General features: G+C 35.4%; 2 protein-coding genes across 2 annotated transcripts in view; one reads left to right on the plus strand and one right to left on the minus strand.

The window, feature by feature from the left end:
- The first annotated feature begins 35,170 nt into the window (after positions 1–35,170).
- Positions 35,171–118,089, plus strand: INPP5E (Inositol-3-phosphate synthase). Its single transcript, XM_081731740.1, has 8 exons — positions 35,171–35,317; positions 55,812–56,895; positions 83,818–83,935; positions 94,645–94,867; positions 101,566–101,784; positions 106,408–106,569; positions 111,978–112,230; positions 117,769–118,089. The coding sequence occupies exons 2-8, from the start codon at positions 55,841–55,843 to the stop codon at positions 117,881–117,883; spliced, it is 2,145 nt and encodes a 714-aa protein (XP_081587866.1). The 5' UTR covers positions 35,171–35,317; positions 55,812–55,840; the 3' UTR covers positions 117,884–118,089.
- Positions 118,090–132,879: 14,790 nt separating this feature from the next.
- Sce (E3 ubiquitin-protein ligase Sce) overlaps positions 132,880–144,179 on the minus strand; it is a 15,696-nt gene continuing 4,396 nt past the window's right edge. Inside the window, exon 2 of the mRNA XM_081731741.1 lies at positions 132,880–133,849. Coding sequence (XP_081587867.1) covers positions 133,638–133,849 — 212 coding nt within the window. The 3' untranslated portion in view covers positions 132,880–133,637. The remainder of the gene's footprint in view (positions 133,850–144,179) is intronic.

The following is a 144,179-nucleotide window of genomic DNA, read 5'->3' on the forward strand; positions in this document are numbered from 1 at the left end:
AAAAACTGTAAAAGTGAGTAAAACGCGTAAAAATAGGAAACATGGTTATGAGAAAGGTTCGTTAAATTAGTTAACTTTTAAAAAGATTAATCCAGTGCCCTGAAACACCAGATTTCAATCAATAGAAGTATCTGTCCAATGCCGTGCCGTGAAAAATCAGGACCCGAGACGAGAGCATACGGCAGCGCCCCCGTACATATGAGTTGTCAATTTAAAGTTGAATTCTCTTGACTATTCTTTCTGCATAATACTTTACTATTTTGTCATGACTGAAATCAGAAAGTTTCAGTATTATTACACTGGAATCGTAAAAGTGTGTAATTACTGAATTCACTCCATATCCAGTGTTTTTCCTTCTCCCAAAACAGCGATGTTAGAGTAGTGACTTAAGCGTCAGTTTCATAATCTTGGGGTCGCGGGTTCGATTCCGGCTGTGACAATTTAGGAAATTTTTATAATTTACAATATTCATACCTCTGATGTATACTACCATGAAAAATATTCAGTTTCTCTGGGTCTAAGAGTTGAAACGACTTCCTTTACAGATGAATTGCCAACAACACAAAATTACGTCATCTTTATCAACCTTCATTCGTAACTGTCTGGGAATGTAACGTGTTTAGATAAGAATTGATGGATACAAAAGGGCAAAACACTGCTGCTGTAGTAGGGCCAAAAATGAGTTTGCAAAAATTGCAAATAGTGGTCGAACTTACAACTCTAGTCACAAGAATGATACAACTTTAGATGTCACCTCATCTTTCTACCTAGCAGAAAGGCGAAACTAAATGCATTACTGCTATCAGCTAACAAATATTTATATTCCATTTCTTGTTGTCACAAAATGATAATTCTATCTGTAAATCCACAAACGTAATAATATTATTGCGTTCATATGTAAACCTAAGAAATATCTGACATACTGTATATCTTTTCTGTTGAGCTCCTCCGTGGCTAAGCGATTATTGTACGCGCCTTTGGCGTGGGAGACCCGGGTTCGATCCCCCTCGGGTGCTCATGTGGTTCGAATTCCACGTTAATCAGTAGATCCCGTTTCATGTAGCCTCGCTGCTGAAACGACGTTAAACTCAAAATCAACTCAACTCCCCTTTCCTGTTCCTATGAATACCTTCGACTATGTTACATTTTTCTTTCCTTTTGTTATAATACTACTACTAGTACTACTACTACTACTACTACTAATAATAATAATAATAATAATAATAATAATAATAATAATAATAATAATAATAATAATAATAATAATAATAATAAAGGAATAACAGAATTACAATATCAATTACATAAACCAATACCAATTACCTTTCCATACAGAAAAATTAATAATTGCCAGGACGGGATTTGAACCGAGGTAGCTACAATGGGAGTTTCCTGAATTCAATTTTTTAAAACAAATCGCCGCAACCGGAGTATTGTTCATCACTGGCACCTCATGTCCTTTCGACGTATTCAAAACACTTCAGGGACAAAAACACAGAAATACTGAGGTCAGTTAAAATTCCGACCTTGCTCATCAGAGGAATTCGAACCCCTAGTGGATTGCGCCCCATGGTCAAAAGCCGAACGCCCGAGATCACTCGGCTAGTGCCACCAGCTCAATTTGCCACAAATTCCTCATATGAATAAAAGAAAATAAGCTAGTAGTTATGGAACATAAACATAGAACTGTCTATTTCTACACGTGTTGATATAATTCAAAGAATGTGAAAATAATTTATTTCGTCTTTTCTTCTTCGGAAATTAGAAGTTATGGTAAAGAAGAAATGTAATATAAGTCAGAATCATTCCTAAAACCGATGACGTAGCCTCAACTTGAAGTACATTTCGTGATATTTTCCTGATAGAAGAATGTCTATATAACTTGTTTTTGAGTTAAACAAGGTAATCTAGATTAAGACACTCACACTAACATTAGTATCCTGTTTATATTTTTCCATGAAAGATTTTAACAAAGTATTAGTTTGGGTGGAAGATTAAGTGGCGCGGTATGTGGGTCGCTAGCGCATTGAACTTCTATCGGTAGACCCGGGTTCGAATCCCGGCCAGGCTGAAACTTTTCCAAGTGTTTCAATTTCAATGCATACTCAGTGTGACAAGCAAGATCTTCTCTTCCCTAGAAAGAAAAAGATGTTGGAATAAGGAGAATTGTAAAAGGTCTGTCAATGGAGTGATTTACAAACTTATGTCCAGCAGTTGTTCAAGATTTGATATTTTCATTTACTTTCAATCATTTTCTGATTCATGTGTGATCAGTGTTTTTATTTTTTTGAATATACATTATATCTGTCTGAAGAAGGATATGCTAGATATCCGAAACAGTAACAAATTATAATTTAAAATAAAGTAAAGTATTAAGCTTTGGTCAGTGTCTCTTTTGTTAATACATTATATAATGAAATAATACATTACATACACAGCAATATTGAGATTAGCATATGATGTTCATTGGACAACACGCTCTGAACCAGAGGGATTGATCCCAGAATGGAGAAATGTTTCGTGCGTCATCTACTCACAATTTTACTTGCATAAAGACTTGACTCAGTGCTACCAACTGCTGTCAGTTTTGAGAAAAGTTACGTGTACGTTGGGTTGCATCTGCCTAGGCGTTCTCACAACTGCAGATAACCTGAACCACAAGTAATGGAATTATAACAGTCAGGGATCCAGGTACTTATGTGAGTGACTGTACTCATGAAGCAATTTTTATAGAGGGAGTTTGGCTACGGGCATATAATTTGAAGTACTCACCAACTACAATTACAAATTTTTTTGCGGAAGTACCGCAGTATTCTGAAACTTGGATATGTGGATAGGGCGCATACTAGTTCCTAAGTGGTCTTGTCCCGACTACGGTAGATCCCATAGTTTTGGAGCTATGGACCTTTAAAGTTCATTGTTTCGTGATTTCGGTTGCAGCCTATAATTCCGAAAAAAAGCAGCATATCCAGGTTGGTTTTTACTTTTTGTATTATCTTTATGTCAGGAATCATCTCCCAAACGTTGTCGGTGTTATTTTGAAATACTCTGTATATGACTAGTAAAAGTGAATAGCTGCAAAACAATTCATTTTTATGTTTGAGATACGAATAGGGACTAGTTCAAATCTGCTACTTTTAGAGCACAACCTCGCTAAATTTTTATCTCTAGATCTGACAACACTGGGGGTAACCGGAAGAACTCGGTGAAACCCACCCGCGCAGTTTTTGATCATTAAAAATTCCACTTGATAGGAGATGGGATCGAAGCGGGGACCCGACAAACCTGAGGTGAAAACTCAATCAACTAGCCATCGCTGCCCCAGTAACGTTCGGATACAAGAACAAAATTAATTCAGTTTTTTTTTTCCTTCGGATTCCAACTTGTTCGAGTCTAGGATCAATACTATACACTTATTTAGCTTTGTTTTATCTTATAACTAAAGCTTGAATGAGTTAAACTATGAAATAAAATATATCTTCTGATTTATTTAACATTATAACTTGAGAGTCCTTACAGTGGTTTTCTCTATTAAAAATTTGTGCGTTTTCAGTATTTTATATTTGAAAGTTCATGAAACAAATTTAAAGTGCTGTGAAAAGTGAACATCTTTACTTAATAATGTCATAAATTATGCTAAAGATTTTCATTACAACGCATCATGAAATGATGAAATTGATTATGCAGCAACATGTTACTGAAGCAAAACCAGCAAGATTTAAATACAGGTCAAGGTGGTGTTATTAACACACTTCTGTCTTTTTCCGAGTCACGAAACAGTCAGACTGAAACAGTAATCTGACAACAAATCAATATACATTGAAGCTTCTTTTTCTGAACAAAAATAAAGATGAATTGATTGCATTTTTACTTACTTCCATTCATGGAAAAAGACAAATTTCACATTTGCATTTCTCACGGCTAGGTTATTTTAGTTATCAAGGTCATTCATCATAAATGGATCGCTTTGTTAAAATCAATACTAAAACTTTATTCTCTGCGAAGTAGAGGAGTTGCATGTTTGAGAATTATAAGAGCTAGGTCTAGTAAAAGAAGACGAATTTATCACTCTGCGGACTCTATTTTACGAATTAAGAAAGACATGAAGTTTAATCTACAGGGTGGCCACAAAGTACCGTTACTCCTGAAAAAGGAACAAACCACTAAACGTAAGCAAATAACTAGACGGAAAGAACTGAATGACATGAACAACAATGTTTTCGAGAAGTTGTATTGAGATAGAAAACATTAAGGTGGATCACTATCCGGAAGTCAATATATATTTTACCTCATTCCCTTAATTACTGAGCAATGAAACGTTACATATTATAAATATTGTACTATAAGATACAGTTATGTTTCAGCCACAACACAAGACACTGATTCATTTGAGTGTGTCTTCTGATGTCGAAAAAGGTGACAAATAAAAGAAAGTATTTGATTTGTTTTACAATGAGCGCACAAGATGGCACTTGCTGTTATATCTTACTAGAAGTGTTCAATTTTATGAAATGTTTATTTGTATGTGTAAAGTATTTCAAAACTAATATTCTCATTATGAAATAGATGGCAGCCATGTAGTAAACGTAAGTAAATTGTACGTATATAATATGTAAATTGTATAAAATGGAGGATGTATTTTTTCTACAGTAAAAAGATTTCTGTTATCCATGGGTCGAAGCATTCTTTTTAATTTATTTAATTGCTAGAACCATTTATTTTCTGAAAATTTATGAAAATCAATATAGTATATTATATTGTCTATATTATTTGCAAACCATTAAATATATATATTATTTGACCATTTTACGTGTTATGTTTCACATTTTATTTGAATATTAATCTATATTTAAGGAAATAGATTTTGCAAAGAAACTTGCGCAGAACGCCATAATGCATTGTTGCCAAATTTGTAAGTTTACTGTGGTAGTCACAATAAGAAAATTCTTGGATTCTAGCGTTGCAGTTCCAGAAGCGGAACTTAGCTGTGAATTGCGGTAAGAGTCGAAGACTAATTTCTCCAGTAAGTATCCAAGCAGAATTCCATGATTACTTCCTTTATTATCTGGCATCAGTAAACACACGACACTATCTGGCAACGCCGGATTATTCAAGCAGCGTTCAGCGTAGCACCGAAAACACCTAGTGATTCACCTTAAGTGTCCAAAGAATCAGTCTGTCGAGCGTCGTTCTCATGGCAAAGGATAATGCGCCGCCAAGTTCTGTGCTACATTTTGAGGAGCATTGCAGGTGGCAGCTTCTGTCACTTCGGCAGTGATATCGTAACGGTTTTGTGAAACGATTCTCGTTATGAACCCCCATAGCGCATTATCATAGGTAGTGAGGTCTGGTCTTCGTGGTGGCCAGGCAAGTGGTGTGGACAGATCCGGACTACCACGACCAATCCAATTCCCAGGGAAGACTTGCGTAAAATATTCGAAGATATTCGCGTACGGCGAGGCATAAAGGGCAGGTGCCCCATCATGCTGAAACCAACATGTCATTTTGATTCCGTGTTTCTCCAAGAGAGAAACAAACTAGTTCTGCAACATGTCCAGGTATCTTCACGTTCTTCACTACTGTAACAGGAAGTATCAGTCATCTTTCACACAAATTGAAACAATGGAAAACTTTACAGTGGCATTTACAGTGGGAAAACTTACTTTAGCATTTATCAAGGGGTAACGGGAAAACTTACATTAGCATTTATCAAGGGGTAACGGGATTTTGTGCCTACCCAGGTTTTGTTTTAAAATATAAACATTACAATAATCGATTTGATTATAATCTCAAGTAATGTGTGTAATGCTAGAATTATTGGCAGGTATACACTTACCTCCCGTGAATTGCCCCCGCCATAGGACTACTAATGATCTCTTCTAGTTCAATCGTTAGTGCTTCTTAGAATACCAACTCCGAACATCAGTGTTCAGACGCTAGAAGCAAAAAAAAAAAACTTTGAGGGCGCTAGCTTCACGTTAGCCCTCCCTTAAAGCACTAATGATGAAATCTAGTCCAATCAATAGTTCATCGTTAGTGTTTCTAGAAAACACTAGTGTTGGAAGTTAATGCGCTAAGAAGCAATAACGATTATTCTAGAAGTGGTTATTATTACTTTCGAACTTCACAGGAATTTAACCCAATGAAAAAATCCTCATGAAGCACTAATGTTGGGAGTTGGTGCTCTAAGAAGCACTAACGAATCACTAACGATTGCACTAGAAGAGAACATTAACGCTTTTGAATTTAGCGAGAAATTAACCTAATGAAAAATTTCCCATGTATTCGTATGGGAGTTTCGTGACATATAATTAGTCATACTTACACTAATAGTGATGTACTAACGAAACTATAAATGTTTTCTAGAAGCACTAAGTTGAACTATCGATTGCTCTGGATTTCATCGTTAGTGCTTTCTGGGGGGGGGGGACGTCAAGTTAGGCTCCTCGAAGTTTTTTACTCCTAGCATCCAAGCTACTAAAAACCTAATGTTTGGGAGGTGTGCCCTAACGTACGTATATGTGTAAGAAGCATTAACGATTGCATTAGAAGAGATTATTGGTGTTCCTGTAGGGGGGGGTTGCAACTTCACGGATTTTATACGGTTAACTGTTTTAAATATATATATGATGTCCTTCGTTCTACATATATGGTGTACTTCGGTGTATCTCGTACTCTATATATTCTCCTTCTTTCACACATTTACGGTAAGGTAAGTGCACGCAGGACTTATACAACTATTAGGTGGGTATACGTCGTACAGTCTCGTATTTGCCCCTTTACATCCCTTATCTCAAGAAAATAGAAAAAATCTAATCACAATTCATGCAATGTTAAATCAGTCCGTGGACAGGACATCCTCCTGACAAGTTTTATCCGGTCCACGCCATAATTCGTAATCTAACGAATGAAAAGAAGAATTAAGGAAGCAAAATAGTTCTGGATTATCTTCTTCTTCTTTCCTCCGTTTTATGTTTAGCTTAGTGGCCACATTTCAAGTATTAATCAGGTTATGTATAACAAAAATTTTCATTGTTCATCTCTTAAAATATTTGCAGTCAGGAAAAAGGTGTGTGAGGTACGTAAAAACGTAGTTTACATGCGTAAATCCTGTAGTTTTTGGACTTAATGTACAACCTTATGTAACCTCCTGCAGCAAACGTATAGCTGAAAACATATGTTGTACATATAATTGTTCCGAATAAACGTACTTTTCGCACGAAAAAAAGAGCTATATAATAGGCGGCCAGGAATCCAGATGGATGGATGTAACATATAGCTGACATATGTAACGGAAGTATATGCATGTGATATACGTAAGACTGTTAGATGTCAGACATCCTGCAGCAGCATAATGTAACATCTAAGCGAGAAAAGTGCAGTACGTAAGTAGCATATGGATAACGTACGCTCCGTACAGATTTCCGTAGTAAATATAAGTAATCTGTATATTTGTATGTACACTCATATCCAAAATTATTGTCGCATGTCTATAAATATATTGTTATAGGAATATAGTTTGATAACGAATTGCAATCATACACATATTTTGAAGTGTAACTTAAAAATATGATAGATGAATATATGAAAGATTGTAACTTGACATTGAAATAACAACCATCATACTGTGAACTATGCAAAGTAAAGTAAAAGTTGTGTGTTAGTAAATATCACACAAAGTAACGTTATATAAAATATGAATATGTACACTCATGTCCAAAATTATTGTCGCATGTCTATAAAATTTTATTGTAGAAATATAATTTAATAAGGAATTCACCCGGTATTTCTTATAATGTTAGTATGTGTATAATCGGCAAAAACATGTATGTCGCAAATTTCATGTCAAAAGAGCAGTAAATAAGAACAATAAAACGAAAATAAAACTCTCTTTTCTATTTAGCAACATTTTGTTTTACACATTCAAATTTTCGTATTTATAATTCTTTTTCTATGAAATTTACCACAAATATACATTTCCCGATTATACACATAGTATCAGTATTAAATGTACTCTGCAAAATCATTATCAAGTTATATTCTTACAAGAAGACAGTTATAGATATGCGACAATCATTTTGGACATGAGTTTACAATATACCGCTGCCTGGATAACGAATCTTTCTTCTCAGTGTGCCCATCCCTGCTGTACATAATTACTTATGAGCATTTATGAGAGTTATACTTAAAACATACCCAAAATGTACAACTCTCAACCTTCAAACAAATTCAAGATTATCTAATTTTCAATTTGCCGAGATCTATTTTTAAACAAACGTTACTACTTTACTATCCTAGCAAAATAGGAACACTAACTTATTTCCAATAAAAATTATGTCTCATATTTTACAGGGTAGACCGTTTCTCTTGATACGATCGTGTAACTTTTATACTAATACACACAAAACACTAAAATCTTGTATATACTATGAAAAAATGGGCAGGAGGATGTTGTTTGATGTACTCTGTGAAACCACCAGCTCAAGAGTATTGCCAAACTAACATAAAGTTATATATTTTTGTGGTACCACATCAGGCTATTGGATATATCAAATCTACATGTAAAACAAAAACTTACACTATCAGATTTGTTATTTATGTTCTTAACTAAGAACGCTACAGTATCAGAAACATCCAAATTTTGGTGGCCTCTACAGAAGTAACAACGCAAGTGAGAAAGACAGAGTAATGCGCACTTAAAGTACTCCAGTGCCTAATACTATGATTATATAGACAGATTTCGAATGAATAGGAATGTATATACAAGGGATTGAAAATATGACTTCTCAAAGTCTTTATTTCAAAAACCTGCGTAGATAAGTGCCTCATCCCATGCATAGATAACTTTCAATAGACATGAAGGTCACACAGAGAAAAAATCGTATGTGGCGTACTTAAGACTCTTCATCCGGGCGAAATTAAAATACCGCTAATTTAACAGTAATTATGTGATATTTTCAAGTAGATAAAAGATAATTGAAATATGGAACAAGAGCGCCCTAGACAATATTATTTTGCGTGACGTACCGTTATCACAAGTCACCTAGTGGCTTTCCGTTTTCAGCTGTTTAGAAACGAGAAAATAAATGCCGATTTTCAAAATGGCTCGAAATCGAAAGCAGATAAGTGAGTCGTGATAACGATTTCTCATGTAAAATGATATTGTCTAGGGCGCTCTTGTTCCACATTTCGATTATATTTTATCTATTTGAAGATATCACATAATTACTGTAAAATTAGCGGTATTTTAATTTCGCCGGGATGAAGACTTAAGAAACGTAAGTTACATTCATAAAGTCTGTAGTTTTTTGGATTTAGCGTACCACTATATGTAACATCCTGAAGGAAACATAACTGAAAACGTATGTTTCATAATACTTTCCGTATGAGTGTTCCATCTGTAAGTACTTTCCGTATGAAAGAAAGAAGTGTGTATAGGCAATAAGGCTCTCATATACAAATGGACGTATGTAACATGTAGCTGACGTGTGTAACATACGTATTCGTATGTAATATTCGGAAGACTGTTAGATGTCAGACACCCTGCAGCGGCATGATGTAACATGTAAACGGGAAAAAGGCCGTACGTATGTAGCATATGGATAGTGTATGTTCCGTACAGATTTCCGTAGTAAATGTAAGGACTCCGTATATTTGTACAATATACCACTGCCCGCATAACGGATTTTTCTCAGTACATAATACCGTTTAGAGAAACTGGATATCTTAAACCGTTCTTGAGATATGGTAAATACTGGTCAAGTTTGCAACATCGGTTAAATTGATATAACTCCGGGGACCTGTTATAATTACATCTACAAAAAAGTATCATTATAATGCGATAGAAGCAAAGTAAATCAAAAAGCGTTGTATAAAGTTTTACAAATACACCATTTAAAAATATATCAAATTTAACTTTAGTTTTCTCATATGTGGATTGGTTTGAGATTCCAAATTTGTATCCACATCTTCAAAATTGGCTACCATCAGCACCTGGTGGTTACGCGACCACACACAGCAAGTATAAAAATGTCCACCATTTTACGTCTGTTTGACATATCGGATTGGTACAAAACAATTACTATTATCAGGTAAGAAACCACCCATCCATATCCATTTCGATTCATATTTACTTGGAAGATTATTTGGGACTCCCTAAGTCCCTTTGGAAAATCCCTTACGAACGTATTGGAGGGTTTTCAAAATATGCATGTTTAAATAAAGCAGGTATGACTTCGAAAGTTATTTAGAATCCGCACTCTCTATGTTCTACGGTTTTTGAAATATACGCGTCTGAAGTTCATTTCCCCTCACTTTCGGCAGCTTATATCTCTGAAACGACGAACTGTAGGACACATATTTACTGGGATTTTTTACTCATGTTCATAAGACTACTCACCACCCAAAATGTGTCGGTTGAACTTTTTTGATACCCGATATATTAGTACACTCAATTACATTTAAGATTAATTATTATAGTAAATAAGTAATATTTTACATACAAGAATAATCAAAGTAAAAACAGAACAAATCATAAAATGAATAAATTGCAAAATAAAACAGTATATGAAAAAATGAACTTAAATAAACATTAAGAATTTGATACATCATCACTAAATTGCATAATTCAATTGTAAAGAGGTTGTTCACAATGATGGAAATCAGTAAATTTCCACATGTGTTTCTTTAGTATCCCAACGAATGTCAAGGTAAGTTTTCCAATGTTTGACAGGTTTCTTGCAACAATTAAAACTTGATAAATTTAACTATAGATTATTCTTAACCGAAAATCGTCCAGATCTTTCGATCTATTATAGCAGAATTTGAACGTTAATGTACCAGACAGAATGGATTGAAAGAGTTCATATCTGGTGAACTTTTAGGCCATCCAATATGACCTCCTTTCCCAATTCATCTTTCTGTAAATTTGTTCATTAACGAAATTTCATACTTGAGTTGCACAATGAAGTATGTGCTATAGCCCCATCCTTCTGACACTTGAGATACTGTATAATTTCATAGTTTGTTGAGGTGTGTTCCTCTAATGACTGTGATATTATCGGAGAAGAATCCGAGGTCAAATTTATTGCACGTTTAGTTTTCGACTATTCTATCACCACATATACTGCTTCAAATACCAAAAACTACGAAAAGGGGCTACGCCCGAGAATACAACACTATTTAAGAATTGATTGTTATCATAAGTGCAAAATAGAATTGTAAAAGAGAAATCAAGCCTTTTGGGTGTATCATCTTCCTGAATCTTCCCAGTAACTGGATGTAGGCTTAGATGCGAAATAGAATTGTGATATGGAAATCAACCCGTTTGGGTGTGACACCTTTCTGAGTCTTCTCAGTAACCGGATGTAGATTGTAAGTTCCAATTTTTCGTGTACAATTCCATGTATGTTGGACCGTGGAATGCGTAGTTTTGCACTGGTCTTTCGAATGGATTTAAGCGGACTATGTTGAGAAGCTTAATAAACCATTTCAAATGTAATCTTCCGTCACTGATTGCTTGCAATTTCTCTTATTCCTCAACACTGAACCTATTTTCTACAATTGTTAATGATAAGACTAATTTAGTACTCTTGTAATCCAGCTCACCACATAGTGTGATGGGGAGCGGTCGATACTGTGAAAGTTGATGTTATCTGATGGCCTGTTTATCCAAGGATTGCACCCTATTTCTTTACAAGTTCCGCCATGGTTCGGAGCGCGTGTTAATAGTAGAGTTTTTCTTTCATATTTTTTTATATTACGTAAGAACGTAAATAAAAATGCAATTGTCAAACCGAACAATTGTTTGTGCCGTTTCACTATTTTATAGCATTCAAGAAAATTCTGGATATTTTGCTACTAAATCTTGTTGCACGACCAAGGGAGATTTAAAGATCTACAACCGAAAACAACAATGAGCTTTTGCCGCACTCTGAACTCACCCATTTTCAATTTCAAATATATGTTTTGTCACGTGCAGAACATGTGCAGAAACAGGTGTATGGGAATTATTTCGTCAATAAGAAAGTACAGATTTTCTAGCACAAGATGCAACAACCATCATTCTAACTACAATGGTTGAGCAAATATATTTTGTTAACCACTATTTTTACCTGTATTTACGTATATCGTGCTTCCACGTTACAATTTGTAAACAGTTTTAGCTTACTGCAAACTTTTTTTCCTACAGAAAGTGGGGACTGGAAAGATAAGAAATACACTTTTAATCTTATAAAACATAATTCAGGCCCAAATGGTGTTGGAAATTATGATACCTACTCAATCAAAGAAATAATAAATATTTTAAAATTTTAATAGTCTTCACCTCAAAATCATGCTCAAAGCAAAACGTTTATTTAATTAACATTAGCAGTACCTGAAATCTGATTTTCAGCTTACTTCTGCATATTGTAAAACTTTGTGTAATTTCGTCTCATATAAAGAAGAGGTAGAGCAGTTAATAAAAAGAGTGTCCGGAATCGACTCCCACTACCAGTTTTTATTATAAAAATCCACTATATAAGAGTATTTGTACAAAATACTATACAATTTGTTCTCTATTTCAAAAGGGTAAGTAAAAGGTAGTCTTTGACCGTAAGGTCGCAGACAGGATCTCCAACAGAGCCCCGAAGCAGGCAAAGTGGAGTGGAATTAGGTTCCCAAAGCTCCGAAGCAAGCAGTGGGTAGGTTAGATGGCCAACAGAGCCCCGAAGCAGGCAAAGTGGCTGAGATTTGGATTCCCAGACAGAACCCCGAAGCAGGCAAAGCCAGGAGAAAGGATAGGCGTAGCCCCGTAGCAGACTAGAGGCCCTGGGATAGGTTACTCCTAAAGTCCCGAAGCAGAAAGTAGGAGGGTCACCAGAAAACTGGTACTGAGTTGGATTCTTCTGCCCAATTTATAGCGTCCCTTGGGTGGCGGTGGCGCTTCTGCTTCGATTTCGTCTTCTGCTCCGTGGGAGGGACTAAACGTCGTCTGCAGGTGATTGCAGGTCCTCCTGGTGGAAGTTCCTCTTAATGAAACACGTGGTGGTGTTTATAAACACTTGATGCGTGGATTTCTTTACAAACAACTTCACATGGGATATTACAATATATATCAAGAATTTGTAAGAAGAAAGTATATTTGAAGTATTGCGTTATAAAATGCAAAGCATCTTTTTAAAACAGTCCTTGCAAACCTAATAAGTCTCTAAAGACTCCCATTTTTATTCGTTGGTAATAAAGCAAGAAACATTATATCAGGATCTTGGAAGAGAAAGGGTGAATCCTGAAATCGGGGTGTTGGGAAATCAAGCTGAAAGTTTTGCAAGTGCTTCAAGATAGCAAGGGCAAATCTTTGTTTATCTTGAAACTGTCAGTAAACTAAGGGCGAACCAGGGCAAAATTCGGTATCTATGTGTTGTCCAGACTTGTCTGATGCGACGATATTTTAAATCGATTTTTCGAGTTCTCTCTTTGCCTTCTAAGTCCTGATATTCTGTCTATTCTTTGTAACTTTATATTAATATTATCTGCGGAAGCAAGTAAAAATTTGTTGAAAGGACGTTGGATAGTTACGTTGGATAGGTAGTTTTTAAATCATCACTGTTCAAAACAATAATCTTTGTTAACCATTAAAACATCATTTTCTCATGTCTCCAAAAAACTTCCACAAGGAAATTTCAACTATAGCTTTGATTGATTGATTGAATTTGAGTTTAATGTCCCAGTCAGCAGCGATGCTATATGAGATGTGGACCTTCTGATTAATGTGCAATGGAAACCACATGAGCTCCCGCCGGGAATCGAACCCGGGTCTCCCACTCCAAAAGCGCGTACGCTAACCGCTTAGCCACGGAGTTCAACTGTAGCTTTGAGACCCAAAGTCTTGCAATAGTCAATTCTAACTTCATTCTATAGCACAAACTCCTCAGTCAAAAGTATTATTCTACGATCCTTCAACTAGTCAATTATAACAGTAGCTCTATAACAAAACTATTTCACAGTCAATTTCAAAAGCCTTTCTATGACTACAAACACCCTTATTGTTGTTTCTCTACTTACTCCCTTTTAAAATTACAACCTGATCCTGACATTAATATTTTTTATTCAAAACGAAGACATGTTTGTGAGTTATATTCCACACTTTTTTTCTAAATATTAAATGTCTACTATGATAATTGCCAAATTTTATTATTTTATTTATTCACGTTTAGTAGTCACTCATCCCATTAGGATGTGGCTACAGTAAGCATTTTACTCTTAATGGAAAAACTACAAAAGATATCAACAGTATTTTAAGAATCTATATATATAAAAGAGAACGTACAATTTTTTGTCCGCTCATCACGCTAATACGGCTGAACCAATTTCTTTCATTTTTGGGGGGTTGTTAGGATTTGGACCCTAGATGGTTTTTATCATATCACTTTAATTTTTAATTACCAGTGTCTTGAGATAATTGACCATTCAGGTGTCCACAAATCCTTTGTTATTAGTTCATCATAGGTAAAAATAAACGTATTTATATGCAACCCGCATGATCTTATCACTCGGCGGGTTAACATAAATGACAGGCGATATACAGCGGAAAATAGCTTGAATCTTCTGTTTAAAATTTTTTAATTGATTTGCTTATTTTTACAGACACTTTTACAATATGCCAGCACCGGGATGACCGCAGCGAAGCGGGGCGGGTTAACATAAATGACAGGCGATATAATGTTAAGATTTACTGCAATCTTCTATGGTTTTTATCATATCACTTGAAAGCGAAAAAGTAAAAATTATCTAAGTAACAAAGTTTATTGCGTTCCGGGGTGACCGCAGCGAAGCGGGGTGAACGCTGCTAGTAGATGTATCATTTTCCTTCCCTAAAAATCATGAACTGTATCTCTAAGATATTGATTATCAATGAATATTTGTCACCAAACTAGTTATGAAGACACAACGCGAAATATTAAAAAAAAAAAGTACAAACGGTGTAAAAAGTTACGCCAGACTTTGTAAATAATAAAATAATAATAATAATAATAACTATGTGAAGCTATCAAGCAGATTTTGCTTATAAAAAAAGATGTTCTATCACTGAGACGTAACTCTGCATCTCTGTTTGAATAATAAATGAATAAATTTCTTGCACCAAACACGACAACAGGAATGGACTAAAACACTGTACACACACACACACATACTGTATTAAAATATCATACATCTCCGTAAACCATATGATTATCGAATTATCTGCAATACTTTATCCATGTCCCATAGAATCTTCACGTGAATTACGTAAAAAGAATTAAAGAATGCATTCACGATTATTATTATTATTGCGGAAATAGTATTTATTTCCAATACATGATGTCACTACTACCTGGTGTTTCAGTTTATATTCAGTGATTTTCTTGAAGATGACAAAAGAGCTTAACTTTTTGATAATTTAAATATTTAACAAAAAAAATTAATTCTGGAACGATTAGAAAGAAGTGAAATGACCCTTGTCAGCTACCCTGAAATATCTAATTGTAAAAGAAAAAAGTTTTACGTTATTTCTTACTTTACTCCAAACGTAAAAGAATGAAATAAATTACATTTAAAAATATTTCTGAATGGTAATATTTTGATTTAAAATTACACTAAAATGTTATTAATACATTTTTCGTACTCCATAATACAGTTGATAGATTGATTTGTAATATTATAGAGTTGTTACCAGGAAAAACTATTGGTTCCCTATAACGGAGAACAAGTTTCACGTTTTTTCCTAAGTTCTATATGCTTAATTGAGTTCAATTATTTTATGAGAGCTTCGAGATATATATATATATATGATCATAACCATATTATGACTAGTAAATCGCGAAGCGTAAATAAAATAATTAATCAATAAAGTGTATTCAACTAAAGAAAACTGTGAAACTTATGTTCTTTCATTTTAATAAACATTATTGAACGTTGGAAAATAAATGTAATTTCTTCTTAGTTCAATAGTTTGAATAAATGAATGCTACTTAAAAATATCTTTTCGTATTTTATGTTTTTTTTTAATGATCTTGTGTATTTGCCTCGAGGTTAGGCAACCCACACATTGTAACTTGCAATTTGGTTGCATAACACCAAAGGTTTTTCTTATGTCTTTTTAACTGTCCTTCTTACGTAAACATAATATTCAAAGCAAAAATCATTTTCTGCTATCGTGGAGAAGAGTTCTTTTCGTCGATTGCGTGGTTGCTAATTTTGTCTTTCTCAACACGAACTTGCGCGCTGTATCTTGATAAAAAAAAAAAAAGAAGATAGGAGTTCCTGCTCCTCTCTTATTGTCGTGTCAGTGAAAGTTCAACTGTTGTGGTGGAAGTCTGTTAGTGATGTGATCTTGCTACATAAGACTAGAACGGTTTGCGAACTGTAACAGCACGAAAAACTGATTATCGAATTCAAAATGATACTGTGTTAGTGAATATTAAATCCCATTGAGTGAAGTAGCCTTACTCATCTTACTGATATATGCTTTACAAAATGAAGTAAAATGTGGAAAAGAAGTGTAAAGTTATTAAAATAATTTGACAAACGAGAGAATTAAAAAAAAACTGATCTAATATTAAGTTATATAATTTTATGTGTTCGATACGGTAAAATTAAAGAGTAAGGTTGGAAAATGTAGGGATCACAAGACAGCTTGTCCAGTCTTGAAATGAAACCTTTGGCTGTGCAGTGAAGGATAAAAGAGACCGGTGATAAAGAAAGTGAATTATGACGAAAGAATTGGGAGTAACGAAGTAGGGTAATCAAAAATGTGAGAAACATGCGCCGATCGCATTCACCCGACTAAAAGTTCCTATGATTTGATATTGAAGTTTAAACGACCCCTGAGCTACCGTGCTTTTACATCATTTCTTATGACATCAAATTTTGAAAATTATTTAAAGAAAACAGGACCCTTAAAAATGCACACCGTGTTGGTAACACTGTATTACTTACAGGATTGATATGTATAATGTCTTTCGATAGCCTCCATAGTATATATAATGCTCCTAAAATTTCTTAAAGATTGCTTAATTACATTTGAAGTTATTAGATTGTCTGGATTCACTTTTTCAAAAATTTTTATTGTACCATAACTTCATTATTTATGCCCATTATCAGCTAAACTTTTGGAATAAACTACGCCTTCGGAGAAGTTATTTAAATATGTTTTCAGAATATGTGAAACCTATTTTACCTTTGGGAAGCATTCCTGATTACATCGATAAAAATTCCGTGTTAACCAGAAATCGAATATTGACCTAAGACAAAAAAAAAATAGCAACTTTTTATGCATTAAAAATTATTACGTGTAAAATTGAAGAATATAAAAAAAGTAAGTCTAATACTATTTGTTTTATTTTAGTAAATTCTTAAGAAGTACAGAGACTTTTTCTCGTAATAAACATTGAACATCCTCGATCCATCTTGTAATGAAAGTTTTGTTTCTTGTGAAACTTTTGTAGTAAGTTTAGTATCTGGTGTAAAGCACGGAAAGTTATTTTTTAAATCAAAATTATGTTTTTCCAAACCATGTATCTTTCACCGCTGAAATTGATAATAACGGACAACCTGAAGATGAAGTGGTTGCGTGAAGCAAGTGCCGAGATTAGAGGTCGAGATATTATCTATTCTAAATGCAGTAAATACAACATATAAGGCATGTAATAACTATATTACAAACGTAATACTTGATTTAGAAGTTACTTCAAGTAAGCACAATTTCAACAGGTTATAAACATGAATAACTCTTTAAAACACATTATTTTTATATAATGTTAAAATATAAAAGTATGCCACGTAAGTGATAACACTATGCCATTACAAAAAAAGTGTTCCTCTGGTAGAAAAGAAAATGAAAGATCTGCTGCAAAAGCTTGTACGAACGACGTCGTGTGATATGTGATTATCTGAAGTTGTTACTGCGAAATGAAGGGAAGGTAAGTAATTAAATTGAATTTATTTATAAACTTTCAATTTTTTTAAAAAAAATAGAATAATGGCGATAAGTTTCTGATAACAACCATCTCGTTCGACGACACGTTTACTAGAGACTAGGGTTATTTGAATGAAGTTTAATGTTTCTTTCCCGTAATAAGACGATATGAGACGGGAGCTACTACTCGGAGTTATAATAAGTTTCTGATAACAATCACCTGCTTCGACAATATATTTTCTAGAGACTAGGGTTAGTTGATTGAAGTTTAATATTTCTTTCCCGTAATGAGACTGTATGAGACGGGAGCTACTACACGGAGATATAATAAATTTCTGATAACAATCACGTGCTTCGACAATATATTTTTTAGAGACTAGGATTATTTGATTGGAGTTTAATGTTTCTTTCCCGTAATGAGACGGAAGCTACTACCCGGAGTTATAATAAGTTTCTGATAACAATCACCTGCTTCGACAATATATTTTCTAGAGACTAGGGTTAGTTGATTGAAGTTTAATATTTCTTTCCCGTAATGAGACTGTATGAGACGGGAGCTACTACACGGAGATATAATAAATTTCTGATAACAATCACGTGCTTCGACAATATATTTTTTAGAGACTAGGATTATTTGATTGGAGTTTAATGTTTCTTTCCCGTAATGAGACGGAAGCTACTACCCGGAGTTATAATAAGTTTCTGATAACAATCACCTGCTTCGACAATATATTTTCTAGAGACTAGGGTTAGTTGATTGAAGTTTAATATTTCTTTCCCGTAATGAGACTGTATGAGACGGGAGCTACTACACGGAGATATAATAAATTTCTGATAACAATCACGTGCTTCGACAATATATTTTTTAGAGACTAGGATTATTTGATTGGAGTTTAATGTTTCTTTCCCGTAATGAGACGGAAGCTACTACCCGGAGTTATAATAAGTTTCTGATAACAATCACCTGCTTCGACAATATATTTTCTAGAGACTAGGGTTAGTTGATTGAAGTTTAATATTTCTTTCCCGTAATGAGACTGTATGAGACGGGAGCTACTACACGGAGATATAATAAATTTCTGATAACAATCACGTGCTTCGACAATATATTTTTTAGAGACTAGGATTATTTGATTGGAGTTTAATGTTTCTTTCCCGTAATGAGACGGAAGCTACTACCCGGAGTTATAATAAGTTTCTGATAACAATCACCTGCTTCGACAATATATTTTCTAGAGACTAGGGTTAGTTGATTGAAGTTTAATATTTCTTTCCCGTAATGAGACTGTATGAGACGGGAGCTACTACACGGAGATATAATAAATTTCTGATAACAATCACGTGCTTCGACAATATATTTTTTAGAGACTAGGATTATTTGATTGGAGTTTAATGTTTCTTTCCCGTAATGAGACGGAAGCTACTACCCGGAGTTATAATAAGTTTCTGATAACAATCACCTGCTTCGACAATATATTTTCTAGAGACTAGGGTTAGTTGATTGAAGTTTAATATTTCTTTCCCGTAATGAGACTGTATGAGACGGGAGCTACTACACGGAGATATAATAAATTTCTGATAACAATCACGTGCTTCGACAATATATTTTTTAGAGACTAGGGTTATTTGATTGAAGTTTAATGTTTCTTTCCCGTAATGAGACGGAAGCTACTACCCGGAGTTATAATAAGTTTCTGATAACAATCACCTGCTTCGACAATATATTTTCTAGAGACTAGGGTTAGTTGATTGAAGTTTAATATTTCTTTCCCGTAATGAGACTGTATGAGACAGGAGCTACTACACGGAGACATAATAAGTTTCTGATAACAATCACGTGCTTCGACAATATATTTTTTAGAGACTAGGATTATTTGATTGGAGTTTAATGTTTCTTTCCCGTAATGAGACGGAAGCTACTACCCGGAGTTATAATAAGTTTCTGATAACAATCACCTGCTTCGACAATATATTTTCTAGAGACTAGGGTTAGTTGATTGAAGTTTAATATTTCTTTCCCGTAATGAGACTGTATGAGACGGGAGCTACTACACGGAGATATAATAAATTTCTGATAACAATCACGTGCTTCGACAATATATTTTTTAGAGACTAGGATTATTTGATTGGAGTTTAATGTTTCTTTCCCGTAATGAGACGGAAGCTACTACCCGGAGTTATAATAAGTTTCTGATAACAATCACCTGCTTCGACAATATATTTTTTAGAGACTAGGGTTATTTGATTGAAGTTTAATGTTTCTTTCCCGTAATGAGACTGTATGAGACGGGAGCTACTACACGGAGATATAATAAATTTCTGATAACAATCACGTGCTTCGACAATATATTTTTTAGAGACTAGGATTATTTGATTGGAGTTTAATGTTTCTTTCCCGTAATGAGACGGAAGCTACTACCCGGAGTTATAATAAGTTTCTGATAACAATCACCTGCTTCGACAATATATTTTCTAGAGACTAGGGTTAGTTGATTGAAGTTTAATATTTCTTTCCCGTAATGAGACTGTATGAGACGGGAGCTACTACACGGAGATATAATAAATTTCTGATAACAATCACGTGCTTCGACAATATATTTTTTAGAGACTAGGATTATTTGATTGGAGTTTAATGTTTCTTTCCCGTAATGAGACGGAAGCTACTACCCGGAGTTATAATAAGTTTCTGATAACAATCACCTGCTTCGACAATATATTTTCTAGAGACTAGGGTTAGTTGATTGAAGTTTAATATTTCTTTCCCATAATGAGACTGTATGAGACGGGAGCTACTACACGGAGATATAATAAATTTCTGATAACAATCACGTGCTTCGACAATATATTTTTTAGAGACTAGGATTATTTGATTGGAGTTTAATGTTTCTTTCCCGTAATGAGACGGAAGCTACTACCCGGAGTTATAATAAGTTTCTGATAACAATCACCTGCTTCGACAATATATTTTCTAGAGACTAGGGTTAGTTGATTGAAGTTTAATATTTCTTTCCCGTAATGAGACTGTATGAGACGGGAGCTACTACACGGAGATATAATAAATTTCTGATAACAATCACGTGCTTCGACAATATATTTTTAGAGACTAGGATTATTTGATTGGAGTTTAATGTTTCTTTCCCGTAATGAGACGGAAGCTACTACCCGGAGTTATAATAAGTTTCTGATAACAATCACCTGCTTCGACAATATATTTTCTAGAGACTAGGGTTAGTTGATTGAAGTTTAATATTTCTTTCCCGTAATGAGACTGTATGAGACGGGAGCTACTACACGGAGATATAATAAATTTCTGATAACAATCACGTGCTTCGACAATATATTTTTTATAGACTAGGATTATTTGATTGGAGTTTAATGTTTCTTTCCCGTAATGAGACGGAAGCTACTACCCGGAGTTATAATAAGTTTCTGATAACAATCACCTGCTTCGACAATATATTTTCTAGAGACTAGGGTTAGTTGATTGAAGTTTAATATTTCTTTCCCGTAATGAGACTGTATGAGACGGGAGCTACTACACGGAGACATAATAAGTTTCTGATAACAATCACGTGCTTCGACAATATATTTTTTAGAGACTAGGGTTATTTGATTGAAGTTTAATGTTTCTTTCCCGTAATGAGACGGAAGCTACTACCCGGAGTTATAATAAGTTTCTGATAACAATCACCTGCTTCGACAATATATTTTCTAGAGACTAGGGTTAGTTGATTGAAGTTTAATATTTCTTTCCCGTAATGAGACTGTATGAGACGGGAGCTACTACACGGAGATATAATAAATTTCTGATAACAATCACGTGCTTCGACAATATATTTTTTAGAGACTAGGATTATTTGATTGGAGTTTAATGTTTCTTTCCCGTAATGAGACGGAAGCTACTACCCGGAGTTATAATAAGTTTCTGATAACAATCACCTGCTTCGACAATATATTTTCTAGAGACTAGGGTTAGTTGATTGAAGTTTAATATTTCTTTCCCGTAATGAGACTGTATGAGACGGGAGCTACTACACGGAGACATAATAAGTTTCTGATAACAATCACGTGCTTCGACAATATATTTTTTAGAGACTAGGGTTATTTGATTGAAGTTTAATGTTTCTTTCCCGTAATGAGACGGAAGCTACTACCCGGAGTTATAATAAGTTTCTGATAACAATCACCTGCTTCGACAATATATTTTCTAGAGACTAGGGTTAGTTGATTGAAGTTTAATATTTCTTTCCCGTAATGAGACTGTATGAGACGGGAGCTACTACACGGAGACATAATAAGTTTCTGATAACAATCACGTGCTTCGACAATATATTTTTTAGAGACTAGGGTTATTTGATTGAAGTTTAATGTTTCTTTCCCGTAATGAGACGGAAGCTACTACCCGGAGTTATAATAAGTTTCTGATAACAATCACCTGCTTCGACAATATATTTTCTAGAGACTAGGGTTAGTTGATTGAAGTTTAATATTTCTTTCCCGTAATGAGACTGTATGAGACGGGAGCTACTACACGGAGATATAATAAATTTCTGATAACAATCACGTGCTTCGACAATATATTTTTTAGAGACTAGGATTATTTGATTGGAGTTTAATGTTTCTTTCCCGTAATGAGACGGAAGCTACTACCCGGAGTTATAATAAGTTTCTGATAACAATCACCTGCTTCGACAATATATTTTCTAGAGACTAGGGTTAGTTGATTGAAGTTTAATATTTCTTTCCCGTAATGAGACTGTATGAGACGGGAGCTACTACACGGAGATATAATAAATTTCTGATAACAATCACGTGCTTCGACAATATATTTTTTAGAGACTAGGATTATTTGATTGGAGTTTAATGTTTCTTTCCCGTAATGAGACGGAAGCTACTACCCGGAGTTATAATAAGTTTCTGATAACAATCACCTGCTTCGACAATATATTTTCTAGAGACTAGGGTTAGTTGATTGAAGTTTAATATTTCTTTCCCGTAATGAGACTGTATGAGACGGGAGCTACTACACGGAGACATAATAAGTTTCTGATAACAATCACCTGCTTCGACAATATATTTTTTAGAGACTAGGGTTATTTGATTGAAGTTTAATGTTTCTTTCCCGTAATGAGACGGAAGCTACTACCCGGAGTTATAATAAGTTTCTGATAACAATCACCTGCTTCGACAATATATTTTCTAGAGACTAGGGTTAGTTGATTGAAGTTTAACATTTCTTTCCCGTAATGAGACTGTATGAGACGGGAGCTACTACACGGAGACATAATAATCTGATAACAATCACGTGCTTCGACAATATATTTTTTAGAGACTAGGATTATTTGATTGGAGTTTAATGTTTCTTTCCCGTAATGAGACGGAAGCTACTACCCGGAGTTATAATAAGTTTCTGATAACAATCACCTGCTTCGACAATATATTTTCTAGAGACTAGGGTTAGTTGATTGAAGTTTAATATTTCTTTCCCGTAATGAGACTGTATGAGACGGGAGCTACTACACGGAGACATAATAAGTTTCTGATAACAATCACGTGCTTCGACAATATATTTTTTAGAGACTAGGGTTATTTGATTGAAGTTTAATGTTTCTTTCCCGTAATGAGACGGAAGCTACTACCCGGAGTTATAATAAGTTTCTGATAACAATCACCTGCTTCGACAATATATTTTCTAGAGACTAGGGTTAGTTGATTGAAGTTTAATATTTCTTTCCCGTAATGAGACTGTATGAGACGGGAGCTACTACACGGAGACATAATAAGTTTCTGATAACAATCACGTGCTTCGACAATATATTTTTTAGAGACTAGGGTTATTTGATTGAAGTTTAATGTTTCTTTCCCGTAATGAGACGGAAGCTACTACCCGGAGTTATAATAAGTTTCTGATAACAATCACCTGCTTCGACAATATATTTTCTAGAGACTAGGGTTAGTTGATTGAAGTTTAATATTTCTTTCCCGTAATGAGACTGTATGAGACGGGAGCTACTACACGGAGATATAATAAATTTCTGATAACAATCACGTGCTTCGACAATATATTTTTTAGAGACTAGGATTATTTGATTGGAGTTTAATGTTTCTTTCCCGTAATGAGACGGAAGCTACTACCCGGAGTTATAATAAGTTTCTGATAACAATCACCTGCTTCGACAATATATTTTCTAGAGACTAGGGTTAGTTGATTGAAGTTTAATATTTCTTTCCCGTAATGAGACTGTATGAGACGGGAGCTACTACACGGAGATATAATAAATTTCTGATAACAATCACGTGCTTCGACAATATATTTTTTAGAGACTAGGATTATTTGATTGGAGTTTAATGTTTCTTTCCCGTAATGAGACGGAAGCTACTACCCGGAGTTATAATAAGTTTCTGATAACAATCACCTGCTTCGACAATATATTTTCTAGAGACTAGGGTTAGTTGATTGAAGTTTAATATTTCTTTCCCGTAATGAGACTGTATGAGACGGGAGCTACTACACGGAGACATAATAAGTTTCTGATAACAATCACGTGCTTCGACAATATATTTTTTAGAGACTAGGGTTATTTGATTGAAGTTTAATGTTTCTTTCCCGTAATGAGACGGAAGCTACTACCCGGAGTTATAATAAGTTTCTGATAACAATCACCTGCTTCGACAATATATTTTCTAGAGACTAGGGTTAGTTGATTGAAGTTTAACATTTCTTTCCCGTAATGAGACTGTATGAGACGGGAGCTACTACACGGAGACATAATAATCTGATAACAATCACGTGCTTCGACAATATATTTTTTAGAGACTAGGATTATTTGATTGGAGTTTAATGTTTCTTTCCCGTAATGAGACGGAAGCTACTACCCGGAGTTATAATAAGTTTCTGATAACAATCACCTGCTTCGACAATATATTTTTTAGAGACTAGGGTTAGTTGATTGAAGTTTAATGTTTCTTTCCCGTAATGAGACGGAAGCTACTACCCGGAGTTATAATAAGTTTCTGATAACAATCACCTGCTTCGACAATATATTTTCTAGAGACTAGGGTTAGTTGATTGAAGTTTAATATTTCTTTCCCGTAATGAGACTGTATGAGACGGGAGCTACTACACGGAGACATAATAAGTTTCTGATAACAATCACGTGCTTCGACAATATATTTTTTAGAGACTAGGATTATTTGATTGGAGTTTAATGTTTCTTTCCCGTAATGAGACGGAAGCTACTACCCGGAGTTATAATAAGTTTCTGATAACAATCACCTGCTTCGACAATATATTTTCTAGAGACTAGGGTTAGTTGATTGAAGTTTAATATTTCTTTCCCGTAATGAGACTGTATGAGACGGGAGCTACTACACGGAGACATAATAAGTTTCTGATAACAATCACGTGCTTCGACAATATATTTTTTAGAGACTAGGGTTATTTGATTGAAGTTTAATGTTTCTTTCCCGTAATGAGACGGGAGCTACTACCCGGAGTTATAATAAGTTTCTGATAAGAATCACCTGCTTCGACAATTTTTTTTTCTAGAGACTAGGGTTATTTGATTGTTTCTTTTCGGGATTGAGACGAGAGATACTACTCGGAATTATTTTTATCCAGCACAATCACACAACCCAGAATCGAACACGGGACCACGTGCACGAAATGCATTACGTAGCCACTTGGCATAAAAAAACCTCTTCAGCAGCATCATTTTAGATTTTGCTTTCGACAAAGTTCACCGATATAAGAGCTTCACTCTTTTCTTATTAGTATATCATTATAAAATTGATTAACATATAGGATTAGGATTAGGATTTAGATTTCTGGGCTTTTGGCGTCTAAGGCCATTTAGCCCGTCACGTTTTGAGAGATGACGTCCCTCGGCGAGCATACTATCCGAGGAAAGGGAAAGAAGAAAGGATTGGGGAAGGAAGGAAGCGGACTGGGACCCCGGCATTTGAATGGTATGAATGAGGGAAACCCAGGAAAACCTCATTCAGGGTGGCTGGCCTGAAAAAGCGTTTTACACTTTTTCGACCGAGTGGCTCCACCGGGAATCGAACCCGGGACAGCTCGCACCGAAGGCCAGAGCGTTAGCGACTACGCTATGATTAACATATATGTACTATTCAAAATCGAGGAGACTAGCTTTCCAAATGACGCATCTGTCCCACGCGAGACCTATTGATTTGAATTTGTAGAATTACCTATTTTAGACAAGTTTAATGTAGACAAATCTTCTGAAAATATGTCTATGTAATATGTAAGTCAGACTAAAAAAAATAAAAACGAGTTTTCTAAACTGCAAAAATGTAAATTTCAACGTTGATCAAGAATTGGAAATTTCCATGTTCTTATACTTCTTAATCAATGCTAGGGGATGAGATGGATATGGAAGTACTCTCTGTCTCTCTCTCTCTCTCTCTTTCTCTCAGTTCCCTTTCGAGCGGTGATAATGTGATATGACTAAAAGTGTTCAACTTTTGTGATTCGTACATAAAACAAGGTAAAATCATATTTCTAGTTCACAATAATTAATCGACACACTACGTAACTCAGACATATGTTCATTTATTTATTTATATTATTCAATTCAACGCAAGCCGCTTCAGATGACTTATAGTTGTATTTATTTACTAATAATTACTGATGATAATAGCAGTACGTTCTCACTTCAACCTGAATTTTTCAAACTTCACCTCAAGCTCCTTCAGATATATTTTGAAGTTTTCCAGATACGCACCCAATTTTTTTTAATAGAAGAGGTCCAAGCTTTTGGGGTAGAGGTCCAATACTACAAGCCTATGTAGTACTGAAGGGATATTATTCTGTACTCGAAGAGACGATAAGTAATTGTAAAATACTCCAACAGTAATTGTAAGGAAGATTATGATTTCTGATCTTGGAACTTAAGGGAAGTCAACAGCCGCCTACATAATTTGGATTACACAACGCACTTCACACGTGGCGGGCGCTTCGATTCCACTCGATATGTTTTCACGTTTGCTGCTTTATAATGATTGTACAGCAGAATCTATCTATCTGCGTGGAGGATGGGGGACATCAAATGAATAGCTTTACTCTATCCCCGTTTCGTCATATCACATGGTTCTCCTTTGGTGACTTAACAGAAGTTAAAAATGTAGCTCTTGTATTTACGGTTGCATAGGAAACAAGACTAAAGATCTCTCATCTCGAAAAATATGAAACAGATGTCTCATCTCGGAAAGTGTATCTGTGTAGCAATACCCGATTGTAGTCTTATATTAATTTTAATTTTATTCGTTCATATATTACTAGCAAAATGCTCCTTCTTCGCGCAGGGAGAATACGTTTCAGTTTGGACATAAAGTTTACCAAAACTGTCACCGGGTCATCTTAGGGACCCCAAAAACTATGAATTCGACAATATTGGTCGTTTTAAATTATTTTTACATGTCACTATCCCCCATTAGGAATACTAATGGAGGCTGAATTTGAATTTAAGTGGCATCGGAAGTGTCACTGTTCGTCTCAGCGATCTCGAAAACTATAAATTAATCACTAATATTGGTCATTTTCGATCAGTTCTATATATCTCCCCTGTCCCTCCCTCCCCTAAGTTACGAGACTGAATTTGAATTTAAACGGCATCAGAAGTATGACTGTTTATCTCAGTGACCCAGATAACTATGGATTCGACACTTATATCGATCATTTTCGATCATTTTTATATATCTCCCCCTTTCTTTTCTAAGTTGCACCGTCAAAGTGAAATGATAAAAAAAAAAAAAAACATCCGAGGCTCAAACCTCATCTATGCTGAAAATTGATCGAGATTGCTCGAGTGGTTCAAGAGGTATTGTATCAAAAACATAGTCACTTTCATGTTTATTTCTATACATAGATAGATGGATTTGGTTTACTGATTTCTGTTTATCTTTTCTTGTGTTTAGAAATTGATCTTCTATCTATTTTTAATAAGTTTCCTGTCAGGGACAATTTCCCAAGAGATCTCTGAAGAGTTCTAGAATCTTAATTTAGAACAATATTAAGGTAATTTTGTAATATATAATTCTTGCTGGGTTCATAAATTCGAATTTTTATCGTTAAATTTGTGTATTCATGAAGAAAAGCTATTCAAATTCAACCAGAAAATTTACAGAATTTATCTCATTTCTCATAAATTATTTGCATAGTTGGGAGTTATATTGGCTTTTAGATTTAATATAGTAAAATCACATTTATTTAGGAGTATAGTCGCAGAACAAATTTAAGCCTACCATCAAAACAAATTTCTGCCCCCTCCCAACAGGTTTGTCTCTTAAAATACAACCCAAAATTGAAACTTTTAAGAAACTAAACAAAGGAGTAATAGAAAGTTTATTTAAAAACATTTGTCTCTCATTTCTCAAAAATTAATAATTGTGAACAAAATAGATCTTAAGAAGACATTTGTAATTTCACTTACGATTAATATTACAACATTTTGCAATAAAGTGATTATTATTATTATTATTATTATTATTATTATTATTATTAATTATTATTATTATTATTATTATTATTATTATTATTATTATTATTATTATTATTATTATTATTATTATTATTATTATAGACGTAGTCAAGAAGATAAGTGAAATCCATGTTAAAATTATTCCTCCGAAAAATGTTTTTGGTTTCTTAATGATTTAATATCTTCCGCGTCTCTTGGAGGCTAATAGTGACGGAGTTTACTGTGAATCGAACCCAAAACAAAATAATCGTACAGAATGTTCTTCGACTAGTTTCAGTAATAATGCAATTAAATCCTTGAAAATGTCCTTTTCTTTTTATTGAACACCCCGCGTCTACCTCGTATATTTATTTCTTTTTGTTTCTGGAGTCAAAAATCTCTGTGATGTAACATTGCACATCACAAATCAGAAGCATTCATTCATTCATCAGAAGCAAGTTGAGAAGCGTTCTTCGCATTTTTCCCAATTTCCAATACAGCGTTTTCTCTTGGAACAACAGTGTTAGTTGCTGTAGAATAAGACAAGCAGATTAAAAAAAAAAAATCTCTTTTAGCATATGGAAAACGCATAATTGAAACAGTTCCTTACCTTGGAGACTTCTCGAGGCCTCATTCCGTAACTGTTAAATAAATGCAACACAAAATCTGTGTTTTACTTAGGACTAGCTCAGGAGAGTAATGCTCCCGGAACTAGGAACGAAAAACACAGTTCTGATTGGTTGGCGTTATGTCTTGCCACGTTGCATTCAAATAGCAGAATTCAGACGCTTGTTTTTGTCGGTACTCGTGGCCGAGTGGGCGGTTTTCTTTCGAGCAACTAATACTGCTAGTGTAGTGTGTCGATTCCTCTTTTGTGTGTGTGTGTTATTTGACTGAATTTAATAGTATTTTTCACCTGTTCTTCATATTATCACATAGTATTTTTTTTTTTTTTTTTGTTTATTTTTGGAATTCAGTTTTCTGACAAGTTCGATATGAACACGATTCGCCTCAATACACTTCGTATCAGTTTTCAAAGTGTTGTAACTATGCCGACTTCTATTATTTTACATGAGTGGATTAGGGATACCTTTGGGTTACCCTTGGAAACTGTACTCAGCATAGAAATGGATTTTCCACGTAAGCTATTAATATTATATATTAAATTAAAAACTCAGGAAGATTGTGAACGCATTTTAAATGTATTTACAGATACTGTTAAGTATTCTGATGCGGTAGGTTCGTATAACCTACCTATTGATTCGGCATCATATTTGATTAAATTGGTCCGCATTCATGCGGTTCCAATGGAACTTTCCGATTTACACCTTAAACAAGTTTTTCTTTCCTATGGGGAAATTCTAAGTCTTACCGATGAACTCTATTCTACTGGACATTTTTACCCGGTGCGTACGGGGCGGAAATTACTTAAGATCGTCCTCAAAAAGAACATTCCGTCATATGTCACAGTTCATGGTCTTCGTTTGTGGGTGACATATCCTGGACAAATTAAAACTTGTGCGCGATGTGATAGTGATCAGCATTTGATTTCTCAATGTGATAAACGACTGCCTAAACGTGCTCCTGTGACTGTTCCGGTTTCTGGAGGTTCTCGACTACCTCCCGAGTCAAATTCACGCTTGGCTCCGCCTCCAGTGCTACTTAAAGCTGTTCCAGATGTTACTAACTTTAGTGTTTTCCTGTACTTTCTACTTTTTCCCTAATCAAGACTACTAGTGCTGATGGTGATGTGGAGAAGAACCATCCCTCTCTTAAAACCCCTGGAGCTCCTTCTTTAGAGAAATCTTCTGTAACTATTTCGCCTGCTGATGTTTCCAGCACAGGTGTGATACTACCTTCTATTTCTTCTGGATTGAATCAGGTAAGTTCGGATGATACTTTAGAGGCTGCTACTGTGATGTCATTAGTAGTGGACTCGTCTCTTTCAACGCCCTCAGTGAACTTTTCAAGTGACCACTCAGTACATGAACAACACGCTGCAGTATCTAATCCGGAAATTGTTACCTCTCCTAGTGTTTCTGTTATTCCCAGCGCAAATTTGCCTAGTGTGATGAATGTTGAGATGGTACCTTTGGATAATTCGAAGAAAAAGAAACGCCCTCTCCTTGATAGTAAAGCTCCTAAAGTTCAAAAAGTTCTTGACTCATCTCTGTCTGATGAACCTAGTATTGTTCTCCGCACGCGATCTCAACAACTTTCGCAACCACAAGTGCCAACTGTGTCTAATGAATCTTCCTATTCGTCCAACCAAAATGCTGAAACGCCATCTTAATTTTTGGGGGGTTTAAATTTTTGCGGTGTGGTACTTTTTCTGCTTCGTGCATACGCTTTGAATTTTGTATATTACTCCCCTGTGTTTTACATTTTTACTTTTCTATTTTCCATATTATGTATGGTGTTAGGATTGGTACTATAAACTTTAACGGACTTTCTTCCGCTACGAAACAAGATGCAGTTGCTGCCTTTCTTAATACTAGAATGATTGATATTTTGTTTGCCCAAGAGGTTAAAATTACTAATTTACACGGTTTATATAATTATACTTTTATTAGTAATGAAACTGTAGCAGGTACAGGTACTGCACTTATTTATCGCAGTGATTTACAACTCGATCAGGTTTATAATTATCCTGATGGTCGCATTATTACTGGCAATTTGGAAACTATACATTTTTGTAATTCCTATAGTCCTTCTGGCTCGCAAAACCGTATTCAATGCAATATTTTTTTCAGCGATGACGTTGCTACTGCATTGCATGCTGGTACTCGATCTATTCTTTGGGGAGGCGATCACAATGAAGTTCCCGGCTCTCAAGATTCCTTACAGAACCGTGCCCCTTCCACAAATTTGCTTCATGTTCTTAATCAATTTGGTCTCGTGGATGTTTGGCGTCATTTTCACCCTCACGACCCGGGTTATACGTATGTTCATTCTCAAGGAGCATCTCGCATCGATGCTTTTTTCATCTCTGCCTCCTTGCTTCCTTATGTTCAGAGCATAGAACTGGTCCCAGTCTGTTTTTCTGATCATCATTCTGTTCTTTTAACTGTTAGTTTACCTGTAGCACAATATCTACGAAAATCTTTTTTTTTTTTTTTTTTGGCATCTTAATACTAGTACATTGTCTGATCCATCCTTTCAAGCACTTCTTCGACACAAATGGAATGAAATAAGTAAGCAATCCTTACGTAAACGTAACATTATGCAGTGGTGGGACTCTCGGGGTAAACGTAGCCTTAAACGTCTCTGTCGAGACTATTGTCGTGAGCGAAGTAAAACCTTTCATGAGCAGTATAATTATTTTACCGACTTTTGCATGAGTACCATCTTGCTTATCAACAAGGGGCTCCTGTTTTATCACAAATTAAACAGGTGAAAGCTTTCCTTTTATCATTACATTGTACCAAGTTATCCGGTATTAGTGTGAGGAGTAAAATTATTTCGAGTCAGCACACTGAATCTTCCGGTCTGGTTCAAGTGACTGCTGAAAGACGTCGGGGCAAGCAACGGCTAATCGGTAAGATCCAAGATGAGGAGGGTCGTTTATGGTTGGGAACCAATGTTGCTCCTTGTTTTACCCGTTATTATACCCGTCTTTATAGCCGACATCCTTCTTCTCCGTGCCGTGATGATTTGTTTTCTGAGTTGACGCCCTTAGAAACTGCAGCTCAAGATGTTTTGAATGCCCCTTTTACTGAAAATGAAATCAAGTATGTTATAATGACCACGCCAAAACATAAATCTAGTGGTGTGGATGGATTTCCTTATGAATTTTATCAAACTTTTGCTGATATTTTTATTCCTTTTTTTACCGAACTTTTTAATGATTTTCGTGTCAACTTACGTTTAGGGACCTCTCTTATGCATAGTATTATAGTTTTACTTCCGAAGCAGTCTCAGTCCCCTTGTGTCACTCAGTACCGACCTATTAGTCTTACTTGCTGTGATTATAAACTTTTAACCAAGGTTCTTGCTTCTCGTATACGTAATTTCCTCCCAAATATTTTACATTTTGCCCAATTTGGTCATGATGTCCAACACCCCTTATATTTGGCGCTAGCAAATATTCGTGACACCATCGCTTTTTTTGAGCGTTATCCCACTCTCGCCACAGCAATCTTAAGTACTGACTTTTCCCAGGCCTTTGATAAAATTGATCATGACTATCTTTTTCGTGTTTTGGATGCATTACATTTGGGCACCAGTTATTTTAATATGCTCCGTGCTCTTTATCGAGATCGTACGGCACAATTGAAACTTAATGGAGCGCTTACTTCTTCATTTCCGCTTGAACGTGGTCATATTCAGGGGTGTCTTTTGTCCACCCTTTTGTACAGCATTGCAGTTATGCCCTTTATTAGTAAAATTTATCGTGAAATTGATGGCATATGTCTTAATAAGGCGGTTCTCAAACTACAAACGTACGTTGATGATTTTAGCTTCTTTTTTCATTCTCAAAGTGACCTTGATGCGATTCAATATAATTTGCACTTATTTAGTCAAGCATCAGGTGCGACCCTCAATGTTGATAAAACTAAATTGTTATGCCTTTCCGAACAAGCACATACGTCCTTGGTTTCCCCCTTCACATCTGTTTCTTGTCATAAAATTCTTGGTATTACCTGGTATCCATCCGTTAAACATACCATCTCGGTAAATTATAATCTTGTTGTTTCTAAGTTGGTTACTTTATTCTATCAACATAAAAGAAGAAATCTTACCCTTTTTGAACGTGCCACTTTTATTCAGGTTTATGCTCTTAATCTTTTATATTTTATTATGCAAATTTTCCCGCCCTCGGTTGCTATTCTTAACAAAGTAAACAAACATATGTTATATTTTCTTTGGTATCAACATACTCTTCGGGTAAATCGCAAGGTAGTTTGCAGTCGACCTTCTGTTGGAGGCCTTGGTATCAAGGACATTGCTTTACAGGCCAGATGTCTTTTTCTTCATAGAACCTGTAAATTGCTTTGTGTTTTTAGCAATTCCTTTTCGCCACAATACATCATGCGCTGCCTGAGTCACGTGACGCTTACTGCTACTGTCTCCGTTCATGGCTGGTCACCGACCTATCTTTATTTAAAAACGGCAGTTCTCGATATTGCATATGGCCTTATCGCACGGGCTCGGCTTGAAGATATGACCGTTTCACAATTATATCAATATTATGCTTCTCCCTCTTGCGTTCCGCTTATAGTACGTAAATTTCCTAAAAATAACTGGCCTCAAATTTGGCGTAACATTGGTTCCCCAGTTTTATCTTCCCCCTTACGTTCGCTTTGGTATTTATTGGTGCATAACTTATTTTTAACGAATGCATGAGCTTATAACATGGGCATTTCTTCTGCTTCCATCTGTCATATTTGTGGACAAACCGACACCCTCTCACATCGTCTTCATACATGTACTCGGATACACCCTCTTTGGCAAAAATATACTCAGATTCTTGCCAGAATGCTTCGCACTGGTACCGAATATATAACTTGTGACAATATGATTTTGCGCCCCGATTTTGTTTTCTTCCCTCCAGTTAAACATAATTTTGTTGTGTGGTTACAATTACAACGGCTGATCTTTTTCTTCATCTTTCTACGGATTTCTCCCCGGATTTATACATTTCTTGGTTATCTTATTCTCTTTTGCGTATACCTGTTCCCCAACGTCATCGCTGGTTTGCTCAGTATTATCAGGCGATCTATTAAAGTTTTTTTTTTTTTTTTTTTTGCTTTAACTACTGGTATATGTTTATTTTTTGTATTTCTTGTTATTAGTTGCATTTTTCTAATTGTTATTATTGTAACTATTATGTCATTGTTCAATAAATACTATTTAAAAAAGTGGGCTAGCGCTATATGCTAGTAACGAAAACCTCTTTTGGCTTGAGTTCAAACCCGGCCAAAAGTTTTTTTAAAACATTTTTTTTTTTACATTTTTATAACACTTTTTAAATTAAAATAAAACGAAAATAATACTCAAAAATGTGATTTACTTACTTTTGTGCAGATAAGTAGTAGTAGTAGTAGTAGGAACGGGTTAGAAGCCCCACAGGGCTTGTTTTGTTGCCCTTGTACTCCATGATATAAGGCTCGTTTTGTTCCCCTTGTACTAAATGATATAGATTTTGTGACCAACTTAACACAACTGACTAGGATAGCGCGCGAGAAAACGTACTTCCGGGAATATTACTCTCCCGAGCGGGTCGTTTTTACTTTACGATAATATGCATCACAGTTATAACTGATATTTACAACTTTTTTTCGAACGCACCACAATTTTTCGAAGACTGGTACTAAATAAGGCTCTTGAACTTCAATAGTTTCTACGAAATCTCTTGAAAGAAACTAACGTCAGTGCTGACATAATTTTCTTCAAACAATCTTGAATAGTCTTGAACATGAATCTTATTCAAATTTTCTTTACCGTGTACAAACCGCTCAAAGGAGATGTAGTTATCGGAAATATTGTCCTCGCCCGATGAAATCATGCATCCTATCTTAAACCATACACACTGAAAGAAGTAACATTCGAATTGAATGTACAAATATTGATTTTGAATGAAGATAAAATAAATCGAATTTAAAGGAAAAGTAATATTATAAATCAAATATAATATAACATACAGTAACAGTAATATAATAAATCAATGACTCCAAGGATTATGCAAATGAGGAAGCAAGCACGAAAACGAAAATGTACATTCAAGTCTCCAGCTGGCAACACTAACCAGGAAGAACACAAACAAAAACAGCTGCGACTCTGCGGGCGTATGTAACGTTTTTTGTTTATTATTTAGCGTCGTCTGCAGGTGTCTGAAGATTTATTGTAGTAGGTTACATATTAAAATAATTTCTTACTGATCTGCTTCAACGAAACAAAGGTAAATTGTATTTAATCATAACTAATTTTGATCTCCCGTAACTAGTTTTTACTCATTGTCGTTTATAATACGCGTTGTTTGTAGCATAAAATCAATATTAATATTCTCATTAGTATTGATGGGTAGTTACAATAACTTGTGTAGACAATATTTACCACTTTTGGTGCAGATTGTACGGATCCATATATTAATTCATTGCATATATACTTCTTTTCCAATACATTTATTCTCTATATTTTAAATATTCATTCTTTGGCGCAGATTCACTTTCTGGGTTTCAGTATACGTATCCAATAAAACTATTGTACAGAAGACACTAGCCAATTTGTGATACGTAACTAGCAAAAAGCACGAATGCTGGCTTTTCAAATAAGGCAGGCGCGTCAGCGACGGTAGGTATACACATAAACGATGGGAGCGCGAAACACTGTATATAGCATCAGCGGATCAAATCTGTCTTCAGTATTGGGAGGTGGGACGAATAAGACTTTTTTTTTTTTTTTTTTTTTGCAATGTTTAAAATATGTATGACGTTGAAAAACAATGCTCTGGAGGATCAGGGGAGCAGAGTTTCTTCAACATTGCACACTTGAGGCTTATTCTGGTTGGATATCAATTTGATCTCACTTTCCTTTGTGGTAATCGGACACAAATCATCACATTTATCCCCAAAAGACACATTACAAATCGAATTATTTAGGGGGGACAGTCCCCCACTTCCAAGATTGGAGGGGACATGTCCCCCTAATTTGCTGCAAGTGTATAGTATAAAAATGCCTACGTGTTGGATTATGACCCTTACAGGTAATATCCTGGGGATAATTTTGGAACTGCTGGGACCAAAATCAGGTATTAAAAAAAAAAAAAAAAAAAAAAACGTGTACACGAGAAATAAGTTGATGTTACGGGTAATTACCAAGTTCTAGTCTAATCTAACTAACATAGCCTAAACCATCAAAACACAGAAAATATGAGAAAGAAGTACGAATTTTAAGCAAAAAGTTCTGGTCCCCCAATTCCAAAAATATAGCAATATCCCGATATGTTGTCATTGCGTACACATAGGTGTTCTAAAATATCATGACACATTCCTTACGTAAATATCACAAATATATCAATCCCTTATCTCTCTGGCGCTTCTTTTCTTGCACCTCGTGAGTAAGCACATTGCCTTCAATTACTTCACTTTACCTCACTTCAATTTATATACTGTGGTTAATGACTAGCGTATAAACGAATCCGTTCTTAACAGGTTAAGCTTTGATTATTGGATTTCTAAGTAGATCCGCATCTCACAGGTAATAATTTCGATTATTTACACATTGGTCTTTTAAATTTTATTACAAATATGTTCTGTAAGTTTTACAAGTATGTGGATCCGTACAGTAAATCGGTACCTTAGATTTTCAATTCAGTATATTATGAGTGGTAATTCAAACTTCCAAGCAATTTGCATAATAGTAGTCTTGTGAAATATTTTAAGAATATAATGTACAAAGGATAATCATTGCTTAGCATTGTACATGTTAATTTATGGTAAAGTAGTAGATGAGAATATTCATTGTAATTTTTAGTATATTTTTCTCTATAGATTCAGTATATCATACTTTAGGCGTGGGATTCTAACAGGATTTACCGAGGTAAAATTTTCCGGGTTCCCTAATATATAAGAATTTCATAACGTGAGTATACGAATGTTGATAGAAGCAATTAAATTAGTTCTATTGAGATATTGACCTATGTTTAGTTGAGGGGAGGCAGCGTTCTTTTTGTGTTACAATTTCGTTAATTTCTGTTAATATTAGGTTTGGTGTATTAGCATGGTCTTCTTCATCTAAATGTAACCGAGATGTTTAGGGTGGCAGACGAATCAATAGTTTCGCTGTCATGTTTGAGACTAAGGTTGTTGGTATTTGTGAAAGTTTACAACAAATAAAATACGTGGGTTACTGTTTCGCGGATTACTCTCTTTCCATCCAGCATAGGTATGTAAACGTTCAGTTTTTACAGATAGAAATATGCTTGCAGATTAAGAATATGGACACCACTATATAAAATTATTTTACATTGCTTTTAGTACTTCAAATAAATCCTGATACTTCTCGATTTTTTGGCTCATGGTTAAGTAGTTGCTTGCAGAATAATAATATACCTACTAACAGATATGTCATAAAGATGATGGCATAAATTCTGTTAATATCCACCAATTTATATAACACGCTAAGTTAGGTTAGCTTAGGTTTTTTTTTTTTTTTTTTTTTTTTTTGTTTACCATGATAAAAGTAATCGCAGTGGGGCTTAACAAAATTTAACACAGAACGATTATTTATTCAAAAAAAAAAAAAAAAAACACCAACCTCTTCTAGGTTGTCACTACAAGCAGAATTTGTATATATTCCGGTATAAGAAAGGGCAAGCTGGTGGGGGGTAGTGACTGTAGTGATGATGGGTATGCACATAAACTAAGATTTTGTTAGAAACTACAGTCACTAGGCTACTCAAATAAGAACTAACTTATCATTTTTTCCTTGCCGTATTCTCTTTGTATAATACCAGAGGACCTATAAGGACACTTGAGAAAACTAGTGTCATGACTTCGTTACACTCTTTAAATCTGACACGGGCTTATGTAGGCCACAGTCAAAACAAGATGTTCTCATATAATTACTACTTCACCCAAAAATAATTTTAAAAACACGTTCGGAATGCAGTTTTTAATTTTTTATTTTTTATACCCCATGTCAGATTATCTAATTTTCTCCTGAGTTTTTGTTGAAATTTGAAAACCAGCAACATCAACCATCTTACTATTGTATGCTTCTCAGGTAAAAATAAAATATTTTCCAGTATAAACTCGATTGTGCAAATCTTAGCAAAATATAATTTTTGGTCTTAAGAGGCCTCATCCCGGCGAAATTAAAATACCGCTAATTTTACAGTAATTATGTGATATCTTCAAATAGATAAAAAATAATTGAAATGTGGAACAAGAGCGCCCTAGGCAATATTATTTTCCGTGAGATACCGTTATCATAAGTTACCTAGTGGCTTTCCGTTTTCAGCCGTTTAGAAACGCGAAAATAAATGCCGATTTTCAAAATAGCTCGAAATCGAAAGCAAATAAATGAGTCGTGATAGCGGTATTACATGTAAAATGACATTGTCTAGCGCGCTCTTGTTCCATATTTCGATTATCTTTTATCTATTTGAAGATATCACATGATTACTGTAAAATGAGCGGTATTTTAATTTCGCCGGGATGAGGCCTCTTAAATGTAAATGAACATACATTTGCATTCAGGAGATGAATATTCTTTTAAGCAGCATTTCGTACGTTGTTGATCCTACAATATTTTAGTGTTTATACCTCTTACGAGATATTTCTAGTTATGTACTACGGATTTAAATAAGTCGTGAGTACATGTTTGTGATAATAACTAATACAAAAATGTAAATTTATCTGTCTTGTATTAGTAAATATATCATTTAATGCGTTATTATTAGAGACCGGATGTTAGGCAAAATGCCTATTCTTTAGTATTAAAGATATGATCAAAAATGACGTTTTAAAGTTTATATGAGGGGTTATAGTTTCGATTTAAGCCAATTTTATTTTGCCTATTTTGCCTATTTCGACCTTTACTGCCTAAATAATTGCTTTAGTGCCTAATATTGCCTATTCAATGCATTTTCTTCAAAATAAGCCTTCATTGGGAAAATATATAATTTACGTAACATAATACACACATATTTACTTATATTATGTGTTGGTAAACACAAGCTCGTGGTACGTTATAATATATATACAGGATGAACTTCAAAGATGTTCACATACTTCAGGAGGTGATTCGTGACATGAAAAGAAGATTAAAGTCCTCTTGAATTTCACAAATCATCATCTGAAGTATGTGCGCACCTTTATGTCCCGTTCCAATTGTCAGGTTTCGATTTCGATTCCAATTTGGCACCCCTGTCACTCGAACACGACTCACAACATGCAACAGCACTTTCACTTCTTTTCATGTCACGAATCACCTTCCGAAGTATGTGCACATCTTTCAGATTCACCCAGTAAGTGCAATGCATAACATGACTCGTTTTTGCATATACAGTAAAAGAAGATATTATTTAACAAACAAGTATGTTTCTATATTCTTTGAACATTACCTATGACTTGAATCTATTTTTTAGTGGTATTGAGTATTTACCTTCATTATTTCGAGTTACATTTTAGTGCCTATTTTACTGCCTATTTTTTAAATTTTAAGTGCCTATTTGCCTGCCTATTTTCCAGGTTTTTAGTGCCTAAACATCCGGTCTCTAGTTATTATATACGTAGACTACTATGGTAATTGACTAATTTTTCACTGCTGTATGAGTTAGATGCAGGCCGCCTTCATAAATAAGTTTTTTAAAGAGCAGTTTTTCTTTATGAATTCACTGATTTAAGCCGTAAATTTCTCAAAAAGTAACCCCCATATTCTTAATCTGCGCCGAATATGAGATTCTGAGCAATTGAGTAGATAAGAGTGTTTTAATAATATTTAAGCAAATAAATATCCTTAAATTAGGTAATTAAGCCGTAATGGATGCTGTAAGAAGAGAGAACTTTAACTAGGGCTAGCAGAATACTACATGAGTTTAAAAACTTGTTTTGTGGAGCAAATTAGCACATACTTTGTGTACTGTTCTATTGGGTAATGTTGAATATGGTTTTAATTATGCAAAGACTAAATTGCACGAGAGGACGAAAGATTGAACCTTTGTCTCCGGCCTAACGTGTCAGTATATTAACCACTACGCTATCCGATCCACTTCCTAAACATCCACACAATCTTCCACTCTTGATGTCTGTGCTCAGCCACTGAGACCACAGTGTTTACATCACAATTCATGTTGTGCTTAAACAATCCAGTGTCTGCATTACAAAACACTTCTGTCGGCTGAATTCTATATTATTTTTGATAAATGAAGAAAATAACCGATTTTGTATCACACCAATTCCACAAATAAGTGCGAATTCGGTAATATACATACAGAGTGACAAAAATTCTAGATTCGGTTCTCCGGCTACTGTGCTGATCCATTAACCACTTTGTTCAGGGAACGGACTGAATAGCTATCGGTTAACACATGGATATATAAGTCGAAGATCCGGGTTAGATTATTGGTCCAGTTGTGGATTTTTACACTCCTTGCGTATAATTGAATTCACACCTATAGAGGAATTGGTAGGGTATAAAGTCAATTATTTCCTCCATTTACTAATAAGTTGTTTGGTGGAAAATGAAAGAAATCCAAACTTGCCCGAAACAAAATATACCTGTCGGGAAGACAAATGATGAACAGTGTGTCGCTCACTTGAAGTCATAACATTGTGTTTCTCTAGAAATATTGCGTAACACTTTATTATTATTATTTATTTTCAAGTTGTGAGATTTTTGGACGCAAAAGTGAGGGCGCTTTCGATTTGACTCACGTATCCGAGAGCTTATGGTTGTTGAGAAGATCTCTGCTGCCTCGCTTTCTGTTCTCTTTGCTACTGTTGCGGCTACCTTTTGTAAATCTGTGGCAACTCAGACGTCTGATGTTTCCACCGAAACAGATCTTGTTCCCAACAAAAGTTCAGAAATTCAGACCCCAGTCGCATCGACTAGCGAACCCATCAAAATCCCGCGTGTTTTTGTTAGTGTTGGTCTTCGACGTGCTCCTGCTCTTCGCCGCTGAACTTACATCGCCGGACTAAAACTTAGCCAATATATACGCCAACTCAATGATACGATTCTTTCCGCGAAAAGAGGAAAGTCTCTACCAGTTCGTAAGCCCCCTGCAGTTTCTTTAAAATCTGACATGATTAGAGCCGGACGATCTAATGGATACTGAGTGGATGATACTTGACCCACGTAAAAAGGTTAGGCTGAAACATTAATTTCTGACTTTTTATTGTTTTTTACTCTTTATTGTTATTGTTATGTATTTACTATTTATTGTTATTGTTCCATATATCAAGGCGCAATATTTCCTGTTGCCAGGTCCCCATTGGCGACTAGAAATTTAGAACTGGCGATCAGTGTTCAATAGGAATGGATTCTGCCTAAACTCACAGGGCTGCGCAATTTCTGTTTCGCACGAAAATAATCGTCACTGAGTGACGGAAAACACGGAATGTGAAATCTTCACAACGGACATGGAAAGTGAAGTCTTCACAACGTTGTGATTCGCCCCTTCTTTCCCTCCCTCAATCGAAATGGTTTGCCTCCTGACGCGAAATTGATTCCCCCTCTGTCTGAAACTTTATGCCCTGATGTAATCTCTTTCTTTGTGAAACCAAAAGCCGTGGGGTGGAGGGGAAAAGACCTCATAATTTGTACGTGGAAGATACCGGCGATCATCATTTTTGGATTGGCGAATGCGTCTGGCTTTGAAATTTTGCGCTCTGATATTTGTTATTCTCATGTATTTATTATTTTCTCCTTTTTTAAGGCTTTTGTTTCTATTTTACAGCAGTTTTTTTATTTTTTTTATTTTTTTAATAATATATTCGTTTTTAAACATTATTTACGGCAGTCCGTCTTTTTGAGCAGTCGTGTTGATCGTGACAAAGACAAAGAGCCTCGGTGCTGACCTCCCCATTCAAACTCAATTAATCGATTTTACTGACAGTGATTTAATTAAAGGAAAATAGCCTACTACAATATATCTATACATAGCAAGATTAACATTGAACTTTAAACTCTATTGTCATAAGATTAGTAAGATTAGTATAATGAAAGGTAAAACAATTAGACTAATCTAGGTATATTATTTAAACACACATGACACTGAAATGCTTTTCCTTTGTCTTCCTTTTTCGTAAACTTAAAATGATATTTGGTTTATTGTATGCTGTGTTTTCAAATGTGTTAAACTGTGGAACAGCCATGGGGGCTGTATGTATATATCTATGAGCGGATTTTCAAAACAAGGTTTCCTACCTGAGGATCGAAATAACCTATTTTCAGTTTCAGTAAATGATATTTTCTCCTCGCTCACAATTCTCTGCGCCGTTCGTAAATTCACTGTACAAGATCTGTGATTCTGGTGCTCACTCTAGAGCCTGTCTGGTGATATTTCACTTATCTTTAAAATGAAAGAGTACAAACCTCCCGCTGTTTTCCTTGGTGAGCGTGTAATCGGTGCAGTGGTAAGGAAGTAATAACTAACTATTCTATTTTCTGATTCCAAAGGGGAAATACTGACATGTTGTCACTTTTTTGAAATGCGATGTGGACACAGGCTCAAGTTTTGCGTGACGTGGGGCAGTTCTGGCAGATAAACGTAAACCTTAACTTTCACTGCTTATATCCCAAAATCATATTTTTGTTTTAATATTGACAAATACCATAGCAATTTTCTGTTACTTCTCGATTATTTGCTTGAATTAAGAACAATTTCAGTCCGTAAGAGCAGTTACTTGCTAAACTCCCAACTGTCAGAATTGCTCCAACGCTAGGGAAATCATGGCCAAGTCAGCTTCTATTGCATTTACATTGCTCTGACTATAAGGCAGTCATGCCTTAGGCCTGTTTTAGCCATTTAAAATGATGTTTTTAAATATTTTCTCTCTCCATTTATAAGGAAGTTATGGATAGAAACGCCAGACAGTATGAGCGACTGCTACAAATTTGTTTATTCTATAGAAGCAAATGAAATTAATTTGAATATGAAAACTCACAGAAATAGGCTTCAATTTGTTTAAAGCATCTACAGCCTGTACAGACAATATTGCCAGCTACATTAAGAAACTTGCTTCTAATCACAACGTAACCAGCAACTTCTTAATCAAAATCTGAGTCCGGATCTATTATGAAAAGTTTAGTTTTATAGTTAAAAACCCATGTATACATATTCCCTGCCACTTCACTGTCCACTAGGGAGTGAAACAAATAATAATCTGGGACCACATAGCAGAACATGCCGCGATCTGCGATGTGGTCGCAGAAAATTTGCCGCGCCTGTGGAGAGAAATTGTCAGAGAGAGAGAAAAAAAAAGATAGCCAACAGAAAAGTATAAAAACATACCTGCTATGTGTAAATGTCTTAAACGCACGGACGACTCACATAAATATAGTTGGAACTGTTTTTTACGTCGCGTAAAGAGTATTTTGTTTTTTCTGCAGAAATTTTTCGCAAAATTCCTGCAGAAAATTTCTGACTTACAAATCTCATCGCAGAAAGACAAAGAAACTTCTGCCATTCGGATCTGGGAGGATGAGACCTAAGCTGTATGCAGGGTATTGTATCAATTCGAATTTCTGGATGTTATGAATAAGTACCCATGACTCGTGACACGGCACTTTATCAGCCTGAAGCAGGGCCCTTTGCAGTTATTCAGCATTGAAATGTCCTATTCATAGCATAGCCGTCTGGAATGAGTTCCCAGAATACTGGACCATCAATATTTCAGCGTGCATAATACGTGTATAATCTTTGCTTCAAATATCCACCGCCAGAATATCGAAGAAAGATTCATTTTTGGATCAAAAGATCCAATATATTTCAGGAAAAATTTTCTTGTAGGTCTTATATCTCGAGAACTACATATAGTGTAGCCTAACCAGAACTAATAATTTACTCAGAATGATGTGCTTATTCCGTAAAAAATATGAAAACTCGATTTTGTGGCCCCCGATCCAGAAAATTCAATATCTTTCATCAGGGTTGGCTGGTTTAAACCAAAAACAAAAAAATGTTTGTAAAAGTGTAAGTGTTTGTAAAATCTTGATGAACACACATTTGTTTGTTACCACGTTTCACTCCCGTATATTATTCGTATTATATTCAGACCTAAATTCCCCATTCATTACTCAAAAAGATTATACTACAAAAGCAACTTTTTTAAAATAAGTTTATAAATGTTTATTTTGTGATTTTTTTGTAGTTGTTATTATTGTTATGTAATTGCAATCGAAGAAAAAGTCTAAATATTGTTTCATTTCAATGTTTACTATTGATAAAATACATCGAAAATGCCGTACTTTTTGTGTGTGTGTGGGGGGGGGGGTAATATAGACCCCACGAGAGGCATTTAGTGAAATAAGTATCTTTGGTATCTATTTATGTATAAATGAGTCTGAGCCAAAGTGGACTCAAATAATTCGTATCTTTATTCACTTTTCTTATTGATATGCAGATTAAGTCGGTGGACCAATAAAAGTCGTTGTTAACTAACTTGAACTAAATTAGTTCTTCTGTACTCCGTAGTACTTTGAAATTGTTCATATGTAATTCTGTGTAATGGTTTCACTTGTGCAACTGTTTATCTTTTTGTCCTTCTGAAATGACTCTTGACAGTTATATTAAGAAGCATGTAAAGATCAGTACAACTTTTTTTTTTTTTTTTTATTATTTTTTTTTATCAGGATTCCTTCGTGAGTGAGTCGGCAGACGTATCGCATTTGTGGCCAATTAGTCCTGGTTCCGAGTTCAAATGGAGGACAATTTCTCTCGGATGTAACTAGAGAAGCGGTTTTTATTCCGCTTTAAGCTTATGTGACCCCTTCCAGCATAACCCGGTTGTTGCATAATAACATCAAGGCGAAACAAACTTATTTCTGTCCATATATGATATGAATATATAGAGCAAATTATTTAAACCATAAAAACCTGGTTTAAACCAAAAAAACCGTTTTTTTTTTTTTTTGTTTTTTTAATAAAAACCATGGTTTTTGCCAACCCTGTCTTTCATTCAATCAGACATTTTCTTGTACGCCCCATACTTTGAGAATTACATATACAGTAGCCAAACCAAAACTATCACTTAATTCAGTATCATGTGCTTATTCCGTAGAAAATATGAAAACTCGATTTAGGGGCAGTTCAAAAATGCTGTGGCCCCTGATCTACAAAATTCAATATATTTCATTCGATCAAACATTTTCTTGTACGCCTTATATGTGGAGAACTACATACAGTGTACCAAACCCAAACTATCACTTAACTCAGTATGATGTGCTTATTCCGTAAGAAATGCGAAAACTCGATTTAGAGGCCGTTCCAAACTTTTGTGGCTCTGATCCAAAAACTAATTATTGGCCAGGATCGCAATCTTTTGATCCATCTTTTGGATCATTCCTAAAATTCTTGTTCATCACTTATGACGATCTGATGCCAAACCTTGTCGTCACGTGAATTCTATATTAAGTGTTAACACATTGTACATCTCTTTCAGTCTGTTGTTTTGTCAACTTGTGGGATGCTAGTTGAGGCTTTCTACAGACAAATCCCAGTTGTCGAAAATGACGATCTACGATGTTTTGCGATGATCTCATCTGTTTGCCAATTGACTTGTAGTTATGCGTGGATCAGTCCTTGCAGTTTGCTTTAGGAGGTCCGTGTTCATGACAACTGATCTCACGGTGCGATGTTCGTCTTCAACACACGCGTCGTTCGACCTGAATTCCGTCCATTATTTTTGGTCTGGCCAAATATTTACAATATCCTTTCCTACCTCAGCATAGATTTCCATCACTTCCACCTGTTTCGTCCAATAAAGCTTTAACAGTATACAAATACCCATGTAATCGAGCTTATGTTTGACTGTGATGTAGAAATATGTACTGTCTATGTGTTAACTGACAATTGGTGTAGATTTTAGCATTCCTTTTTTAGTACCGTATCTGTATGAATCATGGGCCTATAGCTTAACGGAAGATCCGAACTGTACGTGAGCTCCTACCAGGAATTGACCCAAGTCTTCCACACCGTCTAACTGAAATGCATTACACGTCATACTAACATATGGTTAGGCTCGATGCTTCTACACAACCAGAATAATATGATACATTCGGATGGTTCAGAAGTAAACACACTTCATCACTCACTGTCATTTAAAATGGTTAGCCATCTTTACGAAGAGCAATTTAAGCTAAACGAAGGGAATTCGTTTTCTCAGATTTCAGTAAACTGGCTTCCTAACAACCTTGTATCTTTCCTTCTGGCTTCTGTACGAGACATTTTTCGATCCATGTTGACCAGACCGGTTGAGTCAAGAATCAAATCTGAAAGTTTGATATTTGCACTAAATATCCTATAAACTGTATTTTCAAAAAGTGGGGGAATAATGAGTGCTTTCATTACTACCTTAATAGTACAGGGTATCTACTGACCTGGAAAACCTTGAAAACCTGGAATTAGCCTGGGATTTACTTTTGGACCTGGAAAACCTGGAAATAGCCTGGAATTGGATGAGGAACCTGGAAGTTTTAAAATTGTTTTTAAAATATTGTTTTTGGGATTGGTATGGAATAAGTATATTTTTGTAAAATGCAAGTAAATTATATACTACAGTATAAGTTAAAAGCCAATAATAACTTATTCAGTGGAGACGTAGTTGAGAAAGAGAGACAGACGTGAGCAGAGTGCAGGCGGTGAATGTTTTTGGAAAGTATGTTGAGGGTACAAGAGACTGAATAAGATTTTATTTGTTTGGCATGTTCGTTGTGAATAACAGTGACTACAAAAAGATAAATTAGTCCCCGATGATTAGAGTAAGGTAATTAAAAAAGTTAAATTTCATGATCTATTAAGATTGTGTCTTACACTGAGGGAATACTGGCATACAAGATAGAAGCTTTCCCTGTAGTAGCTGCTTATTTGCATAGTGTGAATCAAGCTTATTTGCTGCTTTGTGAAGACATTGGTTTACATGTTTCTGTAGCAAGAGTAGTAGACAGGTCTGGAACAACATTCCGCTTATACTCCTGTGCCGAAGCTTTTTAACAGGAGTCCAAGCCCGCGGATGTCGCAGTGAACACCATTCCCGGTGACCGAAAGGTGTATCACCGGAAAAAAGTAAAATTCCCCACATCTTAGCGGAATCACTTTTTGTATTTAACTTAACATTTTACTAGTTTTGCAATAAATCCTGTTACACACTAACAATTAACATTTTATTTTTCAGCCATTAAAATGGCGAAAAGTAAAACTAAATTCCAGGACTCGTGGAAAGGCCAGTGGAAATGGGTTATTAGGTCCAACGATCAATTTGAAGCAGGTTGTAAACTCTGCAGAACTGATTTTGACATTTCAAATATGGGAGCTGGATCATTGAAATTTCATGAAAAAGGAAAGAAACATCAAATAGCTGTTAAAGCTCTTAATGCACAATGTTCGATTGTAAAGTTCTCAAGCAATGTTAACAAGGAGCCTTCCTGTACAAAAAATTCTACAGCGTCTTCCAGTTCAGTGATTGGCACATCATCTACCCAGTTGTTCAGGAGAAAAATGAAAGCCCAGCAAAAACTAGTGGTGTAATAAAGTTATCTTATCAAAGATCAAGTGACGAAAGCAGAAATAATCTGGACATTATACAAAGTTACGTCATACATCGGCCAGAAGCCAAGCGAGTGCAACGGATTTGTTTCCTTTAATGTTTCCTGAGTGTGAAGTCGCTAAAAATATGCAGTTATACAAAGACAAAATAGGTTATGTCATCTCTTTTGGATTGGGTCCATATTTCCAACAAACGTTACTTCGTGAACTAAAAAAATTTTTGCAGTATCGTTCGACGAAAGCCTAAACACTATCCCACAGAAAAATCAAATGGACTTAGTAGTTCGTTTCTGGCACAGTGACGAAAATAAAGTTTTAACACGTTATTTAACATCAGTATTCCTCGGACATACTACTGCCCAGGATTTGTTAAGTGCATTTATAAATACTTTCAAGGACAAGGGTCTCGATTTTTGTGAGTTAATTCAGGTTTCTCTTGATGGCCCCAACGTTAATTTGAAATTTGAGTGATTTGAAGGCCTAACTGAGTGAAGAAAATGGTGAAGGTCCACAGCTTTTGGAAACAGGAACGTGTTCTTTACATATTGTTAATGGGGCTTTTAAGACTGCGCATACCAAAGCTGGTTGGAATGTGACAGAGTTTTTGAGAGCGTTGTACTATTTATTCAAGAAGAGCAGATTTCATGGCAGCATCTGGAACAGCAGTTTTCCCTCTTAAATTGTGTTCTATTAGGTGGGTGGAGAATTCTAAAGTTATCAACCGTGCCATAACTATGATTCCTGCCTTAAAAGTTTATGTTGATGCAGTGAAAACAAAACCTCCTGAAATACCAAACTCCTCTAAAGTAAAAGCCCACATCTCTGATGTACTGTTGCCTGCTAGATTAGGGTTCCTTCAGTCCGTATCTGTAGAACTAGAAGAATTTCTCACTAAGTGCCAGACAGACAGTTCATTACTACTGTCTCTATGGAATGACCTAAACACATTGATTCGTAGTTTGTTAAGCCGCTTCGTGAAAGATGATATCTTAAAAATAGCTAAAACTTAAAAAAAAAAACTGACTTCAATAGATGTTTTTGATAAGGACATCTTAAAACCACTTAATCTAGTTGATGTTGGATTTTCTGCGGTTACATCGCTTAAAAGGAGTGAAGGATGTTAATATATATTGAACTTTAAGAAAGAATGCAGAAGATTCTTGCAAAAACTGTGTAAAAAACTTATGCTAAAATGTCCTTTAAAATACAGTGTAACAAGAGCCGCAAATTGCTTGTCTCCAGAAACTATGACCAACGAAACCCTTCGTGAATCACGTATCACACTCGTCCTGGAGACATTTGTCGAGAAGGAGCAAATAACACCTGTAAATGCTGATATGGTGAATTTGGAATATTTAAAATTTTGTTCAGACCAAAACACAACACGAAAACTGTCAAATTTCAGTTACAAAAATGTCAGATTAGACGTTTTCTCCATGATCTGTTAAGTAAAGAAGGTGTCTCCAATGCATTTAAAACATTCATGCCTAAGATATGTGTAGTTTTCCATAGCAACGCAGCAGTGGAAAGGAGTTTCTCCATTAACAAAGAGTGCATTGTTGAAAATCTCCAAGAGGAGTGCTTGATTGTCCAAAGAAGTGTGTTGGTTGCTGTGCGTGTTGCTGGTGACATATGTAATATGAATATCACAAAGAGTATGATCCAGTATGTGAGGAATGCATCAAGCAGAAGAAATGAATATCTGAAAGACCGCGGTGAAAAAGAAGACAGAGCAGCTCGAGAGAAGAAAGATAATAAGAAGAAAATAAAAGAGTTGGAATTAAAGAAGAAAAGAATACTAACTGATGCCGAAGCGAAGTAGATGCGTTGGAAGAACAGGCGAAAAAGTAAAAAGGGATGTTGAACTCTAAAAGTTATGTCAAAAACTGTTCACTATGAAAGTTGTTTTCTATATTTGTTCATATAATGTGTGTGGTTCCGTAACATTTTCAGTTTTTTAAACTTTCATGTTACAATACATTTTTAAATAAAATATAACTGATGGCCAGTCCTCATCCAAGAAGAATGTGCAGTAACGTTTAACAATATGGACTTCTTTGCGTTAAGAATTTGTATTATATATGATCATTTTCTTTTTACTTCTAAACTAATACTAGTTTGACAAAAATTGCGGGAAAATAGCTTACTCACCGCTAATTCCTACCAGTACTTAGCATAAAATACCACAAGAGTACTTTAAAGGAGAGTGCTTATAGTAAAATACTCTTGTGGTATTTTATCCCATAACTTAGCGGTGAGTAAGCTATTTTCCCGCCTTTTTTGTCATTGTTTATCAACACTCACGTGCTACTGCTATAATATTAGTTTATTTGAAGTAATGTTTTTGACGGAAATTTACTATTATACAGGGTGAACCTTAACTAAACCGATAAATTCGGGAGGTGATTCTCGAGCCCGAAACAAGAAGAAAATTCCTCTAACTTTTCTCCACGATACATAGTTTTGGAGCTACAAGGTGCCGAAAGTGTGGAAAAATGAACTTCCGAGTCCTGTATTTCCAAACCTATCCAACGTAGAGAGTGCAGCTTAATTTCTCTTTAAGGAAGTCTTATCTGTTCTAAACATATGATTTCCTTTGTGAGATTTTAAGCAGCACTCTCTATGGATAATTTTGAAATAGGCGTCGGAAGTTCATTTTTCCACACTTTCGGCACCTTTTAGCTCGGAAACTGAGTCCTGGAGAAGAGTTAAAGAGGATTTTTTCTTGTTTGAATCATTTCCTGAATTTTGTCGGTTTAATTAAGGTTCACCCCTGTATAGTATTCCTACATTAGGATATTTAAAGCTACTGCACATTTTTCTCAACCGGCCTTCTGGTAGGGGATATTTTAATTAAACATTTTCTTCAGCTCAGTTTAGCGTTCCTTTCAGCAGCGTGGCTATATGAGACGTGGACCTACTGATTAACGTGGAATCCGAACCACATGAGCTCCCGCTGAGAATCGAACCCGGGTTTCCCACGCCAAAGGTGCGTATGCTAACCGCTTAGTCAGGATGGAGCTCTAAACATTTTCTTGTGTAAAATGTTTTGAGAACCTACATTTCAGTCAGTTTTTTCTTTTCATCTTCTCACTTAAAGAAACTATCACTTGCCATATATATTCTCTAATTATAACCAGTTTTTGTTAAGAACTATATACAATTGCATTAACTTATACGTGTTACAATAAATGTCACTCTACTGAATAGACCTGGAAAAAAAGGAAAAATAAACCTTGAAAACCTTGATAAAACCTGGAATTTGAAAATGAACATTTAGTAGACACCCTGTAGTAAGATTCGTTCTTTTGCGTAGTTTTAGCTTCGATTTCCACTGGGATCAGAATTTTTCTGTTGGCTCGACATCACGGGAGAATTGGGACATTACTCTTGAGTTGATTTTGAGAGCTACTGATGTAACGAATGTCATTTAGAAAGGAGGAAAAGGAGTTTAAAACCAATACGGTGACCTCTCATCACCAATTTAAATGGTTCTATCTAGGCAGTCATGGCCCTTGACAGGTTATGGCGCTATACAGCTTAGTTTAAACAGAAGAGAATAGGACAGTTCTGGAATGGCCCAGTGATACTTATGTGAATATAAAAAAAAAAAAAAAAAAAAAAGTTTTTTTAAAAAATCACCAAGTTTTAATTATTCGCTGCCGATTATCCGACTCACTAAGGATACGGGACTTATAACTAGTTTATTCTTTATTCTCTTGAAGAAAGAAACTACTTAACCACAATTAGAGATAAATGAGTTTTGTAGAATTAAAAAAAAAAAAAAAGTTCTAATTAATGATCAACCCATGTGTAGTTTGATTTTATAGTTTATAAAAACGAGTGCGTTTCGTTTCTCAGCGTGAGACTACGGTATACTTACAAACTATGTGAATTTAATACTAAAACTGGAAGTTATGCTCTATAACTACTGGTTGCAATTGATTAATAACATCAAAGATAGAATCTGTTCCTCGGACGCTGAATCCCTATCAAAAAGACATTACTTCGCCTTCTTTCACTGTTGTTGCTCTATGGAGAATAATATAGAAACCGAAGGTGGTAGTTGATGTCTATCATTTCCGGTTACAATAATGGAAATAAGTCAGCGATGGAACATATTCTTGTGGTAGTGAAGCTATATCAGAAATTGAATTAACGTTTTAATTTTTTTTTTAAAAAAAAGAAAAAACTTTCTCTTTAGATTAAATTTATTAATCATTCTCTGAACCATGTTACATGCACACTTGTACAAAATGGTATAGAACTCGTCAGTACATAATTTCGATACAATATTTAAAACAAATACAATGCTCTTGTGTTCAATAACCTGTGAAAATAGATATAGGCTAAACAATCTATATAACAATAATATGGACTTAATTACTATTTTAATTACTGTATATTTGTATTAACCATCTTATCTATATATAAAACTACATGAACTGACATAAATCTAGTATATACAATTGGAATTTAATTACTTTTGGAAGTTTCAAAATTTGCTGCTAAGATATTCATTTACAGTATAAAATGTGTTTTCTAATAGCAGTTTGCGCACTGAGTTCACAAAGAAACTCTTTCCATGACTATTTTTTATATACCCAGGTAGTTTATTATACAACTTTACACCTACATAATGGATAAGTTATCTTTTCCACATGTAAGGTATTTGTGAGTATCATCATCTCTTTTAATATTATCTAAATGATCCCAGGAAATTTTCAGAAGTTCAAATATGTATAAAGAAGGAACTGTCATCATATTCAATGATTCAAATAGTTTCTTACAGTTGATGTGTTTCGGTGATTTAGTAATGATTCTTAAGACACATTTTTGTTGTTTAAATATATTCTGAAGCTTCGGTGAAGATCCCCAGAACACAATTCCGTATTTAATATGAGAGAAGAATATGGCATAGTACAGGGACAGAATTGATTGCAGATTAAGTATTGGGACTAAAGTTCGTATTATGTACATAGCCTGAGCTAATTTTTTGCTTAGTTTCTCTACGTGTTCTTGCCATGAAAAATTATCATCCAGATACATACCTAAAAATTTTACAGTATTAGTAAAGGTACATACTTCATTATTCAATCATATCTGTGGCAATTGGTGTGATATTCTGTGAGATAAATGGTAGAAAATACACTTTGTTTTATCTACATTTAGTTTTAATTTATTTGAAGAAAACCAATGCGTATGTTGGGATGTTTGAAGACCAAGGGTTTCTTGCAAGCTATCTCTGTCTTTCTCAGTTACAGTTACTGTTGTGTCATCAGTAAATTACCCTTTTCTATATTTAAGGATAAAACATTAAGATATAGAAGAAAGAGTATTGGTCCTTAAACTGATCCTTGTGGAACACCTTTTCTATTTATTCGTTCATTTGAGTTTATTTTGCTCAGACTTTTAGTTGTTTCATTCATATGAAGCATTTGTACGATTTGTTTACGATTGTACAAGTATAATTTGAACCACTCCAAAGCAATACCCCTAATGCCATATTTTCTTAATTTACCAAAAAGTAGATCATGGTCTACACAATCAAACGCTTTTGAGAGATCACAATATATGCCTACAGTATTGGCTTTCTGACCAACAGACGTTATAGCTACTTTGATATGTTCATATATGGCAGTAATTGTGGATTTGCCTTTTATAAATTCGTGTTGCGTTTTCGTGATTAAGTTTTGTTCATTAATGTTTTTCAACATGCTAGATTTTGAACAAATTTTGAAAAAACAAAAGAAAGTGATATGGGACGGTAGTTTTCTATTTCGTTGCTATCTTTTTATCATTTTTTGCCCTATCGACATCAATATTTAAACCGGAAGTAGTAATAAGTTTCTAGAACTTCCGGTTTTAGTAGAAGGATAAGGGTGGAAATGCAATCTAAGTCTTGGGACGCAGAACCGATTTCAGTTACCGCTTCGTATTATATATATATTGCCGTTTATGTTCTATGACGAATAACGTTGAATCTGGAAATAATTGATTTCTACGACTTCCGGTTTGAAAAGAGGATTAATGGAGGACACAGAATCTGTTGTTTGGACACTGGGGATATTGGGATATGGAATTATTCGGTTACAAAAGACCACTACTTGCTATCTGTTACCAGTTTTGCTCTATGGCGATCAACGTTGGAACCGGAAATTGTTAGTTTCTATATTGATTAGCGTTAGAATCGGAATTTTTATTTCTATGTCGATTAGCGTTGAAACCGGAAATTGTTAATTTCTACCACTTCTGGCTTGTATAGGAGATTAACAGAGTAGGTGGAAGGTAAATGGATTCTATTGTTGGGACACTGAATAGATTCCAAAAAGTCGGATTGCTCTAAGGAAATCCATAGTGAAGCCGAAAACAATAGTAAATTTCTATCACATTCGGTTTTAGTAGAGAGATGCAAGTAAAGAAAGTATATCTTCTTGATACGTTGATAGAAGACTTCCAATACTTATGCATAGTATAGTTTGAAAGCCTAAGAATTTGCTGTCAACAATAGTTACTAAAGTTATGTGGAAGCACCGGTGCTAATTTTGTACGGATAAACATTTGTTCACACAAGCACTAGTAGTGCATAATGAAAACTTGTCTAACAAAAGTTAATTGGAAAGATATGTACACTCTATAAAAACTATTAATCACATGTAAAAATGTTGATAGTGTATAAGTTGTTACTATGTGTAAAGGTAATTGTATGTTTTCTTGAACATAATTGCCAACTACCCATGGAGAAATTGAACCTGAAGTCCATTTAGTGTGTGATTATTATAATAAATTCTCTTATGATAACATCCCAATCTTTGTCTTAATTTTCTTTCCATGTATTCATTTTAGTATTTTGGAGGAAGCTGTGCACGTGTGTACGTCGATATATAAATACCGTCATGTAACAACACCGAAAAACTGGTTTCATACGGTTATGTTGAATGAAGGATGAAAAGATTTCTATCATTTCGATGTCAATACACGACCATAATTATCAGTGGAGTATTTAGGGGGTATCGGGCTCAATCCCTCCGAAATAAATTTGTTAGTTTTTCGCATTTCACATACAACAATAATCTTTCTTACCATTTGTAAGAATTTTTTTTTGACTTTCCATTTTGTTATGCTCTTTGTTCAGAAATAATACTGTATTTCTCAAATTTCATTCCGTGTAAGAACTGCGTTCTTTTATTCTTTCTTTCGTCCATTCTACTCTTGTGTTTCTTTTTTCTTAGTTGTTACTTTCTTTCGTTTCTCCTATCATACTTTCAACCGTTGTTAGTTGTGATTCAAGTCGGCAGTAACACCAAAACTAAGAGGAGCTGATAAGCCAAACTGGTGTTCCACACCAACTTGTACAGATATCAAAATAACGGGATATTACTTATTACAGCATAGGAATATTTACATCGTTTAGTTATAAAGAAAGGTAAATGTTTGAATTAAAGAAAATCAAGAGGGGGAATAACTAGCCCGAGAACTTAGATAGGCCAAGAGGATACTTCCTTTTTCTTCTGTGAATAGAATAAAAGGTTAGATTCAATGCCAAATTGTGTGTATATCACTTAAGATTCATCAGTCTGTAATTCTTGCCATTAAAACTGCAATCAGTATATTGCAGCTTCAACTTGTCTCAACATTTTCTTTCAGGTAAAAACGTACACAGATAAGATCGAATATTTCATTTTTTTTTTTTTTTTCTTTCTAAAATGAAGTCAGTTAAGTTGAAGTGAGATTACAAATATTCAACGTGTGTTTGCAGAAGCGTCATTTCAGATTTGCCTGCGGGGGGGGGGGAGTGATCCTTCACCGCCATATGAGTTTCACGTTTTTTCCTAGTATATTAATACAGAATAGATTAAAATATATTTCATTCTCAAACTCAGGTGGGCAATTGCCCCTCCCCTCCTGCTTCTCCGTGTTGTACATAGCCCGCTCCGAAGCGAAATTCTAAATATGCCATTGATCATTATCGAGAGAGACTGGGCATTGAAATTGAACAGCAGAGTAAATTAGGTTTTTAAGGATAAACAAAAATATAGCAATTACGCAACACGGATGTGAGGAAAATTTCTTTAATTCAACCATTAGCATCATGTTTATGTTAAAAATGTTTTGGTTCGCAAATTTTTCATATAATAGAAGAATGTAGTTGTAAAATAATCATATTTCTTTCCCGTCGTAGGTCCATCTTAAGAGAAGTTTTACGTTGAAATGAAAGAAAACGAAAATGATTCCAGCGGCAGCAGTCAGTCCTTGTTACATCAAACATCGCCCACAAAACAAAAGAAGAAATCGTTATCAAAGCTCGCAATGCAGAAGAAAAGTGCTAGCTTTTCGGATGATTCATTATCACAAGATGGCATGAGTTTAAATGTTGAAACAGCGACAGCTATAGTAAAAGAGGAATCGTCAGTAATAAATTCGGTAATTCCTGAAACATGTGAACTGGTAGAACAATCTCGACCAAAGGAAAATGAAAGTAATGTTACTTTCACAAATGTATCTAATACAGTCGAAAATAAACATGGGGATAGTGAAGCAATAGATAATGAAAAGTTAAGCGAATGTAACAATAGTAGTGGCTTGTGTGATTTAGAACGTGAAAACGTGAAAACTACTGTAGGAGTTGTTGACAATGAACGTTTAACTGAATCTCAGAAGAGTGTTGAAGTGTCAAAGTTAGCTGATATACAAAATTCGAACATTTCTCAATCCGTTGAAAGTGAAAAATACGAATCATGTAGTGATACTGTGTTGGATAAAAGTTTCGATAATTCTCCGAATAAATCAGTCACTTCAGTTCCTGAATCTTGTGATTCTTCTCCCTCAGTGACTGGTTTGTTATCCAAAGCTCGTAAACACCGTCGTAAGATGTTATCGTTACAGAATTTACGATATGATTCTTCGCAGTCCTTATGCTCAAGAAGTTCTGATGAAATACCATTTCAAGACAGCAAAAATGTAACTCCGGAAGATGAATTATTTATATGTAAAGACAATCATAGTAGTGATACTTCAGCTGACATGGAAAGTGATAAGCAAGGTGATGCAAATTCTAGTCGTAAAAGCAAAAAAGACACTAATGTAGATAACGAGGCCACCAAACGAAGAGCTAGCAACTCATCGTTTCGTCGCCGTGACTCGAAGAAACTTGATAAAAATGAGAATGCCAACAAAGACACTCCCTCCATGGACACATTGGCGAGACAGTCCTTAATTGCTGCGCGAGTGCTTCATATCATACCTACATATAAAGCCAGAGAAAGGTACGTATTGTTAATTACTGCATCGTAGTTGTAGTTTTTGGTTCTGTAATGGATACTTATTTTCGGAAGCACTGCACTACATGTAACATAATCGTAGATATAATAAAGCGTTCATCTCATTTCATCTATTTGTGGAAAACAGAGTACGCAAATTTTAAATAAATTTAATGCAGTAAATAATAATAATAATAATAAACATTTTAATTGTTACAAAATTTAACCTACACTAACTGTTTGGCAAAATACGAAACCAAATAATATTTTCTATGCTAGAAAGTCTTTATATGTCTTTAAAAAGTTGTCTTCTCTTTATCATTTAACGAAGGAAGGAAGTACGAGGTTTAGCTTTAAAAAAAAAAAAATTAAAAAAAACCGGGCCTGTCAGTAGCATACCTGGAGCAAAGGGGGGCGCATGAGCACAGAGAAGAGGATGATATACATAAGTTGCCTCTCTCAGTCGGAATTAGTGTGTGAACAGCGGTTGAACAGAGAAGTGTGCAATTGTATTACCAGAAGAATGGCAGCTGTGAAAATTGAACAGCACATTAACTTGAAATTCCTTGTGAAATTAAAGAAATCACAGAGTGAGTGTATGACACTGTTGTAGGATGTGCGTGATGATAATACAATGTCACATACACGAGTGTTTGAGTGGCACAAATGCTTCAGCGAGGAGCGCGAGAACGTTGATGATGATGAAAAACCGAACTGTCCTGTCGCAACAACAACAGAAGAAAATGTAACAAAAGTGACTGACATTTTCTGGAAAGATCGCAGCCTCAGCATTTGAATCATAGCATACCTGATAGGCATCGATAAAGTGTCTGTCCGCTCAATTGTGCACGACCATTTGAACATACGCAAAGTTTGCGCTAAAATGGTACTAAAAAACTTAACGCAGGAGCAGAAGGACTTCCGAAAGCATGTATACAGTAACACAATGGAACGCCTGAAACCAGAAACGGACTTGTTAGCGAAAATGGTCACTGGTGGCGAGATGTGGATCTTTCAGTATGATCCTGAAACGAAAAGGCAACGCATACACTGGAAAACTCTCATCACCGCGAGTGAAAAAGGCACGCAAGAGCAAATAGAAAGTAAAGGTCATACTTATTGTGTTATTTGATATCAAGGCCTGCTCCTGATTGAATGAATACCATCAGGTTAGGCAGTGAATAAGCACGTTTTGGTGAAGCTGCGAGAACGCGTGAGAAAGAAAAGCCCCTCCTTTGGAAGAACAGTGAATGGGTTGCGCATTACGATGGTGCTCTTTCTCATACTGCTTTCACCGTTCAACAGTTTCTGGCAGCTAAGAAGACTTTAATGTTGGAACAACTACCTTATTCACCACACTTGACACCATGCTATTTGTTTCTTTTGCCGAAAGTGAAACCCGCCCTCAGTGGAACACATTTTTAGACTGTTGAAGAGGCGAAACAGAAAACTAGCGGTACTCAAGACGGTTACAACTACTTCCAGCAACAGAAACTTCGTATGCAAATGTGTATAGCAAGGGGAAGGGAGCATGTTGAAGGGGGTCATCTATAATTTGTAAATTTATGACCATAAACAGTACTCTTAGCACCGGTTCCATTATCTTTTAGCGAGACTTCGTATACGTACCTATTCTTACGCGCGACAATCTTATTGAAATTCATAATTCAGAGATTACATATGGCACTCCCCCTTCTGGAATTTCAATACGAGAGAGCATCCAGCTACCCCTTAGATCTTTTGTCAACTCCTAAAAGGTATATAGTTTACCTAATCCTGTCCTAGTATTAGTAAATTCCATTCTTTACTCTTTTACAGTTGATAAAAAATCAGAAGTTCCACCGAATACATCTTTGATTTGAAAATCGTAGTAACTGTAATTTGTAACTACGAGGAAGTATAACTTTGGTAATAATAATAATAATAAAAATTGCTTAATAAATACGAATCGTCGTTAAGAATAACAACCACTAAACTACACATGTTGCCCGGGAATCTTTATTAATCGTTGATTAATTTCCTGATATGGATTTGGCAAGCAATTCTGTTGCATGGTCTGCCGTAAGCTAAATAAAGAACTCCGGCTTCACGAAAATTTGTACATGTTATTTAACATAGTCCTTTTTTTTTTTTTTTTTTTAAGAAAGCAATAAAAGTCAGTTTTTATTATTATTATTATTATTATTATTATTGTTTAAAACCAAGTATGCACACTAGCTCAAAACATAGTGGTACCCATTATACGAACCAAGTCAATATATGAACAGCAAAATGATATAGAAAGAAAAGCGTAAAGGGTTACCTGATGAAATTGAGTTTAATTTTTCACGCAATTGCCATGCATATTTAGGCACTCGTCCCAGCGTTTCACACAAAGACAGCAGTGAAGTATGTTCGTGTTTAGTGTAGTAGCCAACTGGTAACCTCCTTATTGACCTCCGCCATATCCTGAAACCCAAGAGATTCCTCAGTGATCCGAAGAGATGAAAATCCGATAGCGTCAAATCTAGGTTGTGTGGAAGACGTTGCAGTCGTTTTTAATCTAAGGATCGTATGTGAGCCACTGTGGTATTGGCTCTGTGTTGACGAGCGTTGTCATCCAATAGAACAACTCCAGCTCGCAAACCATCTTCACGTTTCCTGCGAATGGGTAACTGTAACTTCATCAGGATTCAACAGTACGCGGGTGCAATGACAGTGTGATTCGGTAGCAGAAATTTCACGAGTAGGATGCCTTAACTGTCTTAATTAAAAGACTGTAACCATCACCTGCCATGCTGACTGGTAGGCCTTAAACTTCTTCGTTTTAGGTAATGAAAGAAGCCTCCATTCCGTATAGCGCGCCAGGCACGATTCAGTTCAGAAGCTTACTACCCTATCTTGCTTATCTCCTAACATGCTGTAGTGACAAGATAATTGTGGCTTCTTTATGTTAGTCAGTGAGTTTACGGGGAACCCATCGTGCACACACTTTGTTATGCACAATGCTACACGCTGTTCCATGTGAACAATTCAACCGTAAAACCACATTATCGATAGTTAGACGTCTGATAGGTCTAGATTATGGCTTCAAGTTTTCTCACGGTAGCTTTACTGTGAAATTTTGTCGGACGATCGCTATCACTGTTAACTGTTCGCCAACTTGAAATGTTCCTGGAAACGACTTTCTTGGAGAATTTGTTACCGTCAGCGGGTACAGTTCCTCAGCAGATTTGCCCTGGACTCGTAGAAATCGAATTACGACCCATTGGTCAACACGCGTACAATCCACTAACACACCTGCTGTCTTACCCACTTGACACTCGAATGGCTCTCCGCACGAAACATTGAGCTCTAACGCCGTCTACGATAACGGTGGTGCTGCTACCTATGCTTGCGGAAAGGGTTAGAGTGACAAGTAATATTCATACATCAATTTCATATTGTACCAATTCGAAGATATTTCATTTTGCTACTCAAATATTGACTTATCCTCATACACAAATAAAACACTTAATTATTCACATATGCTGCTATTTATAGTTTGAAATATTTCAGTTTACTTTAGTTGCTTTGTTTTCGAACTCGTTGATAAATTACTTCAACTTATAGCCTGTATATAATACCTTAAAATTTGCGTTGCCTATGCAATTTCAAGTCGTTGCGATTTTAATTTTTGAATAAAACTGTTTGATAATTAAATTCTAATTCTTGTCGAGATTACCATAGAATGCCAAATCATACCGGGAAATTAATTATCCAATTAGTATTTCCAGGCTTTTGAGTTTGGTTGTTATTTTTAAGCGGAGGACAACCAAACTCAAAAGCTCCCGTCATGCAATGCAATGGAACAACATACTTGTATTCAAGATATCAACCAGGTGTTGTCCAGATCTTTTGGTACCAGTGAACGCTTGATAAGACACAAAATCGTGCAAATACCAAGTGTTTTATGAAACTCAAAGCGTAACTGGGCAGAAAGCTAAATAAACGATAACACATTCAGAGTTGCCAATTTATTATTATTTTTCAAACTGCTTTCTGTGAATCGTTAACTTACAACATTTATTGAACTCATTACATTTTCCATTGAAAGCTGAAGGGCAGTGATCACACATCCATATATGGATTTTCATACGTCTACTAGAACATCTTTACCAACACCGGAAATTTCCACTTTTACAAGATAACGCCCTAACCCAACGCTGAAAAACTTGGTATTTCACACGACAGTGTATCCGTGTACTTCGTCGATACAGAAACCTCGTTAAATCGTTCTTCGTGTAGACCTATTGAATATAGCGCAATAATGTTCATCGTTTGTTATTTATATACATAAATGCTGTAATACAGTGAAAACGCTCTAGACCAGCAGTTAATATTTTTTAATTGTGTGAATTAGGTTAAATCTTTTCCTGCTTTGTTCGCCGTCTGTATGGTGTAAGATTATTGTCGGGCTGTTCATAAGATGGGTGTAGTAGTCCATATATCGTGCTTGATGTGTAGAAGTGTGCATGTCTTATATTTTTCATGTATCTTTTCTGGAAGTATACAATAAATATTTAGTATCCAGGTATCGTATCGAATATCTTTTGTGTGGTTGTTGACATTTCATCCATCTTCTACGTCGTTGCATGTATGACATTTAGCAGTTCGGAGAGAAAAAAATCTTAGTCTCTCCATATTTAAGATTTACAAAATTAAAGACAAATTCTGACCTAAGCGTATACTATTTAATTAATAAATAATATCATTGCAGTTACAGTTGCATCATGTATATTTAGTCCACCATTTCAGTTCATAAGTTCCTCGCTGTTTTCTTTCCGTATCCCTTCCGCTTTTCATAATGTATGGAGGAAGATATTGGATAAAGCAGAAAAGGAAAAAAACAGAAGAGGCAACACAGGTGCATTGAATAGCAGATAGCCAATTAAAAGTTAGAAATTCTCAAAAGTGAAAGTTGTTCATTAAAATAACACAGATTTGCCAATTAAAAAGTTAAGCTTTTAAGTAAAAGTTGTATCATTATAAGTTGCAAATATGTAATAATTAAAAATTGTTAAAAATGAAGTGGACAAACACCGTGTGCGTGGGTTTCCTCGGGGTTATCCCGTTTCATCCCACTTTCTTCACTCCACCATTTCATTCATTACTCATCATCACCGTCTCCTTTAGCCTCACCGGCATAACCGTGGTACGTAAAACTCAAAGATTTTTTTTTTTTTTTTTTTTGTGAAAAATGAAACGACGAATCCTATTTGTTCCTAAATATGACCTCCTATCATTTTCTGAGATATATAAGCTCTAGTCTTAGAGATTGTATTTTATAATGTGTCTGAGGAAGGCAAAGATACGTTGCCGAAACCGGAACGAAATTATTTATTAAATAGTACATGCTTTGGTAAGAATTTATCTTTTATTTTATACAAGAAGTTCCAAAACTAGACTGAGTGGTATGAAGATTCACATCGACAGTTTTTTCCTCTTATCACCGTGTTATTACCTTATTTCCTCTTATCCTTTTCCCTTACTACCATCCTTGATGTATCTCGACCATTCATTAATGTCAACACTTCATATTACATAAATCATCAAACAAACCTAGTTGTTTATTTTTTCTGTACGTTCATTTATATTGGACACATAACAAGGAGAATTGTACATCTTCGTGGCCAAGTATCTAACGCAGTACTTTCTGTGCACATGATTCTGAGTTCGATTCTCCATTGGAATTGCGGGGCTGCGGTGGCTCAGTGGTAGAGCGTTCATCTCTGGTGCTTGGGGTCCCAGGTTCGATCCCAGCCCCCGCCAAGTGAACTTTGTGGTGGACAAACCCCGTGTGTGTGGGTTTCCTCCCACTTTCTTCATTCCACCATTTTTCATTCATTTATCATTATCACCGTCTTCTTTAGCCTAACTGGCATAATCGTGAGACGTAAAACTCAAAAATTTCGATTTTCGTTGCAAGACGGTTCACGATGTGCACCGGTATTAGTTTCAGGCAAACTGGTAATCAAATACAACCACTGTAGCAGTGTACAAACACCAGAGTACGGAACACTGTCACGTACTATCTGCACTTTGTTTTAAAAATGTCCCGAAAAATTTACAAAATTGAGATTTTAAATTATTTGCCATACGAAAGAAAAGGTATTATTGCTTCCACAGACATACAACGTATGATGTAACAGAAAGAAGAGAAAGCAAGCTGAACTGTTTTTTTAAAAAAATCTTCTTCCTTTCACTATCTTTTACAGAAATATTCCAGTCATAATTCTGTGTACGACACAACCTTGCAAATTGACGAAGTCTGAAATTCAGAAACCTACGCGTTTCTATATGTATCGGAACCTTCTTTGAATACAAAATTTCCTACACTTTAAACACTTACATTTGCATTGGTCTGTTTTCAGGATCTTATTATGAATAACACACCTTGTTAACCGAGCTGCATCGCTTAATTTGACAATTTCTTTATTATCAGTACCAGAAAAAGACAATTTGTTGTACTGTTTGCTCGAAATTCGTGTGTTAAACACACTTTCCAACCAGTCAGCTTCTTACATGATGAGCAATCACATTTGCAATTCCGAGTTTTACTACTGTTTTCCCTGTGAGTATATATGTGTGCAAGAAAGGCGCATCTTTGACTGTATATGGCTTCACAAATATCACACACGTAATAGTTGGTCTGTACCAAAGACCTTACACACCTATCCAGACATACTTTCCAACCAACGTTGTGATCACATTCAGCACATGTGCAGTAGCAGCGATACCTTCTCTTTTTTTCTATGCCGACAAAGATGAATTAGCATCGGAGTTCTCTTTTTAAAGCCTAAATTACATTTTGGGCATTTGAATGGCCGCAGTTTAACGGCATTCTCTCTATTAGATGGGTCAGCAGATTTAGTGACACTATCTCTACTAGATGGGTCAGCAGATTTTGCGACACTGTCTCTAATAGATGAGTCACCAGGTCTAACATTCTCCCTACTAGACGAATCACCTCGTTTAACGACATTTTCTCTATTAGATGAGTCATTAGGCTTAACGCAATTTTCCCTACTAGATGAATCACCTCGTTTAGCGACATTCTCTCTATTAGATGAGTCATCAGGTTTAACGACATTTTCTCTGTTAGATGAGTCATCACGTTTAACATTATTCTCCTTACTTGATGGTTCATCAGGTTTATCTAATGTATGAATTTTTAGATGCTGTCTCAAAATATATCTACTATCAAAAGCTAAATTACACACTGCACATAAGTGAGGATTCGTTGAATGAATGTTTTTGTAATGCCACAGTAGAGTATTGCAGTTTGCAAAATACTCTTTACAAGATGAACACTCGAATGTAGACATAATCTGGTCCCTTGATACACTCCCACACAAAGTTTTGTTGTGAACTATTAGCGCACATCGTTTCGTGAATGCTTTGCAACATGCTTTACAAACGTAGTACGTGTAACGAAATAGAGAATGCCCTTCGAATTCTTCCTCAGAAGAAAATATACTCCTACACTCATTACAGAAGTATGGACTTGAACTATCGGGAGGTTCGTAGACCCTAACAGTAACACTACCATCTAATGCGATCTCATTATTTTATGTACGTTGGTTATTCTTTTCCGAAATGCTCCTTGAGATCACGCAAACATCACCTTGATTTTCCTCTGGGTTACGTATATTATTGGCATCTGGCTGCCTTCCATCGCGTCTCCTCGGTCGAGTTCCTAGCACTTCAATATCTCCATCGTCATCGGAGTTCCCATCTTCCACCAGATCAACGGTCTCGGGTTCTTCTGGAGGCGGTGGTTTAACCTCTGGGGATGGAGCATCGAAATCTAGTTTAGCATTCACGTTAATCAGCTCACTGATGGCTACACCATTTGGAGAGAATATATCTTGACGAACACGTATCTTCTTCTCCCCTTCAGTCTTAGAACTGTCACTTGTGGGAGAAGAACTGTTATTATTTGGTTCCACAGCCGCATCGTCCTCCACAGTCATTAGCAAAGGATCATCCGCGTTCGAATCGCCTTCATGATTCACTAATTTGGGTTGTTGCGTGGTTGATGCGCGTTCTGAAGATTTCACAGGAGACGGAACTACATCTGGAACTATTGGTTTCTCGGTACTGTCGGTTATATCACTGGTATCCATTTCAACATCACCCTCATTGTCATCAATAGCCATCGGGATTTCTTCCGTTTCCGCACTTTGAACGACCGTATTTATCTCAGGTGTCACATGTTCATTTGTGGTAGGAGTTTCGATTTCAGGAACAATTACATCCGTTTCTACGGTAGTGTTTCCTTCATATATTTCGTCACTGATTCCATTGAGTTCAGGTATAACTACTCCGCTATCATTACCAACTCTTTCATCATGTACACCATTAACAACGTTCGATTCATTTTCGATTAGTTTGGGAACAAGTCTTTCAATATTGTTTTCAACTAATGGATCACCTTCTAAAGGAGTAACAAGAGTAACACACTTATCTGCAAGATTGTCCGTTACTTCGGGCACCACAGGCACATTATTATTATTTTCACTACATTCCCCATCCTCTCTAACAATCTCTTCGTCCTCCTCCCCGCCTGCGACCTCTGGCACAACAGCCCTCTCATTACTGCCAACTTCTTCACACTGCACAAAAGCGCCTTCCAGAGGAACTCTCTCATCCTCATCAGGCTCCTCTAGCTCTGGTTCAAGATCATCTTCCAGCGCCTCATCGAGGGCACAGTCGACAGAAACGAAACCAATGTCGTCGCTATTTGCTTTTGTTTATTGATGGAATTCACACAGTCTCCACCTATTAGATCGCGAAGCATAAAATGGGTTTTGACTCATTTCCCGCTTATTTCCGTGTCGTAAACATCTGGACAGGTGTGTAAGGTATGTCTGGATAGGTGTGTAAGGTCTGTGGTACAGACCAATTATTACGTGTGTGATATTTGTGAAGCCATATACAGTCAAAGATGCGCCTTTCTTGCACACATATATACTCACAGGGAAAACAGTAGTAAAACTCGGAATTGCAAATGTGATTGCTCATCATGTAAGAAGCTGACTGGTTGGAAAGTGTGTTTAACACGAATTTCGAGCAAACAGTACAACAAATTGTCTTTTTCTGGTACTGATAATAAAGAAATTGTCAAATTAAGCGATGCAGCTCGGTTAACAAGGTGTGTTATTCATAATAAGATCCTGAAAACAGACCAATGCAAATGTAAGTGTTTAAAGTGTAGGAAATTTTGTATTCAAAGAAGGTTCCGATACATATAGAAACGCGTAGGTTTCTGAATTTCAGACTTCGTCAATTTGCAAGGTTGTGTCGTACACAGAATTATGACTGGAATATTTCTGTAAAAGATAGTGAAAGGAAGAAGATTTTTTAAAAAAAACAGTTCAGCTTGCTTTCTCTTCTTTCTGTTACATCATACGTTGTATGTCTGTGGAAGCAATAATAATTTAAAATCTCAATTTTGTAAATTTTTCGGGACATTTTTAAAACAAAGTGCAGATAGTACGTGACAGTGTTCCGTACTCTGGTGTTTGTACACTGCCACAGTGGTTGTATTTGATTACCAGTTTGCCTGAAACTAATACCGGTGCACATCGTGAACCGTCTTGCAACGAAAATCGAAACGTAAAACCATGTTGTGTAGAAGAAAAGATTGTCATTAATTATTGTTTTAGTATGTAGCAACGTATTTGAACTGTCTGTAGAGTACAGTTAAAAATGCACAGCGTGTCCTTAATTTAATCTCTCAAAGATTTCCATTGGAATTGCTGTACCTCGGATAAAAGCCCAGGTAGGATTGATTCAGTTTAAGCAATCAGTCCCCTCTCTGTACAGTTGGTGTCGTGCTGCTACGGAACGTTTGCCACTACAACAGTGGTTTTCCCCTAATAATAAAGAACGGTTATCAGAGAATTAATTCATTATAAAGGAACAGAGGCGAGGAAAACTTTTTTTAATAGAATAGTAGATAGTGAATTCGTTTAGTAGATAAATAGTTCACTTTCTAAACAAACGTAAACTAACACTTTTCATTCTTATTACAACTATTAACCCTCCTTGCTTCTGTAGTGGCTAGCGCGTCTGCTGTTAGCACACGTTAATACCAGGTTCAATTTCCGGTAAGAGAGCACAAAAATGTAGTTTCAAAACCATCCACTTTCATCAATCATCTGTCGCCCTTAGCCTAAAGGTCATAAACATAGAACGTTAAACTAAAAATAAATCCGTTTAAAATTATTACAACTATTGTGTGAGTACGGTGTTCTATAAGTTATGGTACATAATGTCTGTACTTCTCGATGCATGAAGTATGAAACATGAAAGAAATGCCCTTTACGCACAATTAAAGCTTTGTTTTAGGGATGAACCTCATGAACCTATTATATGTTCTACGAATCTCTGTTTATTAAAACCGGAAAATGTTGATGGTCATGTTTAAAATATTGTACAACGTGTAAACATTTCTATATACTATGTTAGTTTAGCATTGGTGTTAAATTAATCAATCGGTGACCAATAAATTTGAAACAAGCGCAGAGGAGTTCTCTTTTTACTTTTAAGGAGTTGCAAGCGCAAGTATTGACTAGCTTCCATAACGTTCAAAAATATTTTATATTTAGTCTTTAAAATTAACAAGGATTTTAGAAGATTTTTTTCCCTCAGAAACATTTTACGTATGTATTTTGTTCTAAAAACTGTATGTAAACAAAATTTAATAAAATTCAGTTAGGTGTTCTGTATTTAACATGTATAATAGTCACATATTGTCAGTTATGTACACCAAGTATGATTAGGTAAATAAAGAAATGACGGCTCCTGTCGTGGTTGTTCTCACTCAGTTTATCTTGTGTGAATACATAATTAAAGAAGTTGGAATATAGTCTTCCTTGCTCCGCTCTTTGTAACCATTTTTCCACCTTGATGCGCTCTAATTGGCAAAGAGATTGGGACCATGCTAATGAAAATAAACTTTATGCAGTTAAGCCACTTCTTGGCGCCTGGTGAACATCCTCTCGCCCTCATCGTTGAGATGAAGTGGTCCTGATTCGTTTCCATATCCGCCACTGACATCTGACGCATGGTTATTTGGACAGTACCTTGGACAGGACCTTGGACAGTACCTGTTTTGCCCGTCGTGTCCTTCCTTTAGTTTACGATCTTGATCTTGCTCACATTCTCTGAGTATTTTAGTGCGTTGTTACCTTTTATCATGTCTAGTATTTTACCTTTTACCTTTTAGTCACATTTTATTTATTTATTTATTTTTTTTCACTTTATTGTTATCGTTATAGGTTTCATTTCTGTATATTTATTCTTGTATCTTTTTTCTTGTTTTTAATTTTCTCTTGTGCAACGTTTAATTTTTTAATTTTTTTTTTTTTCATTTAAGTGTATTCGTTTTAGGATTTTCATGAGGGCAGTCCATGTTTGAGCAGGTGTCTTAAACGTAACGGGAACAAATGGCCTCGACAATAACGTCCCCATCGACCTACACTCAACTAACCAATAATTTAAGAACTTAAGATACGTAAATAGAAATAATAATAATAACAATAAAAATATGAGCCGTAGTGGCTTAGTGGTAGAGCGTTCAACTCCAGTGCGTGGGGTATCTGGTTTGATCAGAGCTGGCCGCAAGTAGGGTGTATGTTAGACTATCACCGTATGCGTGAGTTTTCTCGAGTTCTCCCGTTTCACCTCACTTTCTTCATACCATCATACCATCTCCCTTAGCCTCGGAACATAACCGTGTGAAGTAAAACTCGAACAAATACAATAATGATAATGATGGTTGCAGGTTAGATTGGAGTTTAGCGTCTCTTTTAGCGACGAGGCTACATGAGACGTGGAACTACATCGTAACGTGGGATTTAAATGACATGAGCTCCCATCAGGAATCGAATCAAGAAATAATAATAATAATAATCTCCTCCTCCTCCTTGAAGTTTAAAAGTTATTTGTGATAATGCGCAAATCACATATTCTGTACTGTTTAGCTTTCCAAGTACTCACCTAAAATTCAGCAATTACTTTTCAATACAGAACACTTAGAAAGGTAAATAGTAAACTTATTGTTCAGTAATAAATTGTGAAGAATTGCAAATATTCATCATTTTGGCGCTCCTTAAAATGTGCTCCCTTGTTTGCCCTGTCCCTTGTGCATTACTGAATACAGGGTGCTACAAAAATGTGGTACAATGTTTTAGGAACAGATTTCTCACATCAAAATAAGAAAAAAAAGTTCATATGGACCTGTGCTCAAAAGTTTATAGCTTCGGAGTTATAGGGCATCGCAAACGTGAAACAACTGAACTTTAAAAGTTCCGCCACTATGGGACCTATTGTAGTCGGGTCAACAACACATCACTGAGGAACTGGTATGTGAACTATCCAAATATCCATGTTTAAGAATGCTCCAATACTTACACACGAATTTTCAGAGAGGTAGGTGGAGAGTGATCAAGTACTCCCAAACGGCCTCCCTCAAAATGATTGTGCAAGTACCAGAGGTTCTGAAAGATGGATATTTTGGATAATTCACATGTCAGTTCCTCAGTGATGTCTTGACCCGACTACGAACGATCCTGTAGTAGTGGAACTATTGACCTGTAAAGTTCATTTTTCACATTTTCAGCATCCTATAACTACGGAACTATGCACTTCCGACCACAGTTCCATATGAACTTCTTTTTTATTTTGATGTAAGAAATCTATTTCCAAAATATTGTGACAAAATTTTGTTAACACCCTGTATACAAAGATACTTTTCATCTTTTCATAGCAATAAACGAACATTATTATCTATCAATTGCACACAATATTTGTCTGTTTCAGTGTATATAATTGTCACATGCTTTATTTTTTTCTCTCTGCACATCACTTAATATTGCACATATTCCAGCTGCACTTTACTGTTTCTATGGATGGTGACCAGATATTCTAAACTAGTTACCGAGACTCAAAATGATTGTATTTACACTTTCGAGAACTATAAAGACTTGGACCAAGAACCCTATACATAAAATTCTCAGGTAGGTTTGGAGAAAAATTCTAATGAAAAAGGTTGCATGTTCATGTCCAAGTCGGTTATATATGGTATTAGTGGAAGTATTGGGAATGTATATTATGTTCTGTTATTTAGTAACTTAGCTATGCTTTAGAATTTTGTTCATTTTTTTTTCTTTCTTTTTAAGCGTGGTCGCAATAGATGATCTGTGGCATGGAATAAAAATTATTTTACGTATTACCAAAATACTGACATCAGATGCAATAAAGCAATATAAAACAGAAACTTCTATTTCAAGACATAAATACGAGGGGCAGTCAGAAAGTTCTCGGAATTTCGTTGTAACTATTTATTACCACAATATAGGTACACATTTCCTAAATCGCCTTTAAAATAGGCTGCTTGAGAATGTTTCACCGCTTCTGCTATTGCTGGAATCAACGCTGAAAGTCCTCCTGTTTTGGTGTGTTCCGATGTTCAGCTGTCGCGTTGGTTTGGATGTCTTCTACGGTGGCAAAAACCCTTTTTGATCTTGGGAAAGAAAGAGCCAGAAATCCGCTGGGGCTAAATCCAGTGAGTAGGAAGGCTGATAGAAGAGGAGAACGTTCGTTTCGACGAGCCGTTTTGCCACCGTAAAAGACATACAAACTAACGCGACTTCTGAACTTCGGAACATAACTAAACAGGACTTTCAGCGTTGTTTCCGGCAATAGCAGAAACGGTTAAACAAGTGTGTGTGTTCTCAAGGAGCGCATTCTGAAAGCGATTAAGTTAATGTTTACCTATATTGTGGTAATAAATAGTTACAACGAAACTCCAGAAACTTTTTGATTGGCCCCTCGTAAATAAAATAAGAAAAACATAGTACACAAATAAGTAGATAAACAGATAGTTCTCCAAACAGGTAGTAATTTTGGAAAAACTTCTACAGGCTTTATATTTAAAGGTAACACGGCAGAATTTACATGTAAATCTGAGAGAAAAAAAGACAAAGAAAGGGAAAAACTCACTCAAGATGGCCAGCTGCAGTTGAAAAGCTGAAATGCTCCAGATATGAGGAAAAATTATATAACAATTAGTTGAACGTATAGAACACATTTCAAATTTAATACAATGCCGACTTTTATATGGTCTTATATGGTGATAATGATCAACAATACCTAACTTCTTTCCCATATTTCTGGAATGTTACTCGGATGCCTTTCCTCAGGATATTTAATTAGGTTAGATGGTGAAGATGTTGGGTATTCATATTATAGGGTATTACGCTTAAGTAGTAAGATTTAATCTAATATGTAAAAATGCCTTGGGTAATTTTATTTGCAGCTATAACAAGAAGCATTATGGAGTAAGAATAGGTCGTCTAATTAAGGGATTCAAAAATGGTTATTAATAAACAGTGCTGCATAAAAACAGATAAAGGAAATAAATTTATAGTAATGTACAAAAAGGAATATTGGGATAAACTATTAGAAAAAAATAAATAATTAGGGCAAAACAGTAGACCTGTTATATGATGGGGGCACGGTGGCTCAGTAGTAGCTCCGTGGGGGCACGGTGGCTCCGGTGCTTGGAGTCCTTGGTTCGATCCCAGCTCGCGCCGTGTGGACTTTGTGGTGGACAAACACTGTGCTCGTGGGTTTTCTCGGGTTCTCCCGTTTCCTCCCACTTTCTTCATTCCAGCATTTCATTCATTTCTCATCATCGCCGCCTCCTTTAGCCTAACCGGCATAACCGTGGGACGTAAAGCTTAAAGATTCAATTCCGTTATATGATATTATATTAAAGAAAAAATAAATACTGTTATTTCTGAAGTGTGGCTCATTGATGAAACTATGGCTAAGAATCTAAAAGTTGACGCTACAGCCTTACCGATAATTTACAGGATGCCAAAATTGCTTAGAGAAGAAGTCCCGATTAGACCTTTGGTCCCATTCAGCTTATAAGTTACTTAAGTGACTCTGTAAGTACATTTTGGAGAACACCGCACGTTCACATTTGTTATTAACAATAATGTTGGCGCATAAACAGAAATATGTCATTGATTAATAATGATCAATTGAAATTGGCGCCTATTTAATATAGATATATGTAACTCAATACCTATAGACCTAGCAATTTCTTGTACGCAAATGTTGTTGAAGGTAAACAAATTTAGTAACCTTGAATTTTATGAACTCACCAAGATTTTAGAAGTGTGCGTACAAAACAATTATTTTAAATTTGAAGACTACATCTATTTTCAAGAAAACTTAGCGATAGGGAGCCCTTTTTCGCTATTACTAACATTGTTATTGATCATTTTGAAACCAAATTTCTGAGAAAGAAGTAATTAAGATTCATGATATACTTTGGTTATACTGGTGATACGGTTCTATCTTTCGGTCCGAAAAACAATTAGAAACGTTGTTCAGGATGTTGGGACAAATTCATCCAAAAACCGAGTTTACGGAGGAACATAAAACAAGCAGTTGTAGTATTATTATTAGTATTAGTATTTTCAGATCTTATGTTCTCCAGGAACAAAAACAAATTTCTACCTAAAATTTATAAAAAGCCCATTTCTAGTAATATCTACGTATATAAAAAATCACCTCATTTTTGGCAGGATAATAGACTAGTAACACTTCCTTTGAATGTGTTAGGAGAATTAAATAACATCACTAAAATTAATATAGCTAATTTTTATGATAAATATATAATTATGATAAAATATTAGGAGCTCGCATATAACATTGCATTTTTAAAGATGCAATAACCAAGAAGGTAGTCAAGTCTGGAAATAAGAGAGGAGAAACTCGAAAAATAATATTGATAAAATATATGGTAAATGAGTATAATTTCCATTATTCATTTGTTTGACATCGAGATTAGTAAAAATTACTACTAAAACCAAGAACGAGCCATTCATTCGGAAAGGAGCTTGAGTCAGCATAGGATCTAGTTTACTGACAAACTTCCATTAAGTGGATGTGTTTATGATGCGTTGTGTATTGGCATAAGTAAAAAGGTATATTAATAGCAGAATGAAAGAATATACAGTATTAGGGATTCCAGGGAGGAGAAAGAAAATATTTAAGATCTTTCTAAACATCTGCAAATATCAAAGTATATGATTCTGGCTATTGGCATACTGTCCGAATCACCTCGGAAATTGAAAGAAATGTGTTTGAAGTGTGTTATATTAGAGCCACCTCCCCCTAAAAATATTTTAAAAAATACAAAAAATAAAAAATGAGTCTTAATACTGAAAGAGGAAATCAAGATAAAAGGTGGGATTATATTTTTTAACGAAAAGGGATAAACAAATGATGATATAATTTTGTACATAGACAGTTTGTAAGTATTTTACTGATTTTACCATCAAGGACATATAATAGAAAGAAATACATTACAAGTAAGGTAATAATATATATATCGGGGTAAACTGTAATGGATCACTTTGATCCATCACAGGAATTATGTGATCTTGTCTGTGTGTGCCCTTATTCTTTATATTAACCTATTTAAAATGTTATGAAATATTGTTATTGTTGAATTTGAGCAACCAATTATGCCAGTCTATTTGCTATGTGTTATAATGTTCCATTTTATTGTTACTATTACATTATTTATTATTTGGTACAGTTACAGAATGTTTGCAAGTTGTAAGTTAGCACTAGGTGCTTTGTACAGAAGCTTTGTCATCTCCTTGAATGCCATTTCTCTTATTTCTAAGTACTGAAGACGAAGAAAAAGAAAGAAAAATTGTTAGTTCGGAATGAAAAAGTAAATTGTGACACTATCAATCTAAATATGTATTTGTTATGTCAAGACTATATAATCTGCAATTAAATATAGGAAAGTACTAGACCTAATTTTAGTGAATTGTGTTACGAAAGAATAAGGTTTTAATATAAATTGAGTAGCTGCGATTAATAGAAATGTCGTTCTAAGTAGCTTTTGTCCCTAATCCCTATATGTCGCTAAGCTTTATGCCTAAAATTTAAGTTACCAAAATTAAGTCCACAATTTATAAAACTATATCAAGCAAATTTAGTTCGATACCTCTATTATTTAAATAAAATAAAGCATCAGAAGCATTAAAGTACCAAAACTGAAAACTTGTTTCTCTAGTTAGGCTTATTTGTAGCAGCAATCTGATAATTAAATATTCGTAAAGCAAATGTTAGAATAGTAGGAGTTTCAACAGAATATTGTATATCAGTTGTGTCATCAACAGGGGAAAATTATAATTAGTACGGCGATAAATAAGTGATAAAAGATAATGTATAAAATGAATATATGTATTGTCAACGATAATTGTTTTATGAAGATTATGAAGAATGAGAAAGTACCCGATTCGTTGACAATTGCATTCTGTTGTGTTCTGTTATAATTTAGTAATTTGTTCCTACAATGAGCTAAATGTACATATGAAGATATGAATGTTTTAGATATGTTGCTGTAGATTCGCCGCTGAAACTACTGATGGTATCATCTCGCCTAAAATAGAACATGTACCAGTTGTTATAAAATTTACTCTCCTGAAATATTAAAATCCTTATGTATTTCTTTAATTAATAATTATTTTGCTTGATATTTTAATTTCGAATCTGCTGAGATATCATATTAGTATAACCTGTTTACTTTATCTGCAGCAACTGTACAAGAATCTGGATACCTGATATGAGATGCGTTAGAAGCGAAGGATTATTTTAAAAAACAAATTATTAAAGAATTGTTGTTGTGAAGCAACATGGCGACCCAAACAAATAATAATAATAGTACAACATATTTCATATTCATACCGATAAACAAACGTAACCCATGAAAGTGAGGAGTTACACCTACCTGGACACATCTCAAAACAGGAACCAGTACTATATTTATTGTATTTAATTTATTAGCAAGCTCCAGTTATGAAGCTGATTTACATTGGAAACTATTAACAATTAAATGTGGGGGGTAATTTTGGAAGAAAGTCCACCAGGGACTATATTTTGAAATACCATTCCAGCATTCGTGCGGTGGGACTGAGTAAAAAGCATCAGAATTGGAACTCTGAACTGTTCGCCCAAGTCCGGACGTATTTTAGCTCATTGATTAATTGATTGGCATTTGACGTTTCTTTTCAGCACCAAGATTATATAAGACGGGTCCCACTATTTAAAATGAGATCCGATGCACTATTCGGGTGTATGTGCGAGACAAGTTACGCGAACTAACTAGTTGTCAACTAGAGAGCACTATTTTTCGTCCATTCCCTTTAGGCATCATTAGGTGGCTAAAATACACTTAACGCAGAAGGCGTCATATGTCTCTAAAATAAATCATTTTCACCAGCTTTGTTACTTGTCCGTGACAGATGATATTTTCACTGTGAGCCTACTGTAAAATTCTGCTAAAGAAAGTAGAAGGTAGAGCAATTACACACGGGAATCGATTTTTTTTCCCACAGCTAGTTTTATTATAAAGCTTCCTATTATAAGACATTTCCACTAAATAAGTACAAAATTAACTAACAATTAGGGAAAGTAGCTATCCTAAGGCCCAGGCAGCCAAAGGAAGGATTCGTCACTAAGCTCCGCTGCAGACAAAGAGAGGTTGGAGTCACGCAGAACTCCACAGCAAGCTAATGGGAAAAGAGAACCACGAAGCTCCACAGCTTGTGGCTTGTGAGTTTTTTGTGGCTAGGAATCTCTCAGAGCTCCACTACAAGCTAAGAGGTCTGAGTTAGAATAAGGTTCTCTCAGAACTCCTCTGCAAGCTAAGAGAGGGGAGTTGACCAGCCAAAATTGATACTGCTTGTGCTGATTCTCGGAATTTTATAGCTACTCTTGTGTAGTGGTGGCGCAAGTGTTCCTCTTCCATCACGCAATCAGTGAGGCACTGATTCCTGTCGTCTGCTCTTATAGATCTTGTAGTAGAAACGCACGTGGTGTTGTTTATGTTGATGTTTGTAAATATAACCATGTGTAGGATATTACACTATTTTGATTTTGATTTTGATTTCTGTAACCACTTGATGAAGTCTAATGGAATATGACCAAGTATTGTGAAGTTTTTCTTCTATTTGTTTGTTGAAGTTTAGCGTACGTTTTCAGGAACCAGGCTGTATGAGATGTGGAACTACAGTTTAAGATAAAATCCGAACCACCATATTGCGTTCAATTTTTTTTCCACTGGGAATCGAATCCGTGACCATGTGCACTAAAAGGCACACGCTCTAGCCACTAGACAAGTGAGGAAAGCTCGTAAAGTTTTCCTGTTTTAAGGCATATCCAATAGCATCGTTATATTAATGGTATTCATACATTATAGATTTAAGATTGTTTCCAAGAAAATATTCGGTTTTCATCGGTGGATTTTTTTTTTTTTTTTTTTTTTTAAGAATGAGAAATAAATGGGATTGTGTAAATTGGAATAAAGCTTATTCATACATAGAATTATTACTTTCAAACGTTCTTAATTAATCAGGAAAATGCTTTCCAAAATGACAAGAAAACTTTTTTTTTTTTTTTTTTTTTTTTTGTAGTTAACTTTGTTACAGGAATACAAATACATAAATGAACATGCCACCCGATATTATTCAATTCTTCAGAAATAATTAGATGCATTATGTCCTTTATAATAACACTGTTTCAAAATTATATTGTAATATGTGATTATACTGTGGCTGGAAACAAATTTTATGCCCGTGTAAGAGAAGGGTTAAAAAGAACACGTTCCAGCTTTTGCTTGCTGAGATTAAAAAAAAAAATCGAGATTATCAACCAGGGTGACTTAAACTACTTAGGATTCAGCTTTGTGAGGTTATCTATCTGTTAGTCTTATAACTAGAGATATTTCTAAACTTGGTATCTGTAGCCGAATAAATGTAAATAAATCTGAAATATAAATTGGAAAACGTGCTCTAATTTCTAGTACTTTAGTGCATGGCATGCTTTTGCTTTTTCTGTGTTAGGTGATCTAATAATCTGATGTTAAATGTTAGTCTTTCTCTCTTTTTTTTATGTTCTTTATAACTTCACATCTAATGGTGACTGTTATTTGTATTCAGTTTCTAGTTGTTGCGTGCAAAGTAGCTCAGTAAATACAGTGGAACCTACACGTAACGAAGATCCATGTTTAATGACTCTTTAAATTTTTCTTAATTCTACAGTATCGTTAGCATATAACGGGGAAAAAATCAAAAGGTGAAACAAATACCAATTGCCAGATGTCACTTCGGCAAAAATATCGATATCGATTTTACAAAAATTCCTGGCTTGATGAAACAAAATGGAGTTCATTTTCGAAATCAGTACACCAAATAACATAAAACTCATCGAAAACTTATCTTGTATTTCTTAAAAACTTCAATTTCGCAGGCCTGTGTAATTTTTATTGTGTTGGAACAGATGTTTATTTATTTACATATTATATAGTATATAAAATATGCACTGTTGTGTACCAGATTGTATCAATTGTTGATCTTCTAATGGTGACACACACCGAACAGTGACACACATATTTCTAACGGTGACACATATACTACTTATAAAATTCACAAACTGAAAAGGGGTTTGGATTGAATTGATTTTGAGTTTAACGTCCTGTTCAGCAGCGAGGCTATATGAGACGTGGAATTCGAACCACGTGAGCTCCCGCCGGAAATCGAACCCGGGTCTCCCACGCCAAAGGCGCGTACGCTAAGAAAAGGGGTTTATTCACAGTTCCATTGCCAAGGGCCCCAGAAGGTAGACGTTTTGGCCCTAAAGCCTCAGGAATTTGATCAAGAAGGACAGCAAAGATTAGAAGGTCATTGGTGATTTAGAGAAGCTGAAAATGTTTAGGAATGAAATCAATATAGGAATAAGAACAGTATGCAACCGCACTTAGCATATGTGAGAAGCATCCATAGAGCATAGCTAAGCTGAGATATCGGCATAATGATGGGTCGAAGATTTGTTCAAAACTAGATATCTCGAAAGGAAAGAACGGTAGAATAAAGAAAAAATGTGTTTCGTACAGAACTTTTCTAGAGCTTGCATATATAACATGCAATTTGTTTCAAGGAAGCTTCAGGAACAGGATGAAACTAGTGAGAGGTCATTCTTCACTAATGGTTCCATTTTTGACTAATTCAGAGCTTGCCCAATTAGAAAGCTTGCAAACGAAGACTTGAGTAATGGATTCTTGAAAGAAACTTGAACCTATACTAATCTATGCAAACAAATGTAAACAAACTGCTTTCTAACCACTAGTTAAAATGGAAACACTAGTAAAGGATGGTCTTTCACTAGTTTCACTCTCTTCCTGAAGAATCCTTGAAACAAATTGCATATCATATGCGAGCTCGTGAAAGGTTCTGCACTAGACATACGTTTTCTTTCGTCTACCTTTGTTTTCTTTCGTTTTTTTTTATATCATCGATCCATCACCTATGCTGATATTTCAGCTTAGCGCCATCCTCTAAGGATGCTTCTCACGTATGATAAATGCAGTTCCATACTGACCTTATTCCTATTTTGATTTCATTCCTAAAATATCTCAGTTTCTCTAAATTACCAATGACCTCCTTACCTTTGCTGCCCTTTTTGACCAACTTCTTGAGGCTTTAAGGCCAAAATAACAGTGCCTCTATATGGGACCTGATGAGTACTTCCTATTACACCTATTGGCAACGTCTACCTTCTGGGGCCCTTAGCAATGGAACTGTGAATTAACCTCTTCACAGTGGTGAAATCTAAACTAAACTCTAAACTGAAATTGAGATTATTTTGTTTATGTTAAACATAACAAAAAGTTAATAAAAGAGTGAGTATTTATATATATGAAATACTGATTACGCCAATACGCGTACAGTACAGCGATTATAAGTTGTTAATATTTACGTTGTTTAATCTTAATATAAACTGTGCTAAGCAGAAACCTCAAGAAGAAAATAAAATATAACATTGTTTTTGATTTCGTTAAGCATAGGTTCTACTGTGTTTTATTTTCGGGGGCATCCTGGTGTTTATATATGTGGCATTTGTAGATCATGTCTAAAGGTATTGTTGTGGCTGTAAAATCAATGTTGGCTTACAGAAAATGTATACTTACATAAAATAAAATTTGTGTCTTAGTTATTAACATCTAGTAGGATATTAAAATTGATAACTCTGTATGTAAGGGGGAGAAGGGTTATGTTAAATCTTTAATTACTGTTCTAGGAATATGCTAAGAGTTTATGTGTTTATATGCCACGCCCATTTCGAAGGCATTCAAGAATGAATACCTTTCGACGCTGCTCGAGATAATGAATTAAATAGTGTGAGTTTTAATAGTTGTGACTTGCGTCTTTTGTCTTCCGATAATTTGGATATTTGTTCTGTATCTCCCTTCAAGGAAGATAAGGGGGCTAGTTTTTGAGATCTTGCTGATATACGAGATCTATCCAGAAAGTAACTTTCATGAAACTACTAAATAAATAAATAAATAAAAATAAAATAGGTTGCCGAATGGTCAGGAAAACTGGAATGGTCCGGAAAATTCAAACATATCTAGGAAAGGTATGAAAGTTGTTTCAAGCTACAAACACTAATGCTGCAGTGTAAAAACTAATGTGTGTGTGTATGTAAATTGTATGGTGTGTCATGTGAACCATAATACCTATTAAATTAGTTCTCAAAGATGAAGGTGTTCTGCGCTGTATGTTTAAAAGGGCCTATGATTGTGTGGATATATTTTGTTTCAGGAAAGATAATTGGGTATTTATTTAACAAATTAGGATATGGTATGAGTATGGTTCTTCAAAATTGATATCGATATTAAAATTCGGTTCTCAGTAAGTTTTTATGCACATTTTTTTTCAGAATGTTTGTTTTGTGTATTTATTTATTTATTTATTTATTTGTTTTTTTTATTTCTTTTACATCATGCTTGTTAGAAAGAAACATAGTACAGTAGTTACTTGACTTTAATAAATTTCTAGTTAGAATAGCTGGTATTATCTGCAAGTTGCGTTATTTTCAAGGTTTTTTTGTCGAATCAAAATGCATTGATTGTAAAATAACCGAGGAAAATTCAAAACTTATTCAGAGAAAACCTTCGAAAGTGTGGAAGGTAGAAATATTTTTAAAATACAGCATGTACACTCATGTCCAAAATGATTGTCGCATATCTATAAGTGTCTTCTTGTAAGAATATAATTTGATAATGATTTTCCAGGGTACTTTTAATACTGATACTTATGTATAATCGGGAAATGTATATTTGTGATAAATTTCATAGAAAAAGAATTATAAATATGAAAACTAGAATTAGTAAAACAAAATGTTGCTAAATGGACAAGAAAGTTTTATTTTCATTTTATTGTTCATATTTAGTGCTGTTTTGACATGAAATTTGCCACATGCATGTCTTCACCGATTATACGCATACTAATGTTGTAAGAAATACCGGGCGAATTCGTTATCAAATTATTTTCCTACAAAAACATATTTGTAGACATGCGACAATAATTTTGGACATGAGTGTACATAAAAGAATAACGGAGTTTCAATTTGTTATTGTGTGTTTTGGATGAGGTGTACAGAACTCGTTCACGTCCAGAATCAGAGAGCAAAGATGAATGTTTCAGCTGTGTACATGTTCGTTTACAGATCCATTAATGAAGATGGCTGCGCTCGAAAAGAAACCTTCAGTGATTAAAGAACTGGAAGAACCTACGTATCGATTGAATGTGAATGTGACAAAAAAAAACTCTCATTTAACACCTGTAGAGAAAAACTATAAATTTTACTCTTTCTTTTTATCTATGATCCTAGTTCAGATATATTACACAACTTTAATACCCTAGTATTCTTTTATGCACAGCCTGTGTTTTATTTTAATGGAATCTGTATACAGTTAAATATTTCAATCATTATTAAATGTAGTTGTAACAGTGCACCAGTCTTGCTAATCACTTTTTTGTAGAATAACATTTAAAATTAAGATTCTGTGTTCACTACTGGGAACATGATTCCCACTACCTTTCTCTCTTTCTCGCTCGCTCTCTCTTCCTTTCCCTCAAAATTTCGGTGAAAAAGAATTTGACAATAGACGATTACTAAAACCAGTTTCAACGTAATAAGTAAGTATCTTCAATGTGTACGCCAGTATACATCATTAACCTTATGATCCATACATACATAAGACAAACTGAATGGCTAATAATGGCAAATGGACGGCCGTTAGTACTTAACACCTAATTGTTTCGATTTAGCGGATTCCGAGAGTATGTGCATTCGACAATGGTCAAACTGAATGGCTAATAATGGCAAATGGACGGCCGTTAGTACTTAACACCTAATTGTTTCGATTTAGCGGATTCCGAGAGTATGTGCATTCGACAATGGTGTGTAGTACTTTTTATTTTGAATTTCATATACACATACTAGGATTCCTTTATATCGAGCACCCGACATCCCCAAAGAAGATATACTATCTCTCATTTAGCCTAATTTGATGGGAACCGTGGTGTTTCGGTAAACCGGAATAAAGATTGTATATATATACTGTTGTATATTTGATAAATTTTTCAGCGTGAAAAGACGTTATTGGTAACATTTTATGCCTTATGCCTTCAAACCTAAACGTTAGAACTGAACATTACTAAACTAAAGCCGTACTACTAAAATAATGAAGTTTAATGCAGCTTATGGAAAGTAGTTAATAAATGAACTCCATGGTTCTGGATAATCACAGTAACATTTAAAACACAGTTCTGACCAGTACAAAATGATTTATTTAATATCTATACGTTTTTTGTTACAGTTTCAAGGACCTAACGTCCTCTTCATCAGACATTGAGAAAAGACAGATGACAGCAAATCTTATGTCTTCCTCAGCCGTTAGTTAGCATATTCATTTATATAATTTTAATTGTTTATATATATATATAAATTTAAATTTATAATATGTGACAATATCATATAATTACATTGTTAATACATGTTAATTGGCAATGCAATTTTACAATTATATTGATCTTTATATAAAATAAAATAAAATGACAAAAATTTGGTAATTATTTAAAATACACTAATAGCCTTTATGCACTTTTCTTCTCTATGATTTCTAATAATTTCTCCCATTGCTCATGTATATTTATACCACTTGTCCAGTTCATTAAGTTCTCCTCTTGTTCTTTCTTTATTCTTCTCGCTTCCTTCCATTTCCTAATAATCTTTCTTTTTTCTCTTTCTAAACCTTTAGCCCCTTCCCAATCTATCCTATGTCCCGTTTCTTTCACATGTTTGTAAATAGCATTATTTTCTCTTTTCATTCGAACATCATCTTTATGTTGTTTCAATCTGTCCATGAGTCTTTTTCCCGTCTCCCCTATGTATTTCATGTCACACTCACTACATTTCACTTCATAGATAACTCCTCCTTCTTCTTCCTCCTTTATATTGCTTTCCCTCCTTTTCTTTTTCTTCCTTATACATCTCAACAACGTTTCTTCTCCTTTTCTATATGTCTTAATACCTCCTTCTCTTAATAACTTCTTTAGCACTTCCGTCTTTTCTCCTATGCTCTGAATTCCATACCACTTCTTATTTTCTTCCTCTTCTTTCTTTTTTATAATTTCTTCTTTTCTCTTTCCCTTTATCTGTTCTATTCTATATCCATTACTTTTAAGTTGTTTATAGAAATTTTCCAAATCCTTCTTCCTTCCTTCTTCTTCACTATTGATGTTCTTATGAAGTTCTTCTTAGTTGCTTTGTCTACATCAACAAAAGAAAAGGAGGGAATTGACAGTTAACATGTATTAACAATGTAATTATATGATATTGTTACATATTATAAATTTAAATTTTTATATATATATAAAAACAACAATTAAAATTATATAAATGAATATGCTAACTAACGGCTGAGGAAGATATAAGATGTGCTGTCATCTGTCTCTTTTCAATGTCTGATGAAGAGGACTGTAACAAAAAAACGTATAGTTATTAAATAATTCATTTTGTTCTGGTCAGAGCTGTGTTTTAAATGTTAAAAGGAAAGTAGTAATGTGCTATTTTGCTTAAGATTTTAACGAAAGCTTATTTAGCGATTCGGTTAAACGGGACTGTATTGTATACAGAATAATACAAACATATGAGGCCTGTCGGAAACGCTAAACCCCAACTCAACCAATCGAGGGGGCGCGGTGGCTTAGTGGTAGAGCGTTAACCTCCGGTGCTTGAGGTCCCAGGTTCGATCCCAGCTCGCGCCGTGTGGACTTTGTAGTGGGTTTTCTCGGTGTTCTCTCGTTTCCTCCCACTTTCTTCATTCCACCATTTCACTCATCTCTCATCATCACCGTCTCTTAGCCTCACCGGCATAATCGTGGGACATAAAACTTAAAGATTTCATTTCATTTTCATTTTCAACCAATCGAAGGTAAATTCTGATGGCTACTTTTCAAGAAAACTGACATAAACCAATTCTTTGCCAATAATAATGGATAGTTTTTACTCCTGGAACAATTACTTTATGTATTTATAATAGTATATATAAAAAATACACTATTAACTAGTAGATCGTGTCTGTTATATATTCTTCTAATGGTGGAACACATAGACTTAACAATGATGCACATAATATTTGTAGTGAAGATTTAATAACAGAAAGATGCGTAATTAGAATTAACATATTTTCAGAATGCAGTGCAGCCAAACTATCTTGAAACTGATACTTTCCCCGCTTTATGACCAGGTTCTTTGACGCGTTTTTATTTACTGATCATTGCTTCTATATATTACCAACCGTAGCTTCAATGCTCATCACAAGAGCACATACCCAATTTACACCACAACAATATAATAATAATAATAATAATAATAATAATAATAATAATAATAATAAACAGTTAAATTAATCTAAAGGATAAATGGAAGAAAAACTCTTTGTCTGCTTTTTTTCAGAAATTACCTCCATGGTCGCATTGCTTCAACGTCTCTCCTTGGTCCAACGGAGTTGGAGAAAGTGTTTCCAAGTAGAGAAGTTCAAATATTTGTAGGCACATGGAATATGAATAACCAGGTAAATATTTTCTTTGTTTAGTAAGTGTTGTGAAAATTGATTTTGAAATTAGAAAAAAAAAACTATTTTGATTTTCATAAATTGATGAATATAAAACATTACATTTTTTTTATTGATACATATTTCTGGGGATTACCGGCATCTATGGCCTTAATCCCGTTACATATGGGGAATGACGTCCTCGGCAAGCACACTACCCGGGAAATGGGGAAGGAAGGAAGTAGCCCGGGACCTATATGTTAGGTACTATCTCAGCATTTACCTGGTGTGAATGAGGAAAACTCGGGGGAAACCTCATTCATAATGGCTGGTTTGGAAAAGCTCATACACTTTGTCGACTGTGTGTCCTCACCAGAAATCGAATCCGGGACCACTTGCACCAAAGGCGAGAGTGTTAGCAACCGTGCTATGTGGCCACAAAAAATATTACAGGGAGACTTACTTTAGCAGCCCACTTTAAAGAATTGAGTTTTTTTTTTTTTTTTTTTTTTTTTTTTTTTTTTTTTTTTTTTTTTGTGAAGCATATACAGTTCACACGTATACATCTCCACAAAAGGACCAAAAGGTTATTTTATGTGCTTGCAGTATAAAGTAACATTAAAGTCTTGGTCTAATCAGTATAAAACTGCCACTATATAAACTGAGAATTTCCTAACGGTGATTATTCTGGTTAGGCATTCGGATACCTACTGTTGTTGAGTTTTGTTCTATTCCATTTAGTGTTTGAAAGCGATTCAGATTGTTTTTCCAGGGACTCTGGTTCATTTTACAGTCTCCACAGAATATTTATTAGATTTATCAGCGACAATGGTGCTGGGCCGGCTACTTTTGAAAACGTAAGTTTTGATATTTTTTTCACCCCGGAAAATGGTTAATTGTGGCATTCTTTCTTCACTTACTAGAAACCTTGGCTTATGGACAAATCTCCTAATGTACTTTCTTATAGGCAGCATTTGCTGTACAGAATCTTTACATTTCAACAATACATTTATTTCAATTTAGTTTAAGAAAATCCACTTCTCTTCATTTGCATGTTAACTATCGTTTGATCTATGTTTGTTCCTTTATCTATGTATAAATTATTAGCCACTGCACTGTACATCATGAACTTTCATGTCATTATGTTAAATACTTTTGCGTTGTTGGCATTTACTGTGTATTTGTATATCTTAATAATCGTGTTATCAGCTCATTTATTTAGCAGATATTTGTTTAAGCAAGTATTGTCAGGTTTTAATGATCACATTATCTTTAATTACCACGACATAAGAAAATTCAAAAATACATTTTTTAACTATGAAGTCATTATTCGTTGAAAACCAATAGTTTTATTGTATATGAGCACGTGGTTCCAGCTCAATTCCTGATAGGAACACAGAATTTTCCATGTTATCTCAGCATGGTGAGACCAATCTAGAAAGCCAGAAACACTGGGAGTGTGGGATGCGCTCACCACACATCATCCAGTTACAAGTTTTGTCATCTGGCCTAGTAGAACTCTGGGTGGGCTGTAGTGCGAGGAAATTTTTAGTATATACAGTGGACCCTTTTTAATTCGAAGTCCAAGGGGACACGAAAAAACTTCGAATTATCCAACAACATTTATTTTCACATATATAACAACAAACAAATCAAAGCACTGTGCATCAAAAACATATTCATATGGTGTAGACTTTACCTTTAAAGCAGCTTTATTTGCGTGATCGAATTTCGCAAACTAACAAACGACATTGACTCCACATAAAACTACGTGTACAATGGAAAATATATTAACGTACAACACTACAATATACATTGAATAGCCCAAACAATTAAACACGAGTAACAATTTGAATATTCTGTTCTCACTTTTAATAAGTCGTAAACGTCAGTTGCGTGAATTTGATTGTTTTTGTACGGTCAATAAATCTTGAACTTCATGTATTGCGTGGAATATGATATTAATAACATTTGGTTGACTTTATCAATAATTCATCTTAAAGTTTCAACCAATTCTGAAACAAGATGAGATTGGCACACGTTCTCTATCTTTACTTCTTCCCCAACTCATCTTCATCTTTATCATTACATAGATTTTGTATTTATTTTTTGTATTACTCTTCCCAATGGCTGCATCTGGATAACTGAAAACACGTTAAAACTATTTTTCTCTTTACATCTGTCCAATATTAAAAATTTTCGACTCTATTTACTTCGAATTATCCAAAACATAGGTTCAAAAGTTCGATTTATCCACGATTTTTTACTATTGTTTTCAATACAGTTTTCAAGGGGAATGGACTTCTGTTCGAATTATCCAATATTTCGAATTATCCAAGTTCGAATTAACGAGACTCCACTGTATAAATCCAATGAGTAAAAAAATGAAACTTATCCGGAATTCGAGTCCAGGTCTCCGGTAGTAATGTGAGAAACCAGATGAAGGTAGCTTCTTATCGGAGTCGTTCAAATGAGCCAATTCAGTTTTAAACTGATTAAATTCGGTGCTGGAATGGTGCTGTTATTCATGGCACCAGGGCCGTGATGGAAAATGCGAGATTTCGTTCATTGAGTTGTCGTGCTAATAGACGACAAACAATGTTGGCTTCCTACATGCTTCTGATCGTAAGTCTGTTTTCAGATAGCGTATCAAGAATAAAGACACCTTATCTGTGTAACAGTTGGTTATGATTAATCTTTAGTTTCTTCTGCGAAGCGCTAGAAGTTATAGTAATGAGTAAGTTTTTCACACCAGTCTGTGTTAGTTTCTCTGCCTTTCCGCTGTAAGTGTCATATTACTATGTGTATTTTATGTATATTGGCTATTTCGATGCCGGAATTGTGTGTAGAACTGTGAGCCGTGCATGAAGCTTGAGTTGCGGCAGTAACTTTAAACAAACAGTTAAAAATGCGGGAGCTAATTCATTACTAGTTCAAATGAGTGTTCCGTTGAAAAGAGTCAGTTCGTTGATGAACGACCCATCACTAGTCTCCGACTTACCGCGCCGGTGTACTAATCGTTACACTACGTAGTCCACATCCTGAACAATCACACACCTTTACATTTGAGATCGGTGCTCATTTTGTGGAGTATCTTGAAAGCGGACTAAGTAATGTGGTGGTTAGCGCATTGGTACCATAAGTCAGAGACCTGTTCGAATCCTGGATCAGTTCCGTACTTTTTAACTCTTTCAGCATGCCTTGAATTTGTCTGTATGTGCATATTGCAATATCCCCTCATATTAAACAACACCATGTGCTTCGGTACAAACACCAGCAAGCAGACTACGAATGCCATCACCACCGATGGAACACGAAGAGAAACGAAAAACACCCCTCCATAGGCTCCGTCTCCAAAGACTGGCTATATAAACGGACACATCGAGGCAGAGAACATCAATTATCAACTGGTCACATCCTAGCTATCTGTCTAAAATGCATCGGGCGGGAAAGCTCCTCTAACTTTACCTCTGAGCTGCTATGGCAGGAGGCCCAACTTACAGAGGAAGGAACTATTATAGAACTACTTATTTGTAATCTAGTGTACAAACTGTTTAGAAATCTTTATAATAAAAGAAGTGAGGGAAAAAACTCGTATACCGGTACTCTACCGAATATTACAATATGATGTAAGGAAAATCGGTTAATTCCTTCCATTTCCTCATACAATATTTAGTTTAGTAGATTCCTGACTATCCGGCGTAATATAGCGGTAAGGGAAGCTGGATAATAAGAAAGCCAGATGTTCCGGAGTTCTATAAGTACTCATTTCCTGCCACATCCATACCATTATTAACACACTTTTTATACCAAACCCCAGATTTATTCATATTTTCAAGCCTGTACTTTGTAAATGTTTGTTACTATGTACTCTACCTAGTTTTAATAATCTATTACAGAAAAAGAAAGTTCAAATGAAGATATTGAAGGTATTTTAAGATACATTTTATAATGTCTAACTTAAGTGCTTCTTCTTCTTTCAAAAGACTAAGCCATGTCTTTGCAGCCACAGTTTCCTATTTTCAGCAGTCCTTTTCATCTCCTTGTAGGAAGTACATCTCATCTCATTGATCATATTTTTAACGTACGATGTTCTCGGTCTTCCTCTCGTCTTCTTCCCTAATATCTTGCCTTCGAAAATGCTTTGGAGAAGAATCATGTCTAAGTAAACGACCAATGAGTTTACCTTTTCGTACTTTCTATTACTTTGATTAGTTGTCTTTTCTCGTTCACTTCTTGCAGTATCATCTTATTGCTCTTCTTTTCAGTCCAGCTAGTTCTGGTGATTCTTCTCCAAAACCACATTTCCGCTGTCTCAAAACAGGCTTTCTCCTGTTTTGCTAACGTCTAGGTTTCGCATCCATATATGTCAAAACACTCCACACAAAGGTTTTTATATATTTCTTCTTACCGTGGATGTTAATATGCTTATTCGGGAGAACATTTTTCTTTTTGTGAAAGTCGTTCTTGGTCAGTGCTATTCTTCTCTTTATTTCACTAAGACATCTGTTGTTTTCATCTATATTACTACCAAGATAGCAAAATTCGGTCACTTTCTCAAGTCTGTCTAATCCTATTTTTATGTTGGCTCATCCTTCACCTCTCTTCTTATCTATAATCGTGATTTTGGTCTTGGTATTGATGCTGGTATTTGTTATTGGTATAACTTAAGTGCAGGAAACATAAAATGATGTCCACTCTACAGTATGAATGCACACCGTTGTAACACAAACAAAACTTTAAAACGTAAAACCTAAGCTTTTCTCTCTTTATAACTGATTTAAATTTCTGGAGTAATAGAACGTATTTAAAATATAGTTCAATATAACTATAGTACTCACCTATTTGTATTTCTTAATGTAGAGCAAAATTTCCAATATTGCGGTTACATACAGGAGTAACCTTTAACGAAGATTCATTAGGCTTAATACATGTTGTACATTAAAATTTTGACATGCATATTATTATTAATACCAGTGCGTATTTCAAATTATATACAAAGTAACGTAGTTTTGGCTTAGAAATTTTCTCTTTGCACTCAATTGTCTCCCCTTAATTTGCTGATATGTTGAGTGTACTCCCACATAGGATCGGAAACTAAGGTTACAAGGCTGGTATATCTGGAGTTTCGTCTGTTATAGAGGAATTATTACATGGAGTTGGCAACTATGCAGAGTTTCAGCCACCCGCCGCCTACGGCACTAGTTGTAGGTAAACACAAATGGTTACTCGTTTGAAAAACTGGTCTCGCTTAGTTATTCGATTTCTGAGGGGCTGCGATTGAAATTCACCGGCAGCTGGTAGAGGTTTATGGAGAGACTGTAATGTGTCGTCAGCATGTCGCAGAATGGTGTCGAAAGTTTTCGACTAGTAGAGAAAACGTCACCGACGAGGACCACAGTGGCTGACCCAACACGGCATCAACAGATTTTAACAAAGCTCGCGTAGAGGAACTGATTCAGGACAACATAAAAATCACGTTACAGCATCTGATGGCAGAATTGGAAATGTCGTTCGGAAGCGTTCGTCACCTTGTGCACGATATTCTGCACTACCGGAAAGTGATAACCTGGCTGAACACGCACAGACAGTATTTTTACCAGGAGGGAATCTTCAGACTCATCCCACGATGCGGTAAGTGCCTCAACCGATATGGAGACTGTCGAAAAATAACCTAATGTGTGTACTATCTGTAGGCTGTATTGGTTGTATGAAATAATATATACACGTGTCACTGCAGGCTTTGTAACATTACTTTCTGATTACTCCTCGTATTTTCCAGGCCTATAAAGAAGTGTATTATTTCCTGTCACAAATCTTGATGCAATGTTTCGTCTTCTTAACACCACCAATGTGGATTTCGATTACAGTGCACTGTTATTCTATGATTATGAAGTTACACATAATTTTGCAAACCATGTAAACAGAAATATGGGAGTTCGAATATTGGGAAGTACTAAACGTTCTATATATTGTAACTGTGTGTTAATATTGACCTTATAAATGTATGTTTACAATTAGATTTTGTAAACATAGGAAATCTTGAAGAAATAATGATAATATGTACAAATATATACTATTGTTGATAAAATTTGTTATGATAATACCAATCCTGCTCCAGGTTCTCTTTTATAGTATTAAGTTGTCGTTTCCTGTGTTAATGAAATAGGTCTCAGAGACGTTTCTTTCTATTGTTGACGTCGCTCAATGTAAAATTTTGATGTCCTCCACATTATGTTCAGTTCTTTATAAGTATTTAGACAATTGTGAATCCGTTTGCTCATTTTCTCTCGATTCCCTTAGATATTCCTTCAGTCTAGTGTTAAAATATTTATTTTATTCATCCCAATACAAGTATCTTGGCACGAGCAGAATATTTCATAAATGCTCCTCAAAGGGATTTTGTAAATAAAGTAACTTTTATGTTGGCTCACATTGTACAGGCCTCATAACAAATATCAGACTAAAATCTTTTGAAAAACTACCTCCAGTAAATAATTGCTGTATTCATAAAAAAATTTGAACATTCATGGAAAGTCAAAGCAAACATTTGAATAAGTATGTATGTAGCTTAGTGATCTCACCGGATGATCTAAATAAGAAATAGAATATCATCGAATTAGTCATTATGAATGGTTACAATATGCCTTATTGTGAAAGGGTGGACACAAAAGTCGTTCAATCTTGTGGCAAGTTTGAATATTAAAAGAATTAAACATAAAGATGAAAACTTGGGTTCCTTGCCATTTTTTCCGTAGTTTGTCGTTTCGACTACGTAAAATTGCATTGAAACACAATTTGAAAGCAAACAAGCGGTTTCGCGATTCTCTGAAGACTTAAACATAATGTGAAGTACATCAATGTTTACACAGTTGAACATGAACAATAGAAAGAAATGTTTTTGAGGCCTATTTCATTAGGATAAAAAAAATGGGAACCGTGACCGGGAGTGGGATAGCATCACTACAAATTTTAACAAAACATACTTGTAACTTACAAAGAGTGAAGAAAGTGATTTGATTGGAGCGAGACTCGAACGCGAGATCTCCAGCATACCGTGCCGATACGTTAACCACTATGCCACCCAGTCCGCTTTCCAGAATAGCCAAACACTGTCTCACTCCTGCAGTCGGTGCTCTCTCTTTGTAAGTTATTGCACTCGCACCTACAGATGATTTGTTGCGTAAAAGTAAGTTCAAATCGGTTGTTTCCTTCTTTCATTAATATATAAAATACGAGGGTTGACTGAAAAGTTCTCGGCCCGACCCCCTTTCGATTGTACTACCCTGATATAATTGATGTCATGTGAAATGTTGATCTTTTATATGTTTAAGTACCAAATTTCACGATTCTACCATGAACGGTTTTTATTTTACAGGTAATTGAATGAACCATGGCGGAGCCAGATGTCAAATTCACCAAAGAGGAGTTGCGAGGTGCAGGACAATGCTCCCGTCCACAAGGCTGGCAGAACAACGGATTTTCTGAGGGACCTAGGGTTTCAGTGCATTGACCACCCACCTTACTCGCCAGATCTTGCCCCTTCTGATTATTATCTGTTTCTAAAACTCAAAACAGCACTGAAAGGACAGAAATTTTACATTGATGAAGAGGTGATAACAGCTACGGAACAGTTTTTTACAGACCTTTATTTTATATATATATATATATATAGGGGTTGGAGAAGTTGCAGCATCGAAGTGCCAAGTGTGTTGACCTTCGAGGGGTCTATGTTGAATAGCCTCACACTTTCATGCCTGCAGCTCAAGTCCTTCTGGGTCGGGCCGAGAACTTATCAGCCCACCCTCGTATACTTGTACTTATTTTCATTATTTCCCCGAGAGTTCCTTTTTTTACTGATAAAATTTAATTATAAATAGATAGCTTTATAAGGTCAATATTAACACAGTTATAATGCATCATAAGTTTAGTGCTCCATAATTCTCTTACTCCCATATATCTGCCTACATGTTTTACATAATTATGTGTCACTTTATATTTACTGGACAACAACAAACTGCGGTCGGAATCCATATTGGTGATGTTAAGAAGACGAAACGTTGCATCAATATTAGTGACAAGATATAATAAACTTCTTTATAGGCCTGGGAAATAGAAATAATAACTTCAATAGGTATGGTATGTGGGAGTGCGTTCAACACATCATCAATTTAACAGTCAATTAGAAAGGGAAATTTTGTAAGCCAAAATATACATTATTTTGTTTATAATTTGAAATGTCCACTGATACTTGGGTAATTTGTTGGGACATCGCACGTCCCTGATTTTACAGAACTAATTTCATTTTATTGGATGAGTCTGTTCGTATGGAATATGAAGTTATTTATCTTGACGTCAAATGCTCTATCAAACTAATTATAAAATCCTAATTTGGCTGCATCAATTGTATGAATTTATATTAATGTTATGTTCTGATAAAATGGCTGTTTTATCAAGGTGTCAAATATGTATAAAGAGTATTGAATGCATTTGCTTCATGAACGAAAATATTTATTCGGTAAATGTAATTATCTTTTGTTCGTTATTTTTTATATTCCATACTGCTTAACTCCTGCGATTTTTGTTTGTTGTAACATTACAAGCCTACGATTAAGCTATAAAAATAGTACAATCAGACTTCATATTATCATTTTTTTTTTTTTTTTTTATTTTTATTTATTTATTCATTTTGATAGAACGTATGTTCATGTTTGTTCTGAGAGCGTCTGATCAGCTTAGAATCTGACTTCGTCATTACCCAAACATCTCATCCTTCTTTCTGAGATACTCATGTTCCGCATCTGCAATTCACTATTGGCTTTTACACAATCTTGAGTGCATTACTGACGCTGCGTGAATATATAGAGGCTTCTAGCGCAGTTGAAGTATAAGGTGGCACATGTATTTATAACCAGAAATTGAAATATTCTTGCAGACATACTAGTTTATAACGCGCCAACGTGGTTAGCATCAGTGTACTTTTTTTTACGTGTAATCTAGCTTTGTTTTGTGTGTTGTATGCTCACATATCCATTTTCTTTCCATGAAGAACCAAGATCATTATTCTGAAGATGTAGGACATAATGAATTTTTGAATATGTATTCTCTACGAGCTTCGTAGAAAAGTGCCAGCAGCACACTCGAAATATCTGTTCAAAATTACTTGCAGAAACGAATTGACGCATGATCCAATATTAATTGTAAATTTACCTTATAGTAGTCTTGACATTAAATTATCGCAATTTTTAATAGAAACTTCTGTCTTCGTCTGCAAATCCTTCAATGCACTTTTTAGAATGATTTAAATGTTTAATTTATCATACTAAGCTTCAGTAATCTGAAAGTAGTGAATAGTACTATGTACAGAGATAAATTGATTTTTTAAAAAAATCTCTCAATACTTCTTTCTTATTGCAGCAGAAACTGATAAATACAGGGTGTTATAAAAATGTGTCAATATTTTAAGAACAGATTTCTCACATCAAAACAAGAAAAAAAGTTCATATAGACCTATGGTCAAAAAAAGATAGTTTCGTAGTTATAGGGTGCCGAAAACGTGAAACAAGGGAACTTTAGAAGCTAATAGCTCCACTACTGTGAGACCTCGTAGTTGGGTCAAGACATCACTGAGGAACAAGTATGTCAACTATCCAAATATCCATGTTTAAGAACGCTTCAGTACTTGCACACCAATTTTTAGAGAGGTAGGTGGAGAGTGATCAAGTACTTCCAAACAGCCTTTCTAAAAATGATTGGGCAAGTCCCGGAGGTTCTGAAAGATGTATATTTGGATAGTTCACATACTAGTTCCTCAGTGCTCTTGATCCAACTACGACCGATCCTATAGTAATGGAACTATGGACCTTTAAAGTTCATTTTTTTTCACGTTTTCGGCACCCTATAACTACGAAATTATGCACTTCCGACCACAGGTTCATATAAACTTCTTTCTTATTTTGATGTGAGAAATCTATTCCCAAAATATTGTGACAAATTTTTGTAACACCCTGTATATTAAAACCAGCTCATGATGTACACTCATGTCCAAAATTATTGTCGCATGTCTATAAATATGTTGTTGTAGGAATATAATTTGATAAGGAATTCGCCTGGTATTTCTTATAATGTTAGTATGTGTATAATTGGCAAGGACATGTATGTGGCAAATTTCATGTCAAAAGAGCAGTAAATAAGAACAATAAAACGAAAATAAAACTTTCTTGTCCATTTAGCAACATTTTGTTTTATTCATTCTATTTTTTGTATTTATAATTCTTTTCCTATTAAATTTACCACAAATATACATTTCCTGATTATACACATAGTATCAGTATTAAATGTACTCTGCAAAATCATTATCAAATTATACTCTTACACGAAGACAGTTATAGATATGCGACAATCATTTTGGACATGAGTGTACATCTTATTGACAGATTTCGTACTATTTTCATACATTAAGAAGGCAACCAAATAGTATACCTGCATTTATCGGTTACGGAGCTAGTATTGAAAATAAAAGATGTGAGCTTGATTAGCATGTTTTACACAATACAACGACGAAAATACAAGTTACTATCGAAAATTCCAGTAACTTAATGTTAAGGCGTAGCATAAATTTTTTACTGATAGCACAATGTATTCACTGCGTATATTGTTATAGATAGAAATAAATTAAATATTTTGTTTTCGTTTTTTTATTGTTTTTATTTTTAAAATTTATTTCGCAGACTCCTCCAAAGGAACTGAATGACTTTGTGTTACCAGATAGCCTAGAGCATGTACCTGATATCTTCACCATTGGAACTCAAGAGAGCTTCCCCGAGAAATTCGAGTGGGAAGTAGGTATACAAGAAACTCTAGGCCCATCACATTTACTTTTCCATTCAGCATCTTTAGGAACGTTACACTTAGCGGTTTTCATGAGAAGGGATCTCATATGGTTCTGTTCAGGTATACCACCATCTAAGTATGTTAAATAGTAGTAATTTTAAATTACAGGTGAAAATTATATTGTAAGTGTGACAGAAGAATGTAACAGCATTACACTTTCACTGAATTCTATTATTATTGCGGACTAGTGGGCTTCTAGTAAATTCTGTTGCATGTCCTTCTTTTGTACTTCAAATATAATAGAAGTTAACTGTCTAAATTAGCGTAGTTGAAGTCTATTAAGTAATGTTATAGTAGGATAGTAGTATGAATCTATGTGGAAATCTATGAAGTGAAATGGTCTTAAGCGCGATTTACTACGCAATATTTAGAGAAGAATGCGTCACCCTGAGGTGGGCAAGAAACAGTAGTAGACATGTCATAGAGCATTTGTTTGCCAAAATTCAGATTTTCAACATCTAAAAAAAAATTTAAGCGAACTATGAAGTGGTAAAGGAAGAAACTAACCAAATACCGTAACAATGTACCTTGTAAATTTATTTAGTGTTTTGATAAACATATATTTATTCGTAAAGTGGGATGAAATCATAGAAAATGATTTGAATGAATATTAAACAAATTTTTTTCCAAAATATTAGACAAATTATATATAGTTCCAAAATGATATTTCCCATAATATATAGCTAATTTCTTCCAACTTCTAAGTTTTACATTAATTTTTGTTTACGTGAAATAGTCTAGCAACAGCAGTTATATTTAAACTAACAAGAAAAATAGCTTTACAGGAATAAAATGTAGCATAGTTCTACAACCGTTTTCCTTCAGTTGAAACTGTTATCATATCGAATTTCTCTTCCATTGTAATATTGGCTCAAATGATGATGATAGGATTGTAGTGATCAAAATATTACTGTCAATATCATACTAAAGAATGAGTCGTTATTCTTATTTCTACGTAATGGAGATTCAATATTATTTGTATTTAGACTTCTTTCTGCATTGGAAGAACGAAGAACAGTTGCCTCGTTCGGAGCATGATTTTTAAACATATTTTTCTTATATTATTATTATTATTATTATTATTATTATTATTATTATTATTATTATTATTATTATTATTATTATTATTATTATCTTATTATCTTATTATTTTTATATCTAGAAAAAAATATTAAATAAATTTTGGCAATTACAGATTTGTCAAAAACTTTTGTTCTTTCTGTCTCAGAACCTTAATTTTATTCTTTTCTTTTTATAATTGTTTTCATGAATATCTTTTCAAAGTTGATAAGTGGAAATATCCATATCTTTTTTTATTATTATTATTTCCCTCAGTAGTTAACGAGATTAACTCGGGAAGGTACTTCAATAATAATAATTAATAAATAGTAATAATAAACTCCATTTTCCTTCAGAAATTCATGAATTTAAGTCAGAAAATTTATGTGCCAAAGACGACATAATGTGCACTATAAATACATACCCGTACATGTTTTTTTTTATTTCTTTTTTTTTAGTATGTGCGAAATGTGTTTTCAAACAATAGTAGTGTAAATTCATATACACAGACAAATATATACAATATTACAGATTTTTACAGGAAAATATTATTACAGATTTATATAATGGAAAATAACATAAGTTTATGTCAAAATCTAAGCATACCTGGAATATCACAAGATCCTTCAGTCGATTTTTATGGAGGTCATCGTGACTCAGTGGTAGAGCGCTTATCTCTAGTGAGTGGGGTTGGTTTCTGGTTCTATCCTCGACCAAGTAAGTTTGTGGTGGACAACATCGTGCTCGTGGGTTTTCTCGGGGTATTATCGTTTCTTCCTTCTTTCTCATTCCACCAATGCTTCCATCATCATTCATTTGCTTGAATTGTCGTCTCCCTTAGCCTAAAGGGCATAATCGTGGGACGTTAAACTCCAAATTTCATGTAATTCTTCCAGTCGATTTATTTGCAATTTAAGTTATTCGTATTGTTCTCCAAACTAACTGTTAATCGTATTTGAATCTCACACACAATCGTCTTATGTGTATTTTTTTTTTTTTTTTAAATTTTAATCATAAATGAAGTAAGTCTGAAAATAAAACGACTATTTTTTGTTGGACTGCTAGTTGTTTCGTTGGCTTCTTTGGGATTTTGGGATTTTACACCACAGGGGCGGATCCAGGACCGACTTCTGGGAGGGGGGGCGGTAGGTTGTCATACTGCTACTTTTAAGGGCTCGAAACTTTGGGATGGGTTTTATTTATATATGTAAAATAAGAAAGTTTCCTCTTCTGGGGGGGGGGCGATCGCCCCCTCTGGATCCGCCCCTGTTACACCGTCTCTTGGATATGTTATAAAAGTAACTAGGCTTTCACCGCTACTCTCTTTTGCATCTTGTGGCTCAGTGGTAGAGCGTTCACCTCTGGTGCTTGGGGTCCCGGGTTCGATCCCAGCCCCCGCCAAGTGAACTTTGTGGTGGACAAACACCGTGTGCGTGGGTTTTCTCGGGGTTCTCCCGTTTCCTCCCACTTCCTTCATTCCACCATTTTCATTCATTACTCATCATCACCGTCTCCTTTAGCCTAACCGGCATAACCGTGGGACGTAAAACTCAAAGATTTCATTTCATTTTTCTCTGTAGCATCTTAGAGTTGTTGAGTGTACTCATATGATGATGTGCAATGTGTAAATTATCATAAGAAGCTGAATAACACTCTTTCTTTAACATCTATAAAGATGTTATTTATTGATACGGATATAAATCCATGTCAACAGCCAGTAATGTTTAAATTGTATCAAATTAAATTGCATCAAAAGATTTGTTATTATGGCAATTAGTATGACGGGTTAGGGGAAAAAAGAGGGAATGTCACAAAACTGCATTTTCGAGAAAACGACGTTTTAATATTAAAAACCACGTAAAAAGAATAGTGTTATTACATCTTTTGCTCCTTTTTACATGGACATTTTTACATCTATGCATGCATGGCATGTACAGTCAAATAGCACCAAGAGTCACCAACAGATAGGACAAAGCATCCGAAATAGCTCATACATGGACATTCCTTGTTTTTTCCCCTTACCTTTCATATACTCTAATTGATCTACAGATTATAAACATTTACCCAAAAATATAATTGTCCAAAACAGGAAGTACATCAAAGAACAAAAAGTATTAAAGGAGAGTATGAAACACTGTTAATCATCAATAGCAATGTTCTCGATAACACAGTGGGGGCGCGGTGGCTCAGTGGTAGAGCGTTCACCTCCGGTGCTTAGGGTCCCTGGTTCGATCCAGCTCGCGTCGTGTGGACTTTGTGGTGGACAAACACCGTGCTCGTGTGTTTTCTCAGGATTCTCCCGTTTCCTCCCATTTTCTTCATTCCACCATTTCATTCATTTCTCATTATCACCGTCTCCTTTAGCCTAACCGGCATAACCGCGAGACGTAAAACTTAAAGATTTCATTTTAAAGATTTTCTCGATAACACTTTCAAAAGTTCTCCGAAAACTCCTTCGTAACCATTTTACATTGTTGTTCATATAATCAAATCATACTTTGTTATTATTATACATTTCTTTAGTTGATCTCTTATAATAATGTTGATCCTAGATACTTGAAAGTGTCTGCTTTGTCGAAAATGTTATAATAATAATAACAGTAAAGTAGTTCGTCTACTTTGTCGAAAATGTTATAATAATAACAATAAACTACTTTCATTTATAATGTTTAGTATACAGGGTTAGCATAAATGTTCCATTCGGTTTGAAAAGACTATATTTTTAAAAGTATTACACGTGTACACACATGAAAGATATATGAAAAGGAACCACAAATTCGCCAAGTTTGTATTGTGTGGCAGCACAAGTCCATTATCTTCCTGATCGGGTGTGGCAGTGTGACAGTACAAGGTTAGTAGCACCTATTGAAAATGGAGGGAAAGCAAGAATAAAAAGACGTCGAGCATAGTCTGGACGTGTGTCGTGTTACCAAAGGAGCACATTTTAGTGAACATTTGTATAGGGTGTATAAACTTGGTGAGTTTGTGTTTTTTTTTTTTTTTTCATATATCTCTCATGTGTGAATCATTTATGCTAGCCCAGCGTATATATATATGTATATGTATTAAGTAACTGATTATATCAAGAAAAAATAAATGTGTCTAGCACATCTCTTTGAGATAAAAAAAAAAAACATTCAAGCTCCGTAGCCGCTGGAGTATTTATTTCTTTATATATTGATATGACTAAGAGAAACATTGGAAAAAGATTAAAGGAATGTATGAAAGATGTGAAAGATCAGGATCCTGTGATTTTAGGATTATCAGAATACTTAGACATATTGAGACATAAAACAAGAAAGTTAAAATTATCGTAAGGCTGCTTCACATATTGAAAGGAATGTTAATGTGCCATTCTATGTTTGAACTAAAAATTCCAACATTGAACTTGTATCAGGATGATGTGGACAAAGACTGAGATTTTGTTATTAATAGTTTTTATTCAAAAATATGAGATTCACGATGAATTCAGTTTCATTCATTTGTAGACTACAATACTGTCTTTGCTGTTTTCTGCTCAAAGGTGTTATACATGATCAATAATTTTCACTCTCAAAATATAACTGTCAATTTTACTGATAAGCCAAAAAAAAAAATTATCTAAAGATATTTTATTATCATTTGTGTTTTGGGAAATCGTAACGTTATTTCAGTTTGTATAGTTTTAATTATTTTTGAGAAAAGCTTTGTTAAATACGTACAAATTACAATTATCACACATTAAAAATTGATAACTGTGTGAGTAATAACAGAAAATGTGTAAATAGTATAAATATTGGATATTCAGCGAACTTAAAAAGTTCGTTACTAAATTCTCCATATCTCTCTCTATATCTATCTATCTATATATATATATGTGTGTGTGTGTGTGTGTGATCAAAAGTATCCGGATACCCCCAAAAACATACGTTTTTCATATTAGGTGCATTGTGCTGTCACCTACTGCCAGGTACTCATTATCAGCAACCTCAGTAGTCATTAGACATCGTGAGAAAGCAGAATGGGGCGCTCCGCGGAACTCATGAACTTCGAACGTGATCAGGTGATTGGGTGTCACTTGTGTCAGAAGTCTGTACGCAAGATTTCCACACTCCTAAACATCCCTAGGTCCACTGTGTCTGATGTGATAGTGAAGTGGTGGAAACGTGAAGGGACACGTACAGCACAGAAGCGTACAGGCCTACCTCGTCTGTTGACTGACAGAGACCGCCAACAGTTGAAGAGGGTTGTAAAGTGTAATAGGCAGACATCTATCCAGACCATCACACAGGAATTCCAAACTGCATCAGGATCCACTCCAAGTACTATGACAGTTAGGCATGAGGTGAGAAAACTTGGATTTCATAGTCGAGGGGCTGCTCATAAGCCACACATCACGCAGGTAAATGCGAAACGAAGCCTCGCTTGGTGTAAGAAGCGTAAACCTTGGACGATTGAACAGTGGAAAAACGTTGTGTGGAGTGACGAAATCACGGTACACAATGTGGCGATCCGATGGCATGGTGTGGGTATGGCGAATGCCCGGTGAACGTCATCTGTCAGCGTGTGTAGTGCCAACAGTAAAATTCGGGGGTGTTGGTGTTATGGTGTGGTCATGTTTTTTCTTGGAGGGGGCTTGTACCCCTTGTTGTTTTGCGTGGCACTCTCACAGCGGAGGCCTACATTGATGTTTTAAGCACCTTCTTACTTCCCACTGTTGAAGAGCAATTCGGGATGGCGATTGCATCTTTCAGCACGATCGAGCACCTGTTCATACTGCAGGGCCTGTGACGGAGTGGTTACACGACCATAACATTCCTGTAATGGACTGGCCTGCACAGAGTCCTGACTTGAATCCTATAGAACACCTTTGGAATGTTTTGGAACGCCGACTTCGTGCCAGGCCTCACTGACCTACATCGATACCTTTCCTCAGTTCAGCACTCCGTGAAGAATAGGCTGCCATCCTCCAAGAAACCTTCCAGCACCTGATTGAAAGTATGCCTGCGAGAGTGGAAGCTGTCTTCAAGCTGAGGGTGGGTCAACACCATATTGAATTCCAGCAGTACCGACGGAGGGCGCCACGAACTTGTAAGTCATTTTCAACCAGGTGTCCGGATACTTTTGATCATATATATATATATATGTATGTGTGAGTGTGTATGTGTGTGTTTGTGTCTGTCTGTCTGTTATTTGCGAATTTTTCAATTTTTAGCCCTCTGTTCGATAGAGCATCAAAAATTATCTGAAAGAAATTATGAAATTTTTCGCGTCACTCTTACTGTTCCCAGATATTGGCCAAAACTAGTTCTGATTTCGGGAGATTTAAGGAGCATATCTTGGAAACCGTAAGTCATAGATAGATGATATTGGTGCTAATCAATACTTAAGAGGATGGTGAACATTTTGGTACCAAATAGTAACCGGTGACCGCTGGTTATATCTGCATTTTCAGTATATATACGGTGATAAAAAAGTGACAGCTCAGTATAACTAATTGAATAGATCCCCTAATACGCAAGTGTCAAATATGTAAGGGTATTATCTATTGGATTTAATCAAATAAATTTAATATACAATTTCATATAAACTTCGAAAAAAATAATTCTTTTTAAATTCGTTCTGGCAAATGCTCTTGGAGCATTCTCAACTGGTTTCATTGATGGATTAGTTAAATATTGTCCCAATATGAGATATTAATGCTTAATTTTTGTTTCCAGTTCCCGAGGAAGCAAGTTTCAGTACTCGAGCAGGAACAGCGTTTAAGACGAAAGGAGCAGTTGCCATAGGTTTTATGCTTTTCGGAACGTCATTTCTGTTCATCACATGTCATCTAACTGCTCATAAAGAGAAAGTGAAAGAGAGGATAAACGATGTAAAAGTAATCACCAAAGCTTTAGATCTACCAAAAGCACTTCCGCTCAAGAACAAAAATAAAGGTAAATACTAAATGTTTCATTTAAGGTGCAACTTAAGTTCCCTATAGTAAATGTAGATTGATTATGAAGTTTCTGAGAAAAGAAGCAAACAGCAAATTTTTCATTTTCTTTTTATAATTTACAAGTTAACCAACAGGATCAAACTAAGACGGTGTGTGGTTTTATAGAAGCGAAAGCATATCGTATCTGGAAAATGGAATATTGATCTGAAAAATATGTATTTAAATATATGAATTTGACAAAAAAAAAAGTATCATTTCAGTTTTTGTTTATTTGTTTATATATTGATAAGACTGGATAAAACGTAACACCTCTAGTACTTTTCCACTTTATGCTTTGCTTAACTGAAAATCATACAATGTCAAATTATGAAAATAATATCCGGCCTAGTACAGTGAAACTATCGGATTGTGGCATGAAGGGCTTATTATCAGTGACATGACAATTCTGTGTCAGGCCGGAAACTTCTGGAAATTCCCTCGTATGAACTTTTCGTGGACAGCACTGTGTCGTTGAGTTTCTGTGGGGTGTATGACACCTGTGGTTTCTTGCATAAGTGACGAATTTTTAGAAACATATCCAAGATATAATGTCGAAGTTTCACTAGTTCTTTTATATTTTAATATATTTTATTACTATGGCATCGTATACACAATTCTTATATATGGAAAATGGATATACACTCACCAGCTAAATCATTATGACTATCACTTTTTGAACGAAGTCGTTGGGCCGACGTAAGAGTCACGGGGCATAGCAGAACCGCTCCCCAAATGGTGTCAGGAATCTCTCTCGATTAGTCACTATGTGCTTGAGTGTAGAATGGAGAAGGACGAAATTTGATAGGGACCAGATGACTGGGAACGAGCATCTTGGATATAGTGCGACTTGTCGGATGTTCCGGCTACCATAGTTACGGTCTTCCAAAGGTAGGAGAAAGACGGTAATACCAGCACCAAACGGCAAGGCATGTGGTGGTCACACCTCAATAAAGATGTCGTAAACTGTTGGCCTGTGACAGCTGTTGTTGTCAAGACTACAGTGAAAGACTATGTCTGAGGAGATTCAACACACCCTACAGCCCAGATTTAGCCCTGCGGCCTTGACAACAACAGGCGTCTGGACTGGAGCATTGTCATGTAGTATGCGAGCTCAATGCACAATGACTGATTCAAATGGCTACCTCCAACGAACTGGTTAGTAAGACAGTTGAAACTGATAACATTATTTCTTCCATAGATGTCACCATATGTCATAAACTGCTTATTACCAGTGACGCAAGAAGTCAGTATCAGGCCGGGAACTTTGGGAAGTACCCTCGTATGAACTTTTCAATGAACAATAGCATGTCCTTGAGTTTCTGTGGGGTTTTCCCTGTCCTCATTTCATATTATTTTTTCATTCACTGGTATGGATCGTCCTTTTCCTTTACCTTCGACGTTAAACTAAAGATTTCATCCTATGTTGTAATGGACTATTTTGTTTTAGTGACACTTCGATGAATCTTTGTCCTCACGATGTAAGAAGTAATCAACGTCTTGCGAATAACAACTCAACAGATGCAGTCTTTTCAATCTCATCTTCACTAAAATTTGAAAATATTATCTCAAGAGTCAATGGAGCATAAGTTGTCACTGGTTTACGTATTTACATTCACAAAATTTTCCATCTTATCTACTTGATGTCGCTCCCACTGTTTCAGCAAACATTAAAAAAGATGTCTTGCTTTTCTCGGGAAGTAGTGTCCAAGGTCCAAAGTGGTTGCCCAGGATTGAAGGATTTAGTGACATAATTACATACGAATAAATAGCAGTTCTACAAGTTGCAGCAAAATGTCTATAGTATATACGAGAATCTTACGATAAAAAGTGTCCAGATTCAATGGTTTCAGTGTATTTGCGGAAGAAAGTGATCAGTTCTTTCAATGCACTATTAGTAAAAGCTGTAAACTGAAACCTTAAAAAAAAAAAAAAAAAAAAAAAATCCTCAATCTGTTGTAATTTCGTTTTTATTTATTCGAAATACAGCATATCATTACTATAGCATTTGTCACTAAAGCACTTTCTATGTCAATTGCTCCGCCCGTCTCATATAAAGGAACAAAGTTACTACTTTGTAAACACTATGCGAATAAACAGTTCATATCTCCAATTAAGAATGATGCGAAAATTTTCAACAAGTCCTGTGTTGTCAGGTTTTGGCTATGTTGTTTATTCTATGAGTTGGAAGGCTTATAAAGAAATAAACTATTTAGGAGAAAGCAGAAAATATTTACACTAGTGTACGAATTGTGTACTTCAGGAGAGAATTGAAAGCTTGCAAGTGAAAGGAATTTTAAGGAATCAGAATATCAGGTAAATGGAATATCATAATCAGTAGGTTCTTTGAAATATAGCCGCATTATCCTTTTCGACACACGAACTAACCTGTTTCTATAATGAAGTTTAGTGCGTGAATTGTGTTATTTTAAAAATTAATAATAACACTAAATTATATTAGTATATATGTTCTTTGTTTTTCCATTATAATTTTATTTCCTTAAAAGCACTCCATTCAGATTCATTTTGAATAACCACGTTTGATTATTATTGATGGTATGTAATTTTCTATACAGGTTGTCTCGAAAGTCCCCTGACATACGGTAATTCTGTTATTATCAGAGTTACAACAAAATGTAAGAGGGGAAACCGTCTCCAAATATAGTGTGTTCAATCTAAAGTGAAGGAAGTTTTAAAATCGAATGAGCCGTTTGTGCTGTACATTCTTTATGCCCCCAATGTTAAATGAAAATGTGATGTTGCCGTTTACCTTGACCCACAACATAAGTAAATGAAGTTACTGTCTTTTACTCTAACTTGTCAATGGCTAGCCCCCATTTCAAACATGCCCCCATTCACTAAGGGTGCCAATTTCTCCGTAAATTGCGGGGGGGGGGTATTCAGATGCAGAAGGTAAGACAAATTGCATTCAAATTATGTCAAATATTGTATATTCATAAATGCAATAGGGGGCCCATATGAGATTTGGGGGGCGCCCCCTCCCGGCTCCCCAGGATCGGCGCCCTTGCCATTCACCATACTCTTACAAAATTTATCCGCTTCCCGGTAAATGACAATGTTACATTTTTATTTAACATTGGGCACATAAAGAGTGTACAGCCCAAACGGCTCATCCGACTTTAAAAATTCCTTCACTTTAGATTCAAAACATCATATTTGGAGACTTTCTCCACCCTTACATTTTGTTGTAACTCTGATAATAGAGTTATCCTATGTCAGGGGACATTTGAGACACCTTGTATATGGACATTTATCTAGAAACTTTTCAACTAATGTATAAATGACGCTGAAATTTCAGCATTTTTTTATCTGTTAGAGTAAAGGTTATAAAGGCATTTTAAGATAAATGGTTTGTCCTGTATATAGTTTTTTTTTTTTTTTTTTTGTTCTCCGTATAATAATCATGGATATTGTGCTGAAGCGAAGCAGAATACGTTAAACTCACTTCTTTCTCGGTGCTAATCTTGAAGACTGCGCTGGTAAAACGAACTACATTGTGAAGGCTTCTTTCATCCGGCTGGCTGATGCTGAAATTTATTTGTACGAAAACAATCTTAAAATATTGTTTTTGTTCGTCTTACTTCCCAAATATATATAAGGTCGAGGTTATGCAGTGTCGACACAAAATTAATCTGAGCACTAAAAAATAATAGGACACTCAATGATCGTGCATCAGTACCATTACACTAGTCTAGTAATTGAAACCTTGTTCTGAAATCAGGACGAGAAAATTGTTTATACCTACGAATCGATGAAGAAAATTTTAGGATAATGGTAATGTAAATTCCTTACACTACAATAGCATAGCAGAATTTCTACCAACTACCACAAAATTAGAAAAGTCTTTTAAAATATCTTTTGCATTAAGTTTTTCACAGCAACAATCGATTTAAAAAGATGATTCTAGTGCAAACAATGTACATTATCATATTAACAACATAGTGCAAGAGGGAATTCTCGAAGTGAGATGGAACGGCTGTGAGTTTCGCGATTTAGCAGTGAAAAGAAAAATGAAAAGTAGAGCTCATCAACGGGAAATTAATAATTTACCTGGGTTCCGTTAACGTTTCCAGAAAAATGTTGTCATGCTTGGTGTAAAGAGCGATCGTATGACTACGAACTTGGTCTTTGGTTGGCTAGGAAGTCCTTGTCATTGATTGACTGAGATAATCGCGTCCATATGATAGGTGATCTCTATAATAATTTCATCTCTTTTGGTTGTCTCTTTTGGTGGCCGATCTTAAAGTGCCAACCATGCTCAGTCAGTCGAAAGTCCAAGGTCCAGGATCGAATTGTGTTAGTTTTAGAAACAGGAACAATATTTAGCCCGAAACATTCGGAATTTCTTCAGAATGAACTGAATGTTTACATAAGAATGTCTCTTCACGCTATGCTGCTAGAAAACTGCAACTCATATCCATAGTTTGATTCTGAGAAAATTCCTAATGTTTCCAGCTAAATATTGTTCCTATTTCCAGAATTAGTGATTGATGTCTAATCAAAAGCTTCATTTTGTCCTGCAAGAATAAAAATGTACTGACAAAAGTTCAAAATTTCTTTCTAGATGTAACGGAGAATTTCGACTGTGTATTTTGGAGTGGCGACTTAAATTTTCGTCTCGCAGAATCTCGAGAACAAATAGTGAAATGGGTGTCATCACAAAAGTTTCCAAGAACCTGTCCAGTTCAACTACAGAACGATCAGTTGCACAAATTGATTGCGCAAGGTAAGTTTACATATTACTTTTTCCTTATTCATGTAATATGTTAGGAAGGTTAACGGTAAATAATAATAATACGAGGAGTGGTTGATAAGTTCGCGGCCTGAGGTACTTAGCAATGATTCTTGTGCTCATTAATGATAACACTAATTATGACACTTTTGGACAGAATAAATGTCATCTCATTTCAATAATAATCTCATTACGCTATTTAACATTGCCGTTCAGTCATGGTCAAAAAATAGATCCATCTATTTAAACAAGGGCGAGAGAAGTGTAAAGATGACCCTCGGCCAGAGCGTTCTTTGGTGGTGGCCACTGAAGAAAATCGCAAAAGTCGAAAAAAAATCAGTTCTTGCCAACTGTAGCAGATAGCGGAAGAGTTGCAGATTAGTAAAGAACAAGTCGGAAAATTTTGCATGGACATTTAAACTTAAAAAGCACGCGCTGGGTACCGAAAATTCTCACGTTGCTCGACAAGCAGTGACGACTACTGGAGGCCTGTAAAGATTTTTTGGAACTGGCCGGAGACCATCTCGACGAAATTTGCGCTTGAATCGTAACTGTATATGAGACTTGGATCGCCAATTTGATCCGCAATCGAAATATTAATGTCGAATCTATAGTTTTCAGGTCGATTAGATAAAAAGTGGCACTTCGGATGCCATTTTAAGTTCAACCTCATTAGCACTCTTACAGTTGAGGTTGAAATTGCGACATGTAAAAATAATTGAAAATGACCGATATTAGCGTCAAATCCATAGTGTTCGGGGTTCCTAAGTTGATTGGTGGTAGTTCTCATTATTTTTAAGTTCAAGTTTAGCCTTCAGTAAGGAACCTTTACACACCTAGTGAGAGTGGACTGGTCGAAGAGACTGATATTAATGTAATATCCATAATTTTCGGCGTCGCTGAGATGAATATGACATTCCGAGTGCCGTTTAAATTTAAGTTCAGCCCCGATTAGTATTCTTATCGGAGAGCGGAGGGGGGGGGGGGGATTGTGACATGAAAAAATAATTTTAAAAAGACAAATATTAGTATTGAATCCTTAGTTTTTAATGTCTCTAAGTTGATTGACGACACTTCCTATAACATTTAAGTCTATATTTAACCCCCATTAGCACCTCTAGAGTAGTGAGAAAGGGTTGACGTAAAAATAATCGAAAATGACCGATATCACTGTAGAATCCATGATTCTTATGCTACTGAGGTTAGTAATTACATTCCCGATTGCGTTATCCATGTTCAGTCCCCATCGGCATGGCGCATAAGAAAGGGTGACAAATAAAATGTCCCAAATGACTGAAATTAGTGTCGAATCTATAGTTTGGGTTCATCAAGCTATTAGGTTATAATTGCGGTAACATTTAATCCGAAGTTTAGGCTTGAACGGGCATGTCAGCTGGATTGGGAATTTACAAGGATGTCAGCTAGCGTATCTATGTATATTTGGATGTATGTGTACGAATATATACATATACAAGTATTGTTTGGCAGAAACTTCAGCATTATTTTTTTTGTAGATAATGAATTATGATATGCTTTTCAGCGCTTTCTTGTTATTACATATTTTCAATTTGACAGTACTTCTTTTTATTATTATTTTGTGTGTTTTAGCGATTTCTTGAAGTCGATTAGCATACAGTTCTTGTTGCTACACATACAGTACATAGATAAATAATAATTTCTCCCAACAAAATAAAACCTTGAAATTATAATTGTCAGCTAATGACAACTTTTTAGCACCACAAATGTTCATATTGTCCAGATAATAATAATAATAATAATAATAATAATAATAATAATAATAATAATAATAATAATAATATAGTATCATCATCATCTCCTCCTCCTCCTCCTCGGAAACTATGTATGAGAATTTATCGACAAGCATGTTATATTGTTCAATTCTATGTGCTTTACCAACTGATCGATGTCTTTGGTGCAGTCCACTAGCATACAAAGGAGTGAAAGTGTGCAATCGTGGTTCATACAATTACATCGACCGTACAACATCCGACGCCTTCGTTACCACAGTTTCATTTTTGACAAATATAGCTAAGAGATTAGGTTCTTTTGTTGCATAAAAAGCAGATATTAAGAAATATAAGGGACGTTTATTGTAATGCAACTAATGCATTTGTTTGAAGTTAAATTGTTATCGCTGAACAGATATCTAATAATTTTCATGAATCGTAGAAGACAATGAATAACTTTCTTCGATTAATTAAAGATATGTATGGATCTCTGGATGAATTACTTCCTTCCAAGATAATTCTTCCTTCTCCCGTTTTAATGACCTCTTGATATAAACTGTGTTGCGAGGGATTCCCCAAAGGAACATAGCGATTACTTGCCAGGTTATAGGGAATCCCTAAGTTTCTTTGGGGATAGCTCGCACACATCTTGCGGAAGTTTGAAACATACATTTTTCAATCGAGCAGATATGACTTCGAGTGTCATGTTCCACACCGCACTCTCTACATTGCGTTGTTTTTGAATTACAACCCTCTGAAGTTCATTTTCCCACGCTTTCAGCACCGTATATCGCCGAAACTGTCCCTCAGTGACCAAAGTTCCAGAAGACTTTTTTGCTGGTTTCGGTGTCGGGAATCAGCTCCCGAAGTTTGTTCAAATAGTTTCTTACCGTCCTGTATATTTCTGGGCACTACTGGCAGATATGGATTTAAGGCTTCATATACATAGAAGGGATAGCGTTCCTCGGCGAGCACACTATCCGATAAAGGGAGAAGGAAGGAAGCAACCTGGGACCCATATATTAGGTACCATTCCGGCATTTGTCTAGTGTGAATGAGAAAATTCCAGGGAAAGCCCCATTCAGAATTGCTGGTCCGAAAAATCTGTTACATCTTTTCGACCAAGTGTCACTACCAAATCGTGCCGGAGACCACCCGCACTATTCGCAATCCGAGATTGATTAATTGATTGCCCCTCTACAACAATCCTATATGAGGTATGGGCCTATAGCTTAACGTGGAATCCATACCACACAAACCAACACCGGGGATCGAACTTGAGTTGTGTGTTAGCTACAAAGCTACGAGGCCGCTCTGTGTTGATACCAAATTATATATGAAATGCACCTACTCACACACTGGTACATGTTCCATTATAAAATTGGAGGTTCGGTGCGCAAATGAGAAACTCCCACAGTAAAGTACAAGATTATACCATTGCAGCATACATATGGATAATTGGCGAATAGAAGATAAAGCTGTGCATGAAATTGTCTATACGATTATGATATATAGATACATACAAAACAGTATATAAATGATTATTTGACTTTAATCGAGTTCTTTCTAACTTTCAACAGCTTCTCTAAATTATATTTGACTCAAACATATTTATTAAGTATTATTATTATTCAATATTCATTATACATCCATAGTCGTAGAATGTTTTACACTACATTAAAATAATTCATATTCCATCAACATTAGATTCCACAAGCTGTTTCCATTAGATTACAGGGGGGCGCGGTGGCTCAGTGGTTGAGCGTTCACCTCTGGTGCTTGGGGTCCCGGGTTCGATCCCAGCCCCCGCCAAGTGAACTTTGTGGTGGACAAACACCGTGCTCGTGGGTTTTCTCGGGGTTCTCCCGTTTCCTCCCACTTTCTTCATTCCACCATTTCACTCATCTCTCATAATCACCGTCTCCTTTAGACTAACCGGCATAACCGTGGGACGTAAAACTCAAAGATTTCATTTCATTTCCATTAGATTACACGTTTGATACAGTCATAATTAAAATCATAAATTATTATTGTTTCTCACTTATCTTTCTGAACTGCATATCAGAGACAAAGAATATTAATACTATTGCTTCAGCTCACCATAACATCGATTTTCGAATCCATATGTACATTATGTAGCAATTATTCCAAATACAGTGACTCATAAAAACACTGATACAGTTGGATTTTGCATTTCATAAATGGTGATCCGAGGCTTTCATTAATTTATAGCGGCATATTTAATGTAAATTATTGATCACAAACACAAACTTACATGTATATATTCAATTCGGTTATTTACTAATATCAATTCGAAAAAGTTTTCTTAGATTTTAATTTTAAGATCATATAATACGGACCAAACCATTTATCACCCTTCTTCCAGGTTTCCTGTAATGAGACGGTATAGATGTACAATAGCGGAGCATTACATATATGCCAATATACCAAGAGTAAGCCAAAACATCAGAGCATTAATTTACAAAAGGAGGTAACAAAATTTTCGAGACGACACGAGAAATCTTCGAGAATCAAGACGAAATTAGACTTCTGCATAATTTACGACACAAGACACGATACCTTATTTCTCGCCTCGCGGACAATACTCAGAAATTCTGCGTACCCCCACTGATTGATAGCATGTGTATATATATATATACAGATCCTTCTCGGATTCAGTTATCTTAAATTTAGCAACTAAATAAATTTACCTATGTTTATATGGATCTGAAGATAAATGTGAGTTGTGACGTTCTTTCTTCTAATATGTAATTTTAGCAAAAGCAGATAATAGTCCCTTTGTCTTCCATTCATCCAATACCACCACCTTCTGAAGTAACTTCTTCTGTGTTCAAAACTCTCAGAAATCCAAGAATGGGAGACAGCCCTCTCAACATACCACCGCAGTTGGTCGGTTAAATGTTAATTTATGAGTGTGAACCCCACGACACGGTTTTAGCAGGAAGTGGTAGATGAGTATAGGCTATAAACAGTTCCCTTTCAAAACAGGGCCATGTATTTTGTGAGAAAACATTTACTACGATGTCAAAAATTTCTCAACGGAAAAAGCAACCAAGCCATAAAATTTGTTTTTCAGTGATTCTTACTCTTAATGGTTTAAACTGTTGTTACCTCGACTGATACCCAGGCGAGCACAATCACAATTTGAAAATTTGGAAACTGCAGGGTGGCCGGTTTTCAGGGTTAAAATGATAGTGAATTGCTAACACGTACAAGAAGTGTTTAACAGTTCTTGGCATCAAGGATATTGGAAAAGCGAAGTAGACTGTACACATAAATAAGTTGGAAATTCAACTAGACTTCGGGGAACGTGTTTGTTTCAGTCGATTACTCGATGTCGCGTTGTTTTGGGCGTGATATTATGGGTTTCTACTTTATTATGTTTTAGCAGCGAGACTTCACTACCACTTTGACGAAGAGGCGAGATGTGCCTCTTCGTTAATTTGAATATGCATCTAATAATGTTAGATTCTTTTTAAAAAAAAACTTATCTGTTTTTATATATGTAAGTACAGTTTTTCCTTTATGAAATGAAAGAGTGCATAATATTTGAATGGACCGTGAAAGTTCTTATTCCAAACATGCACTTAGAATTTCCTTTTCTCTTGCCTTATGTTTGTTTTCTATTTCCAGGTTCAGTCTTTAAACACTTCGAGGAGGGTCCAATTACGTTTGCACCATCATATAAGTATGATATTGGAACCGATAATTTTGATACGTCAAGCAAACAACGTACCCCTGCGTATACAGACAGAATATTATTTAAGCACAATCGTAATACGGAAGTAAACTGCCTTATGTATCAATCTGCAAAGTCAATTAAAACGTCAGACCATAAACCTGTATGGGGTTTATATAGTAGCAGCATTCGCCCGGGGATTGATACGTAAGTATTGGCTTGTGATTCTCAATTTTTTCGTTTCGGGACCTAACAAATGTAAAATATTGAGAACACAAATGGTACAAATAATATCTTAATCTTAGGATAGATTAATAAAATATTATTGCACAATTAATAAAATATTCCTTTTCACTTGATTAAATTGTTAACAAGAAAATGGGAAACACTGGAAGGCAGGTATAGTTTATGAGTCTAAATGCAATAACCGTAGAACTTTCTTCAGGGTTCCTACTGGTCATGGAAGTCAGGAAAACTTAGGGAAGCTTAGGGAAAAAAGACTGGAAATCAGGGAAATTGTGTAAAATATATTTTTGTAACATTAATTGTACACTAATTTCAGCTTAGCCAACCATTGTAATACTTATGGACATGGATATTTTAGTAAGTTTTTTTCTTTTTTCTTCATTTTATTAATGAATGTCTAAGTCTCATATATTAAAGGTCTTTTAATGTCAAACGATTGCTAGTGTAATAATTGCGATATAGAACAAGCAACATTAAAACTTATAAAATAGATTTATAGAAAGTCTGGAGTATAGTTCATTGTCAGATATTTGTAGGTAATCTAATAATTGCAATATTGGGTAAGTAACAGATCTTTATTGAAACTGGATATGAATATTTTAAAAGAGTCATTATTAAATGAATGTATAAAAAGTATTATGTTAAGAGTAATTGATTGTCAGACGTTTGTAGGAAGAAATTAATGATCACAGTATGGGACGTTGCTCAGATTTTTATGGGAGGTAAGTGGAATGTACGTATAAGCAATTGATTACTATTTGTCTCTATAGAATAAATGTTCTCATACATAAATATTCACTGTTATTTATTTCTTATTTGTATGTCAACTTCATGCGACACCTGTCATCAAAGTCAGGAAATTTCCTGCCAAAGGTCAGGGAAAGTAAGGGGAAGTCAGGGAAATAGATTTCTCCAGATCAGTAGGAACCCTGTTCTTGTATCAATAATAATCAAAGAAATGCGTAGTGAACATCTATATTTTATAAACAACTTTACAATTTCAACGTGCTCCCATCATTATTGACATGTTGAAGAAATCTTTCATGACGATCTCATCACTTTTTGTAACATAATTTAAACCTATAAATTACAAAATCTTGGCTGCGGTGGCTTAGTAGTAGAGCGTTCACCTCTGGTGCCTGGGATCCCTGGTTTGATCCCAGCTCGCACCAAGTAAGCTTTATAGTGGACAAACACAGTGTGCGTAAGTTTTTATCCGTTTCTTCCAACTGTCTTCATTCCATTATTTCATTCATTTCTCATCACTATCCTCCTTGGTCTCGGTGCATAACGTGGGATATTAAACTAAATCATTTCATTTCATTTAAAATAAATAAATAAATATATATATATAAATTACAGAAAGTGATCTAATTGAAGTTTAAGTTTCTTCAACACGTTGATAGTGACGGAAGTTGTCCATTGAAACAGTACGGTTATTTATAAAATATAGACGTTTACTAGACATATCTTTAATTATTATTGAATTATGCGTCCTTTGATTTCTTTCAGCCACCTTCGTTTATCCCTTTAAGTTCAAGAAAGCAAGCAACGTCGTATAGTTCACAACAAATTCTTCAAGATATTCATTCAGTATATTTACTTGTCCTTGGCTTTAGTCTATAAAATTCTGAAATATCGTACTGTAACCAAACCAAACATATCGCTTTAATTATTATGTTAACAATATAGTATACTCAATGGAAATGTGTACGTAACAGAACTACTTACCACCACCTCATCATTAACTGCACATTTTCTTCATAACAATTCTCCAACGGGTTACCTAGAGTCTGCATTCTTTTCACGGAAACAGTTCCTATCTTTCGTTCCTGAGTCTATGCTTGGGGTGTCCCTTCTAACATGTCTCTGTAATTCCTCAGTATCTTGTGTAAAGCTCCAGTCCATGATTTTCCCAGTTTTACTTCGGGTACTAGTTTATCGAATATGTTGTAAGCTAGTTAATTAAGTCTGGAAAAGGTAATTAACGAAAACACATAGGAGGTTATACACTGGAAATCCACAGGTTGTATTAATTTTAACTTGGTAACTATATTCTAGGACTCGCGGGGCTTTTATTTTGCTCGCAACTCGCAACAGTGATTTGTGACAATGAAATAAAAACGCTTATTAGATTTACTTCTCAGAATGAAAAACATATGTTGTGAAAAAGGAAATGATTCTTAATTCTTTTTTAAAAAGAAACAAAGAGCAGCTCCAAAGGTTGAATGTTTCGAACAAGGGCGTAGGAATGAAAAGCTCTGGCCCTCTTTTCCTGGCCTTGTAGTTGGAAATGTTAAAGATTTTGGAAATTTAGAAAAATTTTGCTATGTACGTTTTTATTTTCTCTGAATTTTACTAGAATTAAAAACTTACATACTATGAAACTTATCTAGCAGACATCAGTTTTCTGTTCTGAAGGAATTCCTTATCGTGTGTTATACAAATTTAAAAATTGTATCGTGTCATGTAGTTGTGTAATGCGGTTACAATGCTGTTTAGATATCCGTTAACCAAGGACGTTTGTGCAGTTTTCGTCACTCATCAAACAGGCCCACAAAAATCTTGAACACCCATTTTATTCTTCGAAATAATCACCAGTGGTTTCAATTACATGTTCCCAACGAAAGAGAAACATAAATGCTCTTTTTTTTTAAAAAAAAAAAAAAATCATTTTCTGAAGTCAAAAAATTGTGATACAGCCTTTGTGACATTCTCTCTTTTTTCGGAACTGCTGTTCCCGCAGGTGGCTATTGATGACCAAAAGTAGGTAATAGTCTGATGGGGCAACGTGCGGGAAATAGGGTGGATGAGGCAGAACTTCTCAGTCCAGTGTTTTGATCACCTTCTTGGTCGCTTTGCCGTATGAGGTTTCGCAACATCGTGGAGGAGGAGAACTCCTCTTCTGTTAACCAGTCTGACTGCTTCTGGAACAGTGCAACTGAAATTGCAATCGTGACGAGTAGACCGCGGCTGTTATGGTTTCTCTGCTTTCTAGATATTGATATGGGACTATGCCAGCGCTGGTCCACCAAACACACAGCATTATGTTCTTTTGGCGACTGTCCGGTTTAGCGGCCAATGAGACCGAACCAGAAGTCCACCAATGATATTTCCTCTTCCGGTTATCATACATGATCCATTTTTCGTCACATGTCAAGATTTGGACCAGGAACGAGGTTTTATTATGGCGCGACAGCAACGACAAACAGATGTTCAACTGTTGGAGCTTGTTTCCCTCGGACAGGACATGAGGAACCTACTTGCTTAGCTTCCGTGTCATCCCAGGGTTATGAAGATATGATCGAATGGTTTCGTCAGATACTCCAAACCTGTGTTCAAGCTCCTGGCATGTTTGATGAGGATTCTGCTTGATTTCCTCCTCCATCTGGACTTCGTCGAGAGTGGATGGACGACCAATACGAGGCTTGTCTTCAAGGCTCTCGTCTCCGGAAGAAAATCGGTTGAACCACTTTTGAGCAGTCCGTTTACTCACTGACGTATCTCCAAACGCGGAGCATATTCTTCTAGTGCCTGTGCAGCTTTGTTTCCTAATTCGTATTCGTAAAACAAAATAAGCCTAAATATTTCCCTTTCCAAGACGTTTTTCGAAGATTGCGCTTCCTACAAAACCGATAGCAAGATGCACGATGTACTGAAGAGCTCTACCGAATAAGCTTTCAATGGAATGTAAACATATGACGTCATCAGAATCAATTTGACCACACTAACGCGACAAAAGTAACTGTTCTCAAAAGCCACACGAACTTTCATGGTTACGTGATAGATATCTTGTTAATTAAACGTAATAAAATAACCAAGTTTTTTACATGGGACTTTTTCTCATTCATTCAATAATAGTAACAATAATCGCCATTTATTAATACTTTTTTTTTTTCAAGGGGGCGTTTTATCTTGACATATCCTTACCCTGTAAATAGCGCGGACAGGGAAGTAAAACTGAACATAAGAAAGTCATATAAGTGCTGGTAGAAATGGCACTGCGATAATCCTTAGTGATCTATACATATTATAAATATATGTTACAAGTTGACAACTATAATTTTTTCTTAGAATAGAAGGAATATTCTTAAAGTAATCAAATAATTAAATTTAGAGAACGTAGGTGAACCGTTATCATTCTTACTTCGAATCGGGAAATCATAGGATCGAATCCCGCTCTGTCTTCCTGCCCGAAATTTTTTCTTACAGTTCTACCACGTGAATAGTGAGTTCTTTTATTACAAAGCAAATAGCTACTTATATATATTTTTTATTTAAACCTCTGTCTTCAGACGTACAGCAAATTCAATGATTACTTGAAAATATTCTGGCAATTGTAAAATAATCAAACTCTGAATTCGGTTTTTCGACTGAAACAGCGGTAGAGGGAGGTATTGAGCCTTTACTGTTGAGTAGAAATACATATACTTTTTCAGTTTAAGGGAAATACCTGTAGTTGGAAATACGTCATATGTTTGGGTTGGCAACGATCAAGCTGCGACCACAGCGCCGATCTTTTGGTGGCGGTATATTAAGGCAAGTACGTGAGAGTAGAACTGCAGTGTGCAATGGACTGAGCAGACAATGACAGTGAGTCACCTCTCTAATTTCAAAAGAACCAAATTGTTGACGCTCGGTTATCTGGTGCGTAACGAAAGTAGCAGGTATGTTGGGTATGTCGCAAAGTGCTGACGATCTATAATACTCACGACAAAATCACATCAGCAAAGAGGAACAGAGCCCTCAGTGACATGTATCGTTAAAGGGAATTGTCTCTCATATCCATTGTGTGACTGTGGCGCAAGTGACGGAGGAACTCAAGCACCACTCACATAATATGTATCGCCAATCACAGTCTGCCGCGAGTTACATTGCATGGACAGACGAGATCGTGTTGCGCGGTGGAAATCGCTGATAACGGATCACAATGGTATAGCACGACGATAATGGTATCGCAAAAATACAACATAGACTTCTGAACATTGTGGTACTAACAGTTGTCAGGATTAAGAACACAATTTCACCTGCTACGTCTAGCCTAACAATATTAGAACGTCCTGTATTTCACTTTGCATATTGTTTTCGTTGTGGAAGAAGTGACTTCATCAGTATTTTTTGTTTGCTTGTTTGTAACATAATACCTTCATCCTCTAACCCCTTTAATTACCCGTTAATTGTCTGCAATGTTTTAATAATTTATAGGCATAGAGTAAACAAATTAGAACATAGGTTTTGATTAAGGTGTTTTAATGTAATATAGAGTAGCATGTTGTGTTTGTGTGTGTGAAAGAGAGTTCCTAAAGAACTGATGGATACATGTACGTAGACGAAGGATAACACATCTTGTGCACACAGTGAGAATAATGCACACAATGACTTACGGATTTTTAGCTTAGTCCAAAGATAAATTAAGTTAAACCACAAAATATTTGTGTACTAATGTTATGGTTAGTGTCTAAATATTAATCATATTTTGTTCTTTTGTTCTCGTTGAAGGATTCCCTTAGCAGCTGGTCTTTTCAACCGAGACGTATATTTGGAAGGTATTAAGCGACGCACTGCCGCGATGAACGCCAAGCACAGCGTATCCACTGTGTGTGAAATACAATGACAAGTGTGTTTACTAGAAGTTGTGCACCAAACTGTCATAATCTGCACAATTTTAATTGTGATAGACATTGTAAAGTTTGTAAAATGAATAGTACAAGTATTTATTTTAAATATATAGAAGAAGAGAGTGGAATAAATAATCAAAATGCTGTAAAGCTATTATACTACCTCTGCCATAAAGAATGTGGTGTGAAGAATTTGAGTTTTATTATTCCATCTTTTTCTTTTTTGTGTGTGTTTCTTCGTACAGCTTCATTAGTGCTTCTGCGTAGTCGAATGATAATGATTCCTGGGTTTGATTCCCAGTGGATATAGAATTTTCGATTTTGATGCCCGGTGGATATTGAATTTTCGATTTTGATGCAAGATCGTCAGAAGAAACTGTTTCAATTAAACTCCGTTGTCATTGAGAGTGGCTGCAGCTACCACGCGTCACTCCCAACATGTGCCATCTTGGCTGTCATAGTGTACTTTACGAATAGTAATTACAGGGTCGTATCCAGAAGTAGTAGGACTGATTTTTTTTATTTTATTTTTTTTTAATTTATTTATTTAACATTTTGGTACATCGACTTAATACTCTTCAAAATAGGCCCCTTGGGCATTCACACACTTCTGGTAACGAGCCTTCCAGGTCGCAAAGGTCTTCTGGAAGTCGTCCTCCGGGATGCCGTTCAGCGCCCTCGTCGTCGCCGCTTGGACCGCTTCCACCGAGTCGAAACGATACCCCTGGAGCTGCCTCTTGATACTCGGGAACAGGAAGAAGTCCGGCGGTGCCACATCAGGGCTGTAGGGGGGTGAGGCAACGTGGAAACGCCGAATTTGGTCAGGAGATCCCTCACAATCCAGGCGCCGTGGTACGGCGCGTTGTCATGGTGGAGCTTCCATTTCCCCACTAGGTCTGGTCGCACGCGTGTGATCCGATTTCTCAGCCGTGTGAGCACTTCCACGTAAAATCTTGCATTTACATTCTGTCCAGGAGGTACAAACTCCTTATGGACAATGCCACGACGGTCAAAAAATGCAATCAACATCAATTTCACTTACGATTTCGACATTCTAGCCTTCTTTTTACGGGGTGATTGTGCGGCTCATGGTATCCTTCTTGTAGGCCTGCGTAAGCATGTCCTTGGTTTCGGTCGCTGATTTTCCCAGTTTGACGCAAAACTTGATGGCGTACCGCTGCTCCAAATTTTGCTTCATCGCAACTGACGACAAGGCGTCACAACATGAGGTCACTAACACAACGCACGCAGGCGACTGCCGCCGGTCGACACCTGTTCCCAAGGCTCCTCTCCATAACATCCCGCCTTGCAGCCCCCCTTCCTACATTGCTCCGCGCGCGCGGGGAAAAAATCAGTCCTACTACTTCTGGATACGACCCTGTATCCCAAAATGAATTCAGATTCTCGTTTGTCAGCCAACTTCAACCTAAAATAATATGCTAGACATACCCTATTTCCCAGTTTACGCCAAATGGGATTGTGATGAACAACCACCGTGTGTACTCTGTGAATTAGGATAGTTGCAAAGTCAATTCACATTCTCATTTATGAAACAATTCTAGCTTAAATTGATATATCACACGTATCCCCTTTTCCCTCGCTCCCCGTCAAGTGGGTGTTTATATTGGATAGAAACTACGTATGTGTACTTTACGAATTATAATTGGTCCAAATTACGTTCAAAAACACCTATATGAACATTTTCTCCCAAATTAGTGTTACACATACCCCTTTTTCACACTCTCAGTCAAATGGGTTTTGTGATGCACAGAATTTGTGTGTCCTTTAGAAATGACGATAGGTGTATATCGATAACAGATTCTCGTCTGTGAGACAATTCTAAACTAAATTAATGTCACATCTGCACACACCTTTTCTCACCTATGTCGTCAGGCTTTTTTTTTTTTTCTTTCTTTTTCGTGCACAAACATCGTGTGTGTTTTACGAATGACGATAGATCCAAATTGAGTTCAGATTCTCGTTTCTGATACAATTCTAGCATAAATATTTATGTCGCACGTACCCTTAAAAGCTGTTCTCTTATATCCAATATGGCAGAATCCAAGATGACTGTCATGATGACTGCTTATCACTCAATGCATTTCTGTACCAATAAATATCCTAATCATTTTTTTTTTTTTTTTTTTTATTCTTTAGTGGAGGGGATCTCATTCGATTACAGAAGATCGTAGCAGTAACTCACATACTTCCACCCAACAATGACGCACATTAATACTGACGTCTAATCCTAAGCATGACGCACATATTACTTTTAGTGAAACTAAAAATTCGTAACAATGACATACTTACTCTTAAGAGTATTACACATTCACAATGACAAGCATACCTCTAACACTGACGCACCATTTTAGTCCACGAAAGTGTATGGACCATTTTCCTTTGCTGAGAGCACTATCATCGGCATCACCTATCTTGATATGCTCCAGAACTTCCTTGTTCCACAGTTAGATGAAGGTGACCACGATGGCCGCTTATGGTGGCAACAAGATGGCTCTCCGCCGCACTACTTGATAGACGTAAGCGAATTTCTTGATTAGCGTTTCCCAGATAAGTGAATAGGTCGTGGTGGACCAATTGCCTGGCCGCCACGGTCTCCAGATTACATGCCACTTGACTTCTTTTTGTGGGGGTTTGTGAAAGATAAGGTTTACACCCCTCCCATACCTGATAATGTTAATGGACTGAAACATCGCATCACAACAGCCATCGAGGACGTTACACCCGAAATGCTGGCTACTGTTTGGCATGAAATCGACTTTCGTTGGGATGAGTTCAGGATGACCGCAGGTGCACACATTCAGCCCTAATGAAATTGTCACAAAAAACTTGAAGTATTTTGCAGTATGACATAAACCAAATCTGTATGTGGTTCCAATAAAGTGTTACAACTGAAGTCGTAAACCCTATAAAGTATCACGCTGTATATATATATATATATATATATATATATATATATATATATATATATATATATATATATATATATATATATATATATATATATATATATATATATATATATATATGTGTGTGTGTGTGTGTATGTGTGTGTGTGTATAATATAGTGGCGGGTTTAGGAGTCTAGAAGGGCTACAGCCCAGGGCGGCAAATTTTTGAAGATATGAAATAGTTCAAAATGAAGTTTGAAAAAAATATTTAAGTTTTTGCGATGGGAACTTCTTACAAAATAGGAAGGCGGAAGACCATGTGCCGCCCATAGAAAAGGACATATAGAGATACCACTGTATTAAGTAGTATTACGTACTGAGCTACCAAAGGTGAATTTTTTAGCATGATACTAATGGTTTGTTTTGATAAAGTTGGCTAATTTGACTAATTTCAGATCACTAGGAGGTACAACACTGATTTCGGAACTGATCTTGTTGTGTTATGAAGTGGAAAGTTTCGCTTTACATTTTGTAACGCGTAATAGGTGCGTTCTTGTGCTGAATAAGTGTGCTATTTTAGTAAATCACCAGGTGAGAAATTTAATTTTAGTTTTTTATTTGTTTTTTAAATGAGCTGAATGGAGATAATAGTAGAAGCAGCATGATCTACTTTGTAGGGTAGATGGGATTCATTACGTTATATAATAAGGTTTAGATTGCTTATCTCAAGCTAACTGAAACCAAACTACAACATACTCTATCAACGTTAACAATTCATCATTTCCAGGAAAACACCTCATTGCTTCGATTGTCTCGTGAAGATCTGAGAAAATTGCATCTTGATTATCAGTAATTGCTAGTGCAAGATTTCGTATTAAAAAGTCAATGAGTCTGCCTGTTTGAAAAAATTGGTGTAGACGTTGAACGAATTAGGTATGGCCAGAACCGGTTCCTGGTGGAACCGGTTTTCGGAGTTGAACGGATCCAGGTCTGGAACCGGTTTTTCGGATCTAGGTCTGAAACCGGATCTCCAAGAACCGGTTCCACTGGAACCGAAACTTTGTGACCATCCCTACGTTAAACCCGCGCTGCTGGCAGGCTGTGAACAGTGTGCTAGATAAAATGGTGGAAGCGACAGGCAGGCGCCCAGGCGGCGGCCGCTTGTCTCATTTGGCTAAATAAACTGGGTAACTGGCAAACTTATTGGCTAAACTGGCCAACTCATTTGGCTAAACACGCACTGGTGGACCAAATTTTTTTTCTTGGGGCACAAGTGGGTCTGGGCGGGAGGGCACAAGCGCATGGTCCTTTTTGCAGTGTTTTGAAGGTGAACTTTGTGCCTCCTTTACGGGTCTTTGGGGGCTTTCGGATCCAGGTCTGGAACCGGTTCCTAAGATCCGGTTCTGGAACCGGGTTTTCAGATCCAGGTCCGGAACCGGTTCCGCCTGAACCGGAACTTTGTGGCCATCCCTAGAACGAACTGAATAATGATAGTCTTTAGTTATCCTTTATTACTACCAAGTTTGGGACGCTAAACTAAAAATCAAATCAAATTGACACACTGGGCCAGATTCCGTAACGGTTTGCGTCAACATAAAATAAAATTGCGTTTTGGTTTGCGATAATAGGCACAGTATTTGTGTACTGTGCCTATTATAACTAATGTAATGTTGTATGTTGCGTTTCTCTTGGCAATTCTTGTGAAGGCTAGAACGAAATAAGGGCCTCTAGTCTGATCCGTTCTGCGGCTTCACTCTGTCAAACTATAAGAGGGGATCAACTGAAACCCGTTCGTTCCATGTATTATCGGTATAGTGTGTAGGAGGATATTGTTTGTTTATTACTGTATAATGGCTAATGTCCCTGTGTGTTGGGTGTAGGAATGTGGTTGATACGTGTTTCCGTTCTGCAGGTATAACGAGTGAAAGATGGCGTTCAAGATCCCTAATCCGTCCAAACAGGTCCAGCGTAGAGTCATTCAGTTTCTGAGTGCCGAAAGTTGTCAACCAGCTGAAGTGTTCCGGCGTATGAACGACGTGTATGGTGATGCATGCGTCTCCAAAACAACAGTGGTGGACTGGGATAAAATTTTTCGGAAGGGGCGTGAACAAACCATTCATATCCCTGTCCTGGTCAAGCTCATGTTGTTGCCACAGAAGACACGCGTGAAAAGGTGAATGCGGCTATAGCTACGGATAGACGCATTAGTATTCAATTCATAGCTTGTGACTTTCACATCTTTGGGCTTCTAAAGAAGGCATTGAAAGGTCAGAGATTTCAGTCTGACGCTAAGGTTCAGGACGCTGTGCGTGATTGGTTTTATAGTCAGCCGTCCAAATTTTACATAGACGGCATTTGTAAGTTAGTGACACAGTGGGACAAGTGTCTCAACGCTCATGGTGACTTCTTTTGAACAATATATTTACTGCACGCTAACCATAGACGCGTCTAGATAATGTACAAGTTTCCGCTCGAAATAAAATTTATTTCATGAATTATGACCACTGAACGGGTTTCAATTGATCGCCCCTTATAAGTATTATTTGTAAAGTTTTCTGGAACGTTGAATGGGAGGTGTGTTGCTGAGGTAACGGAGGACAGCGTGGAGAAATGGTAGCTTGATAGTGGAAATATATCCATTCCTTAGATTCGGATCAAGGAAGGTTGAAGAAACTTTTACAGAAGATTGCAAATGTACAAACACGGTTACAATAAAAACATAATTACCTACCACACTTTCCATCCTCCTGTCAGGACGATCGTAACTATCAGAGTCGAAAAACATTACTATACATTTGGACAAACAGTTTCTGGCAACATTGGTTCTGTTAGATTGAAAAGGAACAGCAATAATGTATTGTTACAAGTTGGAAACTATTTTTCAGTAATTAATACAGCAAAGAGGGAGAAGACGTTAGTAAGAAGTAGTAACAATTCTCATATCTCACAGTTCTCTGCGAGGGTAAGAGAGACTCAGTGAAAATAATCGGAAACAGAATTATAGTTTGAAACAGGCATATAAATAATTCATTCACTTTTAAATTATAATGGAACTTGCCATATGTTAATCTTGAGTGTAAGACGCATAAAAATTGTACGCAAGTAACTGAGCCTTTCGATTATCAATAGAAAAATGCAGACATCAATGACGATCGATATAGTTTATTTTATTTTATTTTATTTTTTTATGTATATGATACTCTAGAATGCCTTTAAATATATTGTTATAGATTTCAAAATAATGGGAACATCTGAAATACACTAGACTTTAGTTAATACGGACCTCAGTAGTTCGGCACAACATCTGGCTTCCGCCGCATGACATCGCAATAATGGGTCGAAGATAGCATTATATATATATATATATATATATATATTTTTAACTGCGGAGAAAAGTATTATTATGGCTTCCGTTTATTGTTGCTTGTAATAGTGATGTGAGTACAGGAAGAAACCCGTTTTTTCCCGGGAAAATTGGTAGTGGAAAAATTGGACAAAATGGGAATAAAAGACGTAATCAAATCATTGAATCGAGTGACAGGAAATAACGGATTATAAAGTGTTTAATTTTAATGAAACCTTATAAAAGCTCAATAAATTTCTTTCCATAATGTAGGTATTTGATTATTGTCCAGTGTACCTCCAATAAAAACGTGAAATTTGGCAGACTCAATTCAAAAGTCCTCCCTACGCACTACATGTTGGAAAGTCCAAATTCCACGTAAAATGTCACTGGACATCTGCGCTGTGCCTGTGCTGTGTTTCAATTGTGTGAGAACAATTGACAAACGAGTTGCTAGTGCTCATAATATTGCGATTGCCAGTACTGATAAGGTGTTGCCAGTTTCCACGTCTCGTTTGTTTCCTCTTTAGTTGATGAGTAGTCTAGTAGCACTTTATAGGCAGATATTAAATGTGCACCTATATGCATGAGTATTTTAATGACAAATGGAAAGACACAAAACAAAGGTTCACACTCACTGAAGCTACGATGATCCCTTTTAAGTTACAATCAAAGTTTGAGTTCCTACATTTGCTTAAGAATGTTTATAATCTTCAAAATATTGGTGCAGTAATTAAAATATGTCAGTGACATTTCAGAGAACGTAAATCTGAATACCGAAAATTCATTACTTAAACTACTATTGTGCCCAGGTGCAGAATTTCTGATCGGAATCGGTTGAGGTTACCCCTCTTTTAATGATTATATTAAAATTTCTCATAATTACGGTTAATATATTTTGGTGTGAAAAAATTTAACCAACATTGTAATCAGCACGTCAAAACGAGTTGAAACGGTATGGAACATGAGGTTACCCCCTCGGAGGTAGTGATGCTATATTCTTTCGACAACCTCCGTGATGCTATCTTCTGCTGGAAAAAGACCTTCTACTGCGAAATACCTTTTCAAAGGTTTGCAGCTTGGTGTTTGATCCGAAACTTAGATTCAAGACTTTTGGGAGTGCAAAAAGTATGGAATGATGACAACGTATGCTTGAGCGGATAATTGCGTGTATTTTTTACACGTTTTGGAAAATTATGTGCAGTGTTTTATTTATTCATAGTTTTAACTCTAGTCTTGTTTCTTGAAAACTGTTACTTATTTTTTGTTCGAAAATCTGCATATGATATTTGCTACATACTGTAAATCGGCAGCTCTCATTAGATAGTTTCACAACGCTAAAAGGTGTAGAGGGAAAATTTATTAAGGGCCTGCTTGAAGTGCAAAAATTACGAACCATCTACTTTCATGATTTTCATAAGTGCCCAATTATAATAGTACTTAGTAAAATAATAGTAATTAGCGAAAATCATTAATTTAGCAGATACATAATTTTCGCGTGTAATGCAGACCCTTAAATAAATATATAATCTAATTTCTTTTGTCACATCCAGATCCAACGGAACAGTGAAAAAATCTCTTCTGAATTCTAGGAAGGAAAAATGGTCCGACCATAATCTTCAGTGTGGAAGCACTTTAATACTGAGCTTTGGGAAACCAGAAGTATTGCAGTTTGTCGGTATTGCAAAACTAAATACAACTTTTCAAATGCAACCAAGATGGGAAAACACATATAGAAGTGTAAAAACAGTCCAAAAACTGCCAGAGATTATTATACGAAACAAAATTAAAGAAGCACTGAAAGTGATTATGAAGTATTGCCCATAGATTTTCCACGTCAACTTCCTTCAAATAGTCTGACAGATTCCCAGTTGTTAACAAAGTGACCATGCGATATTTCAGTCGAATCTACAAGTTGTTCACAGGACAGCTCATCAAAACCCATTCACTCTAAAAAGCGCAAGCGTATTTTGATACTATGTCTGTTGATGAGAAAAATACAGTTGATGAAAGATTTGCTCCAGTCATATACGCAACGAATATCCCTCTTTCGTTATCAGAGAACTTCTATTGGAAGGAATTCATAAAGTCAATTTGACCAGCATACGAACCACCACAAAGATACGCTTTAAGAAATAGGTTACTTGAAGTTAAATACGAACGAGTACATCAGTAGGTAAAAGATGATATTGATAAATCTATTCATGTGAGAATAATCACAGATGGTTGGAGCAATGTCAGAGGAGACAGTATTATTAATTACATCGTTACTAACCCACTTCCACATTTTTACAAGTCACTAGAGCTCCGTGCGGCAAAACATACAGGTGATTATATTGCAAGAGAAACGCTTAAAGTGATAGAAGAAACTGGAAGTAACAAAGTCATGGCAGTTGTTACAGACAATGCTGCCAACATGAAGGCAGCATGGAATGCAATTAAAAGTAAATATAATCATATCAACACGGTAGAATGTGCAGCACACGGTCTAAATTTATTGTGTAGTGGTATTCTGAAATTGAAATCTGTTACTGATTTGTGCAACAAAGCTTAAAATATAATGAAATATGTTAAATATTCACACATTGCTCACGCCGTATTTAGTGAGTGACAAAAATCGAAACAAGGATCAAGTGCGTTTGCTCTTAAACTTCCATCCCCGACACGATGGAACAGTACAATTATAAAGCTAATAAGAATAGGGATTCTATAAATAAATACATAAATAAGCGAATTTTGCAAGAGTTCAAAGCTCGTACTAGCATCTGTTCTAAATAGGGTGTGTGGGAAAGTTGTAACCATATTTCCTTTCTTGTTTGGTGGGAAAAGTTTGTTGAGCAATTAGCCACTTTCTGAAATTGCAGTACTACTCTTTAGTATTTCACCATCCTCAGCAGCATCAGAAAGAATTTTGGTCTGCTTTTGGGAATACTCAAATATCTCTGCGTAACAGATTAAGTAACGATAAAATATCGAAGCTTGTGGCAGTAAGATTTAACTTAAATTTTACGAAGCAAAGAAAGTATGAAAATGGAAGATTTAGTCAGTGCAACTAGTGAAGAGGATAGCAATTAGCAAGTAGGAATTGAGCACTCTGTATAGTTAATAATCTTTTAAATATGTCAATGAAGAAAAGTTTTGTTGTGTTCGCGTTGATATAAGCTAAAGAAATGGTAAGGCAAAGATAGAAGGTAATTGCATTGCCTAGATGAAACATATTGGCTACTTGTTTATGCAGGTACACTCATGTCCAAAATGATTGTCGCATAACTGTCTTCTTGTAAGAATATAATTTGATAATGATTTTGCAGAGTACTTTTAATACTGATACTACGTGTATAATCGGGAAATGTATATTTGTGGTAAATTTCATAGGAAAAGAATTATAAATACGAAAATTAGAATGATTAAAACAAAATGTTGCTAAATGGATAAGAAAGTTTTATTTTCGTTTTATTGTTCTTATTTACTGCTTTTTTTGACATGAAATTTGCTACATACATGTCTTTTCCGATTATACACATAGTAACATTATAAGAAATACCGGGTGAATTCCTTATTAAATTATATTTCTACAATAAAATTTTATAGACATGCGACAATAATTTTGGACATGAGTGTACATATTCATATTTTATATAACGTTACTTTGTGTGATATTTACTAACACACACCTTTTACTTTACTTTGCATAGTTCACAGTATGATGGTTGTTACTTCAATGTCAAGTTACAATCTTTCATATATTCATCTATCATATTTTTAAGTTACACTTCAAAATATGTGTATGATTGCAATTTTACATTGTTGTTAAGTTGTTCACCTTTTCGAAATCATACTACTATGTACAATTATTTCTTACTCTTTCGTAAATAGATATGTAATAAATCCATTTCTATTCCGAACTATGCTGTAATTTTTAGGTTTACAATTACATCTTTTACATCTCAGGAAAGAAACAAAATTTCAATGTATGGAAAAATAACTCTCTGTTGTCCAACTTCTTAACCTGTTATAGTTTGATATTTAGGTACATATTTTCACTACATTCGGAATCAAATTGATTATGTCCATGGTGTATTCAATAATATGTGTATTCGAAAGCAGCCTGTATTATAAAATCCAACTATACTGCAAAAACTTGCTTTTTATATTACGAATATACGTTTTTTTTTTCAGTTTTCCTCAAAAAACCCGTTTTTTTCCGTCTCTTCCCGGAAATTTTCCCACGCTTCAAAATTCCCGGGAAATTTACAACACTAGCTTGTAAAGCGATTGCGTGGTAAATCATGCCGGCACCATGCATCTTCATTGCTTCAAATGAAAATTTAAGATGTGTTCCACGGTTGGTGATTATAACTTATTATCTGCGTACAATATCAATCACTAAGTTTTTAAAATATTTTGGCCACTTTATATCTAATAAATCACAGTACTAATAAATTGTTGTTAAACTAAATTTCAGACACTTTAACCCAGCACTTTCACTAACCAGCACGCCTTTTTGCAAGAAAGGCCGGATTAGCAAGAGTCTCGTATAAATGCATTGTACCAAATTAATACGGCGTTGGACCACCTGCAGAACACTTCTAATTCGTAGTAAAGAATTTCTCGAAGAAAATTCCCCATGTAGTGCAGTCTGTCACAATGAATGGAAGAGAATATTTGCTCCGAAGTCTCAGCTCCAAAACTGACCACGAGTACTCAATAGTGTTGAAATCTGGGGATTTAACGGGCCAAGGGATTCGGTGTTCTAATTCATCTGGATGTTCATGAAACCACGGCTCAACAACTCCAGCAATGTGAATTGGTCATCCTGGACAATTGCGACATTGTACGCAAACATCTGGACTATATAGGATCACGTGGTCATCTAAATTGTCCGTATAATCACTACTAGTAATGGCTCCTGTGAGTGGAATCATAGAATCCACGGAAGGAAGGAAGGAAGAGTTCGGAACACACGCTTCTTTGAGCGTCCGCCATACACAAACACGGTCTGGTGGAGTAAGGTGAAACAGAAGTCATCGGATCATGTTACGCATTTCTAATCATCGCCGACTAACTTTGAATGCTCTCGATACCATGTTTTCCCGCGCTAAAACGTTGCTGGTGGTGATCAGCGGTTGGGAAATTTCCACGCGACCGTGTATGTGCTGGTTTGCAACTCGTCAGACTTTCGTATTTCAGCTCCGCACCCACTTTTGCCGCACTCGCTCACTCTACGGTCCTCGGTAACAATCCTTTCAATGTTGTTGATCCCTGGGACACTGTATTCATATCAAGAAACCGTTTCTTGTTATTTTCTACCTACCGTTTCCGCTCTATGAGTATCAATGAGTTGAGTTGATGTTAAGTTTACCGTTCCTTTCAGTAGCGAGGTTATATGAGACCTGGACTTACAGCTTAACGTGGGATTCGAACTACACGAAATCCCGCTGAGAATCAAAACCGGGTCTCCATGCCAACGGCGAGTACGCTAAACGCTTAGTTTATTACTATTAAGATAGAAGCTGCAAGTTGCAGTGTATTTGAAGTACTTCCAGTTTTAGTAAAATGAAAAGGATTTATTTTTGACGTGCTAAATTCATATCAAAAAACCGTTCCTAGCTATATTTCACAATTTTTGCTTTATTAACAATGAAACCAGAAAATGCCGATTTATACCACTTCCGGCTGGAATAGAGAAATTGGTTCCGTGATAGAATATATTCTTGGAACGTTGAATCCATATTAGAAAACCGTTTCTTGCTACTACTTACACTTTTTGTTCCAATATATTGACAGACAGATACAATCGTTCTAGAAGACTTACATTACTTGTGCATAGCATAATATGGAAGTCTGATAAAGAAAATGTGGTGCTTCCAGATATAGGTTCATGCAGGATGCATTTAAATGGACATTCATAAAGGAGATTTGCCTGGTCTACAAATGTTAACGAAGGCTACATCACACCCTAAAGTATTTGCTCAACAAGTCAGGGTCAGGCTTTCTTTCAGAAAAATTAGACCAGGAGACAAGATTAAAATGTGACGGAGCTGCAATGGAATACTACTTGTTTAAAAAAAACATGCCCTACACAATAGTGATATGTAATCACAATTTATCTTGCTCCGGGGACGAGATTGACTTAGTAAAGAGGGGGTTAGCCTTTCAAAAGTATACCTGGAAGAAACACTGCAACAAGATACACGATTTCTCAGTCTTGAGAGAGAAAATTAAATCAGGAAAGAAAACGCTGATATTGAGGCAAATCATAACGAAAAAATACAAGAACTCACATAAAAAAATTATCTTACCTTATATCGGGGGAATTAGAAATCCATTGAAGCTATTTCTATGTTTGCTGGCATTTTTATCACTGGCTTCTGTTAGCTGCTAAACTCGTAACATAATGGGTTTATTCCTCCTGTGGAACCCTTCTGAGAGAAGTAGATTGAATTCTCAGTTTTCAAACTGTGTTGGACTTAACCTCTTGAAAAAAATGTTACAAAATTGATAAGGTTTCCAGTATTAGCACGTTGATATATATATTATTCCTTAAACTGAGTTCCCTCGTGGTTCTGATCCCACGTTAAGCTGTAGATCCACGTGGCGCTACAATGGATTACAATTGTAATAGATATAATTGAAGACCTCGGGGAAAAATAATAATATCCCACATTGACATTATTTTCAGATACAAGGCTTTGAATGTTTGGGTACGCATAGTGACACTATCGAGAAACCTGTAAGGAATTGGCCATATTTCTGTCACCTGTCGACTAAACTCGGTAATTCTTCGAGGGATAACAGATCCTCCGGCGTCAGACAGCATAGACTGTTTCACTCATTTTTCACGATTTTGAGGGTCATCATTTTCCCCCGAGGTCTTCGATTGTAATTATTTAAATTAAACTTTTGTTATTCCATCCATTGTTTTAGTTATGTTACAATAATACACGTTTCAAACCCAACTGTCTGTCTTTATCGTCAGTGTTGCAGTTGCAAATTTTTCTTTCAGTTTAACACCCCACAATTATGTCCTTTTAGGCTGATAATTAAGGCAAGTGAATGATGATGGACGAATCGGTGGAGTGAGAATGTAGGAGAAACGGGAGTGCTCCGAGAAAACCCACAGACAGATGTTGTCCATCACAAATTTACTTTGCCGGGGATTGAACCAAGGATCCCACGAACGAAATACGCACTCTACTATTGAGCCACCGTTCCCCCTTTATTGCAGTTGCCTTCCAGAACTTCTCTTAAATAAACAAAGGTGCAGCAACGCAAGTTTAATTCATTTAATTACAGGTTATCTCCGTGAAAATTATGTGCAACATATGAGGCGTTCCGAGTAGTAAGAGACGAAAGTTACGCGCAGTCTGAACGTTCGAAAATTACAATTGAAGAAGTGTTCGAATAGTAATATCACACTGCTGTGTAGCTGCATGTTTTCATGCCTATAGTGAAAGTAGCTCCCCTTTGCCTTAGAAAATACCTGATGGGTGAAAAGTAACTAGGTACTTTTAATACTCTATATAAATTATACTATTATCGATTTTATGTTGAAAACAGTGCCAATATATAAAGTATTTATGAAGATTTCACAATGCCAGCTTCACTTAGTTCAACTGCTGAAACCTGGAAGCAGCAGCGCAATGCATATGAACATGGTGGACGCTTATCTGTTTAAGAGCAAGATCGCTGCACTGAACCTCACGAATGACCAGCAACAAGTCCAAATCTCACCCCGAGTGATTTTTGATTGTTGGACTATACTAAATATGAGGTGTACAAATCCAAACATCACACAGTGCAGGAACTGGAGGTACTGATTCAAGAGAGTTATTGCCAACATCCCAATTGATTTCCTTCAGAAAATTACGAATTGTATTCCTGACAGTTTAAGGAAGCTGGTTAACAATACAGGTGTCTCTGTTGAGATCTAAGATATTCTTGTGAAAATTATTGTCGCATGTGTATAAATATGTTGTTGTAGGAATATAATTTGATAACGAATTCGCTCGGTATTTCTTATAATGTTAGTATGTGTATAATCGGCAAAGACATGTATGTGGCAAATTTCATGTCAAAAGAGCAGGAAATAAGAACAATAAAACGAAAATAAACTTTGTTAACAACATTTTGTTTGACTCATTCCAATTTTCGTATTTATAATTCTTTTTCTATGGAATTTACCACAAATATACATTTCCCGATTATACACATAGTATCAGTATTAAAAGTACCCTGCAAAATTATTATCAAATTATATTCTTTCAAGACAGTTATAGATATGCGACAATCATTTTGGACATGGGTGTACATGTTTTTCTAATAAATAAGAATCGATATTCCAGAATTTATAACATATTTTTAATACCTACTTACTTTCCACTCACCCTGTAGTTCAAAGAAATGGACGATTATTTTGACCCTTCAGAGCACATTTTCATGAAACACGCCCCACTACTAGTGCTCCGAACGCCTCATATTATTTCTGTTCGTAAAAAAAAAAAAAAGAAAAAAAAAGAAAAAAAAGAAAAAGAAAAAAAAGAAAAAAAGTACAATTTTCTTTATGCCAGTTCACTTGTCTACCTGTTGGAAAGGAAATGATGAATTTTATGTTATAAAATCAGTGCAGCACATAAAGGTGACTTGGAATTGCCTTTTTTCCGAAGTTTCTTCACTGAACTCGCGAACAATAATATGTATCCTATAGTAGGATGTATGAGCAAGAAATAAAATAAATACATACAGAAGAAAAATATATTTTCTTTTTTTTCCTTTTACAAGAACTCTTATTATATGGCATCAATAAATCTCACACAAATAAGTGTCCTCTGTTTACAAAACAACACCAAAATAACTATTTCAGTTGGATCTACTTATCAACGGAAAATACAGGAAATAATACCGATCTACTACAACATAAAGGAAACTTCCATATTATATTTCAAGGTCGCTTTCTATCATGGAAGTAAGACAACCACCTTAACTTCAAAATAGCGTATTCGTAGGCTAATATACCCTGAAAAATGTAGTTTATTTATAATTTATTAATCATGTATAAAATCTATCTGCATACAGTAATGACAATATACTGTTCAAATATTTTTATCTTTAAATCCTTTGTACCAGTTTTTATTTTAAAATAAAATTCCACATTTTGCATTAATACATAAAATATTGTTTCTCGTTTTCCTGTTTTGAAGTCCTTTTGCAATTACGAAATCACTTTAGCTGCTTGAATCAGTCAAATATATATATATATATGAATGTATATATCACGCATGAAAAAGTGAATGCCAAAATACCACCAATATCCCACAGTTAGGAATTCTCTTGACTGTATGTTACAAAACTACAAAGAATAACCGGTTTTGTTTCACAAAGAAGAAAGTGAAGTATTTACACAACGCACACTCTTTATCTCCTCCTTATCTTCTGCTTTTCCACAGAGGCTCGCAGATATAGCGTTTACTTAGAACCAGTCCTGGAGCGTACCTGAGTTCATGTCTTTTTCCACGAATAAAACATCTCCAAAGGTTTGTTAACCTTCCAGAATTTTTCATTAACTTGCCTCAAAGTTTGGTTTCCACTAAGCACAACATATTGCCCCGGGGTTGGAGCAATATAAATGCAGAAATTCAGCAAACTGTCCGGCAGCTCTGAATCCAGATCTAATGTTAATCGCATCGCCAAATATTTGCTCAGATGGTCAACTGTAAAACACAAATAAATAAAATAATACAAAGATGAAGTTTGAATTATATGAAATATTTGAACAAAAATACCATCCATTTAAATAACTTTAACACAATATTAATGTGACTATGCTCTTATGATAAAATTTTTTTCTTTTCATTTTTCATCTACATTTCAAACGAGATACTCGACTCCTTTTTATTAGAAAGGCAGCCAAGTATCTCGCCACACATATAGATGAAAAATTAAAGAAAGAAAAAAAATACTATAATCACATAAACGCATCCAGATTAGTATTCTGTTAAATTTTGATATGTATTCTATACATTTAATTAGTTGTTATATTTACAACAATCACCTTAATCTACTCTGGACACATAATATGAATAATCACCTGCTACATTTCAAACCCTAATCAGGCTCAGGTTCATCTGGCAGCAACAGATTGCGAACTTTTTTTTTTTTTTTTTTTTTGAATTAATTGACAATCCTTAGGAATATATATCTTCTGTCAAACATACGGAAAAAAAAAAAAGAAATCTACAGAATAGATTTACAGGTTAGATGTTTCCAGCTCGCTAGCTAAGGTTTTTCAATTAATTCAAAATGAAAAAGAAAATCACAACGTATTGCTGCAAGCACAACAAATCCAATTAGCCTTTGAAATGTAGTAAATGATCTGTCCTCAGGAAACATAGAGATGTGTTAAAAATATAACTGATTCTAAGTTCTTTAGTAATTATAAAATATTATCATTATCTTCTCCGCTCAACTACAGCACAGAAAATGAAGAAAGAGCAATATAAAGGGATAGTAAAAGAAGATGATGCAAAGGTGTGGTCAGAATTTGGTAAAAAGATACATACAGTAGAAAAGAAGAAATTCTACAAGCTTAGAAAGGGTTTGAAATTATAATGAAAGAATAACTAAATCTATGGCCTATGGAACCCAGAGGTTCACGTTCACAAAAGCTCTCCACTGACTTCTATCCTCAGCCAACTGGATCCAGTTCCGACTTTGTATTCCTATTTCTACGAGATCCATCTTAATACTGTCCTCCCATCTGCACCTAGGTCTTCCTAATGGTCGTTCTCCTCGTTCTCCGATTGGTCTTCCAAGTAAGACTTTAAAGGCGTCCCTATTTTCTTCTACTTTGGCTACATGACCTGCCCATCAGAGCCTCCTAGATTTGATGACCCTAACAATGTCTGGTAAACAGTATAAATCATGTAGTTCTTCGCTACGAAGTTTCCGACATTCCCCATTCCCGCTTTTCTCGGGTCTAAATATTCGTCTCAAGATCTTATTCTCAAATAGTTTCCAGTCTACGTTTTCCCCTTAGAGTAAGCGACGATGTTACGCAACCATACAGAATAACAGGCATGATTTACGTTTTATATATTTTAAGCTTCAAATTTGTCGGTAGGATTCGAAATGGCCATTTGAAATCAGCTAGGTCTTCAAGATGCAGCATCTCCCGTAATAGAACAAATAGTATTTTGACGACAAAAGGTTTTGACACGGATTCCGTGCTTTTAGCCGACATTTGATTTCTTCGTGAATATGATCTTGGTCTGTTAATATTGATCCTACATATTCGACAGCATCCACTATACTGAAAGTATTATTTGATATTTTAACGCATCCATCATGTGCAGCATTATATAATATAATGAAAGAATATGGTATTAAAAATGGAAACGAGAAATACTAAACATAAATTCGTAACTAAAATGTTAATTGCCACTTTCTAGCCATATTACATGGATATTCACAATATCTAAAAATTTCGTCATTCGGTATTTTCGGCGGGGTGTTTTCGTCACTCGGCGAAATAATGGACTACTTCGACACGAGTCACTAACTATTGCTACAGAAATGTTACATTTTAAAATATGAACAATGTAACTTCTCAAAATTTAGCTTAGAAGCCATTCTGAAGAAAAACATTAATTTATATTGCCTGAAATATCGATGAGAAGTTAATAAACACTACATCATAACTATTGGAACACAAAGATTAGTACAGTTTATATATATCGTGTCATATCCATATACGTGTACATAATAAATTTTTGAAATTTCCATTTCCAGAACTAGTGTGTAAAAAGAAAACTGGTCCAAGAAAATATGTCGCCATGGGTTATGTTGGCCTATGCGTAAATATGGCTTTGATATGGACTACGAAACCACAAAAAACAAACAATGAATTGAAGACAACAGCAGCAGAGTGACCACGAAAACCAGGAGATACGTGAAGGAAGAAGTATTTTGGGATATTCCATCCAAGAGAATGAGAAGACAGAAGAAATACCAGTACTAATAACTATAGATATTGTGACAAGTGGAGAAAGGCACTGAGAAAGGTAAGATAAGACCGAATTCCTAAAACATGAAAATTGTACCAACCAGCAGCAGGACCTGTGAGCATACACTGGCTCTGCACAAATGACCATTTTACAACCAATAATCACCCACACTCGTGCGGATTCAGGCTTACTATAGTGCAAAGAAATAAAACTACGAGAAAAACCAATGAAGTGGGTTCACAAGCAACGAAAGATGGTCAAATGCGAAAAGAAATCACCACGAGATTATAGCAAGGACGAAGATTTTACCAGAGTGGCATATTCTGTATGAGGTAATATGGCATATCAACACATCACACAATAAAACTGTGTAATGCCTATTTTTCAAGAGTATCCACTAAACAATTTCTTCAATAGCAAGGGACGTTAAAAAAAGCCTAAACTAAATCTGCATGAAGGGAATATGGATAAGAACTGGGACTGTATCACTAACAGTTTTACTCAAAATTTGATATCCTTGAAATTTATCACACCTTGCTGCTCCAAGAAAGCAATTGCTCAAAGGTGTTCTCTCTTAAAGCAGCAACTAGACTTGACAAGCATGAAGTACAACATTTCCTGTGTTTATATAGACTGAAATAGTCATTTTCTCTGCGTTACCATGGTGACCGTTTGTTTATTTATTTAAATTTATACATATGAGTGAAGTGAAATGTGTACTGTGAAAACTAAATTAAATAAAAATCATGTTTAATAAATTATTCACAATTGAGGAATATTTTGAAAACGAAGTTAAGTTGGCGAGAAAAGAACAATTTAAGAACGTGGGAATCACTATTTAAAAATTTTACGAATGGCCTCGCGTAGCGTAGTCGCTAACGCTCTCACCTTTGGTGTGAGCGGTCCAGTGTTCGATTTCCGGTGTGGACACTCGATCGAAATGGTGTAACAACTTTTTCACGCCAGTTATCCTGAGTAAGAGTTTTCCTCATTCACACCATGCAAATATAACGATGGTATCTGACGTACAAGTCCCAGGCCGCTTTCTTGCTTCCCCCATTTCGTGGATAGTGTGTTCGCCGAGCGATATCATTCCTCCAAGTGACGGACTTATGGCCATAGAGTTGGTAATGGACAGAAATATGTATAGATTTTTTACAAGTACAATACAATAATTCAAAAAGAAAGAGTAACATCTAAGGAACTTATTCCTTCAGGCATCATGGGTCTGAGTAAGGTAGTAATCGCATAATTAACGCAAGCGCCACTACCATGTAAAAAATGAAATGAAATCTTTAAGTTTTACGTCCCACTGTTATGTCGGTTAGGCTAAGGAGACGGTGATGATGAGAGATGAGTGAAATAAAGAAAGTGGGAGGAAACGGGAGAAAGCCCACGAGCACGGTGTTTGTCCACCACGAAGTCCACACGGTGCGATCTGGAATCGAACCAGGGACCCCAAGCACCGGAGGTGAACGCTCTACCACTGAGCCACCGCGCCCCCGCCACTACCATGTAATCTACCGCAAAGAGAAAAAAAAATATAAACTCTCTAACGTGTAGATTAACGATTTGTGACCCAAAAAAATAACTAGTACAGACAATATGATTTTTAAAAAAAATCCAAGTTTAGAATAATGATACTCTATGGGCGCATTTACATTTCTTACGTCTACCTTTTACAATATGAGTGCGCTATTATGGTTGTAGCCATGTGTGTCCTGTGAATTTTCAAATTTGGACCAATTTCTAATCGATGGACATTCATTGCATCTTTCCTTACATTCCCTACTAACTTATCAAATTATATTCCTACAACAGCATATTTATAGACATGCGACAATAATTTTGGACATGAGTGTACATACATATATATTTTCGTATGACGAAGTTATAAAATCTGTGCATTTAACTGTGGTTAGAAGGTTTTGTTCACGTACTAAATATGCATAACAATGTCAGTTTTAAATTTACCACACACACACACCTACATGTTCCCTGTGATAAATTTAAACTAGTGTTTCTAACGTTGTTATTATAAGGAGTTTAATTTTTTTAAAGTTAATTATTACAACGTTCCATTTTAATTAACATTTTCTCTGGATAACAGTCAACAGGAGTATTATACTATACAATGCAGAAACATGGAGATCACATTAAAGATGTCAAAAACGATCAGAATCTTTCGAAATATGGATATGAATGGAGAAACATAATAACGTAGAAATGAAAATAATGAGAAAGTATTGAAATAAGTTAAGGAAGACTCTATTAGAGGCATTAAAAACAAAAAGAGAAATTAGTTTCGACATTTAAGAAATGCTGATAACAACGATTTATCCCAACACTTTATCTTTTTGCATTTTCCAGTGAAAAGTAACAACTGAACAGAGATTAAATCCAAGGTTTTCCCGCTCCTGATCGGTACGTTAAATTCTACACTGTCCATTCCTCTCCAAACTAGCCGCACATTTTCCCCTCTTAATCCAAAATGTAAGAAACCTTTCTCAAAGTGTGAAAACTTGTCTGGTCTGAAGGCTACAACAAAGCAGTTAACGTATCAGCACAATAAGGCTTAGACCCAAGTTTGTGCTCGAAAAATGAAATCCTTTCATTTCCGCGTCTCATGGTTATACTTTTGGCAAAAGGAGACGGAGATGATGGGAATGAATGAAATTATGGAATGAAGAATGTGGGATAACGCCAAGAAACCCCAAGCACACAGTGTTTGTTCACCACAAACTCCACTTGGCATGAGCTGAGATAGAACCAGGGACCAAAGGTGAACGCTTTATCATTCAGCCACCGCCTCGCAGTAAGTTTTCTCTCAAGCCCAGTTGTATAATTTTACTGCTTGACACTCAATGATTATAACAATGCTTCCTATATTTTTCGGTTTACGGTGTCCTTAACGGTGTCCTAAGCCAGCATATGCGTGTATCTAAGTCATGCATAAATCCATAAAAATGAAACATGCACGTGCACTTTAATCATTTATCGAGCGTATGGAACACATTATACCTTACGATCTTCAGTGTTTTTTCATTATATTATTTTTTATTTTTTTAATAGTACTTATGGTCGCCTACCTTTTCCAAAGCCTTTGTGTGCTCCTGAGAATGACTGTCCGGAATGTAACGCTCGAAATATTGGAAGAAAGGATGACGAGGAACATTTCTTTTCATTGATTATTTTTAGTTGTAAACGAGTAGTAATGTCACGTGTAGACCACGTGAAGGAGTGTTATTAAAATATTGACAGTAAATGAATGATATGCAACCAACCAACCTAATTATTAGGTACAGCTGGGTTGCATACTACTAAGGGATACTTCATCTATAATAATCTCCTTCTGAAATACAGAGGAGCCGTATTTTCCGATTACTTGAATGGATCGCTTCTTAACTCTGGATCCTCTACATCCTGGACCTAACAAGTTGTTCCTGAGATTTTTAATCTTTTGGATGGACGGACATACGGACAGGCAGGACAAGTACACTCGTGTCCAAAATTATTGTCGCATATATATAAATATGTTGTTGTAGAAATATAATTTGATAACGAATTCGCCCGGTATTTCTTATAATGTTAGTATGTGTATAACCGGCAAAGACATGTATGTGGCAAATTTCATGTCAAAAGAGTAGTAAATAAGAACAATAAAACGAAAATAAAACTCTCTTGGCCATTTAGCAACATTTTGTTTTACTCATTCTAATTTTCGTATTTATAATTATTTTCCTATGAAATTTATCACAAATATACATTTCGCGATTATACACATAGTATCAGTATTAAAAGTACCCTGCAAAATCATTATCAAATTATATTCTTACAAGAAGACAGTTATAGATATGCGACAATCATTTTGGACATGAGTGTATATAGCAATGAGTTTTAGTTGGTAAACCAGACTTCTTAAAAATGTCTTCATCATTCACCTAGTAATGTTCCTCATTTATCTTTCCTCTAATATTTAGAGTGACACACTCCGTAACTCATCCTGAGGGGAACGCAATGGCTCAAGAGTTTCTTACAAAACGATATTCACATTTTTTCCTCAACAGCGATAAATAATAATATTGGGTAGATTTTATCGATACTTATAGGTGCCTACCTTTCTCAATAGATAGATTCTTATTTTACTATATAACACTTGTAAACTCATATTATTGGACTAAATTTATTAATAACCTGTTTCCTTTCTCTTTTTACAATGAATTCTTCTTACTCAGCCCAAGACGACGCTAAGAATACATTGACAACGAAATTTAAAAATAAAAATTAAAACAAGGTAATTAATAAATTTAGTAAGTACATTAACATTAGATGTACACAGTCTTATTAGTAAAATAACAATCTGTAGCTATTGAGAGAAGTTGGCGCCCGTAAGTATCGATATCATCTACGTAATATTTATAATTACCACTGTTGGGACACAAAAGATAATGTGAACATCATGTTGTGAAAAGGACTCAAACCATTGTGTGCCCCTAAAGATAAGAGATCAAATGCTTCATTCGAAATATTCCAGGAAAGATTGATGATGAGGAGGAACACTACTTGAGTAAGTGATTGAGGTATTACAATGTGTTGTATATGATCGATAAGTAATCCTTAAAAATGTGTTATTTGAACGAAACCATACTGACATTTACACTGACAACTTAAAAAAAACTTGCAATTATATGCTATGCAGTTTAATGATTCCTTGTGACGACCTGTCAAAATATATTAAATTAAAATAATTCAGTAATTTATCTGTCCTCGTATTTTTGGAAGGTGACCAATAGTTTATTTTCTTGTATGCATTGGTAGTGTTATAAAATTTTGAACTGCTGTATTTTTTTTTTTTTTTTTTTAATAATTTACTCTATGTATTTATATTAGATATGGACAGAAATTAGTTTGTTTCGCCTTGGTGTTATTATGCAACAACAAGGTTATGCTGGAAGGGGTCACATAGGCTTAAAGCGGAATCCAAACCGCTTCTCGACTTACATCCAAGAGAAATTGTCCATTTGGACACGAAACGAGGCTAATTGGTCACAAATGCGATTGCCGACCCACTCACGAAGGACTCCTGATAAAAATACGTTGTTAATATAATTGTTAAGAGTCATTTCAGAAGGACAAAAAGATAAACAGTTACACAAGTAGAATTATATATAAATCGGGAAACTCCCGCCTTAGCCATTGGGAAAATCCTATTAATACTTTAAATTTATTTGCATGTAAAATTTCAAGGTCAACGTATCATAATCACTACGCTAAAATTGAGGTATTATATTACAAATTTGGTATGTAGATATCATTCAAAAAAATTAAAACAAAGTCAAATCCAAGTTGAATGTTGGAAGCCACGTAGGCAGTTGATAAATTTTGCCAATTTCTATCAATATATATAACCAACCTTGGCTTCTTTATGCAACAGGCATTCATTTAAGTAGAAATATATAATTTGGTTTCATTTCGTATGTTTAGGCTTAACATCCTTATGAAATACCAAGGCTATCACGGAGATGACTTTCGCTGAAAGGGACACCTCGAATCGCTACTTGGTTTACACTTGAAAGATGGGTTGTGGTTCGACCGAGAATTGAACACGGGATCCCTTGATTAAAAGGTGAAAATTAGATAAACGTAACGCGGATGGTTTGATATGTGGAAACGTCACCATAAAGTTCACACGATGTAAAGCTTTTTTTTTTTTTTTTTGTTTTGTTTTGTTTTGTTTGTTTGTTTAAATCATGGTTTAAAAACCAGCCAACCCTGATACTAACTGCTCTAATAATTTGCTTAGTAAATATACATGGAAGAATTTCATGCTACTTTTTTCTAAAATAATATACTTCTCTACAATGATCAGGCACGTTTCTAGATTATCTAAATGGTATTTACCACTTTATTCTAGTATTTGTACGCCATTAAACGTTTATCTTTATTATTTTGAGTTAAATTTTAGTACTTATGTTTTGAATTATAAGCAGTGGTGTTATTCTAATTTTTTACCAACCGGTTCTGTATATATATCGAGAGAGAGAGAGAGGAAGATAGTAGATGGATAGAGAGATATAACTCTTTTAGGAAACAAACCGTACAAGGTAGACAAAAGCAAATTTTTTACTGGATACCACAAGTGACAAGTAAAGATCTACACAGCATCCTATACCAAGGTGGTGTGACGAAGGTAGGTAGCACTGCGAATATCTTGGAAACTAATTCTTATGCTTGTCAAAAAGTATTGGAAAGACCTTTATCCAGCAATGGATCAACAATTGTTCATAATGGTATGTATGCGTTTCAAATATAAATAACCGTCACCATTACATTCAAGTGATCCCAGTTCTAATCTTGATATCAGAGCATTTGAGATTAAGAAATAAAACGCTTACACCTTGTTCTGAGATATCATATGTTTAATCCTATAACTGTAAGAAATTCTAAAAAAACAAAGATAGTTACACTAAAATTTACTATTTCTGGGTATAAATGGGTATTATGCCTGGGTACAAACGGTTCTGCGAACTGGAGATATTTTAACAACCGGTTCTACCGAACCGGCTAAATATCACCACTAATTTTAACTGACTCATTTCCGTATACTTAATGGCTGAATACGCTCTCTAGCTATAAAAATATGTAGGAAACTAGTTTCTATATAGCCTCCCTTCGCTTCGTATGTTATACAGTACTTTAAAACCGATGTTAACCATAATCCAGGTATATTCGGTTATGATATGAAAATATTGGTATATGTGTTATTAACACAAATATCGTTCGACACATTTTGTTTAAATTAACTACCACTTACTTATGATGTCCCCTGGGGATCTTATACAAATTTTTATATTCCTAGTATAATTTCGACCACTAATCCTGTTGCCTTCGACAGCTAGACAGGATCCTGCGGTTTTAGGCTTATCAAAATATCTATACAAACACAACTTAAAGGAGGTCAAAAATATTTAAAGAAAACGTTATCACCAGTACAAAATAAATAAATAAATAAATAAATAAAATTTAAAAAATATATGTTTTAGAGCAGAGCGCAAAATTTCCGGTCGCTAAGTCGCTATTAACGACTAGAAATTTAGAGCTGGCGACCAGTGTTCAGTAGGAATGGTTTCTGCCTAAACTCACAGGGCTGCACACTTTTTGTTTCGCAAGAATATAATTGTCACTGAGTACGAGAAAACACGGAATGTGAAGTCTGTAATCGAGAAGTGGTACTTCAGTGGCAGAGAGAGAGCGTTACACAAACGTGAAGTCTTCAGGTAAGATATTTTTTAATATGTATACGAATTTCCAATTCAACACTGATTATTCTGAATCTAATTGTTTGGTTTTGAAAGTTTGAAAGATCAAATGGCCTGATCAAATGAAAGACCGTGGGGATGGAGGGGCTCTCACAATTTGTACGTGAGAGATACTGGCGACCATCATTTTTGGATTGGCGAGTGCGTCTGACTTTGAAATTTTGCGCCCTGAATATAACAATATTTACCTATCAATAACAATAATAATAATAATAATAGAGAAATTATATAATAATAATAATAATAAAGAAAATATGTAACTATAATAGCAAAAAACAATAAGACATCATAAATCAACGTTTCAGGCGAACCTTTTCGCATCGGTCAAGTACCGTCCACTCAGTATCCATCAGGTTGTCTCCAAGAAACTGAAGGAGGCGTACGAACAGGTGAAGCGTTTGTCCTTTTCGGAGAAAGGGCCGTATCATTGAGCTAGCATATATATTAGCTAAATTTTAGGCCGGCCATATAAGGTGAGAGACGAAGAGATGAGCTCGTCAAAGACCAACACTAAGAGAAACACGTGGGGTTTTGCTAGCCGATATGAGTGGGGTCTCAATTTCTGGACTTTTGTCAGGAATAAAATCAGTTTGGGTGGAAACGTCCGACGTCTGAGTTGCCACAGATTTACAAGAGGTAACTGCAAAGGATACAGAAAAGAAGGAAGGGGTGCTTTCTTTCAAACGACGCTTCGCATTGATAGCAGATATCTTCTCAAC

Source organism: Thermobia domestica, chromosome 11 (genome assembly GCF_964235325.1).
Source record: "Thermobia domestica chromosome 11, izTheDome1.hap1.1, whole genome shotgun sequence".
NCBI lineage: Eukaryota > Metazoa > Arthropoda > Insecta > Zygentoma > Lepismatidae > Thermobia > Thermobia domestica.

Excerpts from the sequence above, each read along its gene's own strand:
- INPP5E (XM_081731740.1), top strand. The coding sequence starts at position 55,841 with ATGAAAGAAAACGAAAATGATTCCAGCGGCAGCAGTCAGTCCTTGTTA. Across the intron at positions 94,868-101,565 it reads TCTCATATGGTTCTGTTCAG|TTCCCGAGGAAGCAAGTTTC; the intron begins GTATACCACCAT and ends TTTTGTTTCCAG. Across the intron at positions 101,785-106,407 it reads GCTCAAGAACAAAAATAAAG|ATGTAACGGAGAATTTCGAC; the intron begins GTAAATACTAAA and ends ATTTCTTTCTAG.